General features: G+C 37.4%; 2 protein-coding genes across 5 annotated transcripts; one reads left to right on the forward strand and one right to left on the reverse strand.

Moving 5' to 3' along the window:
* Positions 1-6,155: 6,155 nt before the first annotated feature.
* LOC128311687 (basic proline-rich protein-like) lies at positions 6,156-9,042 on the reverse strand. Its single transcript, XM_053202630.1, has 4 exons — positions 8,087-9,042; positions 7,812-8,032; positions 7,295-7,749; positions 6,156-7,232 (listed from the first exon to the last, which is right to left on the reverse strand). The coding sequence occupies exons 1-4, from the start codon at positions 9,040-9,042 to the stop codon at positions 6,156-6,158; spliced, it is 2,709 nt and encodes a 902-aa protein (XP_053058605.1).
* Positions 7,316-108,365, forward strand: ZMYM2 (zinc finger MYM-type containing 2). Of its 4 annotated transcripts, none has more exons than XM_053204356.1 (26): positions 7,321-7,649; positions 8,778-8,843; positions 38,794-39,295; positions 39,557-39,650; positions 44,065-44,350; positions 45,868-46,033; positions 46,769-46,981; positions 59,501-59,572; positions 63,471-63,621; positions 64,329-64,444; positions 67,304-67,420; positions 69,585-69,735; positions 72,281-72,453; positions 79,132-79,297; positions 79,872-79,906; positions 86,432-86,561; positions 87,251-87,366; positions 88,110-88,281; positions 89,540-89,665; positions 90,946-91,040; positions 92,288-92,456; positions 92,708-92,859; positions 104,539-104,653; positions 105,451-105,702; positions 105,961-106,081; positions 107,497-108,365. In XM_053204356.1, the coding sequence occupies exons 3-26, from the start codon at positions 38,804-38,806 to the stop codon at positions 107,687-107,689; spliced, it is 3,873 nt and encodes a 1,290-aa protein (XP_053060331.1). In that variant the 5' UTR covers positions 7,321-7,649; positions 8,778-8,843; positions 38,794-38,803; the 3' UTR covers positions 107,690-108,365. The 4 variants fall into 4 exon arrangements, with proteins under 4 accessions (XP_026920294.1, XP_026920292.1, XP_053060331.1 ...); XM_027064492.2 differs by lacking the exon at positions 7,321-7,649 and adding an exon at positions 7,810-7,943; XM_027064491.2 differs by having other exon boundaries at positions 7,320-7,649; positions 38,794-39,650.
* The last annotated feature ends 35,814 nt before the right edge of the window (positions 108,366-144,179 follow it).

Here is a 144,179-nt window from a genome sequence, read left to right on the forward strand (position 1 = left end):
ACCGATGTAGTGATGTAGTCTATGGACTTTGAGTGAATACCATATGTCAACGTAGGTTCATTCATTGTAACAAATGTACCACTATGGTGTGGAATGTTGTGAGCAGGGAAGGCTATGCATGTGTGGGGACAGGAGGAATATGGGACTTTGGAGGAATATGGACTCTTTGTACTTTCTACTCAATTTTGCTATGAACCTAAAACTGCTCTAAAAAGAAAGGTGTTGAAAAAGATGTTAACAATAGTTATCTTTGGGTGCAAGGATTATTGGTAATTTTTTTCCTTCACATTTTCAGGTTTTCCAAGTGTTTGGGTTTTTTTTTTCCCCCACTGTGGAGACAGGAAAAATATTTAAAAACGTAAATACATAAATTCAAACTGTTAGACCTGCTTAATTTTAGGTTTTAATGTCTTAGAGAATAACTACGTAGCACAGAAACTCAAAAAATAATAGTTGTTAATATGAGGAACCCATAATGGGCAAAATGAAACTTGAAATCATTATTTTCAGCTTATGATTTTATAAGATCATATAACTGAGTTACAGGAAAGGACCTCCATAGTCATCTAATATATATATTCTCTCTTAAAATTTGCTTCTATTTTCCAGTGAGTACCTCTAAAGCTTAGAAGGCACTTGGGTGGGCAAAACTGTCGGGGACATAAAATGAGGAACATGAGGGCTTCCCAGACTCCAGTGTGAACCAGGGAAGGAGGAGTGAAGAGCCATCTGTGCAAATAATATAGGGTAACCATATTTTATTATTTCATAAAATAGCCCTAGAAGCTGACATGAAAGGATGGAGTGTTCATAATAAGCTGGAAAAGTAAGACAGGGTTGGTTGAAGGTATTGGGATCCCAGGGGATAAGAAAGGAAAGGAAAGGAAAGGAAAGGAAAGGAAAGGAAAGGAAAGGAAAGGAAAGGAAAGGAAAGAAAAGGAAAGGGGATTTTTCTTTACAGGCATATAGTGTACAATTCATTTTATTGAAGAAGAAACTGAAGCTCAGAAAGGTCTAGGGTCACAAAGCTAATGAGTGGTGGGATCAGTGTCCACTCCAACTCTGCATTCTTTCTAAATTGATACATTGCTTTTCCAGAGACCTTGTTAATCAGCTGCATTACAGTTTTATCAAGTGTAAAGCTTGTCGTTAGGAAGGAATAAGGAACTCATATATTTAGGAAGAATGACAGCTTAAATCTCTATTTCTAAAAATGAATTTGGGGCGCCTGGGTGGCTCAGTTGGTTAAGCATCAGACTCTTGATTTCTGCTCAGGTCATGATCTCCAGGTTCGTGGGATCAAGTCCTGCGTCAGGCTCTATGTTGAGGGTGGAGCCTGTTTGGGATTCCCTCTCCCTCTCTCTCTGCCCCTCCCCATACATGTGCACACGTGGGTGTTCTCTCTTGCTCTCTTTTCTGTTTCTCAAAACAAACTGAAAAAAAAAATGAGTTTTTCAACCCATAGTTGATTCTGGATTACTCAGTTTCTGACATCATCTTGTGTTTTTACTTCTGTTTTAGAACTTGATTTTATCCCTGATTTGCTTTCTTCAGAGTAGTGTTTTTCAAACCACAGTTTATAATCCATGAAATCAACTTGGAATGATGAAACCACTATTTATTTTTTTAAAAATGGAAGAAAACAGTATAGACTAGATTTAAATAGACTAGAATAGAAAATATTGAATTCCATCTTAGGTAATAAAGGAAATAATTCTACTATGAAACTTTTGCTATCCAGTAATGAATATAGGTGACTTTGCAATTGGTCTCTACGCATAATATATATCCTAGTGGTTGTCATGGTCAAAAAGTTTATAAGCCACTGCTCCAGAGTGTATTATTGGACTGTGTTTTGAATTATCTAAGATGATGTATTTAAGAGTTTAATTTGAAGAATTAGGAGAAGACTATCCTGGAGGGGCAGAATGCTGAGGTGGTTAAGAGTATGACTGTGGAGTCAAGAATCCTGGGACCATGAGTCCCTCTCCATCACTTTGTAGCTATGTGACCTTGAATAAGTTCCCTAACCTTTTTTTTTTTTATTCTTCATTTTATTTATTTATTTTTAAACAGCAAATGCTACACCCCACATGGGACTTGAACTCATGACCCCAAGATTGAGGATAGCTTGCTCTATCGACTAAGCCAGCCAGGTGCCCTGCCCCTCTAGCCTTTTTTTGCTTCAGTTTTCTCATATGTAAAAGTGGGAGAGTGATATTTACTTCGTAGAGTTCAGAAGATAATGAGTTATTACTCACAATGAACATACACAATTCCTGGAACTATAAATACTATACAAGCAGTTTATTAAGTAAAATTGCACAATTGACTTGTTTTAATTTTTCAGGACTTCATCTTTTCTTCTCAAAGGTAGAACAACATTATTAAGATTTTTGATTGGTATAATATGATACCAAACATCGCCCAGTATAAGCAAATTAATAAAAGTCAAACATGCTAAAACTAACAATTTTTATTTGATATTATTTTTAATTCCACCAAAAGCAGTCTACCCAGGTGTACTATTTTTGTAAAGCAATTAGCCATGTTGAGCTTCTTTCACTTTCTCTTCCTTCTCCCACAGAAAAACTTCCCCCGTGCTTCAACAGTTAAATTATTGCTTTTTATGTCCTTCTCTTTTTTTTTTTAAAGTTTATTTATTTTTGAGAGAGAGAGAGAGAGAGAGAGAGAGAGAGAAGCAGAGTGTGAGTGGGGGAGGGGTAGAGACACAGGGGGAAATAGAGAATCTGAAGGCAGCTCCAGGCTCTGAGCTGTCAGCACAGAGCTTGATGTGGGGCTTGAATTCTGGAACAGTGAGATCCTGACCTGAGCTGAAGTCGGAGGCTTAACTGACTGAGCCACCCAGGCGCCCTGCTTTTTATTTCCTTTTCCACAGTAAAAGTTAAAATGTTAGTCTGCATTAGCTCTCCAATCCCCAGCCTCAAACAAGTCTTCTTTCTGAACTTCTAGTTTCCTACTACCCATACTGGGAAGATGAGACATACTATGTGATTATACTAAGCTCCTTTCCAAGAAAAAAAAAAAGGACTTTGATTTGAAATACATTTTTTCTAAGATTTGTGATGGTGATTATGATTATGATTGTGTGTTTTAGATTATGCACTAGCATAGTATTGATGGTAGATATATCAGTATGTTTCTCTTCCTCACATAATATTATAAAGAATTTAAAAAATATTCCACTAAATCAGTTATCAGTAATAAAAACAGCTAAAGCTTTGAGGTCCTAACAAGTATGAGGTGCAAATTTCAGATGTGTATGCCCATTGAATCCACCCCCCCAAAAAAAACTATGTGAAAGTGAAATTATTATCTACATTTTACACATGTTAAAACTTAGAAAGTTAGCACATCACTAAAATCACCCAGCTGGTTGTGGATAAAACCAGAATTCAAACTTGGACATTCTGGCTCCTAAGCTGTGCTCTGAATAACTATTATATTGCATGTCAATTACTGGTGAGCTCTTCTACACACACACACAAACACACACACACAGTATAACTGTATTGATATATACAGAGAGAGAGAGAGAGAGAGAGAGAGAGAGAGAAAGGGAGAGAGAGAGAGAGAAATGATCACCACAGTAAGTCTAGTTAATATCAATGACCACACAATTGCAAATTTGTTTTTCTTGTGATGAGAACTTTTAAGATATACTCTCTCAGCAACTTCTAAGATTTTTTTCTAACACTTGAACAGAAGTTATTTGGTTGTTACAACAACGTTGCATTACTTTCTTTTATAAGTGACTATGGGGCACCTGGTTGGCTCATTGGGTTAAGTGTGCAACTTCGGCTCAGGTCATGACCTCACAGTTCCTGATTCAGCTCTGCATTGGGCTCTGTGCTGACAGCTCGGATCCTGCTTGGAATTCTCTCTCTCTCTCTCTCTCTCTCTCTCTCTCTCAAAATAAATAAACATTAAAAAGTGACTATACTGAGGCTCAGAGAGAAGGTAATTTGTTCAAGGTTTTGAGTGGCCAACAAGTTATTTATGTTGCCTTCCTTCAATGCTTAGTATGCTTTTGTGATTAGTACTGAATAATTCCACAAACGCACACACACATATGCACACATTAAGCAACAGCTTTATTGAGTTATAATTTGTACCATAGAATTCTCCCACTTAAAATGAACAATTCAATGTTTTTACTGTATTCATAGATGTCCAACGCTCACTACAGCTAATTTTACACATTGTTCCTTCTCCATTGACTCCCTACCTCCCTATGCCTAGGCAACCAATAATCTACTTTCTGTCTTTATAGATACACTTAGCCTAGACAATTCACATAATCATACAATGAGTGGTCTCTGGACTTCCGTTAATTTCCCCTGGCATAACGTCTTCAAGGTTCATCCATCCTGTACCGTGGATCAGAACATCATTCCTTGTTACAGATAAATAACATTTCATTGTATAGATATTCCACTTTTGGCTTATGCATTCAGTCAGTTAATGGACATTTGTGTTGTTTCTACCTTTAAGGAAATTAAATAATGCTGTTATAAATATTCAAATATTTATTTTTAGAAGTACTTTTATATAAAATTAAGTGTAATTTTTATTTAAATTATGACATACAAAGTTGGTTTTTTTTTCCCCTACCAGTTCTAAGCTTTCAACTAGATTTCTCCGTGATATTATGCAGGCAACCCAGTGAACATTTTCTTGGACAGATTTACTTATTTTTGTTAAAAATTTTTAAGTTTATTTACTTATGAAAAAAATTTTAAATGTTTATTTCTGAGACAGAGAGAGACAGAGTGTGGGTGGAGGAGGGTCAGAGAGAGAGGGAGATATGGAATCTGAAGCAGGCTCCAGGCTCTGAGCACAAAGCAGGGCTTGAACTCACCAACTGCGGAGATAATGACCTGAGCTGAAGTAGCGTGCTTAACTGACTGAGCCACCCAGGCGCCCCAAGTTTATTTGTTTCGAGAGAGAGAGCAAGCAAGCAGGGGAGAGGCAGAGAGAGTGAGAGAGAGAATCCCAAGCTGGCTCCGCACGGTCAGTGCAGAGTCCAATGCTGGAACCCATGAACTGTGAGATCATGAGCCGAGCTCAAGCCAAGAGTCAAACTCTTAATGGACTGAGCCACCCAGGTGCCCCTTCCTGGGCACATAGATTTAAATGAAGGGATACAAATGTGAATAATATATCCTACTGTAATTATCATTCGTATTAATTAATTATAAAATGGCAATAATGCCAGGAATTGGTAGCAGTTTAGAACTTCCTCAAATTAGGGGTGCCTGGGTGGCTCGGTCGTTAAGCGTGGGGCAGTGATCTCATGGTTGGTTAGTTCAAACCCTGCATTGGGCTCTGTGCCGACAGCAGGAGCCCACTTGGGATTCTGCTTCCTTCTCTCTGCCCCTCCCATCCTCATGCTCTCTCTCTCTCTCTCAGAATAAATCAATAAACATTAAAAAAAAAAAAAAAGAACTTCCTCAAATTGAACAACATGTGGAAGTCTCTGACAGAGCTTACTGGAAAGTATCGGTATTCAAGCCTTTCAACTATGAACTCAATGAGTACTGGCTATTGCCATGGTATAAGGTTACGGAAGAGGGATGGTGTAAGTTTTCAACAGAATTATTACAAGGATGCCCCGCGTCTGGTAATAGAGGGTGTTTCTGTTGTGAAGATAGTGACATCAAGAATGTCAATGTGAAACAGCACTGTGTAATATAATATAAAGTCTTGCGAGGATATTGTATTGAAAACTGACAAAAATTTCAATTATGAAATAAAATGCTGAAAAATAAAAGCAAGCAATACTGTTCTGAGCTGGTTGACATACATGCTGGATATTCTCCAACTTAAATAAAGAACGGTGTATTTATTGCAATTAGCTCTAGGTGGAAGGATTATTTGATTTTTCAAGTCACAGTGAATGAATAAATTTCAATTTCTGCTAGATGATGCTATGTAGTCAACGTCTAAAACACGTTTAACGGCAGTCTTTACTGAGAACTTGGATGATTAACTCATTAAAAAACTCGTGATCCTCATCATCGTGTTGAACTTTAAATTGTAACAGAACACGTCTACGTATTAATAGGCAGTGTGTTAGATAATCATGAAATTGAGAAGTCTAATTTATCCATCCATTTATTACCCCAACACCGTCAGTTGTAATCCCACGAACAACCGCTAGGGTGAGACGAAAGAGGCCTCGCTTTCATCTTTACATGGAATCTTGGATGTCGCACGGCACCCTGACGTGCGCCGAAGACGTAGGTGTAGACGATGAACAAAAGAGAAGCCCCATCGTCGATGTGGCTTCTCCGGGCACACCCGCCCCGGGGCGCGCCGCAACGCCGCGCACCTTCGCTCGGCTCCCCGCAGCCAGGCCGGCCCCGGTTGGGCGAAGCGATGGAGCAGGCGGTGGAGTGGAGACCCCATCGACCGTTGAGGACCAGGCGATGGTGGAAGGCAGTGGGGAGGCCGGGTAGAGGCTGGGGGAGGGCAACCGAAAGAGGCCGCGGAGGAGGACGACGGCAGCGGCGAGGGACGCACCGAGGGGAGGCTCCGGCCCTTCCAACAGGCGGGAGCCCAGCTCCAGGGGAGCCCGCAGCTTCCTCCATCTTGGTTGATGGAGGCGGGGAGCGGCGTCTGGGTCCCTCCACCGTGGCGCCCGTCCCCCAGGGCCCCTCAGACGCAGACGCCGGCATCAGGGGCCGTCCCCCCGGCCGAATGGCGGAGCCCAGTTGGGGCTTCGCGGGAACAAGTTTCCCAGCCCCACGGGGTCTGGTTTTGAACTGGTCCCAAGTTCCCACAGCAGTCCCGACAAAATGGAGGACGTCGTCTCCTCCTGCAGCCATGACGGGAGGTGGGGGGACTATTCCCCACGGGGGTGAGGCGAGGGTGGAAGCGCTCCCACTCCCCGCGGCACGTTCGGGAACCCACTTCGCCCGCTGCCCCGACCTCCCACTTTCAGTCGCTCCAGCCCGTGCCCGGGCTCGCCCCTCTCGGGGGGCTTCAGGAACTGGACAGGGAGGGCGTTGGGGACATCGAGGCCGCGGCTCTCCTCGGGCAGGGTCGCTGGGAGCGGCTGCAGCAGCCTGGGCGCCCAGGCCCGAGCCAGGGCAGGCGGCCACGGCCTCAGATTCGCGGGCTGTCCCGGGCCCTGGAGGGCACCGCGGGCGCCCAGGGCCGGAGCCCGTGGCCGGTGCAGCGGGCGGCGAAACTCGGGCTGCCTGACCCTGACGGACCCGGGGGTGGGGGCGGGGTGGGAGGCGGGGGTAAGGAGGGGAGGGGACGCGGCCGAGGGCCGAGAGCGGGCGGAGGGGGGGAGTGGAACGGCGACGCCGGGGGGGTGTGGCCTGCGCCTGACGGACAGCCTTTCGGACCACCCCCTCGAGGGGGGTCCTGAAGGAAGGCAGATGTAGCCAATGGACGTGCCCGAGGCGCCGCGGCCCGCCTTTCCGGCCAGCCAATGAGGGCGAGGAGGGCGGGGCCTCTCCGGGCTCGGCCGCACCGCCGCCGCCTCCGTCTCCTCCGCCTCCTCCTCCTCACCAGCGCTAAACCCGGGACTGGACCGAGCGGAGTTGTGCTTGTTGCCGAAGGGGGGTGGGCCGGGGGAGGGGAGGTTCGTTCCGCGGAGCCGCAGCCAGAACCGGGTGAGGCTTATCCCCGCTGTCTTTCCAGCCCAGGTCCGCCGATAGTGGGGGTGGCTGGGAGCAGCGCAGCCTCGGGAGGAGGAGGCGGAGGCGGAGGCGACTGGGGAGGCGGAGATGGGTGAGGGCAGCCTCCGGAGCCTCCCACCGATCCGGGATTAATACCCCGCGGCGCGGCCGCCGTCGCCGCTGCCGCGTCGGGGCCTCGGGGTCTCCTCCGGGCTCCGCTCATGTCACAGGCGTCTTCGCGTGCGGCCCGAAGGGCTGCGAGAGTGAGGGCGAGGCCGGGAGGGCTGGGTGAGGCGGACGCCAGAGGCGGGGGTCGCTCGGGGGGCGGGGGTTGCCCGGGCCGGGGCGGTGGGAGGTCGCGGGGTATTTTTCCCTTTCTTTCTTGCGGGGGGGGGGGGGCGGAGGAGGTAGAAAGGTGGGGGGAGGGGCGCCTCAGTTCGTTCTCCCGCTCTCGGGGCTGCGCTCCCACTGTCTCCGCGGTAGCCCGAGGTCCCCAAGTTTTTCGGGGCGAGGGTGCTGCCTCTTCCCCCACCGGGTCCCCTCCGTCGCTCTCCTCTTCCCTGGGCTGCGCTGCGCGGCTCTTGCTCTTCACGTATTGTTTGGCTGGGTCTCTAATGGCGGACGGGGAGGCAGCGCTGCCGGTCGCCGACTGCAGGGGGGGGGGGGCAAGTCTCGGGCCCAGGGCAACTGCTTGGGGCAAATATGGGAGATAGCAGCCCAGCGGTGACGTGAGCCGCCCCTTACCTCCGAATTGGTGCCCCGAGTGACGGGGATGACGCCGGGTGGGCAAATTTAGGAGGGAGTACAATTCCCCTGCTGGCGTCGAGGCAACGTTTTCCCTTCCCCCCCTCCCTTCCCAGTAGCAGGCTTGGTGCCCTCCAGCCTCCTCCCTCCGGATTTTGCCTTTCACGTGGGCTTTGGTCCCAGATATATGTTTTGCGCCGTTTTGCTCCACTTGACGTAGGAGGGGGTTGTTGGTCGCGGGCTGTGGAGTAATAATAGAGGGGCCAAACCTCCTTGACCTCCTACTCCCTTCTCGGCCTCCTCTTGGTGGAATGGGCTTTGGTTCTCCCACCTGGTTAGATGTTCCTGATCCATTTGCCATTTTTCCTTTTACCCCAGGACCAGGAATCGCCTTCAACCCCAGCTGGTGCATCTTTGGCAGAAAGTGAGGAAAACACCCCCATTGTGAGTCCTTCGCCTCTAATTTGTTGCTCTTAGAGGACGTGGTTGGGTTGTAGGGGTTTAGCCGAGGGACTTGTCTCTCCCCGTTGTTTTGAGGGGGAGGAGCCTTTCCTTGGGTGGCAGCTGCCCCCGGGGTGAAGCCTGGGTAATGGCTGGTGAGGCAGCTGGGAGTGGGCGCTGCTGTTTCCACCGCTGCAGACATCTCTCCTGCTGCTGCAATACCAACCTCAGCAACCAGACGACGGGCTCCTGCAGCTGCTCACGTTACCCGGGAGGAGGGGTGGTGCAAAGGAGGGCATATTTCTGGTGCCCTCTAGAGTTCCAAAGTGGGAATTGAAGGTACTCGTTGGAAATGCTGTGCATGCAACCATCTTTAACACTTTTTCTCCCTTTACAATGGATAATTGATTGTAGGGATTGGAAAAAATAGGCTCCCTGAACTTTTTGTTTGTGTCTAATTTGAAAGACGAATTTCGACTCTTAGGGCTCATGAGTTGATGGACGGCGCGAAGTCCACTTTTCTAGTGTTCTAGCTCATCCAGGTGGTGGACCAACTAGTATGCTGATGACACTGGTCCACTGCTCCAGTTAAATCTCCCCCCGCCCCGTCTTCGGTGTTGATTGGTCTTCACTGGAGCCATTCTTGGATGTGTCACCTGAGTTATTGTTTAATGCTTGTAATCTGTTGGTTTTAAGGAAACGGTCTTGTAATATGCTAGCTAGTAGAATAAACATGACTTGTCAGTTGAAATTAGTTACAAAATATCAATGAAGCCAGCACTCTGGACACATTGTCTTTGCTGAGCTCTGGTCACATTGTATCTCATGGACAGTTGATATTGTAACTTGTAGATTTCTGTCAGAGGTGACATAAATACAGTAGCTTATGCTTAGATATTAAGTCCCTAATGGTTCAAAAGATAGCTAATTGAAGATGAATATTTGCCGAATACTGATTGCGAATGATAACGTGAGGATGTTAATGTATATTTTAATACACAACATTCTAGACACACTGCAGGGCCCTTTCATGTATTACTTCCTTTAATCTTAGCAGTTATCCTGCGGAGTAATGAAAATAGCACATATTGACCCCTTAGTATATGGCAGTATAATTCTGAGTTTTAAAAAAATGTTTGTTATGATAACTTAAATTTGTGAGTGAGGATAGTATGCTGAACCTTTGTGTGCCTGTTATTTATATTCTATAATTATCAACACATATCCAAACTGATTTCTAATAAGCATTTAATAATTTAATCCTCACAAAATGAGGTCCTCTCTGATAGTGTGACACTGTGAGAGAACAGTGATATAAGTAGTTTATATTCCTAATTTGTAGAGGAGGAAACAGAGGATACCCAGGTAGAAGTAGTATTAGTATAAAACAGGCAGTTTGATTACAGTGCCCAAGTTTAGCTCCTATGCTGTCCTGTTTCAAAGTACTTAATATTCTTGTTTTACACATTTAGAAATTGAAACACTGGAAGAGCCAAGGTTAGAATTTTCTCAGCTTCTGTTCTTTTCCTAGAGAAGAGTGTGTAAACAAATAGCAAATGTTTGCATCTTACTGAGTATCTTTTTAAAAAGTTCTAGAACTGCAGTTGTCGATTAGATTATTTTACTGTCTTATTTAAAAACCATATTTGAATCAGAAGTAATGTGTTCCCTTTTTTCAGTATGTCTGTATACATTTTAGGGTCTATAATTGTTTCCTAAATACTGCAACTTAAATGAGTATAACTTGTCTCACGAGTTTAAAGCTCTTTTCAGGTATTAGATCATTCAGATAAAATGGATCAAGGATCAGATCTTTCACATAAAAGGGCAAAGCTTATATTATTAACACATAGTTTCATGAAAGATTTAACTTTGTCATATTTTTTTCCTTTGTTCTCAGCTGTGATGTGGGGAAGGTTGGTAATTGGTTTATATTTAATAGACATTTGGGGAGGAGGACGTAGAAAATGTATAATCTGGATTATCTGTAATGTCAACACATATATACTAATGAAGGCCGTGGTTCGTTCTGATAATACCAAAATGTTGTCCTTGTTCTGCTTAATGATTTAGCTCAGAATTTAAAATTCCTTTGCTTAAAAGACACCAACTAATGGTGCTTTAATGTGCCAGGTAGTAAGATGAAGATAACATGATTTTTAATTGACCTTGGCTAAATAAGTTCTTTATTATACTTACTGTCAGACACTTAATGTGAGTTAGGTGCTTTTATGTGTACTTGTGAAGTGTTTTGGCAGTTAAAAATACGTTGCATGTTTATGGCATCTTTCTTCAGAGCATCCTTAACAGTATGTATTCCCATCTCCTGCCTGCCCTTTTAAACACTTGGAAGAAAGATACAGGGTGGTTTCTACTTTTCCCTGTTATATATATAATCTCATGGGCTGGACCTTTGTATCTCATGTGGTGGGACAACCCCGTTTCACTCAGATATCACACAGGTGCTGACATGAATGTTTCAAACTTGCGTGATACGGAGCTTAATGTACCTACCGTCTTTGTATAACAGTGTTATTAAAGATTCTTCTATTTTGCCCTCGTTTGAGGTACATAAGTGCATACTCTTAATACATTTGAGACAAAGTCTTAAAATCAGATGGTATGGTATATTACTGTGATGGAAAGAATATATATGAAATCCTGGAACACTCTCTTCGTTGTCAAAAGGTGTATAATCGGAAATTTTATATTTTTTGTTTTCTAGGCATTAATATCTCTGTCTATCCCCTTAGCAGTGTTACTAATGTACATATTATTATATTGAATAGTATTTATTTTAAGAAGATTGGCATATTCAGTTTGCCTGTATTTTTTAGGTGAGCACAGTGGATTCTCAAATAGTATTTTGTGAAGGACATTTTAAATTAGGAAACAAGCATAGAGATTACTTTGTCTCTGCATTTCCCATTTTTTAATTTCAGTTTGTTAATTTTCTCCTGTTCCTGTGAGATCATAGAATTGGGATTAAAAAAAAATTTTTTTTTAAATGTTTATTTGTTTTTGAGAGAGAGACAGAGTGCCAGTGGGGCAGGGACACAATTTGAAGGAGACTCCAGGCTCCGAGTTGTCAGTGCAGAACCTGACAACGGGCTGGAACTCAAAAACCGCGAGATCATGACCTGAGCCGAAGTTGGATGCTCAACTGACTGAGCCACCCAGGCGCTCCTGGAATTGGGATTTTAGACTTGAACAGGAGTTTTGAACTATTCAAATCTAAAAGTTCTCATGCGCAGCTAATCTGTAAGACCTATAAAGTCTGTGAGAAAAATTGCTGTTGGATAAATTCATGAGTTTGAACTATGGAATTCTGGGTAATAACTGTAGCTTATTTTTTATTTTGGTTTGGCAAGAAAATTGTTTTACGTAGTTGCAGTTGCACATTTTTTAAATCTGCAACCTGTTTTTTAAACAATTCAGTTTGTAATCTTAGGTTTCTGTTATTAAAATAGAAATGGGAAGGGAATTATGCGGGCCAGCACCATTCACATACTTAGTAATAAGATAAGTTGGTCATCTTAAAATGTCTTAAAATTTGGATCGCAACACATTTTGAGCTTATCTATTTTATTGACTATTTTAAAATCTATTAATTTTTTGCCTCAAGTTTCATTCAACACTAGTAGCATTCTAGAACTGCAGAAAAAAAATTGTAAACCAATGGAGAAATCTATTGTAGAGTGAAAAATTGATGTGTAGAGAGGTTTGCAAAATCACTTGGTCACATGATTAGTTTGGGATTTGTTCTTAGTTCTATTTTATTTTTAACTTCATAGCAGTACATTGAAAGAAGTAATACAATTGAATAAAAATTCATGGTCTTTAATTTGAAAGAAGGATATGACCATTGGGGTTTTATTGTTACTGATTTGATTAGTGTCCTATAAGTATTGATATTTACTGTTACAAGATATGATTTAAGAGTAAACTTCGGATATTAGGATAAGTAGGTAATGAATATTTCATAGCTCTGATTTAAGAAAAAACTTCTGAATATGTGTTTCATTATCCTGTTATCTAGTTTTTGTTTATCCTTCTTGAAGAGTTACATTACTGTTAAAGAATTTTAACCACTCTTATTTTTATTTCTTTAATGTTTTTATTTATTTATTTATTAAAATTTTTTTAACATTTATTTATTTTTGAGACAGAGAGAGACAGAGCATGAACGGGGGAGGGGCAGAGAGAGAGGGAGACACAGAATCTGAAGCAGGCTCCAGGCTCTGAGCCATCAGCCCAGAGCCCGACACGGGGCTCGAACTCCCGGACTGGGAGATCGTGACCTGGCTGAAGAGTCTGATGCGGGGTTTGAACTTGTGAACCAGCAAGATCATGACCTGGGCCAAAGTTGGGCGGTCAACCCAGGGTGCCACTAACCACTCTTTTAGTGTCAATAGACTGCCAAGGGTCAGGTTTCTCTTCTCCAGAGCGTTCTAGATTTTTTTTCCTCTGGTGTTCTTAGTGAATTCAAAGATCAAATTTGTTACGTGAATTTAAAATTTAAAGGTTAAGGGATGCCTAGGTGGCTCAGTTGGTTAAGTGTCTGACTTTACCTCAGATCATGATCTCGCAGTTTGTGAGTTTGAACCCCGCGTCGGGCTGTGTGCTCACAGCTCAGAGTCTGGAGCCTGCCTGGAATTCTGTGTCTCCCTCTCTCTTTGCCCCTTCCCCACTCACGCCCTGTCTGTCTCTCTCTCCTTCAAAAATAAACATTAAAAATTTTTTTTAATTAAAATGTTAAAAAATATACCTAAACTAATAAAATGTTATATGTCAATTTGATCTTAAGTTTTAAAAGGTTTTACAACATTTTATTCTTAAATTATTAAATATTTTAGTATGATTCTGATATTTAAAATTAATATTAAATTGTAATTTAAGATAATTGTAATTTCCTAGGAGTAGAATTGTTGCAACCTCATTAGAATAATTGAGAATGATATCATAATTCTTAGAGTAAACTTCTTTTTAACTGTACATTTAGGTTGGATTAAAAAATACTTAAATGGCTATTTTAAGTAAGATTGTGGTGCTTACTTCAGATGGAAGAAAGTTCCCAAAATGTGACAGAATGAGACAAATTCTTCAGTTTTTTTTACTTTGTGGCCGTGCCGTGTGTATGTTACTTTTGCCGTAGTCACCTAGATAGAGCTGTTGTCTGGATTTAGTGTTACAAGAATTTGGAACTGATATTATGGTTCTGTAACCAAAAGACATTAAAGTTTGAGACTTATTTTTTGTAATACTATAACAATTTTATAATTTATTTCTAAGAAGCATGTCTTTTGACTAAGAAGAGGGATGTTTCTTGGATTATTGAGTTCACTGGACCAGACTGAATATAGTTTAGGGTAATCAGAAATCACTTATTAAAATTATGTATTATAACATTTATTATATATCAAGTAATTGTAAAAAATGTGTTCTGTTAAGAGTTGGCCAGCCCTCTCTTTGGCTCAGTGTTTGGAAGAGCATTTCATTTAGACTTCTAATGCTATATTCTAGGACTTTAATTTGGAATTTGTAAGCTTTTGCTTAGGCCAATGATGATCAGATTAGTTAATTGTGTTTCCAGTTCTATAGCGTTAAAGAAATGTCAGAGTAGAAGTAAAAATTCAGTGTATATAAAATTTTAAGGGGTACCTGGGTGGCTCAGTCAGTTAAGCATCTGATTCTTGGTTTTGGTTCAGGTCATGATCTCATGGTTTGTGGGATCCAACCCTGCGTCAGGCTGTGCACTGGCAGCACAGAGCCTGCTTGGGATTTCTCTCTCTTTCTCTCTATTTCTGCCCCTCCCTGGACTTGTTCTTTCCCTCTCTCTCTCTCTGTCTCTCAAAATAAACACTAAAAAATGAAATTTTTATTTTATCCTTTTGTTTTAGATCTCTTTGTATTATGTATCGTCATATTTTACCTATCTATCTATCTGTCTATCTGTCTATCTATCTATTTATCTATCGAGAAGAGAGGCAGGGAGAGGGAGAATCCCTAGCAGGCTCCGCACTGTCACACCTTGGAGCCTGGCGTGGGGCTTGAACTCGTGAACCGAGCTGAAACCAAGAGTCGGACACTTAACTGACTGAGCCAGCAGGGGCCCCTTTATTGTTATATTTTAATTATTTCAGTTTATTTTAATTAATTCTGGCCCTCACATGGTATCTAAATTCTTACATGTTCATGGTTCTGTTTCTAAAGTAATGAAAATTTTGTTTTTGTTTCAATTTTATAAAATCATTACTATAAAATTAATCTAGTTTTAACTTTACAACTTTAATTATTATGCATATTGTCTCACTTTGTGTTTTTAATTTTGTTTGAGTCTCTTAATAGTGTATAGTTCTGGTTCTTAAGTTTTAACTCTTGCCTAGGAAGTCCCGTCATTCCAGTTTTATGTTGCGTATCAAAGAGAAGCTTCTGTTTAAGTTTGTCTTTCATGACCCTGACTCCTGACTTCTATGATGCCTTATTTTCTTCATTTGTGTATCACATTTTCCATCCTTATGTCCTTGCCCAGCTGTTTTCATCCTATCTTTCTCCTGGATTTAAGTGTTCATTTCTCTTCTTCATTTCTAACTCCTTTTGCATTTAGAAAAAAAAATACCACATAGTCTGTGTACTTTTTTTGCTGTACTTGTATGAGGCATATCCAAATTTTAGTAAACTTTTGAATTTGCTGAGATCGTGGAATGTGGGTGTGGTTCTAGTGGTATGTTGGGGCCTCACATGGAAGGGGGACTAGTGGGACTTAATTTTAGAGTTTTTTCTGCCTAAAATTTTTATTTTTGTTACTTGATGTTGCTAGGGGATTTGCAGTGTGACATGAGTTTGAAGACGAGAGATTTGGGTTCAAATCTACCCTTATGAGGGAATTTTTGGGGTGATGAAAGTTTTCTTAAACTAGATTGTATTGATGACTGCATAAGTATATAAATTTACTAAAAATTTTCACTAAAATGAATAAATTTTTATCACATGCAAATTATGCCCTGATGAAACTGTTAAAACCAATTTTGCTCTACCATTTATTTACTAGTTTGTGATCTCTGGTAAGTTATTTAACCTCTGAGCCTTGGTTTACCCATTTGATAAATGTGTATGATGATGCCTGCTTTTTTGTGATTGTTATGTGATAAGAATTAAAAATAATACAGAGTATATGACTGGCCAATAGATGTGTAGTTAACAGCAGCTAAGATCTATAATCTGTTTGAATGGACCAAATATCATGAGTTTCTTGCCAGCAGACTCACTGAATTGAATGCTCATCTGATAGAAGGAATTCTCTTCATCTTCACTGACTTCTCTGCCTGCTCCTTTGTTGGTCTATAAGAATGCTAAAGTGCTCTATCCTTCAGAATCTCTACAGAATCTTTTGCACGTCTTCTGCTTCATTTTCCCATACTTTTCAAAAGAAATTTCACTGATTTCACTCACAACACTATACAGATACTTTTTTTGAGATCACTGGTGATTTAATAGTCAAATCCTTAAGTGCTTCATTTTTGTCTTAATTCTGTAGCATTTGGAATTAAATACTCCTTGAAACTCTTGATTTCTGGGTCTGTGAAGTAACATGGTTTTATATTTCTGACCGTGTCCTTCACCTACCCTCGTTAGACTCTCAAATGTTGAGACCTTTAAGTGTTCTTTTATTCTAAGGCACTCCACTCTCTCTAGTTTTGTTTTGTGTGTTGACCATAGTCCGTTTTGTTAGATAATAGGGATTTATATATACAAAGCAACTTTCATTCTATTCCTTATTCCAGTCTACAACCAGATTAATTTTTTCTAAAACCCGGTCTGATCACATCTCTTAGTTTGTAAAAACTTCAGTGATTCTTGTTGGCATGTGAAACAAAATAGGAACTAAGCTTTAAAACCCTTAAAAAAAAAGCAATTAGGAAATGTCATATGTGATTTTTAGGTAGGTTCTCTGTGTTCATTTTGAGGAGACAATCACGTAAATGAATGAATATAAATGATGCATAATAGAAAATATACAGACATGAATAGTTACATGCATGTCACAAAGGACAGTTCTTTCCTTATTTATTTTTATTTTATTTTAGAGAGGGAGAGAGCATGAGCAGGAAGAGGGGCAGAGGGAGGGAGAGAGAATACCAAGAAGGCTCCATGCTCAGAGGGGAGCCTGACTCTAGGCTCGATCCTACGAATCTGGGATCATGACCTGAGCCAAAATCAAGAGTTGGTCGCTCAACTGGCTGAGCTACCCAGGCGCCCCAGAAAGGAGTTTTTAATACTTTGGTTATAAAAATAAAACATGCCCTAGTGGTGCCCGGGTGGCTCAGTTGGCTAAGTGTCCAACTTCGGCTCAAGTCATGATCTCATGGCGCATGAGTTCAAGCCCCACGTCAGTCCCTGTGCTGAGAGCTCAGAGCCTGGAGCCTGCTTCGGATTCTGTCTCCGTCTCTTTCTGCTCCTCCCCTCCTCATGCTCTGTCTCTCTGTCTCAAAAATAAATAAACCTTAAAAATAAAAACAAATAAAACGTGCCCTTAAGTACTAAAATCTTCAAGTACTAAAAAAATGTGGTGGAGAAAATGGAAGTTCCTCCTAATCCCATTTTATATGAGATGTTTCTGTTTTTAAATGTATTTCTATAATTGTTTTCCCTGTTCAGCATACTAATATTTCGCACGTATATTATTATCAGTAATTGACATTTTCTACACAGGTCTGACATTCTTGTAATTCCTTCCCTATCCTTAGGTTGCAAAAGTCTTCAGTTGATTAATGTTTGAATTCTAGTGGTCGGTATACTAGAATAGTTCATGAGTCTCAGTTCTTTGTGATTAAGGGATGGTGTATAATGAAAGGTATGTGGACTTAGGCACAAACCCTGGTTTTGTACCTAACAGTTACAGTATACCATAGGAAAGCTACCTGATTACACAAAATAGCTTACTCATCTGCCAAATGGGGTAATAATAATATATTTAAGATATCTATTATGAGGTATATTTTAAGGTAGTTGTAATGAGTATGGTACCAAGTATGTCTTTTAAAATTGGTAGGTGGTGTGATAAAATTCAGAGACAAAAAAGTAGAACTCGAGTCATGAAGGGGCTGAAGAAAAGGGATAAACTGAAATAAGACTGCCTCTGCTTCAGAGATTCACCTATTTATTAGACAGTTTAAAAAACAAAAAACTGTGGCCGTTGGGTCGTCAGTCAGTTGAGCATCTCACTTTGGCTCAGGTCATGGTCTCATGGTTTGTGAGTTCAGTCCCCACATTGGGCTCACTGGTGTCAGCCTGTCAGTGCAGAGCCTGCTTCGGATCCTCTGTTCCTGTCTGCCCCTTCCCTGCTTGCGCTCGCCCAAAAATAAATATTTTTTAAAAAGTAAAAAAAAAAAAAAAAACCCAACTACATTGAATTGTAAACGATAGGTAGGATTGTATATTTACTTTCCATAATTTGTCTACCAAGGAGAAGAAAACACAGATTTTCTTTGGTATACTCCATGTTCTTTTTGTATTCCTTTCATTTTAAGAGCAATCAGTGAATCTCTGAGGAACATATCTCTAGGAAAGAATTCTAGTAATAAATTGAGTCTTAAAAAACACAGGGAATAGGTTTTTATTTAGTAGTAATCTGTATTGGAAAAGTAGACTCAGTACCTGAAGCTTTTTTGAATCTGTGGTTTCATTTGCTTATTGATGCAGTTATTATTGTGTCTTTAGGTTAGATGAGTCAGTCTTTTTTTTTTTTTTTTTTAAAGTAGGCTCCATGCCCAGCATGGAGCCCAATGTGGAGCCCAATGTGGGGCTTGAACTCACTACCCTGAGATCAAGAGCTGAGCTGATACTAAGAGTTGGACGCTCAACCAACTGAACTACCCAGGCGCCCCCCCTCTATTTATTTATTTATTTTTTTAGTAAGATGGGTCTTAATCGTGGGACTTTTGAATTCATGTAAAGAAGATACATTCTTTTTAAAGCCATTTACTCAATCGTGTTAAAAAACATTGGAAAACAAAGTGATTACACTAGATCATAGATTAGGAATACCACAGTGTTTTGAGAATAAATGAATGTTTGTTTCCAAATTAACATATGTAGTTGAAGTTTACTTGTGCTGTTGTAGATTTTAAATTATGTTTGGAGAAGGAAGTGTGGGCTTATTTAGCTTCTTTGGTTAAGGGTTAAAGAAGCTAGGGTAGGATAACCTTTTATTAGGGTCTAAGATTAACCATGTTACCAATTATGTACGTTGAGTATGGAAGTAGTAAAAAGTCATAACCAAAGATATGGGGCAGATTTCAGTTTTTCATCTTTTGAGGACTTTATTTTAATTTCCTATTATATTATTTCCCATTATAGATGGGTAAACTGAAGCTCAAGGGTGAAATGATTGTGCTTTGGACAACAGGAAGGGAGGGGGAGATAGAGTTAGAATTCACTTGTGGGGAGGTAATAGTGGGATAGCAGAAAAACAAAACAAAGAACAACCCAGAAAAGTTATTTGTTACCTCCCTTTATTAGAGAAAAATAGTAAATTTTGGCCAGACATTACGTTAAGTACGGAGGATGCAATAATAGACAATAAGGACATAGGTCTTTGCCCTCATGTAACATACAGTATAATGGGGGATACAGATGACAAAGTAAACTAAATTACAGGGGCCCTTGGGTGGCTCAGTCGGTTGAGCGTCCGATTCTTCATTTTGGCTCAGGTCATGATCTCATGGTTTGTGAGTTCGAGCGTTGGTTCCAGGCTGTGTGCTGACAGTGCAGAGCCTGCTTGGAATTCTCTCTCTCTCTCTCTCTCTCTCTCTCTCTCTCTCTCTCTCTCTCTCCCTCTCCCCCCCCCCCACTCGTGTCTCTCTCTAAATAAACTTTAAAAATCGAAAAAAAGCCCATAAAATTACAAATTGGATAACTATAGCCGAGGAAATGTGTGTGATAATATAGTAAGGGAGAACTTACTTAGACCAGGGATGATGGGTTAATTAAATGTTTGACAGAGAAAGATCTTGGGAGAGTGACATTTACCTTTGTTTTTTTAAGTTTTTATATAAATTCCAGTTAGTTAACATACAGTGTAATATTAGTTTCAGGTGTATAATACAGTGATTCAATACATCATACAACTTCCATACATCACCCAGTGCTCATCACAACAGGTGCCCTCCTTCATACACCATCACCTGTTTCACCCCTCCCCTCCCACATCCACCTCCCTTCTGGTAACCATCAGTTTGTTCTCTGGAGTTAAGAGTCCGTTTCTTGGTTTGTCTCTTTTTTCCTTTTGTTCATTTTTGTTTTTTAAATTCCACATATGAGTGAAATCATACGGTGTTTGTCTTTCTCTGACTGACTTATTTTCCTCAGCTTAATACTCTAGATTTCATTCTTTTTTATGGCTAAGCAGTACCCTCCTGTGTATGTGTGTGTACCACAACTTCTTTACCCATTTGTCGTGGACACTTGGGCTGTTGACATAATTTGGCTGTTGTAGATAATGCTGCTGTAAACATTGGGGTGCACGTATGCTTTTGAATTAGTATTTTTGTAATTTTTGGGTAAATACCTAGTAGTGTGATTGCTGGATGAAAGTTGTAACTTTTTGAGGAACCTCCATACTGATTTTCAGAGCGGCTGCACCAGTTTGCATTCCCCCCAGCAGTGCAAGAGTCTTCCCACGAGTCTTTCTCCACATCCTTGCCAACACCTGCTGTTCCTTGTGTTGTTGATTTGAGCCATTCTGACAGGTGTGAGGTGACATCTCATTGTAGTTTTGTTTTGCATTTCCCTGGTAAGTGACGTTGAGCATCTTTTTACATGTCTGTTGCCATCTGTGTGTCTTCTTTGGAGAAATGTCCTCTCATGTCTTCTGCCCATTTTTTAATTGGGTTATTCATTTTTTTGGGTGTTGAGTTTTATAAGGTATTAAACACTTTTAAATGTTTTTATTTATTTTTAAGAGAGAGACAGAGCGCGAGCAGGGGAGGGGCAGAGAGACAGGGAGACACAGAATCTGAAGGAGGCTCCAGGCTCCGTGCTGTTAGCACAGAGCCCCACGCGGGGCTTGAACCCACGAATTGTGAGATCATGACCTGAGCCGAAGTTGGATCCCCAACTGAGCCACCCAGGTGCCCCTAGTTTTATAAGTTATTTATATATTTTGGATACTGACCCTTTCAGATAGGTCGTTTGCACATACCTTCTCCCATTCCATAGGTTACCTTTTAGGTTTGTTGTTTCCTTTGCTATTGAGAAGCTTTTTATTTTGATGTAGCCCCAGTAGTTTGTTTTATTTATTTATTTTTTAAGTAAGATCAAGGCCCAGTGTGGGGCTTGAGTTCATGACCCCGAGATCAAGAGTTGTATGTTTTACCAGCTGATCCAACTAGCCCCTCAGTAGTTTTTTGATTTTGTTTCCCTTGCCTCAGGAGATGAGGGAGTGACATTTAAACAGTGCCTGGAAAGATGTTCAGGAAAGATTGTTTCAGACAGAGGAAGATTGTGTGCATAGGGTCCCTTGAGCCAAGGAGGATTTTGGGCTCTTCCATGAACTAAAAGAAAGCTTAGTTTAGCAGAACCTTAGTGATCGAAGTGGGGAAGAGCAGTGCTGAAATTGAGCCTAGCAGGTAGGCAGGGATCAATCAGGCAGGAATCGGGGCACCTGGGTGGCTCAGTCGGTTAAGCCTCCGACCTTGGCTCAGGTCATGATCTCAGGGTTCGAGGGTTTGAGCCCTGCGTCTGGCTCTGTGCTGACAGCTCAGAGCCTGGAGACTGCTTCGGATTCTGTCTCCCTCTCTGCTCCTCCTGGCTCACACTCTGTCTCTATCTCTGTCTCTCTCTCTCTCTCTCTGTCTCTCTCTCTCAAAAATAAACATTTTTTAAAAAGTTAAAAAAAAGTTAATGTTACAGGTCAGGGGGAAAATCTTAGGTTGTCTCCTTAGTACACTGGAAAGTCACGTAAGAAGTAATTGGCATTGTCTGATTTAATTTTTAAAAGGATCTTTGGGTACTCTGGGGAATATGGTAGGTAATGTCAGTAATCCAGCATCAAAATGATGGCGAATTTTTAGGGTTAGAGGGATATCAGAAGAGATGGATTAAAGTAGACAGTTTCTTGAAATGAAAAAAACCAAAAACTAGAATTTAAATAAAAATTTGAAAAGAAAAAAAATGGACATTTTCAATATTTATTTTGGAAGTAGGATTGGATTTGGGGATGACATGACTGGAAGTGAAGAAAAAAGAAATTGAGAATGACCTCCAGATTTCTGGTATAAATAGCTAGACATAGCTGGCAACGACTGGAGGAGTTGCGGCTACAAGAGTGAGAAAGCGAGTTAAAAGAACTAGATGTAGGAAGCAGACAGTTTTGGGCTTTGAAACCACTTGATTGAGATAAATTAAGGAGACTAGGGTATTGGTAATATTTAAAATCAAGGGAATGGATGAAATCCCCACAGAAAGTTAAAATTACTTGAAAGTACTTTGCAGTTAAATTGTGGTCCTATGGGAAAGAAATGATTCCATATGCCTAGAAATTCTGTGCCCTAGAGATAACCTGAATGAGTTAATTGATTATTCAGTTATTAGATCAAAGAGATATTTGTTTAGATTCTATCATAACTCTTGAGTGGATTTTAGTATATTAATGATTTTCTATGTTTCTAAAACCACAGTAGCATCATTTTGAGTAACTGATGAAGAACTGTTAAATAGAAACTTTTGTGGCTATATTGTAAGCATCATGAGGGTATTAATCTATCTGTTAAATCATCATCAGTCAGTGGTCTCTTGGCCTCTTTCTTCACTTCTTCAGAGATTAGTAGTAGTATTACCAGTTTAGTGTTTATTACTCCAGATACTTTTCAGTGCACATACTAATATGTACCCATAAGAATTATAATTTCATGTGTGCATTTGTGTGTGTGCGTGCGTGCGCGTGTGTGTGCGTTTTAAAAACGTGTACTGTATATATCTTCCTGCTACTTGCTCTTCACTTACTGGTATGTTTTCTATATCTTTGAGTTAGTGCATAAGGATCTACTCGTAGCTGTTGTGTGATATTTCATTTGGTGGATTTAGTAACATAGTTTAGACATTCTTCTGGTGGACATTTAGTTTATTTGCAATTTTTTATAACAGTGCTGCACAGAATATATGTGTAGTAGTTTCTCTGGGTTCATGTGTGGTTTTGCTGGGGGAAATTCTGATGATAGGTGTGAAAATAGGAATTGCCGAGTCAGAGTATATGTTTATGTATTTTAATAGATAATTGCCAAATTGTCTTCCTCTGGACCACTGTATTGACCGCATTTCCACTGTTTCTCCACATTCTTGTGAACACTGGATATTATTGAATAATTAAATTTTTGTCAGTTTAATTTGTGTTCTTTCTAAAGTATAGATGTCAATTCTTTGTTATGTCTAGTAAAAAATATATGTAAACATAGAATGTATATTTTTTATTTTCTACATTTCTACACCTTTTTTGTTTTTTTGCTATGTAAACATTTTATAAGGTAATGGGAAAAAAATCCATGTTAGTATTGCAAGATAGAATAATTATAATGAATATGCAAGGCTTTTATGAAGGAACTTATAAAATAATACTATAGGACATATAAGATAACCATAATGGAAAGGCATGCATATGTCTGAATGGGAAGGCTTCAATAATGTCAAAACGTTAATTTTTTTGTCTCTAAATTAATCTCTAAATTCATTGAAATCCTAATCAATTCCAAGTGTATATGGAAATGGTACCAAATTTAAAAGGTAGAAAGGATAAACAGTGAGAAGGAAGACTTTCCTCTTCTCCCAACCCATTGGCACAGTTCTCTTCCCTAGAAGCAAACCACTGTTATCATTTTCTTAGATATTTATCTAGAGATAATATATGCATATGTGTGTGCATATGCTTCTCTGTGTGTGTATGATGTTTGTGTTTATCCATTGTTCTGTACCTGGTTTGCACTTAATTTAAATGAGAAGTTGTTCCATATTAGTATGTAAGGAGATTTTTAGAGCTGCCTTGTGTCCAGGACTGCAAAATACTGTATTGTCTTCATCATCATTCAATTTATCAGTCTTTTGAGAGAAATTTAGGGTGTTTCAATCTTTTTACTTTTCAACAAGTATCCTTTGATGTTTTGTTTTTAAAAAATGAGATAATGTGTCTGTAGGAAGGATGCTTAGAAGTGGAATTGCTTGGTTAAAAATATTTTTTTGAGGTGCCCTCCATAAAAGTTATACCAGTTTACACTGACTTATGGTATGAGGCTCTTCCTGTACTGTTAAGCCTTTATTTTTCTTAAGTTTTTATTTAAATGTTTATTTTGAGAAAGAAAGATTGCATCCACATGTGAGTGGGGGAATGGCAGAAAGAAGGGGGGAGAGAATAGACCCCGGGCTTATCCCATGACCATGAGATTACAACCTGAGCTGAAATCAACCGTCGGACACTCAACTGACTGAGCCACCCAGGACCCCTCTTAAGTTTTTATTTAAATTCCAGTTAACATACAGTGTAATACTAGTTTCAGGTGTATAATGTAGTGATTCAACTCTCCTGTACGACACCTGGTGCTCACTATGACAAGTGCTCTCCTTAATCCTCATTACCTACTGAATCTCCCCCATCCACCTCCCTTCTGGTAACCATTAGTTGTCTATAGTTGAGAGTCTGTTTCTTGGTTTGCATCTCTCTCTCTTTTTTACCCTTTGTTTTGTTTCTTAAATTCTGCATATGAGTGAGATCATAGATATTTGTCTTTCTCTGACTGACTTATTTCCCTCAGCATAATACTCCCTAGCTCCATCCATGTCCTCGCAAATGCCAAGGTTTCATTCTTTTTTTTTTTATGGCTGAGTAATACTCCATTGTGTGTGTGTATAAAGATACGTATATGTATGTGTATGTGTGTTCATATACATACATACATATATTTATATACATGTATATATACACATATACACACACACAGACCACAACTTCTTTATCCATTTGTCAATCAGTAGACACTTGGGCTGGTTTCATCATTTGACTGTTGTAAATAATGTTGCTATATAAACATTGGGGTGCATGTATGGCTTTGAATTAGTATTTTTTTATTTTTTAGGTAAATACCTAGTAGTGCAATTGCTGACTCGTAGGGTAGTTTTTAACTTTTTGAGGAATGTTTTGATCTTTGTCAATGTAAGCGAAAAGTGGTTTCCCTTTAGAATTTAAATTTGCATCTTATAAATATTTCATATATTTAAGAGCCACTGTATTTCTTTTTCTACTGAACTGTATTCTTTTTTTTTTTTTTTTGCCCTTTATTCTCTTTTGTTGTTGGTTTTATCTTATTGACCGTAGGACCTTTTTGTCTTGATTTTTTTTTTTTTTTAGGATATGAGTTGCAAATAGTGCATCATTGTGGCATTCCCCCCCCCCCCCCCCCCCGTAAATGTCTGGTAAAATAAAGGAGTGTAAAATTTATCATTTTTTTCTTTTGAGTATACAGTTCAATGGCATTAAGTATACTTACAAATGTTTTGCAAAGATCACCATTATCCTATCTAGAACTTTTTCATCATCCCAAACAAAAATTTTGTACTCTTTAAACAATAATACCCAGTACCCCTTTCCCCCACTTCCTGGTGACCTCTGTTCTATCTTTTTGTCTGTATTAGTAGGCACCTCAGATAAGTAGAACCATAAAATATTTGCCCTTTTTGTGTCTGAATTAGTTCATTTATCGTAATTGTTTTCAAGGTTTTCTGTGTTATAGCATGTATCAGACTTTAGGGCTGAATAATATTCTGTTGTGTGTACATTTTGTTTATCCATTCATTTGTTGACAGACTTTTGGGCAGTTTCCAGCTTTTGGCCGTTGTGAATAACGCTGGTGTGAACATTGGTTCACAAGTAATCTATATGAGTCTCAGGTTTCATTTCTTTTAGGTATATACCAGGAAGTGGAATTGACTGATCATATGTTAACTCTGCATATAACTTTTTGGGGAACCCCGAACTGTTCTCCATGGTGGCTGTACCCCATTTTACATGACTCTGGCCAGCAATGCAGAAGTGTCCAAGTTTTTTTCAGAAGTGTTCTAATTTTTGTGCATTTTTGCCTTGTTATTTATAAAAAGAGAACTCCTTCCTAATTGCTGTGAAGTGGTTATCATTTTGTTTTTTTTCCCTTATTTTGTTTTAAATTGCATAAAACATATAAAATTTACTGTCTTAACCATTTTTAAGTGTATAGTTCAGTAGTGTATAGTTCAGATATCCACATTATCACACAGCGGATCCCCTGAACTTTTTCATCTTGAAAAACTGACACTGTACTCATTAAACAATTCCCTATGTATCCCTCTCCTAAGCCCCTGGTAACCACTCCTACTTGATATTTGAATGAATTTGGTTTGTTTAGGTATTTCATGTAAGTGTGATCATACAGAATTTTGTCTTTTTTCACTTCATGTAATATCCTCACTATTCATCCATGTCATAGCACATAATCGGTTTTCCTTTCTTTTTATGGCTGAATAATATTCCATTGTATGTGTATATACACATTTTACTTAGCTATTCATCTGCCCATGGACATTTGGTTGCCACCTCCTGGCTATTTGTGAATAGTGGTGCCATGACTGTAAATGTGCAAAAATCTCTTGGGAGATCCTGCTTTCATTTCTTTTAGATATATTTCCAGAATTGGGATTGTGGTATCATATGGTTATTCAGTTTTTAATTTTTTGAGTAACCTTTGTACTGTTTTCTATAGCTACTGCTCCTGTTTTAACCATCAATGCACAAGGCATCACATTTCTTCAACCAGCCAACCAACCAACCGACCAGTTGCCCCTCACCAACAATTACTACTTTTTGTTTGTTGTAGCCATCCTTATGGAAGTGAGATGATATCTTCTGGTTTTGATTTGCATTTCTCTAATTAATAATGTTGAGCATCTTTTCACGTGCTTATTGGTCATTTGTATATCTTTTTTTTTTTTTTTTTTGGTATATCTTTAAGATACAGAAAGTACTTAAGTCTTAAGGCCCATTTTTAAATTTTTTGTTGTTGACTTGTATGAATTGTTTATATATTCTAGATACAAATCTCTATCAGATGTATGAGTTGCAAATACTTTCTTTAGCATTTTTTGCACAGAAGTTCTAAATTGTTTTCAGCTTTACCAGTGAATTTTATACTTTTTTTTTTTTAAGTTTATTTATTTGTAGAGAGAGACAGCATGAGCAGAAGGACAGAGAGAGCAAGAGAGAGAGAGAGAGAGAGAGAGAGAGAGAGAATAGATCCCAAGCAGGCTCCATGCCCATTGCAGAGCCTGACCTGGGGCTTGAACCCATAACTGTGAGATCATGACCTGAGCCAAAATCAAGAGTTGGATGCTTATTTGATTGAGCTACCCAGGCGCCCCTGAATTTTATACTTCCATAGGTTTTCGTGTTATTTTTATTTTTTTTTCAATGTTTACTTATTTTTGAGAGACAGAGACAGAGTGTGAGTAGGGAAGGGGCAGAGAGAGAGGGAGACACAGAATTCAAAGCTGAGCTGTCCGCACAGAGCCTGACACAGGGCTAAATCCCATGAACCGTGAGATCACGATCGGGCCGAAGTCAGACGCCCAACCGACTGAGCCACCCAGGCGCCCCTGTTTTCCTGTTATTATTAGTGCCCTTTTGTTTTAGATGAGAATTCTCTTTAACATGTCTTGTAAGGTCAGACTAGTGATGATGAACTCCAGCTTTTGTTAGTTTGGAAAATTCTTTATTGTCTTCAATCCTGATGGAAAACTTTACTAGGTAGAGTATTCTTGATTGTCAGTAGTTTTCTTTCAGCATAACATTTTTAATTTTGATGATGTCAAGTTTATCTAGTTTTTCTTTTATTGCCTGTGTTTTTGATGTTTTGTATCCAGGAAATCATTAACAAGTCCAAAGTCATGAAACCTTTCCTTTATTTTAAGAGTTCTATAGTTTTAGTTCCTTAAATGTAAGTCTTTGATCCATTTTGAGTTAATTTTTTATATATGGTGTAAGGGTTCTGTTGCACCTTTTTTTTTGAAATGACCTTTATCATTGATTGATCTTGGCATTCTTGTGAATTCACCTATCTGGAGATTTCTTTCTCGGCTCTATTGTTTGTCATTGGCCTATATATTTGTGTTTATGTCAGTACCAAGCTGTTTTAATGTACTGTAGTAGCTTTGTAATAAGTTTTGCAATCAAAGTGTCAGACCCCTCTGGCTTTGTTCTTTTTTTTCAAGATTCTTGTCCCTTGATATCCACATGGATTTTAGGATGACACTCTGCAAAAAAAAATTGGGTTTTGTTAGGGATTGCATTAAATCTGTAATTGCTTTAGGTGTAATATCGTCCTCTTCATGTTAATCTTTTCATCCATGAACATGGTATATCTTTCCATTTATTTGTGTCTTTAATTTTCTTTTAGCAGTGTTTTGTAGTTTTCATAATACAAGTCTTTCAACCTCCTTGGTTAAATTTATTTCCATGTATTTTATTATTTTTGATGTTACTGTAAATGGAATTGTTTTCTTAATTTCCTTTATGGATTGTGCATTGTTAGTGTGTAGAAATGCAACTGATTTTTCATGTTGATTTTGTGTTCTGAAACTTTGCTTATCTTTTCAAAATATAAGATTATGTCATCTGCAGAAATGATTTTACTTTTTGCTTTTCCTATTTGGATGCCTTTTATTTCTTGCTGAATTGCTCTGGCCAGAACTTCCTGTACTATGTTGAATTAAAATGGTGAGAGTAGGCATCTGTGCGTTCTAATCTTAGAGGAAAGACATTCCATCTTTTACCATTGAGTGTGATGTCAGCTGTGGTTTTTTCCATATGTGGCCTTTATTATGTTGCAGAAGTTTCCTTCTCTTTGTAGTGTATTATTTCTATCATGAAAGCATGTTGTATTTTGTCACAAAACTTCTTTGCCTCAATTGGGATGATGATGTGTTTTTCCCCCCTTTTTATGTATTAATATGGTATATTATTTTGATTTTCTTACGTTGAATTACCCTTGCATTCTGGGATAAATCCCACACGGTCCTGATACATAATCTTTTTTATGCTTCTGATTTTCTCCTGTTTTGTTGGGGATTTTTGCATCTATATTCATAAGGAATATTGGTTTATGGTTTTCTTGTAATGTCTTTGTCTGGATTTGATATCAGAGTAATGCTGGCCTTGTAGAATAAATTTGGAAGTGTTCTCCCCTTCAGTTTTTTGGGGAAGAATTTGAGGGGGAGCAATGTTAATTCTTTAAATGTTTGGTAGAATTTATCAATGAAGTCATCTGTTCCTGGGCATTTCTTTGTTTGGAGATATTTGATGACTGATTTAATCTTCTTGCTTGTAGATCTGTCTAGGTTTTACATTATCTTATCCAATCTAATCTCTACACCCAGTGTGGAGCTTGAACTCACAACCTGGAGATCAAAAGTCTACCAACTGAGCCAGCCAGCTGCCCCTAGATTTTGTATTTCTTCCTAGGGTAAGTTTTGGCAGTGTGTGTATCTAGGAATTTAGCCATTTTATCTTGGTTATCTGATTTTGTTGGCATATAATTGTTCATTGTGCTCTCTTACAATTGTTTCTATAAAATCAGTAGTGATGTCTTACTTTAATTTCTGATTTTGATAATTTGAGATTTTCTTTTGCTTCATAGTCTAGCTAAATATTTAATTTTTTCAAAGAATCACCTTTTAATTTTGTTGATGTCTCTTTTTTTTTCTCTATCTGTGCACTAATCTTTATTGCATTCTTTCTGCTAGGCTTGGGTTTAGCTTGCAGATTCTGATTTCTTAAAGTATAAAAGTTATTGATTTCGGATATTTTTAAATGTAGGTGTTAATAGCTGTAAGTTTTCTGCTGAGCACTGCTGTCATTGCATTCCATATTTTGATATGTTTGTTATGTTTGTGTTTTGTCTTGTAAATTATAGGAAAAAAGTACTCATAAATTAACAGTACAGTAATACTGGCTTTCTGTTGATTTATGTAGGTAATTTCACTTACATTCTTTATTTCTTATGGCTTCAATTTATTCTGTAGTGTGTTTTTATTATTGCCTGAAGGGTAGCATTTCATGCAGGTAGTAACATTTCATGCAGGTAGTAAACTCCTGCTTTTGTTCTCCTGGAAATGTCTTAATTTCTCCTTAATATTGGAGGAATTTTTTGCTGGATTTAGAATTGTTAGTTGACGTTTTGTGTTGTTGTTGATCACTTTAAATATGTCATCTCACTAGCTTCTGGCGTCCATGGTTTCTGATGAGAAATGAACTGGTAATCTAAATTATATTGAGCATTCATTGCACGTGATGAGTTACTTCTTTCTTAAAATTATCTATCTTGGGTGTCTATAATTTGATTATTATGTGTCTTGTTGTGGATATCTTTCAGTTTATCTGACTTGGAGTTTGTTGAGCTTGTTGGATGTGTGTCATCCAGCATTTGGGGCTTTTTTTGCCATTATTTCCTCAAATATTTTCTCCTGTCCCTTTCGTTCTGTTTATGATACATATGTGGGTATGTTTGGTAATGTTTTGTAGATTCCTCAGGCTCCATTCATTTTTCTTCCCTTTTTCCCTTGCTCCTCAGACTGGATAGTTTCAGTTATTCTCTCTTCCAGTTTACTGATTCTTCTGCCTCTTAAGATCTGCTATTGATCTTCTCTAATGAATTTTTCATTTGTTATTGTATTTTTCATTTACAGAATTTTTACTTGGTTACTTTAAAAAAAATTTTTTTTTTTTAACGTTTATTTATTTTTGAGACAGAGAGAGAGCATGAACGGGGGAGGGTCAGAGAGAGGGAGACACAGAATCTGAAGTAGGCTCCAGGCTCTGAGCTGTCAGCACAGAGCCCGACGCGGGGCTCGAACTCACGGACCATGAGATCATGACCTGAACCGAAGTCGGACGCTCGACTGACTGAGCCCCCCAGGCGCCCCACTTGGTTACTTTTTATAATTTGTATCTGTTTGTATTTTCATTTTGATTATGCATTGTTTTCACATTTCCTTTTGTTCTGTCAATGCTTTCCTTTAGCTCATTGAGGCATATTTAAGATAGTTGATTTAATGTCTTTGACTACTTTTTCCAATGTTTGGGATTTTTCAGGGATGGTTTCTGTCAGATTCTTTTATTACTGTGAATAGGACATACTTTTTCTGTTTCTTTGTATGTTTTACAACATTATGAGTATATTATGTGTAACTCAGGATGTCTGACTCTCCCAGTCTTCACAGATGGCTGAGTTTTTACTTGTTGAGGGATGGAGCCATTTGTTTTTGACTTTTTCTAAGTAACTTTTTAACAAAATGTATATCTGTTGTTGTCATTGAAGTTTCTGTTCTATTATTCCTATGGTGAACTAGTGACTGGACAAAAATTTCCTTAAGTATTGGGGTGAAAAAAAATGAGATAAAGGGTCATGTCTCATTAGATAGATGCTTTTGGGAAAGCTGCTCCTGCCTATACAGATGAAACCAGGAGAAGATCTGCTCCAGACCACCCAAACACAGTCCCAAATTTTTATAAGTTCCTCACTGCCAGTCCTCTGACAAGCCAGACTCTCCAGGAATGCAGGATGCTAACCCCATAGCCAAGTTGGGGTGAGGAATGGGGGATGGTTGCTGGTTCATGCATTTGCTCACTTGTGAATGATCAGCGTTATCTTCCTCAGGCACTACCCTGGTGATAAATGAGTGTGTTCAGTGGGGTTTCAGGGATCTATAATTGGTTCCAGTCACTCTGTCCAGCTCAGTGGTTACTTGGGTGGAGGGACCTTAACTAGAACTTCCCACTTTGCCATCTTGTTGATACCTGTCTTGATTTATTTTTCATATTGTACTTAAGAGAACCTATCGCTTTGTTCCTCTGAAAATTTTGTGATGATCGGGATACTTTTTACCTTATGACACTTGAATCTTAACTACAAGTTTAACTTTACTTGTAACTTAGTCATTTCAAAACTTTATTAGGTGTTAAAAGAATTTTACCTTTTTGAGGCATTCAGTCATGATGAATCCATGCTGTTCTGTTTTTCCTTTTCTAACATTTTTTATTGTAAATTTATGTTGTCTTCATTTTATTTTACTTATTTATTTTTTTTTTACATTTTATTTATTTTTGAGGGAGAGAGAGCACAAGTGGGCCACCTTGAGGTGCAGAGAGAAAGGGAGACACAGAATCTGAGGCAGGCTCCAGGCTCTGAGCTGTCAGCACAGAGCCCGATGCGGGGCTCGAACTCACAAACCGTGAGACCATGACCTGAGCTGAGCCGAAGTTGGACGCCCAACTGACTGAGCCACCCAGGCACCCCTCTTTATTTTATTTTATATATTTTTAAATATAATTTATTGTCAAGGTAGCTAACATACAGAAGTAAAACAATTTGCTCATTGTAAAATAGCTAATTAGAATTGACTCGGTGCAGAAAAGGGCCTAATGATATAGGCTTTATATAGATAATGTAGAAGTGGTCAACTTTTAATCAGATTTAAATCAGATTTAATCAGGTCAACTTTTAATCAGATAAAAGGAGTAAATTAAGTGTTTGGTGGTTGAAACATTCTCAGTGACATATAGAGGTGGCAAAATTTATTTATAGTCTAGGATTTGGGAACAGTTGTTATAGTTGAGTACTCACTCTGTTTTTGAGAAGTTGATTACTGCAGAGAACTAACTGTGGTAAAGAAAGTTCTATTCTCTGCTCCACTGTTTTCTTCCGAGAAGAATGAATTGGTACCTAGCAGCCAGCCACCAGAGGGAAGTCAGTTCTAGCTTTTCTGTCTTGGAAATCGTCTTCTGTTTTAGGTGTGCTAAAGCCATAGAAAGGATCCAGAGAACTCCTGCATTAAAAGCCTATACATTTCATATCCTAACATCAATAGATTTATGCCTTATTCCTCTGAAAATTGTTACCGTGATAAGGGTATTTCCTGCCTTATGGCACATGAATATTAACTGCAAATTAAAGTTCATTTGTTTTTTTAAATCCCTTTTAGCCTGGCACTTGGGCTTGATACCTCTTTTTTTTTTTTTTTTTTTTTTTTTTAATTTTTAATGTTTATTTTTGAGAGAGACAGATACAGAGCATGAGAGGGGGAGGGGCAGAGAGAGAGGGAGACACAGAATCCGAAGCAGGCTCCAGGCTCTGAGCTGTGAGCACAGAGCCCAACGCGGGGCTCGAACCCATGAACTGTGAGATCATGAACTGAGCCGAAATTGGACGCCCAACCATCTGAGCCATCCAGGTGCCCCAAGCTTGATATTTCTTCTTTTGGATACTTGCATATTTTGAATATTGAGTTGGTTTTTGTGTTACTGAATTTTTTATTAATAAGAACTGTGCTATATTATTTTATTGTTTAATATTTAATTACATATTGGATATCATGAATATTCAAATCCTGACATCTAACTTCTTGTCTGTGGTCTTGGGCAACTTAGCTTTGAAGATGATAATGATTATTTTTTTAAGTAAGCTCTAGGCCCAACGTGGGACTTACACTTACATCCCTGGGATCAAGAGTTGCATGATCAACCAGCTGAGCCAGCCAGCACCTCTTGTTTTTAGATCTGTATAAAGAAGACAAAGTGATTTCCTTCATGGATTTGCTTTAACATGAATATTTGGCTCATAACAAGCATCAAATAAATGTTAAATATTACTGGATGGATGCACTAATTTTTAAAAAATTTCATTGAGTTATGAAAATTTTGAATCAGTGTTATTCAGCATATTTCAACTTTTAATACCTTCTGTAGAGTGGTAATGTTAAAAGTTTTTTTGATGTTTACTTAAATTTATGTGAAGGCCTTATGTGAAGGTTTCCCTTAGCATATATTATTGTTTTACCATGAAGAAGTCTTCCTTAGTGAGGAACTGTTTTAGAGTAATGGTGTATATATATTTTAGTTTTTGGAAATATTTAAAACAGAGTGTGGAATGGTAATTTGTAGATCTTTGTGAAAGGCAGGTAGTCACCCCTTACAGTTTTAGATACAATTATCCATTTTCTTTAAAGCAGATATAAATGTATCTTCTGCCATTTTTCAGTATTAGCATGTCATCCACACTGGTGCACATACAGCTCTTGCTCTCAGAGCAATGATTTTGAGAGTGGTTTTGGAATTCACCTTTTGTTTTTTTTTTTAATTTTTTTTTTTTAAATTTACATTCAAATTAGCATATAGCGCAACGATTTCAGGAGTAGATTCCTTAGTGTCCCTTACCGATTTAGCCCATCCCCCCCAATCCCTCCAGTAACCCTCAGTTTGTTCTCCATATTTATGAGTCTCTTCTGTTTTGTCCCCCTCTCTATTTTTATATTATTTTTGTTTCCCTTCCCTTATGTTCATCTGTTTTGTCTCTTAAAGTCCTCATATGAGTGAAGTCATATGATTTTTGTCTTTCTCTGACTAATTTCACTTAGCATAATACCCTCCAGTTCCATCCACGTAGTTGCAGATGGCAAGATTTCTTTTTGATTGTCGAGTAATACTCCCTTGTATATATAGACCACATCTTCTTTATCCATTCATCCATCGATGGACATCTGGGCTCTTTCCATACTTTGGCTATTGTTGATAGTGCTGCTATAAACATGGGGTACATGTGTCCCTTCGAAACAGCACACCTGTATCTCTTGGATAAATACCTAGTAGTGCAATTGCTGGGTCATAGGTTAGTCCTATTTTTAGTTTTTTAAAGAACCTCCATACTGTTTTCCAGAGTAGCTGCACCAGCTTGCATTCCTGTGGAATTCAGCTTTATACATAGTACTTGAATTCTGATGTCTTGGAACCGTGGGTAGTTTTAATGTATTGAAGTATGGCTTTATTATAGAAAAGTTAAAATCTATTTTATTTAACTCAGAAGAGGTTTTTGTCACAGTTAAGTGAAAATACAATAGCCATTCCTATAAAATACTGTTTGTTTTACTACAAACATTTCATTACTATGTTAAATAGGATGTGATGCCCTCTGGAAACTAAACTTGGTTTAAGTAAGATGCTTAATGGTTAGAGAATAGCACAATATATATCAAATAAGGGATCAGAATTTTATAAGTAAAGGTTACTTAAAAATAACTCTGGTAATCAAAGTTAACATAGGAGTTTTTGCCTTCTTGCCTTTCCACAAATATTTGGGAAAACTGAGTGTATACTCTGTGCCCAAGCACTGTTTTAGACATGCAGTGAGAAGAGCAGTTAGTTATGGTCTATCCAGTGTTTTCATAAAATGGTTGAGATACCCCTATTTAATGTCTATGAAAAGTGCTCAACCTGTATTCCTCTTATATCTGGTGATAATTCCTTCATCTTTAACTAACGCTTTATCAACTTTTTATTATTTTCTGTACTGACTCCTGTCTTCCCCATTATTTGTTTTTAAAAAACATTTATTTATTTAAATAATCTCTACACCCAATGTGGGACTCGAACTCATCACCCCAAGATCAAGAGTCACATGTTCCTCTGATTGAACCAGCCAGGTGCCTGTTTTTTCCATTATTCATTCAGGTGCTTAGCTGCCTGAAATTCTTTTTAGATTAATGTTGACTCTTAAGTACAATTTTGTGGGACTCCTGCGTGGCTCAGTCAATTGACTGAGTCTTGATTTTGTCTCAAGTCATAATCCCAGGATCATGGAAATGAGCCCTGTGTTGGGCTCTATGCTGAGCATGGAGCCTGCTTGGGGTTCGTTCTTTCTCTCTCTCTCTCTCTCTCTCCCTCCCTCCCTCCCTCCCTCCCTCCCTCCCTCTACCTCTCTACCCCTCTGCCTCTCTCCTCTGCTTGTGTGCGCGCTCTCTCTCTCTCTCTCTCTCTAAAAAATATAAATAAATCTGAAGTGCAACTTGTTGGTCACCTCTTACTCAGACTCCCTGCTTCTCCCGTAAGCAATGTTTATCAGTATAGTGTGATCCTTACAGAGTTTTTTTTTCATGAATTTACATAAAAGTTATGTAATTTAGGAAAAATAGAATATGTGTGTGTATGGGTTTTTGGGGAATGCATAACGTTGTAGTAATAATACTCTGTTTTCTTGTAACTTTTTTTTGGTCCACAGTAATCTTACTGATCTTTTCATGTTAGTAAGATCTGCTTTTTAAAAAACCCTAATCTGTTCAGTTTTTTTCCATCTCCTGTCGTCACCTTTGTTTTCAGCTACCATCATCTCTCAGCTGGATCAGTGGCCTTCTAGGTGGTTTCTTTGCCTCTAGTCTTGCCTTCTCATCCATTTTCCACATAGCAGCCCGGGAGATGTATTAAAAACATAAGTGACATGTTAACCTTTTGGTGGAAACACTGCAATGTTTCAACCTGTTACAGTAAAATACAAACTTGTGTTTAAAATTCATGATTTCTGATTGCAGGGATGTGTTTTGTTTGTTGATTCCCACTCTCCCCCCACCGCCCTCAGGTGTCCAGATCAGTGTCCTGTGCATACTAGGTTGGATGCTTTGTAAATCTTTGTTGAATGCAGTTAATGAATTAACTTGTTGTCATTGGAAGCTTGTTCTGTGCATGTTTTTATATCTCCTACAATTCTTCCCTACCTTGTTCAGCCACATTGGTCTTTATTTTATTGCTTGGATTCACCAGCTTCATTGCCTTCAGGCTTGAATGTAGGAATGCCCTTCCTACAATTTTGCCACAGTGAATCTTTCTTGTCACTCCAGATTTCAGTGTAAATGTCACCTGGCCAAAGAGGTCTTCTCTGATAACTCTATTACCAATTCGTTGTTAAAAACTTTAAATTTTGCTTTAAAAACAAGTGAGAAATTGTGTTCAAAAATTAAGAAAAACAGTGAAATATACAATGAACAATTTCTCTCTCCCTGTCCTTGTTACTCCATCTGCCAAAGTGATATGTATAGTAGTGTCATCTTCATTGTTTCAGAAGTTCTTTATAGCAAAATAAGCAAATGGCAGCATATATGAAGTAGTAGATGTTTTTAAACCACCCGTTTTGTTTTTTATTTTTTTAAACCGGGCTAAATGACTTTATTAGAGAAAGAGGATTACAAAAGACTCAAGAGTTGGCTTTGGGGCTCTTGAACCAGTCTTTTAAGACTTGTACAACCACTGTTTTCTCACCATCTCAGAAAACCTACTTTATTAGGCTACCATGTATAAACCACTTCAAATACCCATCCACCTTGTCTCCAAACTAACCTACACCCCCCCCCGTCCCTTTTTTTTAACCTACAATCTATATCCACCCTTTATCCTCTGCCTGTTCTATATTTTCTTTCCTGTTTAGTCACTGAAACTAAGGTGATTGATGTTCAAGATTAGTTCTGCTACCACCTGTGTCCATGACCTCATCTCCTCCCATTGCTCAAGAACTTACCTTCTTTCTTTTCTGGCTCTTCACTGTTAACTCTTTGCAGTCTCTTTGGCTTCAGCATAGCCCTGCATATTTATCAGGAGCTCAGAAAATAATTGGTTGAATACAACAGAGTAATGAAGAGTTTGGACTACTGAGTTATAAAGACCTGGGTATGCATTTTAGCTGTGTGACTTTGGCAGGTTAATTAGCATCTCCAAGACATAAATTCTTCTTCATTAAAAAGGGACAGAAATTATAACTATATCAAGTGTTATATTGAAGATATAACTAGGAAGTATAGTGTGTATATTTCCTGTGGCCATTGTAACAAATTACCATAACCTTGGTGGCTTAAAACAATAGAAAATTTTTGCTGTCATAATTCTGGAGGTCAGAAGTTGGAAATCAGTGACACAGGGATCAAATCAAGGTGTCAGCAGGGCCAGGCTTCCTCTGGAAGCTTTGGCAGAGAATCCATTCCTTGCCTCTTCTACATTCTGGTGACTGCCAACATCCCTTGGCTGCATCACTTCAGTCTCTGATCTGCCTCTATGCCTGTAATCTCCTACCTCCCTTTGCAAACTGGTGCATTTAGGGCCCACCTAGCTAATCTGTTTCTAAATTCTTGACCTTAATCATATCTGCAAAGACCCTTTTACCATGTAAGGTAACATTTACAGGTTCCAGGGATTGGGATCTGATATCTTTGGGGGCCATTATTCAGCCTGATACATGGATACAAAGCATACAGCAATAGTGCCTGGCAAATAAGGATTTAAGCTTTCTGGATAAGGTCAACAAGGATTTCAGATTCTCAGAAGGATTCAATTATATAGTTGTAAGGGGGCCAGGGAATATGAAAAAAAAAGGGATTAAAAAAAGATGAGGCAAGGGAAATTAGGGATTAGATCATGTCACCTTATTCAATACAGTAGATACATAGGATAAATGTATAGAGAAGGGATTTTAATTGCCAGGTTTTTGTTATTTTCCTGTTCAAACGTATATTGAAGGATTTATCCATGTTTCCAATGGTAAAGTTTATAGCTTAAATAGTATGGTAGAAAGGAGGTGGTGGAAGTGGGAATATACTACATATCATTACTGAAAATTGGAGGATTACCTTTTTATATTGCAAGAGGTTCCCATGCAGACTATATGAAATTTAGTGAATGACATCATAGAATGGATACCAAATTTTTCCTTTATTAAATAAGAATTGTCATTTAGAATAAAAAAGAAAATTACCTTTAAAAAGTTCTTTCAGGGGTGCTTTGGGTGGTTCATTTGGGCGTCTGACTCTTGATTTTGGCTCAGGTCATGATCTCATGGTTTGTAAGGCTGAGCCCCACGTCAGGCTCTGCATGGACAGTGCTGAATGTGCTTGGGATTGTCTCCCCCCGCCCCCCCCCCCCCCCCCCGCCGTGCTTACATGTGCTCACATCCTATCTCAAAATAAACACATAAACTTTAAAAATAAAAACCAAATAAATAAATAAATCTTTCAGTTAGAATAACAAAAGATTATACTGACATTTGTTTTCTTTTTCTTCTTTCCATCTACTTGACAGGTTTTTTGGCATGGACACAGGTTCAGTGGGAGGATTAGAATTGACTGATCAGACTCCTGTTTTATTAGGGAGTACGGCCATGGCAACTAGTCTCACCAATGTAGGAAATTCATTTAGTGGTCCACCTAATCCTTTAGTTTCTAGATCTAATAAATTTCAAAACTCATCAGTGGAAGATGATGATGATGTTGTTTTTATCGAACCCGTACAACCTCCCCCACCTTCTGCACCAGTGGTAGCTGATCAAAGGACTGTAACATTTACATCATCAAAAAATGAAGAACTACAAGGAAATGATTCCAAAATTCTTCCATCCTCAAAAGAGTTGGCTTCTCAGAAGGGAAGTGTAAGTGAGACAATTGTCATTGATGATGAAGAGGACATGGAAACAAATCAAGGGCAAGAGAAAAATTCCTCCAATTTTATTGAACGGAGACCTCCTGAATCTAAAAACAGAACCAATGATGTGGATTTCTCCACTTCCAGTTTTTCAAGAAGTAAGGTAAATGCAGGAATGGGTAATAGTGGTATCACCACAGAACCAGACTCTGAAATTCAGATTGCTAATGTTACAACCTTAGAAACAGGTGTAAGCTCTGTGAATGATGGCCAATTAGAAAATACTGACGGGCGAGATATGAACTTAATGATTACACATGTAACATCACTGCAGAATACCAACTTGGGAGATGTCTCTAACGGACTGCAGTCAAGTAATTTTGGTGTTAATATACAAACATACACCCCATCTTTAACTTCACAGACCAAGACTGGAGTAGGACCTTTTAATCCTGGTAGAATGAATGTGGCAGGAGACGTATTTCAGAATGGAGAATCTGCAACTCATCATAATCCTGGTAAGCAGTACGTGATCTACCCCATGTAAATGAATTTATTTGCTTGCTCCTTTTTTTATTGTAGTAATTGGTACTACCTCGGTTAGTTTACTCATGTAAAATAAGTTAATTCTATTGACTTGTAAGTTTGAAATTTTAGCTAATAAGAGATGTAAAACCATGTATTTCTCTGCAGATTGTTAGAAAATCACAGAAATTTATGTTTAAAGGATTGGAGAAAAATGCCTTTTACATTAACTACCACTGAAGTCTAACAGTTTGGCATCTTACTTGTCATGTAATTACTTTTTGCTAATACAATTTTAGTTCTGTCTAGTAGTAATATGTAAATAGTGAAAAAAAGATAAACACACTTATGTAACAACCTAGTATTGTATAATAGGCACATTTAGATTTGTTTTTACTTTACTTGTGTTTAATTTTGACTCTTATCTGATTTTAATTTTTTCTCACTAGCATTTTATATTTTAATATTTGAAGGCTGGTAAATTTCGCAACTATCTGAAAATTTTTTCTTTAGACAGTTTTGCTCTGTGAAAACATTAAAAAGAGAAGTTACAAGAACTCTGGCTTTTTGATGACCATGTCTTTGTATGTCCCTTTATCTTTCACCTCTACCCCTAAACCTTTATATGTCTGTCTTTCTCATATATCCTTCTTTCTGTTTCTCTCATTTTTTCATCCTTTTAGGCTTATTAGCAACTTTATCAGCCTAGAAATTGTGGAGAATAATAAAGAATGACTAAAGCTTAGTGTAGAATGCTATAAAATGCTGGTCATTTTTCCTTTTTACTTATTTTTTTTGGTTATGAGTGATGTTTAATTGTTGAAGAATGTTTGGAAAATCTGTAATTAAATCCCTGATAGTATTTTATTAACTGAAGATTACCGCATCAGTCCTTTGAGTGGTTTTCTTTCAGTCTTTTTCCTTTGCATTATCACTTGGTTGACATGCAACTCTGAATAATTTTGCTTCCTGTTTTTTTCCCATTTTAATATTATGTTGTATTTTCTCATACCAATAACATTTATATACAAGTTTTAATGACTGCATAGTGGATATGGATATATCATTCCCATATTTGGTGTTTACAGTTTCCCATATTTTGCTGTTATCGATTTATGATGAACATCTTTGTTCACATTTCTCATTATTTCTTTAGAGTATATTTCTAGAAATGAAGTTACAAGGCCAAACGATATCACTGTCCCCATCCTTCCAAAGACTTTTGGTTGAAAAAAAATCTATCTGGTTTATAATGACTTTGGAAGAAATAATGTTCCTTACTATTCAATTTGTAAAATATCTCATGCCTTCCAAGACTCTTTCCCTCTATGTGTGTATATGTATTTTCGTAGGCAAGTCTGGGTATGGGCATGTATCTGTGAGTTTGTATGAGCATTTTAAAGTTGTAGAAATATATTGTCATATTGCCGTCCAGAAAAGTCTTACAAACTTACACGTCAGCTGTCTATATGTTAGTTTCTTTCTCATTGTAACTTTCAGGCTCAAATAAAAGTTTAAGATGCTAATGCTCAAATTAATTTGAAAATAAGTATTTTGTCTTTATTGTAATTATAAATATTTTAAAAACATAAGAGTATGAGGAAGGAAATAATCTCACCATTGAGAGTAGTACATTTAATTCTAACCTGAGATCATAGTTTAGGTATTGTTTTGTAAACTCTTTCCTCCTACTACCCCTTTAAATACCTAACAAAACATCTTGAACTTTTGACCATATCAAGTCTATATGTTTGCTTTATTCTCTATTTAGCTTGGTTCCAGTTTTCACTATTTAAATAACTCTTAAGGATATTTTTATGCCTGTATCTTGAAATACTTATTTCTTTAGGGATATTGTTGAGTCAAAGGGGCATATCATTGTAAGAATTGTCTTTCTGGGGGTGCCTGGCTGGCTCAGTTGTATAGTGTGTTACTCTTGATCTTGGGGTTATTGGTTCGAGCCCCATTTTGGATGTAGAGATTACTTAAGAAAAATAAAAAATAAAAAAATCTTAAAAAAAAAAACCCAATTGTGTTCCTTTTTACTCAAGCTCTTATACAAGGGAATGTATACTACTTATCAGAAAAAAACTGAACAGATATACCTTTTTGCTCTTTTGTTTCTGAATTCGCTCTTGTTGTTAAATGTGCTGTTTTTATTAGTAATAGGGAGTTATAAAATCTTGGCTATTTATACTAGCTGTCAGACTAATTGTGATTTGGGCAAATTAGACCGCTGCCCCCTGATGTCCTTTGAATAAAATAGAAGGTTTAGACAAAACTTACCTTCCTAAAAATATTTTCATGTTGGAGGATGTGAAAATTTGGTAGCAGAAATATATAAGAACTGAAAAATAGATAAATGGAGACATATTATTTATACAGGGTCTAAAACTAAATTCAAAAAAAAAGTATGCCTTTTTTTTTCAAAATCAAGTTAATCGATGCCCTTAAATTTAACTCATTTCTTTAAGAATATGTTCAAGTGATAAACCTGCAAAATTGAGCATATGTTCAAATACAAGTTTTGATTGGAGGGCCTTCATAAGGTGGAATTTTCAATTAGTGACTACAGTTGGCTCTTAAAAACATAGTAAGGGTTAAGAGTGTCAACTTCCCCTCTCTCCCCACCCCCCCATGCACTTGAAAAATCCATATATAATTTTTTGACTACTCCAAAACATAACTACTAGTAGCCTTCGGGTTTTGTTTTGTTTTGTTTTTAACTAGTAGTCTACTGTTGACTGGAAGCCTTACTGATAACAGCATGTATTTTCTGTATGATATGTATTATATACTGTATTTAGTAAACTAAGCTAGAGAAAAGAATGTTATTAAGAAAATCATAAAAAAATACTTTTACAATACTGTACTATAAAAAAATCTGCATGTAAGTGGACTCACTTAGTTCAAACCCATGTTGTTCAAGAGCCAACTGTATATTCTTTGTAGTCATTAATATTTGTATCTATTTATTAAAACTGGTCTATTACCCTGATCATAGCAGAATAACAGGATTCCAGAATGCACTGTTTATTCAACATATGAAGTATAATTTTGTGGAGAGGGGTATTACGGACTAAGGTAAAATTTCAGTAGCAGTGTTATGTAGCCCCTTGAAACAATTATACTGATGGACTGGTTCGGAACCAGGAAATCTCCCTCTTCAAAGTTTTGAAAATAAAGAAGTTTCCCTGAGCTCTAGATAAATTTGTACTTCCTGTGGAAGGAAAAAGACCATTGTTTTTCATATAGAAGGGTAACTTTTTATGTATGGAAGTTGAAAATTTGGAATAACCTAGAAAATAAAAAAATTACTAGAGACAATAGTAGAATTTAGAAATGGTGGCCTGTAAAGTTTCAAAAGGAAAAAAGCTTATGGTATTGATAGTGTAGTGAGAGATCTGTGGAGCTGTAACTAGTGTAGTAAGCAGGAGACTTTCTGCTAAGTACCAGCTTAAGAGAGAAAAAATAAATTCTGCACTCTACTGTTAATGTTGCACATATCTTTTAATTCTGTGCTATGCCGAAACCGTTTGCAGTGAGACCGTAATAATGATGTTGGATGAGTCACTATACGTTGGCTTATCATTCTGTGTAACACTCTAATTTCTTTGGTATTATGTGGTCTATTTAGAGGCCATGGAACTAAACATGGGAAAAGCTGTTTTTATTTTTAAAAATGTTTATTTGAGAGAGAGAGAGAGTGTGCGTGCATGCGTGCAGGTACATGAGTGGGGAGAAGCAGAGAGAGATGGGGAGAGAGAGAATCCCAAGCAGGCTCCACGCTCAGTGTGGAGCCCTACGTGGGGCTCTGTCTCAGGATTGTGAGATCATGATCTGAGCTGAAATCAAGAGTTGGATGCTTAAGCAACTGAGCCACCCAGGCACCTTGGAAAAAGCTGTTTTTGAAAAGGTGTTTTGAATATAATCATATATACAGTTTATCAGACCTGTATTATATTTGTCAAGTGTTTGGCCAAAATTTTATTATAACTTCCATTATCAACTTTTATGTTTGTGTATGTGTTCCTTACTTAAAGGAATATTCTGTAAATTCTTGTTTAATCAATAATGGCTAATATTTTTTAATGCTTCCTCTATGCTACTTACTATGTTTTATTGCATGTATTATCTTATTTAATGTTACCATTCCTATGAGGTTGGTACCATTTCCAGTTTAGAGAAGAGTTAGGTACAGAGTTTAACGTTCCAGTTTAGTAGGTGGAGTCTAAATGTCAACTAGGCATTCTTAGTCCTTGGGTTTTTACCTCTCTGCTACATTGCTGCCTTATTAATGTCTTAAACTTGTACAGGATGGGAAGTTAAAACTGTTTCTTTGATAGAGATCCCAATGTGTATAAATACCTGTTTCATTTATTCTTCCTTGTGCATTTTGTTTTTAAGATTCTTGGATTTCCCAGTCAGCTTCATTTCCTCGTAATCAGAAACAACCAGGGGTGGATTCTTTATCACCAGTGGCCTCCCTTCCTAAACAGATTTTCCAGCCTTCTGCACAGCAACAACCCACTAAACCAGTTAAAGTCACTTGTGCAAACTGCAAAAAACCTTTACAGAAGGGACAGACGGCTTATCAACGAAAAGGATCAGCTCATCTCTTTTGTTCTACCACCTGCCTTTCTTCCTTCTCTCACAAGCCTGCTCCAAAGAAACTTTGTGTTATGTGTAAAAAGTAAGGTTTACCTTTCTCTCCTTTTTTTTTAAATGAAGTACAGTTGGTACACAGCGTTACATTAGTTTCAGGTGTACAATATAGTGATTGGACAAGTCTCTTAAGTTATGCTGTGCTCACCACAAGTGTAGGTAAGGTTTACCTTTCAGCATAATTCCATGTGGTTGAATATTGGTGGTATATAATTTTAGGAAAATCCTGAGTCTTAGAGGCAAATTATGATGTTTGAAAAATTGGTAAGCTAGTTGTTTGAATCTTAAAGCAAAACTCAGATTTGCAGTGGCTTTGGAGGATTCCCTACTACCACTGGGTGGCTGATGATTAAAAGTCTTCTTATTTGGATAGGGTTTGGGGTTGATTTAGATACCAGGCCCTTGTAATTAATTTTGGCTCTAATCTCCATTGAACTCGTTGAATTTGTCAAAATGCATGTTTATTTGCATTATTAATTATTAGAATTCTAGCCAGATAAAATTGTTTTGCAATTTATGTCACATTAAAATAGGTCAAATTTTGTACTATCTTCATATTAAGATTATTTTAAATTGGCAAGTCTTTGGATTTTATGTTTTTATGTTAGTTTTGAACATTCAGTCATTACAATGCCCAGTGTTTTAAGACTCAAGTACCAGTTTTTGGATAGCTTTGGGGAGAGACAGTTCTTTCTTACATTATTTTTTAGGTCTTGCTTCACTAGTTAAAAATAGTGAAACATGGTATATTATGTGCACGGTCGAACCAGGTGGGCTTTCCTTCTGTGCCATCTCTTGGAGCGACCCAAATTTGGGAAGATAGTTTAGATCTTAGAACTTTGGAAAGGTTCTCTGTACAAGTTTAATAAATGCAAGTATTGGAACGGTTACATAGTTTTTAGATTGCTTTACAGTAGTAGACTTTTACATACTGTAGTATAGGATCTTGAAATTCAGAATTTCATTAAAGGAAAACTTCACAGGTCATCACTTTTGTTTCCTACCATTTTGAATTGCATTACAGAGCTGTACAGAATGGTAGGTGGGGTCCTTTTGGGTTATGGCTATAGGGGTGTACCTAAATAAGTTCATATGTCCTCTCTAGAATATATGTCATATTTCTGTGACCTAGATCGTTCCAAGTTTTCTACTTACCTATGGGAAAGGAATTGACTAGGTGTTATAAGTTTGTATCTCAGGAAATTAGGCCTTGATGTTAAACTCTATATATAAATAATAACAACTGATTTTTTTTACTTTTATTTTTTAAAGTGTTTCCAATGTCTGAAAGCCTTGTTAAGGAGTTTGAAGATAAATTGGGTACTGACAAAGATTTAATAGTATGAAATCATTTTGGTTCCTTATCTTCTGTGTTCACATTTTATTGCCAAGAGTTTTTAAATAGTAAACGTGATTTAATGGATCTAAAAATGGTGTTTGATTCCCAGGGTAAAATATGTGGAAATTAGAAATGTTAATTATTACTCTTACATTTGATTTTTTTTTAAATACAAGTTGACTTTAAGCTGTTCACTTACTTTTCAGAGATATAACTACGATGAAAGGAACTATTGTCGCTCAAGTGGATTCAAGTGAATCCTTCCAGGAATTCTGTAGTACATCTTGTTTGTCTCTCTATGAAGACAAACAGAATCCCACTAAAGGAGCTCTAAATAAATCAAGATGTACAATTTGTGGTAAACTAACAGAGGTTTGTATTTTTGTGCCTTCTCTCTTAGTTCTAACTAATGGGAATATTCTTAGCTTTATTTAATAGTTACGATGTCATCAGTATATAGTTCTTTAAAAGTGGAGATGTATATTCCATTATGTAATCCCTGTGGGAGAATGATTTAAGAAATTTTAAAATATAATACTTTTTCCCTGAGGTTTGGAGCATGTAGAGACAAAACCACAGTGTTTAAATATATAGACTTGACTCGAAACTACCATTCTTAAGAAAGAGAACAAATGGAGGAAATGTTTTTAATAACTTAACGTTATTCATATGGTATTAAAGTTTTTACATTTGATTATATTAAAAGAAACCTGTGTATTATACATACCTCATCTGAATTATTTATAACATTGGTTTTCTCCTACCTTTCTAGAGCAGTGTATTTTATTTATAGTTCCTTTTGGATTTGTCTAAAGATTTCCAGTCTCTTTGTTTTAGAAGTTTTATCCAAACTGGGTTGTTTCCTATCATTTTTAGATCTCTCTAGAGAAGTTCGTAGTGATGTCGCTAATGCTTACCCCTCTGCCATAAGTGTATTTATTGTGTGTATAAAAATAAGTTCAAAGAATCACGAACAGTAGTTTGTCTTTTCTTTTTCCCTAAATAAGCCTTCCACAGAAAAATTATTGAGGCATTTTCAATTGGAGCACCTTGTTATTTAGCTACTTGTGATACTCATTTATTTTTTAAAATTTTGTTTGTTTTTAGATTCGCCATGAAGTTAGCTTTAAAAATATGACTCATAAGCTGTGCAGTGACCACTGCTTTAATAGGTACAGAATGGCCAATGGTTTAATAATGAATTGCTGTGAACAGTGTGGAGAGTACCTGCCCAGCAAAGGTGCTGGAAATAACGTCCTGGTGATTGATGGTCAGCAGAAAAGATTTTGCTGTCAAAGCTGTGTCAGTGAATACAAACAGGTAACTCATGATCTAATCAAAATTGGCCATTCTTTTGAATATGTTTTAAATTGCTATAATAGCTTTATTTTAGCAGCATTTATTTATACTCTAGATTTATCCTGGAATCTCATTTAATTCCATTGTTATCTTCATCTCTTGGAGATAACATATCTCAAATGAATACTGATATATGTAAATTACTAGAAATTGTGATTTTACATATAATGGTAAATGCTAGCAGAATGATTACTCTTTTGAAATATTACATATGTATTTTTTGCTGGGGTGCCGGGGTAACTCAGTTGGTTAAGTGTCTGACTCTTGGTTTCGGCTCAGGTCATGATCTCACAGTTTGTGAATTTGAGCCCCGTATAGGGCTTTGCGCTGGCTGTGCAGAACCTGATTGGGATTTTCTCTCTCTCTCTCTCTCTCTCTCTCTCTCTCTCTCTCTCTCTGTCTCTCTCTCTGTCTCTCTCTCTGTCTCTCTCTCTCTCTGCTCCTCTCCTGTTCACATTGTCTCTGTCTCTTTCGAAATCAATAAACTAAAAAAAAAAAAATATTTTTGGGGCGTTGGAGAGGTGTTGCAAATATGATTTTTCAGAAAGCTTTGTTTAAGAAGATTATATTTCAATTTTAAGGTCTTTTGATGTAGTTTGTTTTTGAATATATTCAAAAGTAAAATGTACGTTAAAATATATGTTCAGAGAAAACCAGCTCCTGTTTCTATCTTCTTTTGGTTCCTACTTATCTTTTATAGGTATCAGTTTTTCAGTTTTTATTATTTTATAGTTTCTCTTCTTTATGAAGAATTAAGAAAGTATGTAATTCATTCTTCGTTTCTCTTTTTCCTATACAAAAGGCAACATATTGTATGTACTACGCTGCCTCTTCAATGTTTCATTTCACAGCGTATCTTGGAAATCATTGTCTATCAATGATATATGGACTTTCTTCTGTTTTTTAATGGCTGTTCAAGTTAAATTTTCAGGAAAACTATGAGCTGGTTATTCAAAACATTAAAAATAAATTGTATAAACATAGATAAATTTATATTAGTCTTCTAGGGCTGCCGTAACAAAATGCCAGACTAGAGGGCTCAAACAAATTTCTTTTGTCATAGTTCTGGAGTCTAGGAGTTCAAGTATCAAACCTTTATGGGTTGGTTTCTGGTGAGTCTGCTCTTTGAGGATTGTAGATAGCCTCCTCTTTGTGGTTTCCTCACATGGTCTTTCCTCTTTACAAAAGGGTGGTGTAGGGAGGGGAGGGGAAGGGATCTCTGGTCTCTCTTCCTCTTCTCATAAGGATCTTTGTGTCCTGTATGATTAGGCTCGTAATCTTAGGACTTATTTAACCTTAACTGCCCCCTTAAAGGCCCTATTTTAAATATGATCGCATTGGGAGTAGGGCTTAAAGATACGAATTTTATGGTGCCTGGGTGGTTCAGTCAGTTAAGAATCGACCTTTGGCTCAAGTCATGATCTCATGGTTCGTGAATTCCAGTCCTGCACTGGGGAGCTAAAGCCCTGCTTCTCTCTGTCTCTCTGTCTCTCTGTCTCTCTCTCTCTCTCTGTCTGTCTGTCTGTCTGTCTGTCTCTCTCTCTCCCTCTCTCCCTCCCCCCCCCCCCCCCCCCGCCTCTTGCTCACTTGTGCCCTCTCGTTCTTTAAAAAAAAAAAACAAATGAATTTTGGGGGAACACAATTCAAACCTCAACAATATTGAAAATAAAAGAAGTACACAAAACCTATTACTTCCTAATTAGTTTAATGTATTTTAATATTATTTGTATTCTTAAGGTTATTTGTGTCTTATGTTTATACAATGGACATTTTACAAATAATGGTGTGCTTCTGTGTGTCTCCAGTTTCATGTTTGGTTTTATTTTGTAGCTGAAATTAGCCATAGTGGGAGTGTTTTCATGACAAATGTTGCCAATTATGGGGTCTCCCTTAATCTAAGAGCTAGTGGTTAACCATGTCCCAGACAGCACTGGGCTATATAATAGTTTATTTGATCACTTTGCTATTGGATGGTCTTCAGGTTATTTCTGGTACTTTGCCATTATAAATAGCAGGTGGTGAATAACCTGATGTATTTTCTCTGTATTCGTGGAGGTATGGTTTTATGGTAGACTCTTAGAAGCTGGCTGCTTGCCAAAGGAGTGCATATGTTAGTTAGTTGGACATGTTAAATTCCCTTCTGTTGTAATTGTGCCAGTTTGTATCTCTCTTAGTAGTGTATGTTGAGTGCCTGTGTCTCCACTCCCTCTCCAATAGAGTATTAACACATAATTTTGATTGGGTAAGATGGTATGTTGATATAGTTTTAATTCATATTCCTTTTATTAGGAATGATGAGCACTTTTTCATATTTCAGAGCTACTTGTCTTTCCTTTTCTGTGAACTGTTTATCTTTTACACATTTTTTCTTTGGGTTTTGATCTTCTCCGTTTTTTCCATTAAATTGAACATTTATTTTAATGAGCAAAATGCATTTGTAGTTTGTTTACAAACAATTGCCCCTACCATGTTGCAAGTATTGTCCTAGTTGCTGGAAATAGTATAGTGGAAAGTAAACATAGATCCTGCTTTCATAGGATTTTCATTGAGGTGGCATACTTCAAATTCATTAGTGTAAGGATCAGACTAATTGTAATCTTCCAAGACCTCCCTGTCATGTTTGATGTTGATGATTATGTTGCATTTATTATCTTCTGATACATGGAAGGTTTGGTTAAGAGTGCTAGCTTTAGTTAGTTGGCCTGTGTTAAAATCCTGGCCCCACCAGTCATCTATGTCCTGGGCAAATTATTTAACCTCCTTTGTGTCTTGCCTTATTTCACCATGTGTAAAGTTGTGGAAGTAGCAATCCCTGTCGCATAGTGTTATTAAAACATGAAATCTGAGCCTCCTTGATTTTTAAGATCCTACTTCAAGAAGCTGAACGTTACCAATTCAGCCCCTTTGTGTCCTCTCCCAGTGACTTTCCCCTTCTACCTCTTTAAAGATAACCACTGTCTTTGACTTCTAACATGGTTTGACTTTTTATAAAGTTTATTAAGTAATGATATCCTGCCATGTTATAAATAACTGTGTTTGGATGCTCATAAAAATTTTTGCCGTGTAAAATTTTTATTTTTTTAATTTGGTTTTAAGAATCTTTTTTTAAAGTTTATTTATTTATTTTGAGAGAGATAGAGAGTGAGCAGGGAGGGGCAGAGTGAGTGGGAGAGAGAAAATCCCAAGCAGGCCCCACTCATCCTGGAGCCCCAACTTGGGGCTCAATCTCAACGATTGTGAGATCATGACCTGAGCCACCCAGACACCCGTAATGTAAAATTTTTAATTATTTTCAAATTTAACAGTTTTTTTTTCTTTTTATTGTTTCTGGATTTTGTTTCACATACTTTCCTTACTCCCAGACTATAAAGGAATGCTTTTCTTATTTTCTTTCTAATGTTTGCAAGCCTTCATTTTAATATTTAAATCTTTAATGCATGTAAGGGAATTTATTCTGGTATATTGTTAAATTATGGGTCAAATATTTTTTCCATCCAAATGACTGTCATTGAGAATCAGCATCTTTATGTCAAAATATCCCATTATAGAACAAGGGATTTCATTCTGTTAGATCAGTTCTTATTAAACTTATTCATAAATACTTTATCTTTTTGTTACTATTTTAAATGAGGTTTTCTCTTCCATTATTGTGTGTGTATATGTATATGTACATATATGTAGGTACATATATGTATGCCTACATATATTTTTAAATTGATTTTAAATAGCTGCTGTCTAACTAAATCATCATTATTGGTTGATTTTCTTGGATTTTTGACTAAGTCATCATATCATCTGCAAGTAGAGAAAGTTTAGATCTTCCTTTACATTTCTTATTCCCATTATTATTTTGTCTTGCATAATGGCTTTCCTAATAACTCCAGTAGAGTTATAAAGAGTGGAAGTATCTTTTTGTTTTTCCAGTGGGAATGCCGTTGGTATTTCCTCATTAAATTATTTGGCTTTAGGGTTGAGGTCAATATATATTAAATATATTAAAGAAGTACCCACTGATTTTTGTTTTATTAAGTATTTCACCGAAAATGAATGTTGAGTTTTGAAGGTTTTCAGTGTCTATGGAAGTGTTATGTGATTTCTTCCCTCCTTTAAATCTATTAATATGTGACTTTTTGTAATGAATTTCCTAAACCATGTAACCATTCTTGCATTGCTAGAATAAGCCATACCAGGTCATTGTTATATTTTAAATGTTTAGTTGGAACTGTTAATATTTTATTTAGTATTTTCCCATTAGTATTCATAAGTGACATCATGTTTAATTTTGGGGGGGATGCATTCTTTAAGATATCAATAGGATATTTATTTTAAAAAATGCTTGAGTAAAATTCAAATCCATACATGCTTAAAACAATAAAAATGAAAATAAATGAATTAAATATTCAACTCAAAAAGTTGTAAAAAGAACAAACTAAAAGGAGAAGAAAGAAATAAAGGTAAAAGTAGAAATTAATGAGTTAAGAAATAAAAACAGTACCAAAATAATTCAGAATACTGCTTCTATGATAAATCAGGTCTGTGAAAAACTAGACCAACTGATCATCAATCTAATCAGGAAAAGAGGCTTAAAAAATGGGTAAATTCACAAAAATAAGTGACAAGGTAGACTGAAGCATCAAAACAGAGGAAGTTGAAGAAAATCAATCATAAGGGACTACTTTGCAGCTTTATATAAAAATACTGACAACCCAGACTGAGTAATTTTCTGTGAAAATAATTTTTGTGTGTGTGTGAAAATCTAATTTACCTAAATTGACCCAGATGATACAGTAAAGCAGAGAATCTCCCTAGAAGAAATAGAGATAGTTATCCGTGAACTAACCCACAAGGAGAAACAGACTCAGATGGTTTCATAGGAAAATTCCATCAGATTTAAACTAGGTAATCTGAGTGCTATTTTAAATCATTCCAGAGCATAAAAAAGGTGTAAAATAACTTGAAATTTTTTTAAAAACTGTGATAAATATATATAACCGAATTTCCAATTGTTCTGAAACATTTTTAAGTATACAGTTTAGTGGCATTAATTGCATTCATAATGTGCAACCATTGCCTCTATTTTCAAAACTTTGCAATGACCCAAACAGAAACTGACAAGCCAGTAACTCCTCATTTTCTCCTACCTCCCTGATCCCTGGTAATCTCTAATCTTCTTTGTGTCTTTATGAATTTGCCTATTCTAGATATTTCATATACTTGAAATCATACATTACTTTGTCCTTTTGTGTCTGGTTTATTTCACTTAAACATTTGTTTTTTATTATAATCATCTCAGTAGGTGTGGGGTGGTATCTCCGGTTCTCATTTGCATTTCTGTGATTACTAAGGCTGTAGAGCATATTTCCATGTGTTTATGGACAATTTGTGTATCTTTGAAAGTATTGAAGTCCTTTGCCCGTTTTGATTGAATTGCATTGTTTTTCCTTTTATTTTTCAATTGTAGTAGTTTTTTATATGTTCTGAATATTAATCCCTTATTTGACATATGGTTGCAGATGTCATCTCCTGTGTGTTGCCTTTCTGCTTTTTTGATAATGTCATCTAAATGTACGAAAATTTTGATGTTAGTAAAGTCCAGTTAACCTCTTTTTTCCTTGTTGATTATGTTTTTGGTCCATACCTAAGAATTTGTTTGCAAAATCAAAAGTTAAGATGGTTTATCCCTATGTTTTCTTCAAGACGTTTATGGTTTTAACTCATGTTTAGGTCTTTGGTCCATTTTGAATTAATTTTTGTTTAGGATATGAGACAGGCATCCAGCTTCTTTCTTTTGTATGTGGAAATACAGTTGTCCCAGCAGCATCATCTGTTGAAAAGAGTATTGTTACTCCCATGGAATGGACTTATTATACTTGTGAAATATTAATTGGCCATAGATGAGTAGGTTTATTTCTGGATTCTCATTGGATATTCCATTCATCTACGTGTCTGTTCTTATGCAAGAACCACACTATTAATGATAACTGTGCAGTAAGTTTTGAAATTAGGAAATGAGTCTTCCAACTTTGTTGTTCTTTAGAGATTGTTTGGATATTCTAGACTCATTGCAATGTTATGTGAATTGGAGGATTAGCTTTTCCATTTCTCCAGAAAAGGCTATTAGAATTTTGATAGTGATTGCATTGAACCTGTAGATTGCTTTGGGTACTATTGACGTTTCAACAGTGTTAAATCTTCCTGGCTGTGGATATGGGTTGTCTTCCTATTTATTTAGACCTTTCTTAATTTCTCTTAGCAGTTTTTTCATAGTTTTCAGTGTACAAGTCTTCCATTTTCTTGGATATATTTATTTCTAGGCATTTTATTTTTAAAACACAGTTGTTAATGTAATTGCTTTATTAATTTCCCTTTCAGATTGTACATTGCTAGTGTTTAGAAATACAAGTGATATTTAAGTGTTGATCTTGTACCCTGCAACTTTGTTGAATTTGTTTTTTAGCTCTAGTAGCTTTATTGTGGATCCCTTGGAATTTTTCCCATCTAGTTATGTCATGTGCAAATAGTAGTAGTTTTACCTCTTTGTTTCTAATTTGGTTGCCTTTTATTTCTTTTTCCTAAATGTTTTGGCTAGAACTTTCACTATTTTATTGACTAGAAGAAGTGACAAAATTGAGCATCCTTGTTTTGCTTCTAATCTTGGAAGAAAAGCCATCTATCTTTGACCATTGAGTCTGATGCTAGTTGTGGGTTGTTCATACATGGCATTTATTATGTCGCAGTACTTTTCTAATATTCTTAGTTTGTTGAGTGTTTTAGTCATAAAAGTATGTTGGATTTTGTCAAACTTCTTTACCATTTGATTATCATGTGGTTTTTGCCTTCATTATATTCATGTGGTTTATTACATTTCATTATTTTACGTTGAACCACTCTTTGCATTACTAAGATAAACCCCACTTGACTGTGTTGTATAATACTTTCAGTATGCTGTTGAATTTGCTTAACATTTAACCTCTTAAATTTATATCTAATTTAAGCTGGTAACACTTAATTGTCATTTAAGAACTCTGCTCCTGTAGGGGCTTCTGGGTGGCACAGTTAAGTGTCTGACTCTTGGTTTCATCTCAGGTCATGATCTTGCAGTTTGAGTTTAAGCCCCACGTTGGGCTCTGAGCTGCCAGTGTGGAGCCTGCTTGGGATTCTCTTCCTCTCTCCTTCCCTCCGCCCACCCCCCTTTCTCATAAACTTAAAAAAAAAAAAAAAAAAAGGAACTCTGCTCCTGCTCCTGTATAGCTCCAGCCCCATTTATGTTACAATAAATTACATCTTAAACATTGTTTGCACAATAACAGGTTTACAGTTATGTTTTGTACATTTGTCCTTAAAATCATGTAGGATGTAAAAAGTGGATTTATAAGCTAAAGTACTCCAATACTACGTTTTATATTTGCCCATGTAGTTATTTTTTTTTTAATTTTTTTTAACGTTTATTTATTTTTGAGACAGAGAGAGACAGAGCATGAACGGGGGAGGGTGAGAGAGAGGGAGACACAGAATCTGAAACAGGCTCCAGGCTCCGAGCTGTCAGCACAGAGCCCGACGCGGGCTCGAACTCACAGACCGCGAGATTATGACCTGAGCCAAAGTCGGCTGCTCAACCAACTGAGCTACCCAGGCGCCCCTGCTAAAGAGTCTTATTTGTTCACTCTGTTACTGTCTAGTTTCCTTTCCATTTCAGCCTAAATCTTTGACTGTCTTTAACAATTCTTTAGAGTAGGCCTGGTGGTAACAAATTCCCACAGTTTTTTATTTGATATGTCTTTATTTGTCCTTCATTTTTGGATAATAGTTTTGCCGGGTATAATATTTTTGTTTGAAAGTTTTTTTTCTTTCAGCATTTTATATATGTCCTCTCACTGCCTTTTGGCTTCCATGGTCTCTGATGAGAAATTGGTGGAAAATCTTACTGAGGTTTCTTTGTACTTGATAAGTAGCTTGTCTCTTGCTACTGAAGATTCTCTGTGTCTTTCAACAGTTTGATTATAATTTGTACTGTTGTGTGTCTTTTTGAGTTTATCCTACTTATAATTTGTTGTGCTTTTCAGGTTTGTGGATTTCTTTACGATCATCAAATTTATGAAGTTTTCAGCCATTGTTAAAATAAAAATTTGCTTGTTCTCTCTGTTCTTTTAGAGCTGTCATAATGTACATGTTAGTCTGCTTAATTTGTCCTATAGGTTCTTTAGACTTTGTTCACTTTTTTTTTTTTTTTTCATTTTCTTTCTGTTCTTTAGACTATATTTAATTTCAATTTTGGCCTTAGTACTGCTGGTGAAAGTTTGACTCTGCTAGTTCTCATCTTGACGGGTAGGTGACAAGGTACCTTGTTACTTTCTGATAGGTTAAGAAGTTCAGGCTCCCTACTTGACCTTTTCTTATGTCACCCTAGCTGGGTTGCTGGCGTGGGGTACCTCATTATAGCCAGGCAAAGGTGGAGTCTAGGCTTTCTACTCCTCCTTTCTAGTGTGGGTGGGGTTGGTGCCATATTGCTTCTGTGGTGTTTGGATTGAGTGGAGGGTCTGTTGACTGAAAGTTTTCTGTCCTTCTAGGTTGTAATTCCAGTTGTATTTCTCCTATAGCTGTGTTGTTTCTGTTGCTGGTTTTAAGATTTTTTTCCTTTGTTTTTATTTTTATCCAAATTTTAATATTATTTAAAATTTTTCAGAAATTTGACTCTGATATATTGTGATTCCTTCAGTTTATCCTTCCTGGGGTTTGCTCAGCTTCTATCTGTAGGCTTATATCTTCTGCCTAGTTTGCAGTGTTTTCAGACATTTTTTTGAGAACTTTTTCAGCCTTATCCTCTTTTTCCTCTCCTTCCAGGACTCTAGTGATATGAAAGTTAAATATTTGTTACAGTCTTACAGATCCCTGAGGCTCTGTTCTTTTTTATTTTTTCCATCCAAGCCTGTTTTCTTTCTATTCAGATTGGATAATTTCTGTATTTTCCTTCACTGATTCTTTCCTCTGTCTTTGTTCTGCTATTTGTTGTTTTTTTCTTGTTGTTTACTACTAATTTTTTTAAGAATGGTTTTAGTGTTATAGAAAAATTAAGAAGATAGTACAGTGTTCTCATGGTAAGGTCTTCTGTTGACACCTTAAATTAGTAAGGTAATATTTGTTACATTTATTGAACTGGCATTATGGAAAGTCCATAGTTTATTTGGATTTCCTTCACTTAAAAAAAAAAAAGTTTATTTATTTTTGAGAGAGACAGAGTATGAGCAGGGGAGGGGCAGAGAGAGAGGGAGACAGAATCTTGAAGCAAGCTCCAGGCTCTGAGCTGTTAGCACAGAGCCCAATGCAGGGCTTGAACTCATGGACCGTGAGGTCATGAACTGAGCTGAAGTCGGATGCTTAACTGGCCCACCCATCCAGGTGCCCATGGATTTCCTTAACTTTCATATAATGTCTTTTTTCTGTTCTAGGATCGTATCTAGAGTACCACGTTATACTCAGTAATCATGAAACCTTAGGGTAGTCTTGGTTGTGACATTTTCTCATAGTTTTGTTTTTAATGGCCTTAACAGTTTTTAGGATTTAGGTATATTGTAAAATGCCTTTCTATTGGAATTTGATGTTTTCTCCTCATTAGATTGTAGCTGTAGGTTTTTAGGAGGAATGTCACAGTTGTGTTTACCTTTTACAGTTTTGACGTTTTCAGCATATCATAAGGGTTCTCCTATCAACATGATTTAAAATGACTGCTGAAGTTGATGTTTATCACCTTGCGGCAGTAGCATTTGTCCAGATTCTCCGTTGTAAAGCCCGCCTCCTCCCATTTCCATGTTGTATTCTTGAAAATGAAGTCACTGTCTCCTTTAGGGTGGAGTATACAGTTACTAGGGCTTTTTCTGCATAAGAGATTTGTCTTTTCTCTTACATTTATTACTTTATTCAGTCATTTATTAATATCAGTAGGGACTCCTGGATCACATGGCAACAAAAGGCAAAAGAAAAACAATTCAGTTTCTTTACAGTTTACAGCCCATTGACAAGTCCTTGAGACAGGCAGAGTGACATTCCTCTAGGAATTCAACTGACTCAATATTAATACTTTAGCTTAACATTAGCCTGCCTCCAGGATCCTAGAAGTCTCCTTTAACATGTAAAAATTCCTTTGGAAGCTTCCTTTTATCTCTACCCCCAAGATGTATGTTAGTAATCATCCTCCAAGCTTATGTCTCCATGATATTTATCTGAAAGGTCTCCTGACTAAGGTTTTACTAGACCATAGTAAATGACCTTTTCCTAACAACACCTGGCTACTAGCCCCTCAAGGTTCCAGAAACCTTGCTTCCAAACTTAGAGTCTTCTGCTATCTCTATCTCCCTCCCAGCTTGAAAGTGTATAATCAGCCACTCCTCACAACCCCAGTGCAGCTCTTTTTGCCCTCGGGTCCTATCCCTGTGCTTTAATAAAACCAACTTTATAGGGGTGCTTGGGCGGCTCAGTTGGTTAAGCATCCGAACTCTTGATTTTGGCTCAGGTCATGATCTCGTGGTTTGTGAAATTGAGCCCTGTTTCAGGCTCTACGCTGACAGAGCGTTGTCTGCTTGGGATTCTTCTCTCCCTCTGTCTTTACTGTTCCCTGTTCCTGCTCTTTCTCTCTCTCTCTCTCTCTCTCTCAAAATAAATAAACATTAAAAAAAACAAACAGAAACACCCCTTTTGCACCAAAGACACCTCAAGAATTCTTTCTTGACTGTTTGCTGCTAAACCCCAACGTTATCACATCAATGAGTATTTTATAATTTGGGGCTATAGTAAAATACAGGTTTCTTTTGTTAATCAAAATTTTCTAGCTTTGGCCATTGGGAGCATTTTCACTTGATTCCTGTTTTCTTTTGACATATCTTATATATCCATTGATTTTTTAAATGTCTGTTAATAGTTTTTTTCAGTCTAGAATTTCCATTTGGTTCTTTATATCTTCTTCTCTTTTGATGAGAATTTCTATTTTTCATTGCTAAATATTTTTATTCTTTATTGAAGCATTTTTATCATGGCTGTTGGGGCACCTTGGTGGCTCAGTGGGTTGAGTGTCTGACTCCTGATTTCAGCTGATTTCCTGATCTTGTGGTTCATATGATCAAGCCCTGCATTGGGCTCTGTGCTGACAGCACTGAATCTGCTTGAGATTCTCCCTCTCTCTCTCAAAATAAATATTTAAAAAATCTTTGTCATATAATTCTAACATTTCTGTACTTTCTATGTTAGCATCTACTAATTATCCTTTTCCATTTAAATTGTTGTTTTTGTGGTTTTTGGTAGGATTCATGATTGATTGATCGATCGATTGATTGATTGATTTTGTTAGAAGCCTGGAAATTTGGGGTATTATGTTGTTATATTCTGGATCTTATTTAAATCTTCTGCTTTAGCTGGCTTTATTTGACACTGCTGTGGCAGGAGTATGAAGGCCTCAGTATTGCCAGGTGCAGGTAGAAATCCAGGCTCTCCACTTGGCCTCTGTTGACACCCATGAGGTGGGAAGAGCTCCTTGTTACCTTGGAGAGGAGGGTAGGAGTTCTGGCTCCCCTCTGGGCTTTGACGGATCCACCCTAACTGGGAGGAGTAGGAATATCTTCTCACTGCTCTTCACCTAGCCTCTGTTGACACCAAATGATCCTATTCTAGTGGGTATAGAAAATACTCTTTATACTGTCGTTAAATAAAATAAAAATTATTTTAAAAATGTTTCATCTTTCATTCTATAAAATATCATTTTCATGTTTAATTCATATATTGCATGTTGATAATTTACAAGTAAGCAAATGGAAATCCATGCATACTGTGTTACTTGATAAAAGGACACAGACATTTTTGGAGAGCCCTACACATGATGCTGTAGTGAATGTCTCTTCCTATAGCCTGGGGAAACTGAAATTGAGTGGTGGTCTTATCCTTGCCTTCCCCTCCCCTTTTGACCTTTGTCTCTAACATTTTAACTTGGCTACCATTGTTGTTTATGCCCCCCTTGGTAAATTAGTTTCTGGAATATACTGATACAGGTAATTAATAATTTAGATCCTGGCAGCGGAGATTGTATGATACTTAACACTTCTCTTCCAGTATTTTATTTTCCATTTTCTTGCATAGTATTTTGATTTTAATGGAAAGCAGGATGCTTTTCTGCAAGGAATAAAGGTGTAAATTCGTATGTGCTGTAAGCTGTCACGTGTTCTGAAAAGAGTTTCCAAAACAACCCATTTGCTGATAATGAAAACTGTAACTACATACTTTCCAAATCGCTTCATTTAGAATGCTTTGAGGTACCAGAGGCTGTAACGAGATCTTACAATACGTTGTCGCCTAAGAGAAATAAGTAATTTTTCTTTTTGGCTATGTCAGAACAGAGGCAAGTCAAGTCTAAGGGTCTGTCGATAATTTGTTACCTGTTGTATTATTTTATTATCAAATGAGGTTTTTTTCCTATAAATTCTTAAAATCTTTTTTCAGGTAGGTAGCCATCCAAGCTTCCTGAAGGAGGTGCGAGATCACATGCAGGACTCTTTCTTAATGCAGCCTGAGGTAAGCAGGAATGTGTCTCTGGTTAAGCCCTTGAGAATTCCCTATACTGCTTTACTGTCTTTATTACGTATCTGAAAAATCACGGGCATTTTAAAGTATTATGTTAAAATTTATGAACTTAAAATATGTCAGATGATGATTGTTTTCTTATGTTATTCTAGGCAAACTTTATTTCACTAAACTTTACATGTATTTTCTTGTGGTATGCTTGTTTGCTTTTAGGTATTTGTTATGAAAAATTATTTCCAGATAAAATTTAGGCACAGTACCTTGTCTACAATAGGCACTTAAATTTAAGGTATAAAAGGCCCTTTTGTGCCTACTTCAAAGATATTACAAACCCTTTATTTCATAAAAATTTCCAAATTCATATTCCTTAATCCAGATGAATAAGTTGGTGTATAAATTAATATGTGAATGATAAATGTATACAACTAATAGTAACTGTAGTACAAGGAATTTCATATTGAGATAATGCTGCTATATGATTAATCTGTAGACCTTATTTGAATTTTAAAATATTGATGTCCCTTATGTAAATGAAAAACAATTATTTCTTGTTTAGGATCAAGTCTAAGATCATAGGCCATTCATTATTTCTCTAAAAATGTGTATCTTTTTCCCTCCCTCTTCTTCTGAGACCGACTTCCAGATATATTAGATTTCCTGCTATTGTTCCATGGTCCGTGTGGCTCTTGTATTTATTGGTTTTCTTTCTTTTTTTTCTTCTTCATTTTGGACAGTGTTTACTGTGTCTTTAATTTTACTAATCTTTTCTAATCAACTGTGAGTCCCATGTGGTGTGTTTTACATCTTAGCTCTTGTATTTCTCATCTCTGGAAGTTCCATATGGGTCTTTTTTATATCTTCTTTTCCTTGCCTCATTATGTTCGTGTTTTCCTCTACCGATTTCTTGAATATATCAGCATATTTGTCATAGCGCTTTTAACATTTTGCCTACTATTTTCATAGCTGTCATTTCTAGATCTGTTTCCACAGCTTGATTTTTTTTAATTTCTACATAATGAGTTATATTCTGTTTTGTGGAATGTTTAAAAGCCATTGTTTCATATATTTGGTATAGTTTTCTAGTTTTTAAAAGTGGGAGGTTAAATCCAGCCTCTGATACTCCCATCATGGCTGGACTGGAAGTCCCGTCTGCTTTAATCTGATATGGTTCCCTAGTCTTTGTCTTTCATGACATTGACATTTTTGAATCCTATAGGACATTTCATAGAGTGCCCTCAGTGTCAAGTAGATTAAACCTTTATCTCTTGAGTACCTTCCCACGTGGTTCACCGACTTGGTCAAAATGTAGTCAAAGAAATGTATTAATTAACATGTAAAAGGAAAAATTAAAGGGAAGTTTTAAAATCATGTGATGATTAATTTTGGTGTGCATATGGAATTGGTTAAACTTGAAATGTAAGGCACCATTTTTCAATGAGTATACTGAAAATGAACCAATCTGCCATAAACTCCCCATTATATTTACCTTTTGCCTTACCAGTATCTCGTTTTAATTAGTTCTGCCTTAATTCTTTTACACTGAATTTATAAGTAGGTTTATTTTCTCCCATGCCCGAATGAGGAATATAATAATGGTGAATTTGTTACAGTTAATTTTGTTTTAAAAATCACTCAATGTATAATTTATAGGATGAATGAAACTTAAATATGATTATTTTGATTGTTTACATATAAAACAGAAAACATGGCATGAACGGATATCCTTTTTTTTGCTAATGTTCTTTCATTAAGTGAGTCCTTTTATTTTTGATGTAGTGGTGGCTGTGAAAGTGGCTGTGTTAAAATATTTTCAATATTAATGATTCTATCTTTCTGATAGTACTTTCTCATTCTCTTCAGATAAAAGTATTTGTCAGTGTGGACCAGTTGCTTAGCTCCTTGTTTACTTGACCCAATTCAACTGGTCTACTTTTTATTGGTACGTCTTAAAACTTACTAATTACTTAACCATTCTGCCAATAAAATTATTGTCAACTTGAAGGATGTTTCTAATAAGTTAAAACAAAAATCTAATCTGAGATTAGATTAGATGGTTGTACTTCATTTATATTGGTAAAAGAAATCTTTATGGGTGCTGCTACATGCAGGTCTTGTACAAACATCTACTGAGAGCTACTTGGCTTTATCTCTCTATAATCCTGTGATCTAATGGCAAGTGTCCTGATAATTTTAGTATTCCTAATTTGTACTGTGGTGCCAGATTTTAAACATTCTTTTTTTCTTTCATTGTTTTATTGATGTTTTCTTTTATCCTTTCCCCATTATAAAAATTTAAATTATCATATAGGCCTCAGGAAAATATTTTGTCATTTCAAACAGAAACCAGCATTCTCCTCTTTGTAACATTGGGAGAGTCATAATTAGATTTAATAGGTTTGCAGCTATTCTTTTTTGTTCCTTGTTACCATTCTTTTGCTGTTGATAAGTATTTCCTTTTGCAGTCTGTCAGATGTTGAAGAAGGAGTTGATTTCTACTTTGACAAGTAAAACTTAGGACTTATGTTGAAGTAATATGAGACTTAAGTAAATGAGGAGTAGACAGCGTTGGTTACTTTCTTACAGTACCAGAATGCATATAACATACATTCCTGGCACATAAACAGCTCTGTTTTTTTTAATACCTCTTCTGTTTGTTGCATGCTAAGAAAGTTTTTTTCTTTCTTTGATGTGGATGTTAGTTATTTGTTTTGGTTATTTTCCCTTCAACTTACTACCTTTATTTCCTAAAATCCTGTGGCGCTCATGAAATTTGTCCATGCAATTTACCCATTTTGTTATTTTTGGCCTGCTTGTTATCTTCCCCGATGTCTATTTATCAGTCATCTATCCGTGGAATATTTTAAGGCCTTTTAATATCATATTGTACTGAATGCTTTGGGGTATGATGAGGAGAAATAATCTCAACACCGGGTAGAAAGGTGGATACAATTATTTTGCAACACGATACGTGATACTTGATCTAAGTAGTTATGATGATTGTATAACCACTCAGAAGACAGCTCAAATACAAGTTGCACCTATCGCTTTTCCGTATGTTTGATTTCTAATGTGACTATTTGTGTTTTTCATATAAACATACCAGTTCATCTGAATTGTATTTTTGTAAGACTCTATATTTCAGTAATATTGCTTTTGTCTAGTAATTTTCAACGTGTACCTCCTTTAGTCTTACCATCATGTATTTTACCTTGTTGCTTTGAATTAGTGTTGGCAAATATTCACTCTTGCCAGAAGGACTGACTATTTTTATCTGTGGACTAATGATTAGCTTTAGTTAATAGCCCAAAATCATGTTGAATGACTTTGTTTTAGTTAAAAAAAATTTTAAATACGGTGTTTTGTGGTTGAATGAGGTTTTAAATGTAGAATACAAAGGTATGGTTAATTGGTTTTAAGAGAAGTTCCATAAGTTTTTGGGACAGCAGCACAGCTCAGTGCAAAAAGTATTTAACATCAGACTTTTCTCTGAAGGACCATAGTCATTTGATTATTAAGGCTTACATTTTATAGACACATTTAATTTCTTCTGTCAGATGACAAAGAAGTGTGTCATGGTCAGTAGAAAACACTGTGTCTTTGTTGTTTTCAGTTTTTACTTAAGTATATATAGGGATTCTGTTAAACTAATTAATAGGGGAAAAAAATCCAGTTTTTGAAAGAGACTTAGCTGAGATCATTACTTTTGTTTGAACCTAATTTAGATGCATTGCAGTTAACAGTTTGCATCCAGATGAAGATTTCTGACCCACTAAACCTGATTAGAGATTAACAGAATTATTTTGCAGAGAGAAAAGGTGTACTGAAAAATAGAATTTTTTTCTAATTAAATTGTGATTTTCTTAATTTTCTTTTTTGTTTCAAATTTTAGAAATATGGAAAACTGACCACTTGTACTGGTTGCCGAACACAGTGCAGGTTTTTTGATATGACTCAGTGTATAGGTCCTAATGGATATATGGAGCCATATTGTTCAACTGCTTGCATGAACAGTCACAAGACAAAATATGCAAAATCACAAAGTAAGTTTCAGGTATTTGGAAAGTTAAAAAGCTTTAATAACATGACTAATTTCTTAACTGCACTTTCCCTTTAACTTTGTTTTTATACTTGTTTTTAACTGCATAAACTATTTTTATTCATCACATTAAACTTTCTTACTGCAGACTTCTTAAAAATTTTTTTTTAATATTTATTTTTGACAGAGAGACAGAGTGTGACCAGGGGAGGGGCAGAGAGAGGGAGACACAGACTCTTAAGCAGGCTCCAAGCTCTGAGCTGTCAGCACAGAGCCCACATCGGGGCTCGAATTCACGAACTGCGAGAACATGACCTGAGCTGAAGTCAGATGCTTAACTGACTGAGCCACCCACATTCTCCCACTGCAGACTTTTTTTAGTGGTTTTTAACCATTCCATATATCTTTCATTTTCTTTAATTTAAAGTGATTGGTGAAGTTCTGTCCATGGCTGCATTCTTAGCAAAATTGTTTTTCCCTCAGAGATTAAAACTGAGATTGTTTCATATATCCATGTTTGTTTTAGAGATACGATATTGGACTCTCTATAACAGTATATTTTAAGGTGGACATGATCTTGGAAATTTATTTTAATAAAAGAATAGTTTACAGAAGGTTCCATTAAAAATTACTCTCAGAGGTCAAGTAGGATTTGTTTTTAGGCTTTTATTACTTTATAAAGAAATCAGATATGTACTTTTTCTCTCCTAGGTTTGGGAATTATTTGCCATTTTTGTAAGCGAAACTCCTTACCTCAATATCAAGCCACAATGCCTGATGGGAAACTGTATAACTTCTGCAATTCCAGTTGTGTAGCTAAATTTCAGGTTTGTTACTTATTTTGGATCTTTCCCACTCCCAACAAAATACACACGGGAAATAAACAGTGTAATATGCTTCATCTTTATTTAATATGTTAACTTGCGTGTTGTTTGTTGAGGGCCAGACTGCAGGCGGAGGTCATAGGGTCACGGTAATGGACATGGCTGCAGATGCTTACTGTGTGGCATGGAGACTCTGATTGACTTTTCAGTTGTTATTTATAGAACAGACTTGAAGGAAAATAAGTTTTAGTATAATTGAGCGCGATGCCTGATGTGTACTATTTTCTTAGTGGTTTCAATAACATGTGACTCTGAAGGAGACTTCTGTTTTATGATAAAACAAAAAACTATGACAAAACTATGACCAACATGAACAAAACATACGACAACTATTTGTCAGAAATCTGCCAGTTAAAAGGGGGATTGGACTTGTTACAGTGGGCCCTAATTTAATACAAAATCAGTTTAGGGAGACCTTTTTCATTTTTGTAAAGGTAAAGAACTTTCTGGCATACTTCTTCAAAGTTGGGGTTATGGATAATTTCAGAAGATGTATTACTGGAAGTGTTCGGACTTAAACTGACCACTGGGAGGGAATAGTTGAAAATGGGATTCAGCACTAGTTAAGTGGCATGAGTAGGTTTACTTATGTGAAAAATTCAAAATGTTTTTGAAATACTTGTGAATACTTGAAATATGTATGAAATACCTATGTGAAAAATTCAAAGATTCAATCCAGTACATAAAGTGATGCTTCATGATAGTGAATCTTCCAGCAGCTCCACAATGTTGTAGGTACTGTATTCTGCATTATATAGCCTGAAAATGTAGTCTCTTAAGTATGTGACAGTAGTTGTAACCATTATTATCATTTAAATTCAGGTGGTTTTTAATTCAACCAGGTAAATGTTGTTTTTGTTAATAGTTATATCCTCCACTGAGTTAAGTTAATAAGCCATATTCATAACTAAACTTTTATTTTGGAAGCTGGGATCGTGGCAATTGAGAAATCCTTTAGAGTGGTAAAATACTGCTTCTGACCTGGCTTTTCCAAAACTAGGAATTAAGGAATAAGGAAGGATTAATTAGATGAGAGAATGACAGAGTCTTTGACATGCTGCTTCTCAGACTTCACCTTTCTGTATTACTTTTTGATGTTTGAAGTGTTAGTGGAAAATGTTTTTTAAAAAATGTTTTCACTACTTTTTTCATTTAACTGAAACTTGTATTGCCCATGATTTGATGAGACCACTCGTATATGTACATTGTATGTACATTGTATCTTGTAAATACTTAATGTGGATTCTTATAGCCAGATAAGCCTGTAAGCAGCCTCCTCACTGTAACGGCGTAAAAGTAATACAAAGTTGACAAATAGACAAGCAGCATTTTTTTCCTTTCTCTGTATCTTAAAGCAAACCATAGATTTTGAGCTTTATGTCTTTATTAGATGTTTTTCCATTTCAAAATAAGGTAATAGGATAGTATTTCATTTGTTTTGAAAGAAACTTTAATGGACTTGCAGTTTTTTTGAAGTGAAGTGTAAGGACACTTGCTGGTTTTTATGTAAAAAATGTATTCACCTGATGGTTACTGTCTTAAATCTGCATGTTTTATTTTTTCACAAATCTTGATTGTGTTGTATGTTGTATGCAGAAGTTTTAAGAAATGTTTAAAAAACATCTTTTTTTAGATGTTTACTTATTTATTTTGAGAGAGTGCACACGCGTGCGTGCGAGCAGGGAAGAGACAGAGAGGGTGAGAGAGAGAATCCCAAGCCTGTCACAGGGCTTGATTTCACAAACTGAGATCATGACATGAGCCGAAACCAAGAGTCAGATGCTAAACCTAGTCACCCACACGCCCCATATTTTTTTTAAATAATTTTTTTTTCCTCTCCTAACTGCCACCCTGAAAAAAATTTAATATATTCTGAAGATTATATATGCCATGTAATATATTAGGGAATGAAGATTACAGCATCTTCACCACTCACGTTAGAAACTCAAGCAAAACTTTTAAAACCCATCTATGCTTATATCTTTTCCTATTCTGTAAGTTGTTTGAACTTTTAAAAATGCCATAAAATTAAGACTATTGTTATCAATACCAGTCTGTTCATCTTTCCCCCCTGCCTAACTTTGTAAAAGAAATGACCAATTTAAAAAGGTGACCAATGTCACCTTTTACAAGGTGACCTTTTACAAAGGTGTAAAAGAAATGACCAATTTAAAAGGGCTGTTTTCCCTGATGGAATTGGAATAAAAATGATAGCAATATTGCATGTGGGACAAATTACTACTTAAACTAGGAGCTAGGCTTTTTTAAAGATTTAATTACTAGTTCAAAACTTGGTGAACTTAACTCTTATTTGCTTACATTTTCTTAAAGAGAAAAAAATCATACTTGAACTGTATGGTATTTTGTCCTTTTTCATATTATTTTAAATAAGTACTAGTAATCCTGTAGTAAAAGAGTTTGTTTCATAAAACTTAACTGTACTAGTGTAGTTTTTATTTATTTGGTTATAATGTTTTATTTTTGAGAGAGAGAACACAAGTGGGGGAGGGACAGAGGATCTGAAGCGGGCTTTGCACTGACAGCAGAGAGCCTGATGGGGAGCTTGAACTCATGAACTGTGAGCTCATGACCTGAGCTGAAGTCGATGCTCAACCTACTAAGCCTCCCAGGTGCCTCACTAGTGTCATTTTTAAAGACAAAATTGAGAAATGTAATTTTATGTGTTAAGGAAATATTTAAGCAAAATACTGTTTTCTGGACATAGTCAATATTTGACAGTAGTTACAAATAAAAATTCTAAAATCTGTGTCAGGCTCAGAATGTTTTTATTCTTTGTTTTAGGCTCTAAGTATGCAGTCATCTTCCAATGGCCAGTTTGTAGCTCCAAGTGATATTCAGTTGAAATGCAACTATTGCAAAAATTCCTTTTGTTCAAAGCCAGAAATCCTGGAATGGGAGGTAAGTTCAATTTTGTTATGTATATTGCTTAAATGAGAGTATAGTAAACTAATAATGGTGTTTCAATTTGAGGATCTATTTCTTAGTGTATAGGGATTCTTCAGAATTTGTGATGATTGAATTCTTTACTTTCTTATGGGAATAGCATCGACAAAGGACATGTTTATTTTTAGGTCAAACAAAAATTATTGAAGTCATATTCATATATTGACATTATGTTTGTGATAGTGTATGGAATGTTACTCTGTTTAGCTACATATCTGGAACATCTGTTTGTGCCGTGTTTTTTCATTTTTACTCTCATCCTTATAAATATTGTCTTTGAACTGTAATATCTTGTATTGCCTGCTACCTGTAGAAATTAAAATTTGTTAGTCACTTAACACATTGTCATTTAACATTATATAATTGTCTTAATAAAAGAATCCTAATATAAATTTATTTTATTTTCCCTTCTCATCACTCTTGCTTTCACCAGTTTGACATATATTTTTGCCATTAGTAAAGTCCTATCGTTATTGTTTATTTAAATAAGGGAACAGTGATGGATGGGTGGATGGGTGGATGGGTGGATGGGTGGGTGGACGGAAGGATTAACAGACAGGTGGACCTGGCTGAACATTGCTTTCTTGATCAGTGTTCACCCTTGGCCATTCTTTCTTTTCTCCTTTTTTGATGGCATGGAATATGTAATAAAATGGTGTATAAGACATTAGTATTAACAATAAATTGCTCTTGAACCAAAATTTGTTAGTGGCTATTGGCAGTCACTCAGTATCTGAGTCTTAGGAGAAAGGTGTAACCAGAACGTGACTACATGAATACTAAAGTATTCTGGGAATCTGAAATTTCATTGTTTTAAATGTAGTCCCTAGAAAATTGTTTAGTTTGTTAATTTGTTTGGTGCTTTCTCAAGAGCACTTAAACCAATTCTTGGAGACTGTTGTTGGTACCCAGTGATGACTTTTAGTGACTGTAACTCTCTCTAAATCATAACAGGAAAAATGTTGAAGGCCTAGTAAGAATAAAGGAATGGTGGGGAATGAGGAAAGAAATCCATAAGCAAGCACATGGAATAATATCATATAGGGAATAAAGATCCTGCCTAAACTGAATTTTGATCATACTAGATGAAATGGAGATCCTTTCTGTCGATCTCCATGTTAGAACTACCTGGCTTTTGTAGTCTTGCTGTTGATTTTATTTACATGAAGGTTAAGTATTAGGAGGAGTTAATAAACATTGTCTATCAAACTGAATTAGAGTTGAGCCATTCCCTCAGGTGATTGAGAATTCAGAGGCTTTGTTCTTCTCATTCCATGGTTGGCAGTTGTGGTTTCTTTGTTGCTGTTTTTCCTCTTATAAGTCAGATGTCCATGATGGGGCAATTTTCCACTGATGATTGCCTTACTACTTGAGTTGCTTCCTAGACTCTTTCACCTTCCTTATCTTGGTCTTCAGCTATCTTTGCCAGGCGTTAGGTAGATAGATTAGACCTAGTCTGTATCCTTCATAATAACAAAGGGGAAAAGGTGCTGCCCTGTAAATTTTAACTTGATTGTGTTTGGCTGAATATTTGGAGAGTGTAGCTCTGGCTTTATAGGTTTGGGGCCAGGAGAGGTAACTAATAATACTAACCTAGCTCCATTCAAGGGAACCAACTGAGTCTCAAGTTTAGCAGCATACTTACGATGGCCCTAAATGAATACTTTATCCATCATAGGTCTGTGATAGGAATGTGATTGAGTCTGCTTGGCTGTACCTATGAAGAATATTTCTTTTTGAGTGAAACTGGTGTTAATGTCATATTTCTCATCTTTTCTTAGTTTACCCATGTTTTATCTTTCATTGTTTTCTACCCATTAATCCAGTTCCCTTAGCAACACCAGACTGCCATCTTGTTTTAGTGGTACCTTTACTATTTTACTGAGTAATTTTGGGGTAGTTAATGGTATTGAAGTTTGTGGAATTATGTCTAAATATAGCAGTGAATTAGTTAAATTAGCTGTCTGTGGCGTATTGAAAATGTATCCCCAGGGATTATCAATCACATTAACTAGGTAAATGATTTAAGTTTATTTCTGTAAAAGTGGCTTGTTTATTTCTTAAACTTGTTCTTGAGGTGGTTGTCATATACTTACCAAGGTTCCCATTGTGCATTTAGAACAAAGTGCATCAATTCTGCAGCAAAACTTGTTCAGATGACTATAAGAAGTTGCATTGCATAGTTACATATTGCGAATACTGTCAAGAGGAGAAGACTCTTCATGAAACAGTAAATTTCTCTGGCGTTAAGAGACCTTTCTGTAGTGAAGGCAAGTGTATATACAGTGTTGTTCATAACTTTTATTAATATTTAATGTTAATTTTGTGCCAAAATATTCTCAAATATATTAACTACATATGTCCAGGGTAGCTGTGTAATTTTAGTGTAGCTGAACAAAAAAATTGAATTTGATTTTCTACTGACTTGTTTTGTTATTTTTATTTGTAGACCTCTGGGCCTCAAGGTGTTTTATCTCTAAAAATTTGATAACCTTTTTTCCATTAAAAGGAAGTCTTGAAAATAAAAACATTATCATATGTCAAATCTAAGCATAGAAAATGTGATCTGAAAGTTGATTTTCCAAGTGGAATAGAATTATTTTCCTTTGGGTTCGTTTCCCTGCCCAGCTTACTGCCTAGCCTACAGAGATTTTCTGTATACCAGAAAGAAAATCATATGTGGCATTACTACAGTGGAAAAATACTTTTAGGTTTTAAACAGGCAAACACTGGCTCTTACTATTGTATATTCAAGAATTCTTTTTCTTCTCATTTGCACCTTTGCTGCTCTGGTGCCAGGCAGCTGATTATAGAAATGAACTCCTGTTCTTGATTCTGATTGTCCAGAGATAGGAACCAGGATTGTAACTGTGGATTTGGGGCTCTTGGTTATTATTACTTTCCCCCCCAAGTGACACATTCTTGCTCTACACTGGCTTTCACTTTCTATTCTTTCTTTGGTCCTAGGCACTGAACTCTCGCAGCTGTTCTATCTGCTGTCCTCATCTGTGTTTCCTAGTTAGATTCCACTCCTCCCCCCGATCCATGTTTTATATGGTTTTCTACTGTTAGGGACAAGAAAAAGGTTGGAGAGTCCTCTAAGTGCCAGCAGTAGTGAATGACCAAAAGCCCAGAAGATTATCTGTCCATTCAGTTAGTGTCTTCATCTAATATGTTATACATTTCACATAATAAGATTATGTATAAAAGAGGGTATTGCTTATAAAACAAGGCATTCCTGTTTTTATAGGTTTAATTGAGTACATTTCACCTGGAATGAGAAAGGTAAACATGTTTACTGTTAAGATCACAGCTGTGATGAAAAGTGACATAATGTTTCACTGAAAAGATTGATTCTTTATTTTGCTCATTATACCTGAATTTGTATGCATTGACAATCTTTAGTGATTCATTAAGTCTGAACATACTGGTGTTGATGGCTAATATACCCATACGTGATCTTGTATCCTTTAGATAATGTAGATTTTACTAAAATGAATAGACAATAGCAGCGGATAGAGAATTGACATTAAAGAGAATTTTCAATTAGAGGGACTTCTATCTTTAGGCAATAAAAGTTTCAAAAGGATGCGTGTCTTTTTCCTGTTCAGTAATCTATTTTGTGCTTTCTCTGACTACACCTAGTTCTCTGCTGGAACTTGGCAGAAATAACAAAACATGTAATACCTGATACTACCATCAAAATCTAATTAGAAAGATAAAGCTTTAATAAGGTAAAATATTAAAAAGACTTAAATTTCAAGATAACAGAAAAGAAGTCATAGGACAGTACATAAATAATTGCCAAATAAAGTAATAGAAAAACAATTAACAGTTTGAGTTCACAGATAAGAAGGATCACTTAAAACTAGGTTAGAGTACAGAGTTTGTGGAGAAGGCGTAATTTGAGCTCCTTATTAGTATGGGTAGGATTTCAGTAGATAGGAGTGCATGGGCATTCTTAGGTGGCACAGCATGAGTAAAAGTATGGAAACTTTTTTAATTCTTTTTTTTTTAAGTGTATTTTTGAGAGAGAGAGAGAGAGAGAGAGAGAGAGTATGAGTGGGGGAAAGGCAGAGAGAGAGAGGGAGGAGAATCCCAAGTAGGCTCTACATTTCCAGAATAGAGCCTGATGCAGGGCTTGACCCATGAACCGTGAGATCATGACCTGAGCTGAAATTAAGAGTCAGACACTTGACTGACTGAGCCATCCAGGCGCCCCAAAACTTTAACAGAGATATTATAGAGATTAAGGCTGATACGTGAAAACACTTAAACTGCTGCATTCATATAATAGACAAAGGAAATACTTATTAATAAGAGTAACAACGTTTTCTCTAAACAAGTCTATATACCACTTTTCCTTTTCTGAAGGTCCTTGTAGGTTGACAGAAAGGTAAGGCTAGAAATTTTGGCTAAAATGCCTACTTAGCTGAGTATATCTTTATGTTTACTCAGTGCTTCTCAACAGTCTACATTGTTTCATTTCTCTAATGCCTATTTGTGGTGTGTTTGCTGTATGATACTTCTATTTAAATAGAGCAAACAAAATAGTTATGAGGCATTGCTAGATTTGAAAGTCTTAGAACATTAATTATTTGAATTCACATGAGATCTAATAAAGTATTCCATATTCTGTTTCAATATTTACAGGTTGCTGATCATACTAGATTTCAGTTTTGGTCAGGAGAAAAGAGGACTTTATATGCAAACTTATAGACTCTTCTATAAAGCTAATGAACTAGTTGACCTCTAAGTACTTTCTTAATGTGTTTTTGTTTGTTTGTTTGAATATGAAAACCTTGTGTTTTTCAGGCTGCAAACTATTGTATAAACAAGATTTTGCACGACGTTTAGGACTGAGATGTGTTACTTGCAACTATTGCTCTCAGCTGTGTAAGAAGGGAGCAACTAAAGAACTTGATGGTGTCGTGAGAGATTTCTGTAGTGAAGACTGCTGTAAGAAATTTCAGGATTGGTACTACAAGGCAAGTAACTAAAATTTTTTATTACAGCAGCTGCTTTAACCAATCTTTGATAAGACATTACAGTTATTATCATTACACTTATGGTAGCTTATGTATTTAAAAAATGTGCACACATTAAGCTTAGCCCAGATTATGGAATTCATTAAAATTTTTATCATTTCAGTTTTTCTTTATAACTTGAATAGCATTTTTACTTGTTTTATAACTTAGCTATTCCCCAAAACTAGGATATAGCTTTGTTTTCAGCAAAACAATCTTTGTTTTTATTTTAAACTATATTGCTTAAACAAAATAGATTATTTCTTTAAAATTTGTTGGGTCTTTATTTCACCAAATAGAAACTTTTTTTTTTTAAATGTTTGTTTATTTTTGAGAAAGAACACAGGGGAGGGGCAGAGAAAGAGGTGGGGGACAGAGGATCTGAAGCAGGCTCTGTGCTGTCAGCAGACAGCCTGATGTGGGGCTTGAACTCACAAACCGTGATACCATGAGCTGAGCCGAAGTCAGACACTTAACCAACTGAGCCGCCCAGGCACCCCACAAATAGAAGTATTTTTGATGAACATGATCAGTGTTGAACAGTAGCAGGTAATTGTTTTAGGTACTTATGATGTGTTTTGAAACACTTTGTTCTTTTTTACCTTTTAAATTGTCAAATTGAAAAGACACTATATGAATAGAGACCAAAAATATTTAATTTGAAACTGTGAATAAGTGTGTGTGTGTGTGTGTGTGTGTGTGTGTGTGTGTGTGTCTGTCTGTCTTATTAAAATCTACTTCTAGAAGAGTGAAGATAAGTCACTTGTTGTCCGCTGTATTTTTTTCTATATAAGAAAAATGAGTGTATATTTGAGCTTTGTTTAGTCAGATATTACCCAAGAAAATGTTATTAGTTCATATGTCCGTAACAAGGAAAACCATGTCAATGTTAAAACTTCATTATAGTTGCACTTCTAAAGCATGTGAAGACAGACATCATCATAACTTCAAAACTGAAATATTGCTAAAAGAAATAAAGAGTAAAATGGCTGAAACATATAGAATATTATTTAGTTCACTTAGTGCAAGTGATTATCGTTAAATGATACTATTTAGGAGAATTCTTGGTGTAGTTCTTGAATGTCTGCAGCTCAACATATTAAGTAACATTTTTTAAATAAAAAGAAGATACTTTCCAAGTTGTAAGAGTTGTGGAGGCTAAGAGTTTTGGTGCACTTCATTATTTTACTGTTGCTTCTGACTAATTTAAGTCTTACAGTTAAGGTTCAAATTTTAGAAACACACAGGACAGGGGCGCAAAGGTGGCTCAGTAAGTTGAGTGTCCGACTTCAGCTTAGGTCATGATCTCTGGGTTCGTGAGCTTGAGCCCTGCATCGGGCTCTGTGCTGACAGCTCAGAGCCTGGATTCTGCTTCGGATTCTGTGTGTCCCTCTCTCTTTGCCCTCCCCTGCTTATGGTCTCTCGCTCTCTCTCTCACTCTCGTTCTCAAAAATAAACAAACATTTTTTAAACATTAAAAAAAAAAAAAAGAAACATACAGGACAAACATACTAACACCCTCTAACATGCATTTCTTTTAGTCTAAACCAGCCTCTTATTTTGTTATAGACAGTGGCAATTTTGAGAACAATCGCTCATAATGTTACTTTAGTACCTTTAAAACCTCAATTTTAGTTTAGTACACATGAACACTGTCCACTGTTTAGGAGGTTTTATTTTTGAAAATTCGTTTTGGGTAACCTCAAAACAGTAAAGTGGCTACAGATGGGAGAATTCCATTTTATTCTTACCGTTACCTTTTTGATAATTTATTTTATAGTTTGAGAGGCAAAGTTGTTACCATGTGATAATGATGATTTCTCTGTTATTTCACTGTATAAATTTCTGCTTAATTGTGAATCCAAACCTGTTATTAAAAAAAAATTTTTTTTTTGGAGGATTTTGTTTTTTGTTCAAAGGACACTGACAGTATTTCTCTGTTTGGCTTCTTTCTTTGAATGAATTCTTGTTTTCCTTTTATATTAAAATAGAGAAATCTTTTGGTGGGTTCTCCCCCCCCCCCCTTTTTTTGGGAAAGCAAAGAAGTGTTCTTTGGCAAATGACCACATTATTCTAGATGTTGCCATTTGTTCCATTTTGCTATTTATTTTAAAGGATAATTGTATCTAATGTTTTTATTTATGCACTGTTTAATGAGGAAATTTTGGTGAGGCAGTGCATTTCAGAACATATAAGAACATGTTAGTTTAATAACCAGTTGTTATTATCTGTTGGTTTAATGTCAGTATTCTATACCTTAAACACATATTTATTATTTGTCTTATTTTAAGCCCAACAAATGTTTGTACAATATGCACTATAACATTATTATATACTGTACTAATCTGAGGAATAAAGGTAAGAACATTTTTGTCATGTGGTAGGGATTTTTAAAGCAAGTAATGACGATTTTTCTGTGTAATCAGTAGGAATACCAGCTTTGAGATGAAGAGTTGCCCCCCTCATTCATCATAGGCTTCTCTGTGAAGGCAGCCAACACTGTAATCAGGGAATACGTTTGTTCTGTGTGCTTTCTACTTGAGTCACGTTGTATTTTCTTACACCTCCCATGAGTCTCTTCTGTTCACTGCTAGCATCCTGTCATCCTCTCAAAGACGTAGTAAGTTGAGTCCCCACCAAATTTTGATTATTTTGACCTTCTTTCCTCTTCCACTTTTGAAATTTAAGAACTCAAAAGTTTTACATTTTTAGTTCTTTAAAACATGAGACCCTTGATACAGTCCATCCAGCTTTTATTAGAAAAATCATTTTTTAAAAAGTGTGGCATCAAGGAAACTTTGAAAGCAACGGCTAGCCAACCCAGTTTAACTTCACCTTTAGTCATGAGCATTGCTACCTAACCAGAGGAGCACATACATTGCAGTTTCCACCTTCTCTTAGCTTTGTGCTTCAGCTGGAGAGACTATCTAGAGTACAAGTAACTTTATGTTTTTATTTATTTAAATTAAATATTTATAATTCTTATGCCTTAACATTTTTGGCTTATGTTTGTTTTACTGGACAAGACGTTTTGAATGATCTGTTTTTGGCATTATAATGGTTTACATTTGGATTTAAATAGAGGCTTATTAAATACTCTTCTCTTCTAAATTGGAACACATGCAACCAAAAGATGTTGAGAATAAAATTAACAAACATTTTTTTCTTCTCCCAGATAATTCTTTAGAAGGAAGTAGATTTTACTTTTCCTCAAAATAAATGTTTCCAGGCATATTGTGAAACCAGGTGGGAAGATAGTTCTTCGATCTCTATAAGTTGAAAATTTGGGGAGAGAAAGGAGTTAGTATTATAATGGAGTGTGATATGTTTAATGTAAAGTTAATTTAAAAGACCTACTGTTTCTTCAGAATACTTCACAGTACTTAGTAGAACTAATAATCTTGATTTAAATGTTATTACTTCAAATTACAGTGTTTTAACACAGGGTTTGACTTGTTGTCCAAACCAGTAGTAAATGGTAGGGGTATTAAAGGCTTTAATGTGAATACCCTCTAATAGTATAAAAGTATGATTTATGGGTTTTGATCAAATTAATACTTATGTTTTAGTAAATCTGAGTCATAAAAGGAACTCAGTAAAAAAGATTGGGCTTTAAAAATTTTGTCTTTTGTAAAAAAAAAATTGCTGTTAAGTACTGATTTTAAAAGATTATTTGTTTTTGAAATAATTTTAGAAAGGGAATATCTAATATTCTTACTTTAGATACGCTTTTTGGATAACTGAAGAATTCCTAGCACTTTATTAGATCTGATTGATAAAATAGGAAACAAGTAGATACGAAAGTTACAAAGATGTATATATCACCCAAAAATGAGAATTTGAAATGGCCAAATAATAGGGACTGCATCAGTACAGGCTGAATGAATAACCCTTTGTCAGTTACTGAAGGAGAAATTCCTGTATTAGCTGAGATGTTGGATTAAGAATTTTGAATTAAGAATTTAGCACCTGCGTATTTAGGTTGTTTGAACTGTTGACTGTTACCCACTCCCCCCCCCCCCCCCACCCCTTATAACAGACAATCCCTGATTTTCCACAGTGACAGGGAAACCACTAAGTAGATGATGAAGTGGTGTTTTTTTAAACCAGCAATTAAGTCATACTTCAGTTCTTTTGCATAGAAATGTTCAGCTTTTCTAAGAGTTCTCTTCTGTCGTTGGGAAGAAGTGGTTTTGGTAAAGGAATGATGGTCATTTTTAACCATGTTTCCCAATTAGTCGTTGTATTTGAAGCTCAATTCCAAACACTTGCATCCAGAATTTGCATGAGTGGTTGTAAAAGAAAAAAACCAAATGGAAAAAAGGTTTACAACTTTTAAAACTTAGATTATGGCATTAAATTTGGGATTAGGATTGAGTACTGGTATTATCCTTCCATCTGAAAATGTGTATACATGTTTTGTTTCCATTTGCACATTGGCATTAATTTTGCTCCTCTTCAGATACAGAGAAATCAAATTAATTCAAACAAATTCAAATTGTTTTGAATCTTTCTGGAAGAAAGGAGCTTCAAGCACAAAATCCAAATGTCTATAGTAATCATGAAGTGATTTCATTGTTCAGATTCTTTGAATATAATGTGCTGGGCTTTATGTCCTTGACCTTCTAAATTACTGTGGAAATGGAAGTATTTTAAGAGTTAGCATAGTATAGGTAGTGATTTGAGTAAGTTTTACACAGATTGATTTGGGTTTTAGATATTACATGGAGAACCTTCTTGCAGCATTTTACTTCTGTTAGGATTTGTATTCTCTGGTTAACTCACATTAATTCATTTTGTCTTTCCATTGTCTTTGTAACTTGTTTGATTTGGATTGTCTGCCTTAAATCCTGACAGGATTTAATGTTTGACCTTACACAAGTCACTTGATCTGTTTGGACTTTAGTTTCCAGCATTGTGTTGAGGATTCCAGGGAGTAGATACGACATGCGGGGCTTTTATTTTTCAGGTTCTCGAATGAGGTAGTCAGGCAACAACTTCACTTATGCTATGTTCTTACACTGTTTAGACTCAATGGTTAGAAGGTTAAGCTTTTGATTTCTTCCTTTGAGCTTTGTCTTTTAGTGTAAAATGTGAAAAGGGAACCAAACACTGAAGCTTTTAATACTTCAGAGGTTATTTTAAAGAACAGCTTTTGGGTGGTGACCAGGGACCTTTTTCTTTATTGAGTGAAATATGACCTGGGTGATAGTAAGTGCTAATTATACTGAAGTTACCACATAGTCTTACCAGCAATATAAAATTTGAGGTCACAGTTTTTTGGACAAGAGATGTGATATTGGCATCACTTAATAGTCATAATTTATACTACAAATCTTCATTCATTTAACATTTATTCAGCAGGAGAAATACCTGACCTGGAGAAAAAAAAGAGCCTGTGTTCTAACCTTGGGGTATGTTTGTTATATAAGACCTGTTTATCAACAAAATCATTTGTAATATTCCTGACTAGGAATTTTGATACAGTATTTATTCATAGAACTCCGATTGAAACATAAAATGAGAGATTTCAAAACCCACAGTATAGAACCATAGATTACGTAGAGTAACGAGGAAAAACCACGTGATTATTATGAACGTAATATGTATTGCTTTATCAAAACTTCTAAGTTGTTAAACCAAAGGGTGATTTAAGAAATATTGTAATTTATTTCTACTTTAACTAGATCAAATACTTAATTATGAAATTAACTGAAATTATTTGAAATTAACCATTCATATCCTTTGGTCCACTCATTGATCAAGTTGTTAAGAATTAGAGAAAATGGGCAAAATTTAGGGGATCACTAAAAAATAAAAATCTGTCTATTATGGATTCACCATCATAAGGTTTAACTTTTTATGTATGGATTTTATTTTTGTTTTGTGGGGTTTTTTTTTCTCTTTCTTTTTTCTTTTTTTTTTTTTTTTTGCCTGTGAAGTTGTTAGACTAGTTGAGGGTGAATTGTGTTCCTAGAGGTAGGTCAAATTTGTTGTCTTAAAGTGTAATTATTTTTCAATCAATTAAATATTTTGAGTATTTGAAACATGAACTTGAAGTTCTTGTTAATAGTTAAATCAGTGTATTTAATAAAGCTCTTTAAATTTATTAAACTGTTGAATACACTTCAACTTAACACGCATGATTTTCTCATAAGAGCTTGTTTCAGAGTTTTTCTGGTCTTACACAACTTCTTTAAATTGATTTTTCATGAGCTATCAGTTGAACGCAGGAAGTCTGTTTATTACTCAGAGATTTTCAGTGTAATGATTGTAGAAAACTTCTGCAGTATGTCATTAGAGTCCTCAAAATTATTTTAAAATATTAAAATATACTGTACCTATTTGGTCTACCAATGTTCACTTTTTTAGGTTATCCTATCTTTGTAATGCTGGTCTTTAACTTCTGGTAAGTATAGAAAGGATTTTGATAATTAGGTAAATTGCTACAGTTTTTTCACTTTTATTGTGGATTTTATTGTATGTTTATGATTCATACCATTTTTTATCAGAAATTGTTTTATCACATTTGGCAGAATTACTGATAAACTTTTAGGAATCTTTTAAAATATATATCTGACTTTAAAAATTTTCTAATTTGAAATGTCTGATACCTTCCTGTTTTTTTTTTTAATTAAGGCTGCAAGGTGTGACTGTTGTAAATCTCAAGGAACTCTTAAAGAGAGAGTGCAGTGGCGTGGGGAGATGAAACATTTCTGTGATCAACACTGCTTACTACGTTTCTACTGTCAGCAAAATGAGCCCAACATGACAACTCAGAAAGGACCTGAAAACTTACATTATGGTATGTAATAATTTAGGTGGTAACTTGAAAAACCTGTACAGCAGTGTTTAGTTTCTAACTGATCTGAATTCAAAGTAATGATAATGAATAGTTGATTTTTGACATAGTTTACTAGGAGATTTCATAGTTTTTCTGGGTGGAAGTGCCCCACGTGATATTTCTGTAGATTTATTGCTTTTTATTTTATCCTCTTTTAAAACTTTAGTGCTAGTTAAAAGCAATGCAATTCTGAATGAAAACCTTTTTTTAGCACATCGTATATGCTGAAACTCGGTTCGGAGGAACAATAAAAACTCTTTACAAGTTGTGACTTATTGAAGAGTTAAACATAAGAACATAGTATTGACCTCAAAGCAGCGAATACTTTTTGAGAGGACAAAATGGGAAAAGGGTTAATTCCACTTATTTAGCTTTGTGTCGCAGCTCTCACATTTGATATTCTTTACTTAAAATAGCTTAAAATATTTTCTTCATTAGCTCTTTTTAAAAATCAGTAACATTTAATGAGAAATACAGATTTAGAACATTGTGCAGAAAGTGTTACTTGTCTTATTTTTAATTTGTTTGTTTTTAGATCAGGGTTGTCAGACGTCCCGAACCAAAATGACAGTAAGTATTATTTAAGTAAAGTACTAAGTGTTGATTTTTTAATGTGGGTATAAATAAAGAGTCCAATTTAATCTGATCATAATAATAAAATAATTTTACTTTCCCCTGTTGGGACAGTTGAAGTATTCAGCTGAAGTACCCAGCATTAACACAGATACTTTGAATTACTTATGGCTTCTACCCACATTGGAGGAGATAGACATATAAATGGTATTGAAGTTGAAGTGCCTATAATCTTTAAGGCAGTAGCAATAGTATGTTTGAAATGATTGACTGAATGATTGTGTCTGTTCCTGGTGGCTGTGAAAAAACTTCTCAACAACTTAGTAGAAGGTTGCCAGGTAGAAAGGGATGAAAAGTAGGAGAAATGTGCTAAGGGCCTGCATAACTATTCATTAGGGCCAAACTTAAGGGGGACCTGTGGTGAACTCAAGGGAAATGAGGGTAAAAAGATGGGCTGGGCCAGATTTTTAATGGCTTTGAGCATATATTTCTCCAATAGGTATCTGAAGATACATGTTGGGGCCCAGAACTTGTGAGTTTTTAAATATGAGAAATAACTTTCAGAACATGTCCTGTGGACTTTTTTTCTTTTTTCTTTAGCCTTTTGGTGTAATACATCAAATTCTGCTTTATGTTAGCATTTTAAGACTTTTGTAGTTTGAAAGTGGCGGCCATTTGAGTAATGAATAAAGAGAGGAAGCAAAGTTTTGCTATACTTTGAAGCACATTGAGATACCCTTTTGTATGCTGAGTAACAATAATCACCAGTGTGGAATGCAGGTATTTCTGGTATGCTTACCCAAGGGAACCTCTATAGGAGTCATTTATTGGCATTATATTAACCCTCTGAGCTAGTTTTTATCTTGGTAAGAAAGAATAAATCAGTGGTTCTTAGCTCTGGCTACACATTAGAATCACCTGAGGAGTTTTCAGAACTTTCCAATGCCTACGCTCCAACTCAGAAATTCTGCATTTTTAGAATGTTCTTGAGGTGATTTTAATATGTAACCACAATTTAGGATCACTGACATTGATGAAAAATTGGTGATTTTACATTATTCCATTCAGTTTTTGCTTGTGATGTTAATAGTTAGAATCCTAGAAAGTACGAGTGCTTTCTCCTTTGCTTTCCTCGCCTATACGTCATCCCCTCTGCCTTGTGGAAGATTATATTTAAAATCAGATAATTCATAAATACTTTGAAGACTTCGGCTGAATCCTCTGATTTCAATACCAGGCACTTTTATCCGAAATGAGGAATATAAGGATGGCCACTCCCTATTTTGTTAACTTTGTACAGCCATAAGGCAGTTTCTAGCCTTGTTTCAAAGGCTTTAAGGCACCCCTTCTACCAGCACAGTATTAACTACTTTTTTCCTCTCAGAGCACTTGAGCCACATTATTATGACAGACAGGATGGTCTAGGGGAGAGTAAGTCAGTGTGCCGCCGCAGCTATTACCTTTTGTCTTACTAAAGCCCTCTCCCATTTTTTCCTTGTAAGCTTTTGGAATCTTAATTCCTCAACCATGAACTTCAAAGGGTGAGAGCCTAGCTGTATAATTTTGGGCAAGTCCCTTCACAGAAGTTCTCTGTGAATTTCCTTATTTGTAAAATGGGGATGAAGATAGTGCCTGCTTCAGGGTTATCACATAGTAAGTATTAAACTCATGGTAGCTGCTATGTTCCAGACCTCATAAAGGCGGTATGTATGGTAGTTAAGAACATGGGCTTTGTTGTTAGATGAATTTACTTGAGTCCTGACTTCAGAATTTTTAGCTCTGTCATTGTTACCAGGTTGTTAATTTCCGAGCCTTAGTTTTCTCATCTGTAAAGTGGGAGTGATTAAGTGACTTACTTCTTGTAATGTTACAAGAATTAAATAACCCATTTCATGAGTTATGTAAATTTGGTGCTTTACATAATGTCTTAGCCCATTTGAGCTGTTGTAACACAATGCCCTAGATGAGATGACTTACAAACAACAGAAGTTCTCACAGCTCTGAAGGCTGGGAAGTCTAAAATCAAGTTGCTAGTGTCTGGTGAAGGCTCGCTTCCAGGTTTATGAACAGCTATCTTTTCACCGTGTCTTCATATGGTGGAAAGGGGTGAGGAATCTCTAGGATTTTTTGGGTTTTTTTAAGTTTATTTATTTTGAAAGGGAGAGAGAGAATCCCAAGCAGGCTCCACATTCTCAGTGCGGAGCCCAAGGCAGGGCTTGATCTCACGAACCATGAGATCATGACCTGTGCCAAAATCAGGAGTCGGATGCTTAACAGACTGAGCCCCCAGGCACCCCAGAATTTCTTTTATGAGGGCATTAATCCATTCATGAGGGCTCTGCTTTCATGACATAATCACCACCTAATGACCACACCTTCACATGCCATCACATTGGGTATTAGATTTCAACATACGAATTTTAGGAGGATACAAACATTGTAGCACATAGTCCTTGGCATGAAGCAAATACTCAACAATTGGTAGCTTTTGTCATTATAATTTTCATTGTTTTGGGTCCTCCTTCAGTATTTATTTTTTTGAGTTTTTATTTATTTATGTTGAGAGAGAGAGCATCAGCTGGGAAGGGGCAGAGAGAGAGAGAGAGAGAGAGAGAGAGAGAGAGAGAATCCCAAGCAGGCTCCGCAGAGTCAGCACAGAGCCCAACGTAAGGCTCGAACTCACGAGACTGTGAGATCATGACCTGGTCAAAATCAGGAGTCAGACCCTTAGCTGACTGAGCCACCCAGGTGCCCCAGGTGACATAGTTTAATTGACATGGTGTAATGTTTCTAGAATGACAGGAAGTAAAACATTGAGTAATCTAGGACATACATGATTTTGGACCCCTTATTCTTATGTGGGGATTCTAGAGTATTTTGCAGTTTGGACCGAACTTATCTAGTCTTAGTATATAATAGATACACAATAACTCTATGTTAAATTATTCTTTCCATTTTACAGTTGAGGAAATTGAGACATGAGATTGAGTCAGTTGCCTGATGTTAACACAGCAGTAGTGTTAGAAATAAATTCCCTAGGTTCTTGTTTGTTCACAGCTCTTTTTCTTAGCTGATTAATTATGTGGTTTGAAATCCTGATGAATCTAGAATAAGCTCATACTAGTACCAGCCCTGTGGCCATATGTATTAGTTTTTAAAAATTTATATCTTTCCACATCTTAAAATATGCACAGATAAATTTATTAAACAGTGATAATGTTTTAAGTACAATTGATCATCATTCATATTTGCAAATTTGCCTCTTCTCTAAAATTTATTTGTAACCCCTAAATCAATGCCCATGACACTTTTCAAAGACATGTGCAGACATGTGCAGAGTGGTAAAAAAATGTGAATTTCCTGAAGTGCATCTTCCTACTGAGGTGTGGAACAAGGCAGAGCTTTCCCTTCTTGTCAGCTCATCCTGTAAACAGGTCTCCTTTTCATAGTCTAATTAGTGTACCACCTTTATCATATTTTGTCCTTTTTATTGGTGATTTTGCTTCATAAAAGATCCCCTAAACATAGTATTAAAGTGCTGGCTAGTGTTCCTAAGCACAAGAAGGCTGCTTTTTGCCTTACAGAGGAAATAAGGTGTGTTAGGTGAGCTTCATTCAGTTTACAGTGAGTTTAATGTTCGTGAATCAACAATATGGTATACCCAGAAAAAAGGAATAAGAAATTCACCAGTCTGTAGATGAGGCAACTCCAAGTGCTAAAATAAAACCTATAGTGCATGGTGAAGCTGTGGAAAAGAAGGAATAGTGACTCTATTTATGGATTCATGGACTTAGGACTAATTAAAAAGAAAACCAAAAAACAATGAAATAGCATTGTGGTGAGACTTTGAGCTTACAGCACGTTTCCCAGGATCAGGGCAATGTTAAACGCTCCTTGCCTCCTGCTGGCTGGCTCACGCATTTTAAGGAAAAATGGTGTGAAAAATGTTAAACTTGCAGGCAAGGTGGGTTCTGCAGATCAGAACCAGGATGCTGTGGAAGAATACCAGCTAAGTGATAACACAGGAAGAAGGGATATCCAGACAAGCAGGTTTTCCACACTGATGAGACTGGCTTGCTTTCACAAGGTCAGTGGCAAATGAACCCATATAATACAAGTGGTGTCCAGAGCCCCTGACCTTTAAGTCATTTAGAGACCATACAACCTTGCTAGAGTGTGCCAGTGCCAAGAGTGGTTTTATGTGTAAATCCTTCGTGGTGCATAGAGCCCCAAATCCATGAGCGCTTACAGGGAAACACTGAACTGTGTGCCAGCCCATTGGAGGTAGGACAGAATGCATGAATGGTTATCTAAAATATTCTGGGATTGGTTCTCCCAACTGCTTCCTCCTAGAGGTTGAACATGGTTTTCAGAATGAAAACCTTGCCTTTGAGGTTTTATTCCTGGATAATATCCATTGCCTTGAAGAACTCAAAAATGCCTATCTCAGTGTAGTTCCTTTTATGCCCCCAAACACTGTGTCTCCCATCCACCCCCTCGATCAGGGCACACTTAAAGCTTTCAAGGCCTACTTCATGAGAAAGCTTTTGAGGCTCTCAACACCAACAAGGAAACCACCCTGATAGATTACTGGAAGTCAGTCACCATACGCAATGTGATTGTTTTGGCACAGCTTAGGACAGCATCGAGCAGGCTACTGTGAATAATTGTTGGGGAAATGTTTGACCAGACTGCGTTGAAAAGTTTCAGAGGCTTTGAAGGTGTTACAGAAAATAAAAAGAACAGTGTTAAAAACATAATGTGTGTTGCACCAAGTAAGTGAAGAAGGCTTTGGGGCCATGCAGGAAGAAGATGTGGAGGAAATTTTGGTAGAGAAGGCAGTAGAGCCACCGAAGAAGACCTGGACAAGATGACCAAAAAAGGCATCAGATTCAGTGATGCAAGGCAGCCTAAGACTCCCAAGAATTGCTCTTCTAACAGTGGCCAAAATACTGGAGTGGAATTCTGCCTTGGGAAAAATTGTCAGTGACACACATGGAAGAATGTGACTCTGTACTTGAACAAAGCCTCAAATTTAACACCACTGTGTTTGCCCCTTACTTCAAGACGCTTAAAAGATTTGAGGTGAGAAGTTAAGCAGACAAGGCTGACTTAATTCTTTGAAGCCAGTTTGGGAGGGAAAGTTGCTGATATTGTCCACAAGTTGCAAGAACCAAACTCTTGAGGTAGAACTGCCAGATGTCACCATGTCACCCTCATCGACTTCTTCCTCTTCTGCAGAATAATTGTCAACAACCTTTCCCTTGGTTTTTATGGGCACGCCAAAGGTTGAGAGGTTTAACCACACAGTGCACTGCCCCATTGTACATCCTGCAGGTCCACTAAGAGTAAGACGTTAATGTTTTTATAAAACTTTAAATGTTTAATCTTTGGCTTTTTTCCTAGGACTTTATTTGCATTAGTGTACAATATATAGTGTGTGTTAACAGGACGGAGTAGGAGTACTGTATGGTATGTGTGTATTGTATCTGTGTACTGTGTGTGTGTGTGCGTGTGTGCGCGCGTGCACGCGCACACACACCTGAGTGCGTCCGTAATCCTAGTACAGTACGCAAAATGCCATAATCATAATGTGTTATAAAGAATCTACATATAATTATTTGTAAGAAATATATATGAAATCAAGGGTGTTTTCAGCAGAAACAAGGTTATGCATTGATGTGACCAGAGGCTTGAGGCTTGCAGGAACCTAACCTTCTATTTCCTTTTGGAGTAATGGTTCAGTAGTGTTCATGGTTACCGTCTAGAACTTAAGTACCTCAGATATTCTGTACCTTTTTTCCTAGATCAATAGGTGGTATGGAGAGTACCTTATGTTTTGTCCCTTATGGACAGATCATTAGCTTATTTTAGATTTTATGTGTGTGTATGTGGGCGGGGAAGGGGGAAGTGTTTTCAATTGTAAATAATGCTACAGTTAACATGGTGAAAACATCTGAGACTATTATCTAGAATAAGTTTCTGAAATTGTAATTGTTGGGATATAAGAATATATAGTTGGAAGCTTGATAATATTTTTGGTAATCCTTTTCATCGTTTTTTTTTTTAACTTTTAAAATTTAGTATATAAATATACAAACTATATATCCAGTACAGGGAACTAGTATGTATCAGATGGCCATAATAACTAAGAACTTTTTTCTTTCTCAAATAAATTTTAAAAAGCCTAATTATTTGCAAAATTCAGGTTAACAACCTTGCTTTTTTTTTTCCTTTTTATTTAAAAGTGGCAATTGTCTTTTTATGGTTTTTTTAAAAATGTGCTGGTGGTATCCATTGAAGGTCACAAAGTTCTGTAGAATGAATGATTACTACTGCTTTGTCTGTAGTTAGGACAGATTCATACTGATCCTGACTATGGTAAACATAGTAATAATAACATAATTTGGTTATACTCTTATACTTTTGTGTGTTCCCTCCACATGACCTAGATATTCATTAACACCAGGAAGTAAGAAAATTAGAGGCAAAAATAAAATGTTTCCCTTTGCTTCTCTGTAGGGTTCAGCTCCACCCCCTTCTCCAACACCTAACAAAGAGATGAAGAACAAAGCCGTTCTCTGCAAACCTTTAACAATGACGAAAGCTACTTACTGTAAACCTCACATGCAGACCAAATCTTGTCAGACAGGTAACTTAGGAAAATTTGACTTAACACCTCACTCACTGAAATTCATGCTTGTCTCAGATAATAGGCTACGGAATGTGTCTGCTTGGTCACTTTGTCATTCCCTGTTGATTTTGCTTATCCAATTTTAGATATTGCCTTGAGAATACAGCATAATATTTAAAATCATTAATGAAAAGCTGTGTTAAAGGTCTAGAATAAAAATTATGTCACAGGTGAAAAGCTATATTAAAAATTTCCTTGGGGCTAAAATTCACTAAAGTTAAAGTGTTGCCTCAGAGATCACCTCTTTAAGAGGGACCTGTAATGTTAACAATTCTATTTCCTTGTCAGAATGGGATGAAATAATTCAAATATGTGTTTTTATGAGATTTAAATGTATCTTAATTGATTAGATACATATTTTTGCAGGGGTTATGAGGGGAATCTAGGCTATCTGGAACTATGTAACATTTTTAAGGGATATTTTCTTTGTATTAAGAAAAAAAAAGACCTAAATTCTATTTTTATTCTCTTTAGGTTAATACAGCTGCTATATTTAGTTTTGTTGTTTTTACATCACCTAATTTTGTGAAAACTGAGAATTTCTTTTAAATGGGAACAGAGGCACTTAAATATTTCTTTGTTACCAAATTATTTTAACACTGAGTAATGATATATAAGTGCTCTTTAAACACATTTTGTATTTTTAGATGATAATTGGAAGACAGAATATGTTCCAGTGCCTATCCCTGTGCCTGTGTATATCCCAGTACCTATGCACATGTACAGTCAGAATATTCCTGTTCCTACTACAGTTCCTGTTCCTGTAAGTCGGGCTTTAAGTTCTTTTTCATTATGAGGTTTATCAGGCATTAAGTGGGAGAACAGTGTTGTTGTAATTACTATCTCAGCTAGTAGAACAGAGGGTTGAGTCTTCAGCTTCACCAGTTAACTTAGGTTTGGTTGACTGTCAGTGTTTGATTGTGTTTAATCGAGTAGATCCTTAAAGGTGAAGTTTAGCAAGTGTCTGCATCTGCTTTATGCACATGATGTTTTATATTCGAGTTCATTGTAGAGAAAAACATTTGTAAAGTTGTCAGGTTTAAAACTGAAACACGGAAGAGAATTTTGTATATATTATAATTACATTATTTTGTCCTAAAACACTTGCGGTACTTAAGACACTATTCCACAGCTTGGCTGTCCCAGTCCTCTGCGGGGCGGGGCAGAAGTACCTCACTTATTTTTCTTTAATGTTTATTTCAGAAAGTAGCTGGCTTATATTCTGGGCTTACTCTGTTATAGTTGATATCTTAGTTTTGATATGTGTTTTCTCCCCCAAAGCTTTTATCCATCCTGTGTTAGAATAATTTTTAATTTGGAAAATTATCTTTTTTTTTTTTAAGAAAAGATTTTATTTTTAAGTGATCTCTGCACCCAGCATGGTACACAAACTCATGACCCTGAGATCAAGAGTTGCATGCTCCACCATCTGTGCCAACCAGGTGCCCCCGGAAAATCATGTTTTAACATGGAGTAAACTTAACAGTAAATACTTTGGTTAACTAGGTGCCGGTTCCTGTTTTTCTGCCTGCCTCCTTGGACAACAGTGAGAAGATCCCTGCGGCAGTTGAGGAGCTAAAAAGCAAAGTTTCCTCAGATCCTCTTGATGCAGAGCTGCTTACAATGACAGATATGATGACTGAGGACGAGGGGAAGACAGAAGCTGCCAACATCAACAGTGAGCTGCTCTGTATTTCACTTTGTGAATAAGTGTATTCTTGGTTTTCAGAGGGTTGTAATTGTTAAAGTATGTTCCAGAGCATATCCTTAAGTTTCAACTTGATACGGGAATGGGGGAGGCATTGCAGCAAAGATGTATTTGAAGAGACCCATACTCTAGCCACAAGCTCTCTTCTGTCAAGCCCAGTTTCAAGCAGGAATTTGAATGGTCCATGTTTTAATTATAATAGGATTTGACTTCTAAAATTAACTAACTCAGAATTTTTCCTGTTTTAGTGGACTACCTCAGACACAAAAACAACTTGTAGTCGGCTTTAATAATGATCCAAACTCTTATATTGTAATGCTTATCCCCAATTTGTTTGTGGGCTGTACTTAGTAACTTGCATTATCTAAACAAGGGTTTATCCCAACTTCTGTTAGGGCAGTGCTTGCCAAATGGTATATATGATGAGTATGCCATGGCTGATTCTCTTAGAATATTTATTCCTACCCTTACTCCTCTGGTAACACGTAGAGTCCTGTTTCAACCATAAGCTGCCTAATTCACTTTACCCTAGTGTACAATAGAAACACTATAAATTCTCTCTATTTCATAATGTGACCTTGTTTGTGAAAGACTTGGTTACAGTGGTTTTGTTTTTTAAGGAAGTGAAATGGGAAAAATGTCACTGTTAATCTCATAGAAAGGGTATTGTTTTGTGAAACCTTTGTTTCTTGTGTGTGTGTGTGTGTGTGTGTGTGTGTGTGTGTGTCTTTCTGTCTGCTATCACCAAAATGGATAAAATGCATATCTTACTGTGGCTTACAATACAAAAATGTTTGAAAGCAACTGATCAGAACATTAGAAAGCTGTTGTAATTGAATGATATGGATAACCTAGGACACAGTTCGTAAAGAGTGCTGAAAATTGCAGTGATCCACCCTCATTAGTTTATTTTTGACAAGAGATTGCTTTTAGAAATATCATACATACTGGAATTGCTTTACTATCATTAACTTTTGAAGAGGGGCAGTCAGAAACTTAAAGGATTAAAAGTTTCCGTGTACTCATGATCATGTAACAGTTGTATAGTATTTTACATTTCAAGATGGCTATATAACTTTTCCTTTTATGACTATTAATACATGTGTTTATTCTTGTTTATATATTGTTCATATATGTTTCCAGACTAAATATAAGTACTGTTTGCCAGATTAAATACAGACTAAATATAGGTGTTTTGATTTGTAATTATGTCATGAATTGATTACAGGTGTAATTATTGAAACAGACATAATTGGTTCAGATCTCTTGAAGAACTCTGACCCGGAGACACAGTCCAGTATGCCTGATGTACCATATGAACCAGATTTGGATATCGAAATAGATTTCCCTAGAGGTACTCAAAATGCTATTATGCTGTTTTATTCTTTCAATGTGAACTTTGGTTATGGAATTTAGTTATGGAGTCATAATTGTGGTTATGATCATTAACCATTTAATGTTCATGTTATTGCCTTTACTGTTTATATTTGGTTTTGTCTGGTTTTTTTTTACCAAACAAAACTCAACAGTTAACTTCTGAGATGAGGCATAGGACTTAAAGAAAATTTCTTAGAGCCCAAAAAAAAAATCTTTCGCAAAGTAAGATTACTTTGAAAATAGAGAAAAGTTAAAGAAGTGACTGTTTCTTTTCTTTTTTTTTTTAAACGTTTATTTATTTTTGAGACAGAGACAGAGCACAAGCATGGGAGGGACCAAAAGAGAGGGAGACACAGAATTCGAAACAGGCTCCAGGCTCTGGGCTGTCAGCACAGAGCCTGACGTGGGGCTTGAACTCACGAACTGTGAGATCATGACCTGAGCTGAAGTTGGATGCTTAACCATCTGAGCCACCCAGGCACCTCTTTTTTAAAAAAATGATTGTTTGTTTTTAAAAAAATTTAAATAATCTATTGATGGCTAATAAGCACACTAAATAGAATGTAAAGCATTTTGGGGCACCTGGGTGGCTCAGTTGGTTAAGTGTCCAACTTGGACTTCTTCCCTGGCAGTGGAGAGTTCTCTTTCTCTCAAAATAAATAAGCATTAAAAAAAAAAAAAGAATGCAAAGCATTTTATTTTGAGAAAGATTTGGTATGTTGAAACAGATTTGTACTGAGATCATTTGTTACTTTTTAATTTTTTTAAATGTTTATTTATTTTGAGAGAGAGAGAACATAGCAGGGGAGGGGCAGAGAGAAAGGGAGAGAATCCCAAGTAGGCTCCACACTGTCAGCTCAGAGTCCCATAGGGGCTCAGTCCCGTGAATCGTGAGATCACGACCTGAGCCAAAACCAAGACTTGGACACTTAACCGACTCACCCACCCAGGTGCCCCTGTACTGAGACCATTTAGATCTTAGAATTGAATTTCAGGTTGTAATATTTTTCTGATATTACACATTTTCATGAAAATGTCATATTGGTATTCAGTATACATGTGTTTTATGAGTCTGAATAGGGTTTATCAGAACTCAAGACAATTCTCTATTCACCCTCTGCTGTAGCACAGGTTACCCCCTGCATATAGGTGTTTGTTTATATTCTGTGATTAGTTCTTTGTTGCTGGCTGTATTTATGTAACATAAGCCTGTGCTGTTATATTTGGAAATAAAAGTTCTTCTGATTTGATTGTTAGCTGCTGAGGAACTTGATATGGAAAATGAATTTTTATTACCACCTGTTTTTGGAGAAGAATATGAGGAACAGCCTAGACCTCGATCTAAAAAAAAGGTATAAATTAATAGTATTCTTGCATTCAGCCACTATCTCTTTGTAGTGATAACCTCTTTAGTTATAGAGCAAGGATACAGTGAGTGACCCACAGTTGTGCTGAGAATATGGGAAGACTTTTTTCCCTTAGATGTAAAAAGACTTCAAGAGTTAATGTGAAAGTAATAATTTTCCAAGTAATAAAAATGTCTCATATTTGTAACTTCATAGAAGAGCAAGTATTTTTGCCATTTAATTTTTCTTTTTAATTGTATCCTGACAAAAGGTTGACATAGTTGCTCAAAAAGTAAACTCCATTCTTTGCCAAGAATTGAGACTATTTTCTAGGGATCTGTTTTTTCCACTGTTATTTCTGATGAGACTAATCTGTGAGGTTAAGTTACAGTGTGTAATATCTGGTCTTTTTTACGCAAGCTAGTACATAGAAGGACATGCTGGACAGTTTAATTGTTTAGGCAGACCAAATCTTAATGTTGTTAACAGATGTGATTTAAAAAAATACTTTATCAACAACTTTACTTATTTCTGATTTTCAACATAAAGCAAGATCAAAAGAAACAAAAAGGATGACTTGCACAATTTTTCCCACAAAGAAAGAAAAAAACTGAAAAAGGAGTGAGTACCTGCAGTAGAATGAAGTTGGACTCCTATTTGACACCACACACAAAAATTAACTCAAAATGGGTTATAGACCTAAATGTAAGAACTAAAATATAAAACTCTTAAAAGAAAACAGGCCTAAATCGTCACTGCCTTGGGTTAGGCATAGTTCTTTGACAGGATACCGAAAGTACAAGGAACAAAAGGAAAAAATAGGTGAATTAGGTATACTACATCAAAATTTAAAACTTTTATATAGTAAATAATGCCATCATGGAAGTCAAAGGAGCTGAGTGAAATTGAAATTGAAAAGTTCAATTTCTCTCTTACCTTAAGATTTAGAACCCTTTTCAGATTATTTATTATTTATGTCTTAATTTTCTTACCAGTGACTCTCACAGCAGGAGTTATTATGATTTTGATATACAAAGTGGATTATGTAGAAATATGGCATTTCTGGAGATATATTTCAAGTAATGTTATAGGTAGCTATTCTCAGATTTCAGAATACCAGTCAATTCTAAGCATATAAATAGATGTTATTTCTCTTTTAATTTTCATTTGTTGAGGGATGGCTTACATAAAGTCGTGAAATAATGTAGGTATTTTTTTAAAAAAAAGATTTTACAATGGTATTTTACTATTAGGGAGCCAAGAGAAAGGCTGTATCAGGATACCAGTCTCATGATGATAGTTCTGACAATTCAGAATGCAGCTTTCCTTTCAAATATACGTATGGTGTAAACGCATGGAAACACTGGGTCAAAACTAGGCAACTTGATGAAGATCTTCTTGTATTAGATGAGCTAAAATCTCGTAAGTGCTCTGATTTTGTTTCCTCTACACCCTATTTCAAATCAAGATTTTTGTTATTAACTACCTTTACTTAAAAAAACATAAATGTAGCTTAAAATATTTTAAGTACATTTAAATGTAGCTTTCATTTTACTTTTAAATTCTAATATAGTCTAAATCAATTTCAGAAAGTTTCTTAATCTTAAAAAAGAGAAAGTTTCTTAATCTTAAGAATAAATAATAATAATTACTAATGTTTTACTTCTTTTTAGCTAAATCAGTAAAGTTGAAAGAGGATCTGCTCTCTCACACCACGGCTGAGCTTAACTATGGGTTAGCTCATTTTGTGAATGAGATCCGACGGCCAAATGGAGAGAGTTATGCACCTGACAGCATCTATTATCTTTGCCTTGGAATACAGGAGGTTAGTAATTTGATGGCTATTTTTGGATATAATGTTAATAAGAAAGGTTGTTGTGGTAGGGGTGCCAGGTGGCTCAGTTGGTTAAGCATCCGAATTCAGCTCAGGTCATGTTCTTGCAGTTTATGGGTTTGAGTCCTGTGTTGGGCTTTGTGCTGACAGCTCAGAACCTGGAGCCTGCTTTGAATTCTGTGTCTCCCTCTCTGTGCCTCTCCCCTGCTTGCACTCTGTCTCTCTCTCTCTCTCTCAAAAATAAATAAACCTTAGAAGAAAAATAAAAAAGGTCGTTGTGGTAGTTTTGGAAGAGAAAAATGTTACGTTTCAAGAATATTAAGGGTGGATTTATGGAACATAATGATTTCTTGGCTTGCCAAGAAAGAAAAAAGAATTAATCTATTTGAATATATAATACTAGGATATTCTAAAGGATTTTCTTAGTTACTTTGTATATAGGTGTTTCATAATGAGATCTGTTGCTCAAAATCCTCAAATTCTTGAAAACTGTCGTACCAAAACCGAAAAGAATTCATGTTTGGGGCACCTGGGTGGCTCAGTTGGTTAAGCGTTGAACTTCAGCTCAGGTCATGATCTCACGGTTTGTGGGTTCGATCCCCGCATCAGGCTCTGTGCTGACGGCTCAGAGCTTGGGGCCTGCTTCAGATTCTGTCTCCCTCTATCTCTGCCCCTCCCCCACTCCTTCTCTCTCGCGCGCGTGTGCTCTCTCTCTCTCTCTCTCGCTCTCAAAAATAAACATTAAAATTAAAAAAAAAAAATAGAAAAATGGTGTTAGGGACAAGTCACTTGAAACTCCTGCATCTATCTTTTGTTACAGTTAGCAAAGCTGTATATTTGTTGCCATATATATGATAATCAGGATGGCTTCATTTCTTCCTTAAAATTGCAAATAAATGAATTAACATCCTGAGGTGTGATCCTATATATGTATATATAGATCCATGCTGGTATACATGTAAACAGAAAAATGTGTTCCTTTGCAGATAGTGGATCTGTTTCAATTGTATACTCTTGATGTTTCTAATTTGTTATATAGGTAAATTACTCTTTATTTTTTTGGAATCATCTTATAAAAGAAGATCATTCTTTAGGGGTTTAAATAAGCCACATATCTGTGAACCTTGATTGAGTCTACTTTCCGTAATAGACATAAATACCAACTTTAGGTGTTGGCTTGTAATTCTGAACAAATTGTTCAGGTTTGAGCCCAGAGGTCAGAAAGTATCTTAGCTTAACATCCTATGTATTTTTTAGCTGTGATAAATGATAGAAGGAGCTCTTTTTACGTAGAGTTTTGTTTATAGCCCGAGAATTTAATGTTATGTTGCCAACTGATGTAGTCACTGAAATTATTCAGAAAACTAGAACTGTCTTAATTTGTATTTTAAGTTGTGTTCTCTTCAGGGTAGAAATTTGCCCAAGATTACATAAGTGGTAGTGGGAAGGTAGCACATGGCTGTAAATTATTGCATGTTCAAGGGCCATCATATATTTTGCAGTAGCGACCTAAAAAATACATAGTAGGTTTTACTTTTCCTTATTCTTCTTTGATAGATTTATACGTACCTTAGCCTCATATTTAGATGGTGACAGTAGGTCATCCACCATTCCAGATCTCAAAATCCCTGAAAACTAGAGATTTTACTCTTTAGTTTTTCAGAAACACTCATTTGGTAGTAAAACCTGAGTTGAAGAGTTGTGAAGTTTTTGTCTATTTAGTGTACTTTCTGTTTGATCATCTACAGAATATTAACTACATAATTCACTATAGAATAGTTAATGTTTCTAAAGGAATAAAGGGTACTTTCCTAGATCACTTTAGGAATATTATGTAAATATGTACATGCCCTGAATTTCCTCTGTAAAATCCAAAAAAGTTATGAATTCCAAAACATATCTGGCCTCAGTGGTTCTGGTTCAAGGTTTATAGACCTGTGTGTGTTCCCCCACCCCCCATTTTCATCATACCTAGGAGTAAAAAAGAGTAGGAATAGCAGGCAAAACCATCTCAACTGTCTGGTTTCAAAATAAGTTACCCGTTACATAATAAAGACTCTTCTTCAGAGCAAATAGGATTTGGGTTTTACTCTTTGTGTCTTTACACCATGCAGGCCCTATTGTAGGCACTCATTAACCTGGATAATTGTCAACAGCTAGTACACAATAGACCTGTATTGTCCAGTTTTTCTGCTGCTTTTTATTGTGTGTATGTATTTAAGATGGTGGAACAATCTTTTTTTAAAAAGAACATTTATATCATCATCTTGGAAGTAGTTCAGTTGTTCAGATCAATCATTTGTAAAAGTGTAGAAGAGGATATTAGGGTTCTCCCAAGTTAACAGCAGGAAGGAAAGAGATTGAGTTCTAGGCTCTTATTTGTGTTGTTTTAATGCAGCTCTACTTTTTGGTATGTTTTGGGGTTCTGTATAAAATTTCATTTAAAAATGGCTTCTAGAAATTCACCTTAAAAAACTAGTACCTGAATAATAAAATTTTAAATCACAGTGTAATAAAAGACAACACAATGAGCAGTTTCTGTCTTACCCATCTCTGTTCCACTTAGTTCACCTCCCTGAAGTCAAATACTCTCTGTTGGCTCTTTCCTTTCCTCGGACATTACTTTGCATATAGAAATATAATGGATTTTTGTATATTCATCTTATATTCTCTATGTACCAATTCATTATTAGTTTTGTTAGGTGGTGTTAAAGACAGTTTTTCCTCTTCCTTTCCAATCTGCATGTCTTCTTTTTCTTGTCTTATAACATTGGTTAGGGATGTCAGGCCTCCTTCCCCCTCCCAACATTGAAAGCAAATGATGAGAGCAGAAACCCTCACCTTGTTTCTAATTCTTGAGGAAAGATGCTTCACCATTAAGTATGATGTTGCCTATAGGTTTTTTGTAGTTTCTTGTTTGTTACCAGGCCAAGGAAGAGAACTTCTATCCCTAATTGGCTGAGAATTTTTCTTAACCTTTTATTTTGTTACTGAGGGTTTTTATCATAATCGGTTACTGAATTTTGTCAACTGCTTTTTCTGCATCTATGGAGACAATCATATGGTTTTTCTCTCTTATTCTCTTAAGAGAATTAATTTTCAGATATTAAATCAACCTTGAATTTCTGAGAGATACTGCATTTGATAATGATATATTAACTTTTTTATATACTGCTGATTAAACTTGCTAATTTACTGTTAATGACTTTGCAGAGGTTCATGGAGGATACTAGTCCATAGTTTTCTAGAGATCTTTCCCTGGCTTTGGTGATACCACTGGCCTCATAAAATAAATTGGGAGGTGTTCCTTTCTCCTACTTTTTTTTTTTTTTTTTAAAGCTTGCTTGCTTTTCCTTCCTTCCTTCCTTCCTTCCTTCCTTCCTTCCTTCCTTCCTTCCTTCCAGAGAGCATGAGCTAGAGTGAGAGAGAGAGAGAGAGAGAGAGAGTCAATCTTAAGCAGGTTCCACACTGGTGTGGGGCTCGATCCCAGGACCCTGGGATCATGACCTGAGCTGAAATCAAGAGTCGTATATTCAACCAACTGAGCCACCCAGGACCCCCCCCCCCCCCGCCTTTCTTCTCTTTTCTGAAAGAATTTGTGAGAATTGGTATTATTCCTTTCTTAAGTGTTTGACAGAATCCAGTGAAGCTATGTGGGCCTGGTTTTTTTGTTTTTTTGTGGGGTTTGAGGTAGTTTAAATTACTAAGTCAATTCATTTAATTTTTATACGGTTATTTAAGTTCACTCTTTATTTTGAGTTCATTTTAGCAGTTTTGTCTTTAAAGAAATTTGTGCACTTGATCAAAGTTGTCACATATTTGTTAGCATGGGTTGATGTTGATAGGTAGATAGCAGCTTAAAAATGTAATGGTTTATAATGATAAAAAACATAGCCCTTAGTTTATACATTGTGAAAAACAAATGGCTAGTGGGATTGGGCCTAATGGGGCTAGGGTTCTGGTTTGCCTGTATTTGCTGATCTAGCTAAAAGTTTATCAGTTTCCTTTTATTGATTTGTTTGGAGAGCCAGCTTTTGGTTTCATTGATTTTTTTCTGTTTTTCTGTTTTCTCTTTTTTGGAGTCTCTGACCTCCATTTGTTTCCTTAATTTGTTTTCTTTTTTCCAACTTAAGATCATTGATCTTAGACCTTTTTTCTTTTCTAGTAAAGCATTTAAAGGTGTACATTTTCTTCTATCAACTAGTTTACTTGCGTTCCATAAATTTTTAAAAATATTTTCATTTTCCTTAAGTAAAGAGAATTGGCTGGCTACCCTATAACTCTATTATAGGAAGTTGAATCTCTGGATTGCTTTTTACTGAGTGGGTTATTTAAATATTAGAACTCCAAATACTATTAGAGGTTTGAGATCTAAATGGATTGCATAAGAAGGAATTATAAATTATGTCTTTAAGTTGGTCTTTTTTTCTAATTTTTTTTTATTGTGGTAAAATACACGTAACATATAACTTACCCATTTTAACTGTTTTTAATGTACAAGTCAAGGATATTAAGTACATTTGTAATCCTGTGCAAACATGACCACCATCCATCCCCATATAGCATAACTGAAACTCTGTACCCATTAAACAGTAACTCATTCTCTCCTCACTCCACCCTTGGCAGCCATCATTCTGTTTTCTGTCTCCATAAGTTTGACTACTTACGGTATCTTGTATAAGTGAAATCATACAATATTACTCTTTTTGTGACTGGCTTTTTGCACTAAGCATAATATCTTCAAACCTTATCCATATCGTAGCATATGTCTGAATTTCCTCCCTTTTTAAACAGGGTCTTTACATTTGACTAAAACTGTTTCCTCAGAAATTTTTTTTTGCTACTGAACTATACACTTTAGAATGGTTAAGATAGTAAATTTTTCTTTTCTTTTTTTGTTTTTATACCATAATTGAAAGAAGTTTTTTTTACTATTCTTATCATTGGACATATTTTCACAGACTTGATTTAATTTTGTAAAAGGCTGTATGGTATTTATAAGCAGCTTTAAAAATAATCTTAAACCTCAGTGTAAAGATAAGCTATCTAAAATATACTTTACAGAAATCATTGCTGTTTAATGTTACTTCAAGGATGTGTACAGAAATAGAAGCTATTTTTGGAAGAGTGCATATTTTTCTGTTGCATTTATTGATTTTGTTTGCATCTGGGAATAAAATAATGTCGAAGAAGTAGGACTTTTTTTATATTTGTTTATTGAAGGAATAACATCTTTAGTTGTGAGGACCAGGTGTTGTGAATGTAGGTAGTAAATAGGTAGCCGTTTCTGTACTGCATATTGAGAAATTAGGTATAATTATGGATATTTAATTAGTACTGTGTGAAGGGGGTGCACAGCATTTTTTTTCTAGCTCACAAACAGAATAGCTGATTTTCCCCCCTGATTTTATAAGGATAACGCTTATTGTTAAAAAAGAAAATTATGTGAACTCCTACAATCATGATCATTCTTTCCTCTCATCCTTACACATGTGAACACACGCCCTGCACACCAAATGCATTGTCAGTGGAACTGTGGATACCGTTTTCCTGAACCTTCCCCACTTCATCATGGTTAGCTAAATGTGTATGCTTCTCTGTATTTTTTTATGAACACGGCAAAAGATATAATAGTTTGTCAGCTAAGAACATGGAGCCATATTAAACTTTTGTACTATAGTTTCCTTCCTTCTGTTTCTCAGCACATTGTGGCAGTCCCTCTAAGTCAGCTGGAACAGACTTAACTGTGTGTATTTCATACTACATTTAATTTAGTCATTTCAACACTGATGAGCATTCCCTTTGTTTCATAAAATTTTGCTATTATAGATAAACAGTGTACACCTTCTTTCCCCTCCTTTCCCAGATACTACATAATGATCCTAAAGATCTTTTTCAAAAAAAAAAAAAATTTTTTTTTTTATGTTTTATTTTTGAGAGCGAGAGACATAGTGTGAGTGGGGGAGGGGCAGAGAGAGAGGGAGACAGAATCTGAAGCAGGCTCCAGGCTCTGAGCCATCAGCACAGAGCCCGATGCGGGGCTTGAACCCACAAACTGTGAGATCATGACCTGAGCCAAAGTCCGATGCTTAACCAACGAGTCACCCAGGTGCCCCGATCCTAAAGATCTTAAAGAACTTATTCCTATGAGATTAGATTTCTGAAAGGGTATTATTAGACCATAAAAAAAGCATATGTTTTATTTTATTTTTTAAGTTTATTTACTTAGAACGTGCACATGCAAGCGGGGGAGGGGCAGAGAGAGAGAAGGGGAGAATCTCAAGCAGGCTCTGTGCTGTTAAGTGCGGAGCGTGACACAGGGCTCGAACTCACGAAATTGTGAGATCATGACCTGAGCCAAAGTCTGACACTTAACCGACTAGCCACCTAGGTGCCCCAAACATACGTTTTATTGTAAAAGCTATCACGATATTGCTTCCCAAAAGTGCTGAGGATCTTTTTAGTTGGCCATTTGAGTTAGCTTTTCTGTGAAGTTTTGCTTTGTTGGGTTATCTCTTTCCATTTGTGAGAATTCTTTGTTTATTCTAGATAGTTATTCTCATTTTCCAAAAATTTTTCCAAAATTTCTTATCTTAAAAAATGCTTTTTTCAAGAAGAGTTAGAACTCCATTTACTATATTAAAAACTAGAGTAAACTCACTTATTAATTTGAGCTTGTTAATTTGAGTTCTATTATATAGAACTTTTTAAAATTCTATTAAAATATGTATAACATTTTAAAATGTATTTAATCTTTGATTCAGAAGGGCCTTAAGAATTTGCCTTATTTTTCACAGCAGTGGTGTAATGCATTCAGAGTTTTGCTAACCTTCTTTCATTGGTTTCTTCAGGAGACATTAGTTAACTGTTTATTGTATGCTGAATACTGAACATTGGAGTAGATATTAGAGATTACTTTTTTTTTTTTTTTTTACTATTTACTGATTTCCATGCACTGTACTAACTGCTTGACATGTCATTTAATCCTCTCAACAACCTTACTATTCTTCTCACCATTTTTTAATGATGAAGGAAAATTAAGTAGCTCACCTGAGTTTATATAGCTCATATATTTTGAATCTGGTAAGCAGTCTGACTTAAAAGCTGTAATATGTTCTGCCCAAGGATTTGGAACACATACAAAAATAATATTTAAACAGTGCTGTTCTCATGGTATGGTGTGTCGGTGGCACAGAGGTGGGAATAATTGGTTCTATACGGATGTAATCTGAGAAAATAGTGGGGAAGATCTTTAAATTGAACTTTGAAGTAAATATAGAAATTCTAGGCAGGAGGGATGAGGGAAGAACAATGGCATTTCAAGAACAGAGAAAAATATATACAGGGCACAGTTTTCCAGGAACTGCTTGGCATGGCTGGAATGTAGAATATGAAGTGTAGAGAGCTTTGGGTGCAGGTGGGGTATGAAGTAGGTAACAGTCATGCAGCAAAGGGCCTGTATTTATTGTTAAAATGTTTAGACATCTTTTATCCAGGTTGAAACAGGAAAAGGTTTTAAGCATTTTTTAAAGATCACACTTGATTTTTTTTTTTTTTTTTGCCTTGGAGGTAGGCAGCTGAGGGTTGGAATAATATTACTGAAACACAAATTATTGTGCAGAGCTGCTGATTTGTAGCTAAATTAATGGTGGGTTGTGTTTACATTGTTTTTAATGAAGCTTTATGCAAGTAGCATTTTATAAGATCATCAATTTTAGACACCTATAAGTACAATCTCTTAAATATATCTAATAACCCTTAAATGATGAGTGTCTTATATTCTCAACATACTATTTATAAATTGTTATGCATATTGTTACATATAATAGGTTTTGCTTAGCTAGTTTTCTAAAAACATTGTCATTACATATGTATTAGTGACAATTCATGTCTAAACAAACATGTTACTGACTGAACATTTTCTAAAACATATGATTTTCAACTATGTTAGTAGACTTATATTCTACTTCTCAAATACCAGCGCCAGAATGTCTGCTTAAGTAGATAGATAGTTACCAATGTGCTGCTTTGCATTTTTAATCCAAAAGAGAACAGAGCCCTTGAAACTTAGCTCATCTGAAATAAGTGCTCTACGTGTAAAATACACATAAGATTTCAAAGAATTTATATTTTAAAAATGTAAAACGTATTCTGTCTCCTCTTTCTGCCCCTCCCCACTCGCATTATCTCTGTCTCTGTCAAAATAAATAAATAAACTTTAAAAATTAAAAAAAAAAAAAAAAGATTTCTAAGAAGGGGCGCCTGGGTGGCTCAGTAAGTTAAGCATCTGACTCCTGGTTTTGGTTCAGGTCATGATCTCACGGTTTCATGGGTTTGAGCCCCACATTGAGCTCCTCTGTGCTGATGGTGCAGAGCCTATTTGGGATTCTCTGTCTCCTTCTCTCTCTGCCCTTCTCCCACTCACACTGTCTCTGTCTCAAAATAAATAAACCTAAAAAAATATATAATAAATAAATAAAAATGTAAAATATCTGATTAGTTTTGTATGTTTAAAGTAATGTTTTAGATATATTGGGTTAAATAAAATATTTAACTATAACTTCTAAAAAAGTTTTAGAAGTTTTAGAAAATTTAAAATTATTTGTGTAGATCACACTATATTTTGTTGTTCAATGATACTCTGTGCAGTGGTTCCAAAATTATCTCTGGATCTCTAGTTCTCTCAAATATTGTTCCAAAGCATTCTAAATGCAATGAGAAACCAGAACCCTTATAAAGGAATTTATATTTTGGAAAGAGAATACTTATTAATTTAAATAATTCTGTAATTATTTAGTAATTATTTTTTAGTAAAAATTTTTATTAAGGTTGCTACTCTTGGGGCACTTGGGTGGCTCAGTTGGTTAAGTGTCTGACTCTTGATTTCGGCTCAGGTCATGATCTCATGGTTCATCAGATCAAGCCATGTGTCAGGCTCAGTGCTGGCAGTGAGGAGCCTGCTTGGGATTCTCTCTCTCCCTCTTCTTCTCTCTCTTTCTCTCTCTCTCTCTCTCTCTCTCTCTCTCTCTCTCTCTCTCAAAATAAATTAACTTAAAAAAAAGAAAGAAAAAAAGATTGATACTCTTTAGACAAGCCTGACCCATCACCGTGTTTTTTCCAGGGTTACTTCCTAGAAGGTGTTGATGGCTTCTCCTTTGCTTCTGAAAAGCAAAAGTTACTGCGCTTTGGTGATGGGGCAGATTAGGTGTTCATAAGTTGTGTAGATTGGGTGTTTATAAATTGGGACTGCCTTAATGGAAAATAACAGCTATACCATAATATAGTATTGCTTTGAATACTACAGCAATGACTAATAAAGCTTAATCGTCATTCCTTCTGTAACAATAAGAGCAGCAGGTCTTTTGATTTATCAGGGATTGCCAAAAAAAGCACATCTTTTAGGAGCTACTTGCAGTAAAGTGGAGTTGGAAGCATGGTAGTTTTTGGCTTGTTGTTAAGGTTCTGAATGTACATAGAAATTATTTCCCCCTTGGGGCGCCTGGGTGGCTCAATTAAGCGTCCGACTTTAGCTCAGGTCATGATCTCTCTGTGAATTGAAAGCCCCGTTTCGGGCTCTGTGCTGACAGCTCAGAGCCTGGAGTCTGCTTTGGATTCTGTCTCCCCCCCTCTCTCTGCCCCTCCCCCATTCGCACTCTCAAAAATGAATAAACATTAAAAAAAAAGTTATTTCCCCCTTATTGCTTGACTTATAGCTGAAAATTACTTCAGGATCATTTCTCTCATTATGATTGCTGCTTTAAATGGTAAGAACAAAAGAGAAAAATTGCTGTTCTGAACACGAGGATTTCACTTCTGCAGTTGTTTTGTATAATGGGCATCAACTTTACATTAAAAAACATTAAACAGATTGAATTGTGATATTGTATTTTAACCAATTAATGCTACAGTCATAACACTGAGAATTTCCAGATATTTTTATAGAATTTCTGCCCTCTGACTAACTCATCAGTAGGGAAGGGATGTGACACTGTCACTTCATTGATTGCCAGGCACTTGGTTTGTCATCCTATTCGCAAGGTATCAGTTACGAATTTTTGTTCTGCCATTTTGAAATTATGCTGTCTCCCTTCTGACTATCAGGACTAACATTATAATGATCAGTTCAGATGATGATACGCTAGTCTGATATTTGATTATTATATGGTGTTTTTTTTTTCCATTCTTTTACTTTTCATTTATCTGTGTCTGCATATTTAAAGTTAGGTGTCTTGGAGCACCTGGCTAAGTTGGAAGAGCATGCAACTCTTGATCTTGGGGTTGTAAGTTCGAACCCCGTGCTGGGTATAGAGATTATTTTAAAGAAAATAAAACTTAAAAAAAGTAGGTTTCTTGTTAAGCAGCATATTGTTGGGTCTGGCTTTTTTTTTTTTTTTTTTTTTTTTAAAGCCCAATTGACCAATCTTTGTCTTGGTATGTTTAGACCAACAAACCTTTTTTTTCCCTCTATATAAAGAACCAGATAGTAAATGTTTTATTTGTCTTTGCAGGCCACACTGATATATCATGCACCCATTCAGCTCTGCCATTGCAGTATGAAAACAGACTTTGGCAATATGCAGATGTCACTTGTGTCTGTGTTTCAAGGAAACTTTATTGACAAAAATAGGCACTGAACCAGTTTTGGCTCTCATTTGCCACCCTGGTTTAGATCTTTTATACTTAGTATAATCACGGCTGCCATTGGATGAGAATCTGCCATTGGTTGTTTTGTATTTGTTTTATCTGTTCATTATTGGTTTTTTTTTTTTCTCTGCTTTCTTTTGAATTAGTTATTTTTCTGTGATTCTATTTTGTCTCTACTGTTGGTTTATTTTTTGCCTCTTAAATAGTTTTGTTGTGGTTGCCCTAGGATTTATAATATGGGTCTTCAGTTCATTATCTACCCTCAAATATTATTGTACCACTTTATGTATCACGTATGAACCTTATAACAGTGTCCGTTTCCCATCGCCTGCCCCTTTGTGCTGTTGTTGCCATACATTTAACTTTTACATTATTTTATTCCAGATTCCACTGGAGATGGACTTTGCAAACTTTAGTTTTTAAATCATTCCTTAACAACTCTCATTGTTAAGATTTGTCATAGTAAGTTGTTAGAGTCAAGTTTGTACTGACTCACAGGAGTTAGAGAGGAGCAGTAAGTAAAAAGCATTCCTTAACAATTGAGTGCTAGAAGAGACCCTCAGACCACTGCAGAATAACATTGCATCCAATTCAGAATTTTTCTTTAATAATTTATAATTTAATTACTCTTACTTGAAAATCTAATTTTGTTTTCTCCATGTTCTATATAATGAACATTGGAACCAGATATTCTGTTTTTATCTGACAGACTGAAGATTTCTGCTAGTTCTTACATTCTGGATTCTTGGGTTTGTATTTCAGCTTTGAGTTTTTTAAGCCAAAGAGTAATTGGCAACTTTGATTCTTTATGATTTCTAGGTATATAGATAAAGCCAGTAATCTCTCCTGTTGTATTATGTTAGTGTGCCTGGTTTTTTGGTTTTTGATTTTTGGTTGTGTTTTTTTTTTTTTTTTTTTTTTTTTTTAGATAAAAGCTTTCTTTCTTAAGACATATTGTATAAGTATATATTCACTCTTTATAATAAGCTGGTTTTCCTTCAAGAAACTTTTTTTTTTTTATTGTAGTACTTGTGTGGTAGTAATCGAAAAGACAACATATTCATTGATCCAGGATACCAGACATTTGAGCAAGAATTGAATAAAATACTTCGAAGTTGGCAACCAAGTATACTTCCAGATGGTAATGCTCGCTTGCTGTCTCTCTTATATATATAAGAGATACATATGTATCTTTACATATATACATATGTATATATGTAAAATTTTTCAGGATTGAGAGTTTTTAATGTAACTTCTGTACTATTGTATCTGTCTCCTATGAGTATTCTGGTTCTTGAGGTAATCCTCTCTTAAAAAAAAGTGTTGCTGACTTGCTACTAGGATTTTTATTTTTACAGAAAGTATGTTAAAAATAATTAGGAAATAATTTAAATTAGTGTATTTTTCAGAGTACTTATTCATGAACTCATCTGTTCATCTTTTGTTGAATTAGAAATGAATGTAGTTGATAACTAGTGTTTATAAAGAACTTTGTAATAAATGTGACCTGCTTTCTCTGGAGTAAGAAACTGGGTGTGTATTCTTAAGCCCTGCTGTGGATATTGTGATACAAATTTCTCTAAGAAATCTGTTTTAGATGTGTGAAGAAAATGTGTTTGTGAATGGAAATCACCTATTTTTTTTCCCCAGCAATCATGCAGATTTAAATTCCTTTCTGACCGTTGTGTGCTTGTCCTATAGAAGACCAGAAGCAAACATCTAGTCTCTTAGTCCAGAGATGCTAGCACCATAGTCTTGTGTATTCCCTAGCTTCTTTTGTCATAGAGCTGCATAGGTAATTCTGAAAGTGTGTTTTGACCTGGTGTGAATGGAGGATTGAAATAGGTTTGTTCTTGAATTAACTTTATTTTTTTTTTTAGATGGTTAAATGATCATTATTTTATTTGTTGTAATTTTTAAAAAATATTTCTGTTTAAGGGTCAATATTTTCTCGAGTCGAAGAAGATTATCTCTGGAGGATAAAACAACTGGGATCACACTCTCCAGTAGCTCTTCTGAATACCCTGTTCTACTTTAACACTAAGTATTTTGGTCTGAAAACAGTGGAACAACACTTAAGACTTTCCTTTGGCACTGTGTTTAGGCACTGGAAAAAAAATCCTTTAACAATGGAAAACAAAGCATGTCTTCGATACCAAGTGTCTTCCTTATGTGGAACAGATAATGAAGGTAGTGTAACATATTTTTATTTTTGTATTGTCTGTGGCAGGGATGGCCAAACTTTGCCTTAGTAAAGACCACCTGGGTCACTTGTTAAGACTCTAGGGACTGCCATTTTCATAAAGACAACCTATATCTTCTTAAGACATCTTAGTTCATTTTGTTTGAAAAAGCCACATATTTGGTATAACAGATACAAGGAGTGAATAGTACTGTTCTTTCTTCAAGATTAGTCTCAGGAAGTTCATGTAATTTTTATTTTTTAAGATAAAATTACTACTGGAAAAAGAAAACATGAAGATGATGAGCCAGTATTTGAACAAATTGAAAATACAGCCAATCCTTCTAGATGTCCTGTGAAAATGTTTGAATGCTACTTGTCTAAAAGGTAAGTGTTAATGATATTTAACTTTTTAAATGGTAGTATAGGTTAGTTTCCTTGAATTTAACACTACCAAGAGGTGACATTTTTCACTGATCTTAGATTTTTCTCTCACTTCTCACTCACATCTAATGTTTGTAAGTCTCATTATTGTAAAATACCTAGCTTATACTTCATACTTTAAGGTTCAAGCATATGTTAAGAAATTGTTGTTTAGTGAAGTTGCTACTATTATTGTCATCTTTTAAATTACAGCAATTCCAATAATAAAGCATAGGACACAAACTTTTTTTTGTAAAGGGTCAGATAGTAAATATTTTAGCCTTTTTAGGCTATAGAGTCTCTATTGAAGTTAATCCATTCTGTTGTTATAGCCAGAAACCAACCATATACTATTATAAATAAATGGCCCTATAGTATTTTTATAGTACTTGTAGTATACAGTTTTATTGTGTTCTAAAACCTGAGACAAACAAGTGATGGGCTATAGTTTGCCCACCCCCTGGTGAAAAGGTATGTTCAAAGGTAGAATAGATAGATGGAGATGAAAATGAAATCTTTACATTAAGAGAAAATGTTCCTTTAAGAAGGTCTTACATAGTGTTCTGAAAGTACTATACTTTTCAACTATACCACCACTTTGTTCCCTCAATCTAATACCAACAGGCATTTTAGAAAATGTTAAACCATTGAGATGTTTAGAGATCATAAACTATTTTATGCTTGTCCATTGCTTTATATATATGTACTCTTTAATTTTCGAAGGCTTAGTATGAACTAAGAGTTCATTTCCTTATGTTAAGTTGTATAAATTATAGATAGGTCCCCAAGTGAGTTCTTAAGAACTAATGATGCCATCTACAGATAATAGTAATATTTTTGAGTGGTTTGGGGCGGCCCTGTTTGGCTGCAACAGTGTTAGATCTTCCAGTGGTGGTAACTCTTATTTGGAAATCCCTATCTCAGTATTGTTGGTATTTTAAAAGTTAAATTTCTGTTGTATAATGCTATTAGGTATTTTTATTTTATGGGCTACTATATTTCATCAATTTTAAGACACACTTTTCAAATTTTACTATCTCTGAAACTGGGATGCATGTTATAATTGATACAACTTAAAATTATAATTGACAGTGTTCTACTTGTTTAGTGGCAACATTAAAATAATGATTAAAAATATTATTTCTTTTGATGGTGTTTTGGATTCAGTGAAATAACGGAATTCACATGGTGGGAAAATAATCTTTTATCACAGAAATTAACTTTGAAAATATCTTAATGATAAAAAAAATTAATATAAGTAATGGCATGATCTGACCACATAATATGGTTAGTAGTAACAGCATTATTCTTGGAAGACGAAAGTTGTGGGGGAATTTTGTATATATACTGTGAAATTGACTTTCTCCTTTCTCCCAAAGTCCACAGAATCTTAATCAGAGAATGGATGTTTTTTATTTGCAACCAGAATGCTCTAGTTCTACAGATAGCCCTGTCTGGTACACATCTACTTCACTGGACCGAAACACCTTGGAAAATATGCTTGTACGGGTTCTTTTAGTAAAAGATATTTATGATAAAGACAATTATGAACTGGACGAAGACACAGACTAAAAAGGAACGTTTCAGAAGCAATCGGGATAAAACAGCATTAGATAGTCATGCTGCTAGATCTTTATTATGGAAAACATTTCAAGTTTACTCCTTCTGTTTTGAGTTTTGTAGCAGTGTACCCACACTGGGTATTACCATGTAAATAATCTGTGAGTGAAAGTTGCCATTATTCTATGTAGTGGTTTTAGGATACTTAACAAATACATTCAAATTCTTTTTTTATTATTTATTTGATTAGGTATGTTTGTAACTTTTTACATTACAAAATACGAATGAGAATGTGCCATGTATAATTTTTTTCTTGTAGTAAGAAACATCCATATTGCACAACTCTACTGTTGCAAAGCTTCCTTGAAAGGAGGCTCTTTTACTGGGTTCTTTACCAGATGGTTGTGTATGGGTAGCACTACTAAAAGTTTAGAACTTGCAGTGTCTTTCCGAATTTTTAAAATAAACTGTAAACTAATAGGCTGGGTTTTTTGTTTTGTTTTTTGGGGGTTTTGTTTGTTTGTTTTACGTTTTAGTTACTGAAGCCTTACAAGGTTATGTAGAGAGATACCATCTTCTGTACCAAAAATAGACAAGAGAATGCTGTCGATATTGGTGTACTGTAATGTGAATCTATACTGGTGAAAACAACTTTTTGTTCCCCTTATTAAAACCTTAGTGTCCTTTTCTCATTTGTGGCTTTCTGCATCACCCCAGTCAATAATATATATATATATATATGTGTGTGTATATATATATATGTATGTATATATGTGTGTGTGTGTATATATATATATATATATATATATGAGAAGAATGATGTTGAAAACATGATCATTGAGACATTTTCTTTGTAAAAATGTCCAATGAAAGTACAAAATTCTGTTTTCTGTGCCAACCATAAGTATCCAAAATCCCATTCATTTATAGAAGTTTGATTTTTCTTTTTTCCCCTTAAAGTTACAGATCATGTTGCAGTATCTGAGTAGTACTCTAAAACTTTACCAACTTTATTAGGATTTTTATATTGCCTTCAAATATGACTGATGGATACATTGGATAAAATTATTTTTAGAGATGCCGCTCCTAAAATAGTTGTTACAGAAGGTCGATCAAGTTTAAATAAGAGAGTATCACATTTTTACTATGAAGATTACCAGTGTAGTGATTCTGATATTTCAGATGATTGAAGAACAAAGAAAGAAACTGATGGATAAAGTCTATCTCAAAGGAAATCACATTTGATGTTAGATTGTTTGGCTTTTAAAATTACTTCTTATAGAAGATAAAAGCATTTTAACTTTGTGCTTCTGCATAGCAATTTATCTGTTTAGACCTTTTCTTTTAGAATAAGGAAGTTTACTTAAAATCCTGCTTGATAGAGACTGAGCAAAATGCTGGCTGCAAATTATTATAAAGAAACCATTTGGCTGACTTCATAGAGCATGTATGTAATCATATCGTTTTGTTTCTAATTCCTGACTCACCATGGTGACATTAGTTTTTTAAAATTGTTGCGGGGGGTGGGGGGGGGCGGAATTTGGGCTATTTTCCACAGTGATTAGGCAACGTCTACACATCCCTTAGGTATTTCTCCTTTGCTTAGGATAAATGTTAGCATTCAGAAGAAATTTTCTCAATCATGATATAGAAAAATTCACAAGTATAATCACTGTATTTTAAAGCAATAATTATCAGAAATGGTTTTGGCATAAAATTACTTTATAATGTCCTAATTTGTTTTATAAGTTTGAATAACATACCTGTCCCTTAATTTTATATTTGTTGATTTCATAATCACACAGCAAATCTGATATTACTTTACTAAAATAGATTGCTCATTGTCTATTTAATTCAGAAAACTGGGTAACATTTAAAATATATACTATAAAAATTTCCTCACACTTAACCTTTTTCCAGAAGTACTTTAAGCACTTTTCCTATAAATGCATATTGTTGATTAAAAGGTGGTTAATCCTAGCCATCTTTTATTCTTCACAGTGGTGCTATATTCCATCAAGAGCAATAACGTTTTCCCCAAATGTCACTTAATGTTTATTCTCCCAAATACCATACATTTCTGCCACGGTGCTGTTAAGCACCTTGCCTGGCTATTTACATCTCCTTTATTGTACATTAGCTTTTCTAAACAGAAATGTCTACATAATTTTGATCTCGACATGATTGAGGATTTAGAGCTCTTGTTTTTGTCTTGAATGCAATCCAAGGATTAACTTGACTCTCAGGGGGAAAAGAAAAACAAAACTTTATAAGAATTGTTTGTTCTGTGAAACTTATTTCACCTAGAATACGTTTCATTGGTTCCTGGATGTCCTTAGTTTGTGTGGTCATAGCTGACTGCTGAGAAAAAGGACAGTGAAATGGTAGCAGTTTATTTTTGCTTCTTAGTGATTTCTGTTTATAGCATCCTGTAAATATAACTTTATTGTCTTTAGATGTCTATTGGAGATGCTATATTTTTTTGTTCTGAAGGTTTTGCCATTTAAAATGAATCAAAGTTTTTATTCCTATTGAGAAAAGTGAATTTCCCATGCAAATTGAATCTTCATTAACACAGTTTTTAGGTTTTAAACTGTATTAGGTAATATAAGACATTAAAAGATTTTTCTAGGCAAGAAGCTCAACTTTTTTTTTTGGCATAAAAATATTACACAAGTTGTCACCAGTGTGTTAAACATCTTGAGACAGGAAAGAAGAAGATGCATATTGTACTGTGCATTCAAACTTTTGTCACTGTTTTTCTGATGGAATTTCCCTTTGTCCTCGCCAATATGGAATGGGTGACTCATTTATGGGATAATCTGGAAATGAGATAAACTCATTTATGCATAGCATGAAGGTTTACAGTAATGGAGAAGTCAAAATTGCAAATTTTTGGTTTGTACTACTCTAATGTGGGTTCATTTTGTCTGAAATCTTAAATACCATGCAGTCTTAAATCACTATAAAAATTTACACTTTTATTTTGCCAGTTATTTCCAAAATGTATTGTTTTACATATGTCACTTATGTTCTAAGTTACCACTGACTGTAGGATAATGTCCTTGTTCCCCTCAAACAAAATAGTCATGAAAGTGTACATTAAAATATTTTTAAAGAATAAACTTCTTTAACTAAATTATAATACTTTTGGATTTCCCCCCTTAATAAGCCCCTTTCTCATTTTTAGAGAAGTTATTTGAATTTCAGTTATTCCATTTTACTATATTTTTAGGAATAGACCATTTTTAATACTGTTTTCCAGTGTTAAGTACTTTTTATTGTTTCTGGGTTTATCATACTTGAAAATGATACTACTAACAATATCTTATAAATATAGCAGTTGGTGTCCAGAACAGGTTAACTGCATCGGTCTGGGTTTGAGAGTAGAGGCATTTAAAGTGATGTTTCAATTTGTACTATTTTTTTTTTTTTCTTAGAAGCTACATATTAGACACCCCAAATACGTTACTGTGATTCCTTGCCTTATAGTGAACTGGACAAGAGAAAGTCGTTCTTAAAATCTGGGCAGATGGTGTCCTAATTAATTACTGAGTTAAACAAGGTCATGAATTTAGACCTTTGGAGGAAAAAGAACCAAAGAGAAGCTAAGATTTATTCTGTAAATAAAGAATTAAGAATAGAACCAAAGAGAGGGCCACAGACCGTTGGGTCTAGAATTGGAGGTCTTTGTATCTTTGAAGGAAGGCAGGTGTAAATCCTAACTGATCCTATTTTATTTTCTATTGTAGTGCAGTGAAAAGAATAATTACAGCTCTTTCTGAGACTTTCAGCTGCATACTTGATTCTGATTGGACCTCAGTTTCTTTATCTGTAAAATGAAGGTATTGCCTTAATTTCTGATTCTGGAGTTTCAAATTAAGCATAGTTGATACATGGCTTAAGAGGCTTAGTAGTAAATCTTACAGATTTATGTTTGAAGCCTTATGATTTATTTAGAAACACATTTTCTTGGAGGGGAAAGATCTTTCCTAAAATAGACTTAACAAAGGCTGTGTCATACCTGATTTTTATAAGTCCTATTCAAGTAACTCCTTAGAAGAAAACTCAGCGTAATGAAACTTAAGTTTTGTTATAAAACTTAAACAGTGGATCTTCATTACATATTTCCTTTGTGCCAAAGAACTATTGTCAACCATGGTAGTTAAGGAGGAAGAGAAAGTAAAAGATTAAAAAGACATTAGTGTTGCAATTATGGGTTGTGAACAAGATGTACTGTTGTATGTATATTTAACTCCTAGGGAATATAGAATATAGTCATGATAGTTTACAACACAGAACACTGTGTACACTCAGAAACCCTAAAAAGCTTTTATGTTCTAGAGTAGGTTTCATAGCATTACCACCACCTGTAATTATATAAAACATCGGATTCCTGTAACGTTCTTGATGGTGCTTTTAGCTCTGTTTAAAATGGCCAGTGGCACAATTTCTGACTATTTTGATGACACCAGTCTTCATCTCTGGCTTTCAGGCCAACTCATTACAAGAGTAGTTAAATATAGCACCCAAAGGAAAAGCTTAGAGTACCTTCATCATGCATTAGAGAGGATTCTAAAAGGTGTTAAACCACATTGAATCAAGGTGAGTAATTCAACTTGTAGGTTATGTTATATGGATGGAAGGAACACACAAGGTGCAATATATTAAGGATATTTTTTTAAAACTTCATCCACTAAGGATTTTTTTTCATAGTAAATGCTTTTGGAAATAAAACCTCTCAAATATTTTCTAAATCTTGGATGTACTATTAAACCTATAAGCAAAATTAAGCCTTTCCATTTCGATTACATATTTGTAGTTCTAAAGTGATGTCAGCAGATGGCAATAGTATACAGCACAGAGTTTCAATTGCCTTTTTTTTTTTTCCCTCCCCCTTTGTTAATGCTACTATGAGTAAAATGACCCTTGATCAGAAACCTTTGGGAGTTTTAGAATTGAGAAATTTCCCCTTTTCAAAAATCTGTAGATTACATAACACCCTCAGTGGAGCCAGGGGCAGCACCCCATAATCAATGTCTACAGCAGTAGGTCAGATATTCACAGTAACTAGAATAAACTATGGCTATAGAAAGCTTTACATGGTTCAGGTCAGTTTTTGTCACAAACAGGAAAAACTAGATTTTTAGATTTTTTTTTCAGATCTCAAAATTGCTAACAAGGAACTGCAGGCCTGTAATAAAACTAATGTTCTATCTAGTGTTTTCCTTTTAATAAAACATCTGTTATGTTTTATTGCTTAGTTTTGATAGAAGTAACTGAAGGCTTTCTGTAAAATTCGCATATTAGATTTAAAGAAAACATGCAAGGAATGCTTAGAATAAGCATAACTATAAATGGCAGTTCTAGAACCATTATTGAATTCTGAAACTTAAAAAATAACTACTTTTACTTTCCATTTTGCATTTGTATTTGTAGCATAATTATTCTTCATAGGTGATACACCTTTATGAATAGCTGCAGTCATGTGATGGAGCCAGTCATTTATTCATTCAACAAAAACTTGAGTGATTATTTTTTTAGTTGCATTAAGCCAGGTGCTGAGAATACAATAAGATGTAAGACCCACCCCCTCCTCTTAATGACAGTATAGCTGGGGAGAAATGAAAGTGTGATGGTATGTCAGAATAAGCAAGGGTCTCAGGCCTTATTAAGAACAATCACTTGTATTAGAAAGCAAACTAATAGTCAAGTCATTTATCAATATCCTACTCTTCACTCAACTCTTTAACTCTTGACCGCAGTTCCAGGTTTCCCTATTACACCAATTGTTTCCCATTCTGGAAAGGGAGAGGTGCCAGCTACTTTTAGGGTGAAGAGGAAGATGCAAACTGAAAAATAGCAGTGAACATCTACCACATTGAAATTTCTCAAAGGTTATCAGTGTTTTTCAATTCGGTTTTTTATGATCATGCTGCAGCAGCAGAATATATCTTATTAGAATGTAAGTTCTTGAAGGTAGGGAGTTTTTTGTTCCCTGCTGTATCCCAAGCACCTATAAAAGTTCTAGCTTAAGCTAGGTGTTAACAAATGTCTGTTGAATGAATTAATGAGTGATTATAAGTACTTTGAAATTCATTAACTTACAAAATAAAGGAACCATTCAAACAGGGCCTGCGATCCATAAAGTCCCACCTGATTTTTGGTGTGCCTTTGAACACTTGCTTGTGTTTCTGTGGGCGTGTGTGTCTTTAATTTATGCTGTGTATACTAGTACTGCTTGAGCTTCTATAAGCTTCCATTTATGAGGGCCAAGGGGATTGGGAAGTAGGGCTCAACTTGTAGTAGTGTTCAAAATATAGACACTTAAAAGTCACCTGTGAAGTTTGTTAAAATGCAGATTTCTGACCTGTCTCTGGAGATTGAAACAGATTTACAGTGGGTCTCATAGCTGCATTTTTTAAAATTTATTTTTCAGAGCGAGAAGGAGGGGATGGGCAGAGAGGGGGACAGGGGATCTGAAGCGGACCACGTACTGACAGCAGAGAGCCTGATGCAGGGCTCAGACTCAAGAACCGCGAGATCATGACCTGAGCCGGAGTCAGAGGCTTGCTTAACTGACCGAGCCCCCCAGGTGCCCCACAGAGCATCTTTAATTCCTGGGTTAAAAACCCGAAGGCCTACAGTCAAAAAAAATGGCCCACAAGCATTTTTTAAAACAGAATTGAGTGGAATAGAACACAATAAAGGTATTTTCCTCATGAAACTTGTTGTATATTTGGGTATTGGGTGACAGATATAAAATCTATTTCTTAATGCTTTTCAGTCAAAGTTTGAAAGCCCTCTAGGAAACTCAGTAAGGGAAACTCCACATTTACGGAAGGATGTATTGATCTCCGAGCCTCCCGTTTTGTTTTCAAATGGCACTTAATTTTATCCACATTGAGCTCCAGAGAATTGTGAGCAATGGAGACACATGCTTTTCATTTTGAAATAAGTAAACTAATGTGGACTGAGGTAGACCTATTTCTCTGCCTGTTTTCTATAAATTTGGGGCTTTTTTTTTTTTTTTTTTTTGGAAGAGTGGGAATAAAATCAATAGTTATTGGTGTGCTTTTTGTGTGATAACCCATGAGGTTTGTTTGTATTCTCTCCAATTCACAGATCAGTTAAGTGCTTAGGGCCACAAAAACAGTGCTGGGGCTGTGATCCAAATTGAGGATTTTATATGGGAAAGCTCATATGTGCTCCTTAACCTTTTGCTGTCTGTTTACTGTTAGAGACATGAAAGTGGGTAATCCTCTCAGTCTACACCAGTCATCCATGAACTGCTTTTCAGTGATAGAACAAGCGTTTAGTAAGCGTATGCCAAGACAAAAGTGATAGGTGAGGATACAGCAACATTTTGGAAGCTAGAAACCAGATGGCTAAATGGGTAGACCACGCAAGGCTAGTAATTGCCGCACCTACGACACTTCACTTCGCCTGCCCTCACCTGCAGGTCTGCAGGTTGGTATACCTGAGAGAGAGACACAACCATGACCGGCACTGTTCTAGTCCATTCATTGTCTCACTCTCCTAGGTTACTATTTCATACCTTTCTCAAATCTCCCATCCCCCATCCTTAAAAGCTGACAAACTCTGTAAAAGGCCAGAGAATCTATATTTTGGGCAACATGGAGGTTATTATGTAGATACTATTATGTAGAGAAAATACGTTTCCACAAATTTATTGACGAAATGCAAAATCTAGTAATTTAGAGTACAACTTTTTCTAATATAGATCTATTGAGAAGGGTGGAATGCTTTTGGGGGCAGTATTTTGCTTAATTGGAATTCAAAGTTTGCTATCAAAGTTGATTGCAAATGTTCATCTGTTAGATTTTGTGCATTTCAGCTTTGAAAATATCTTTTCAAACATAAGTTCTGCCAAATACTGATGAGTCCACAACTGTATGATTTTGACCAAGCATCTTCATCACATGGAGGCATTTATACAATTAAGATTCTTGATGGTGGCCTTTTAGCATGTCATGTTGCAGATGAATCACTTCTAATTGAAACTTAGATGGAATATCGTCAGTTGCACAGTTAAATGAGTTTTTAAATCTGGAATTTTCCTTTACACTTGCATTGATCTTTGAAATACACTGCTGGAGCTGTAGTTTGTGCTTGGAAGATGCACCTGCTATAGATACGTGTGGGAGTGAACGTGCTGCTGTTAACTTCCAACGGCATGAGAAGTGTAAGCAGCTGGATGGTTCAAGCAACGTTAGTTGTTGGAAATTACAGCAATGTGTTTTTTATAAAAGCACTGTTTCGCCTTGTAATACAAGGTTGAATTTATTAAGGACCCATTATCAAGTCTAACAAAAACTAATGTCCAAAGTTATTCAGTGTTCAATATTAGTGGTTGAGTATGGTTCTTCTCAATGGAAAGGCCCTGAACTCAAAACCTCACAATACCACCTTATTGATAAGCCATCAGACTGCTGTCAGGATATTCAGGATATTCAGCTTCTTATCTGACGTATTCACAGAACTGATGGATGATGGTTGAGTCCATGAGAATGAATGAAGTTCACCCTTGATAGGACAGGTTCATTAACACATGACAGATTCAACTGAAGTACCTGCAGGAGAACAATACCGTGAACAACCAACCATGGGCTTTAAACATTTACATCTCAACTAAGAGTGTTTATACTCCATATACGTTTTTGGTGTTTTTTTTTTTCTTTTTTTCTTTTTTTTTTTTTTTTTTTGCCACAATTGCATCCATCTTTTTCGGGTTTTACTAAATTAGGGTTTTCCCAACTTCTTTGAAAATGTTCTTGCCTGTAGTTACCTACATACTGTTCATAGAGGCTAATTTTTCAGTCATTTCAAACTTGGCATTGACTGCTTGAAAAGACAACTAAGCAATACTGGTTTAAAAAAAAATCTTTTGACTCCTCAAGGGCTAAGAAAAGCCACTTGAAATCATTTACCTTGTTTTTAAATTTTTAAATGACTTAAAAGACTAAGCTTATTTTATCTGGATACACTGCTGCAATCAGAATTTAATTTGCCATTGGTAAATGGTTTGCTTGGCTAACAGATGAACCACTTGGAAACTTATTTTGGTTGCACTTTGTGAATGTCTTCTTTTTTGTGAGGAAATTCTGCTGGAATTCCATATTAAGTTTTCTTATTTTTCTGACCATTGCTTTCCTCTGAGTTGAAAATACTGTGACGAATGCCCCATCTGGTCATGTCTGTGGCTGTTGCATTCTTTTAGCACAGCCGTAGTATCATTGCATAAAAAGGCAATGCTTTCTAATTTGATAAATTAATGCACACTCCACTGTGCTTTAGGAGTGTGACATTCAAAAAACGTTGACACGATGGGTTTGTACTGGTAAAAAAAAACCCAAAATTAAATATTGGTGTGTGGCAATACACATGGCACTTGAGACACTGTTTTCTTATAACTAAGTCATTGAGTAGCAGCCTGAACCTAGGAAAGCACCACATAATACTCTTGCAGTTCAACTGCCCTAGTATTGCAGAAGCAGCCATAACACTATGTAGATGAAAAGCGTGACTATATTCCAATAAAGCTTTGTGGACACTGAAACCTTAATTTCATGTGGTTTTCATGTGTCACAAAATATTTTAAAATTAATTTCCCAACTAGTGTTGGGGTAGTGTGCCATGCAAAAACAGGCTGTGGGTAAGACTCAGCCTGCTAGTCTGTAGTTCGCCAACCCCTGCTTAAGTCGTTTACCTTGATTCCTAATTCAACAAAAATAATTAATGCAATGTTAAAGCAGTCAAGAGACTTCCACTGATCCCACCATCACCTTTACCCACCAAGTGCATATGGATTGTTTCTATTAGCATACTATCTCTTGTGGATCTCATCTTTAAAACCTCTTAACTACTTTTCTGCCTCATTTCTCCACCCCTCTTTTTAAAAGAATTCCTCAAAATCATTTTATATTCTCATGGTCTTTAATTTCTCTTCTGTTTCCTCTTAAGAAGGTTTTTGTCCCATCATTCCACTAATTGTGCTCACTAATGTCACCCATGACCTCTGTGGTGAAATCCAACGGGCAATTCTAATTCATCGTATTACTTACATATCAGAAGCATTTGAAACTGTAGACCACTTCCTCCTTTTTGAAATGCTTTTTAAAACTTAGTTCCCAGGGGCACCTGGGTGCCTCAGTCGGTTGAGCGGCTGACTTCGGCTCGGGTCACGATCTCGCACTCTGTGAGTTCGAGCCCCGCATTGGGTTCTGTGCTGACAGCTCAGAGCCTGGAGCCTGTTTCGGATTCTGTGTCTCCCTCTCTCTCTCTGACCCTCCCCCGTTCATACTCTGTCTCTCCCTGTCTCAAAAATAAATAAACGTTAAAAAAAAATTTTTTTTTTAAATAAATAAATAAAACTTAGTTCCCAGTGTTCTACATTATGATTTTTCTCCTATTTCATAGAGCTCCTCTTCTCAGTGTTTTTTTGCTATCCTCCTTATCCTCTGATTTCTTTAAAGTTGGGGTGCCCAGAGGTCAGGTCTTGGGCCTCTTTTGTCTAACTTAATCCTTTGGGATTCTCATGTGGTCTCAATGGCTTTAAATGCCACTGACATGCTGAAAACTACCTTGGGAATAAATGAATGAATGACTTTATTTTATCCTTATGCTTCAGCTGTATTAATTCAGTTAATACAACTACGCTATAAGCCAGGGGACAGAAAACTTTTTCTGTAAAAGGCCAAATAGGTTATTTTAGGCTCTATGGTCCTCTTAAGGTTTTGTCACATGTTCTGTGAGTTCAGGTTTTTTGTTTTTGTTTTTGTTTTTTGCAACCCTTTAAATATGTAAAACCATTCTTAGCTCACATTAAAAAAACAAACAAAAACGGGCTGTGGGCCAGATTTGGTTTGAGGATTGTAGTGTGTTAACCCTTGATATAAGGTATTATACAGTAGTTGTATTATCCCCACTTTACAGATGGAGAAACTGAGGTACAAAGAGCCTAAATAACTTGTCCAAGCTCACCAGCTGGTGATGAAACCAGGGTTCCAGTAAGCAATGATGGCTCCGGAGACTGTGTGCTTATTCACTACACTACAGTTTCTAGAAAGTGAAACATGTATGTCTGCAAAAAGATAAGCTAACAAAATGCTAGTGATTTATGCCCAGAACCTGCAAAAGTCTCAGGAACTGGAGACACCAGTTACTCTGAAGATAGGATACAGGAGATTGTTTAAAAGTCTACAAAAGAGGGACACCTGGTGGCCCAGTCAGAAGAGCATGCAACTCTTGATCTGTGGGGGTCATGAGTTCGAGCCCCATGTTGGGTGTAGAAATGACAATAATTAAAATAATTAAAGTCTACAAAAGAAGTCATTTAGCCCTTTGCAAAATCTCCTCAATCTATGCAGCCTTTCCCTATGCCTGTAGAAGTCTGGGGGTTTAGTGGAGGGTGAGACTGAAAGACCTGGGACTCAGAAACCAGGCATAACTGAGGCAGGAGCGAAAGGCTTTTCTGGAAACAGGATTGAAAGCGAGAGTCCTGGTCTTTGGTGCCCAGGATGCTTGAGACCAGGCTTCTAGCCTATCTGGCAGAAGATCTGAGGATTCCTCTTGGGAAACAACCATCCCAAGACAAAAGACAGATACCTACAGTCGCTGACATCACAATTTATAGTGAACATATACTGAACTCCGAAAGTCGGGAAACTTACCCACACCCACAGAGCTTCCTCTCAGGTGCTTTTACATTTTTGAGAAAGATGGACTAAACATTTGAGGAAAGCTTCAACGAAATATGGAGATCAAAATGAAGAAGGTGGAAGAAAAAGCCACAGTGTAGGAAGCAAAAAACAAAACAAAAACCTTAAAAAAAATTAGAACACTCAAAAAAGACTAAAAAATTTACAATAGCAGAAATAAACTATTCAGTAGGAAAACTGGATAACAAGGTTGAGAAAAATTTCATAAAGCCAAGAAAAAAATGAAAAAAGGGAAAGTGTGAGAAAGGAAAATATATTGCCTCTCATCTCTAAATGCTATTGGAGCTGAACCCCATGAACACTCACTTTGCCCATGTAACAATGTCGAGCCTTGTCAGTAGAGGGCACTGGAGGACATTGCAAGAGGAAGGGGCTTCTGGATTTCAGGCTTTGGTTTTCTTGTTTTCAGTGCTCAGAGTGCACTTGTCAGTGGGCAGCTTCCCAGAGGTTCAAACCAGGGGGTCCAACATCAAACAACTAGATGTTTCAGAAAGAAAACAGAGAAAGTGCAGGTGTGGAAAATGGCAGAGATATAATATGGGAAAAGTTCCCAGAATTAGAGAACAGGATTACCCATATTGAAAAGGCACAGAATGCCCAGAGAGATTAATTTAAAATGACTCAGACCAAGACACATCATTGTGAAATTTCAAAAATCTATATAGGAAAAAAGGATCCTATAACGCTTCTGCAGAGGAAGAAAAACAATCCAAAAAACGGATCACGTACAAAAGATCAGGAATCAGAATGTCATCAGGATTTTTTTTTAATTTTTTTTAATTTTTTTTTAATTTTTTTTTAACATTTATTTATTTTTAAGACAGAGAGAGAGACAGAGCATGAACGGGGGAGGGGCAGAGAGAGAGGGAGACACAGAATCGGAAGCAGGCTCCAGGCTCCAAGCCATCAGCCCAAAGCCTGACACGGGGCTCGAACTCACGGACCACGAGATCGTGACCTGAGCCGAAGTCGGATGCTCAACCGACTGAGCCACCCAGGCGCCCCTCAGCAGGATTTTTAACAGAAGTGCTGGAAGTTAGAAAATAATGGTGCAATGCCTTTAAAATTCTGAGGGAAAGTGAGTTTAGAATTCTGTAACTAGCCAAACTATCAGGTACTGTAAGGACATTTTCAGGATGCATGTTCTCAGAAAGTTTACCTCTTAGGTAGCTGTTAAGAAGTGACACTTCTACTAAAATGAGATTATAAATGGAGAAAGAGGGAAGATATGGATCCAGGAAATAGGAGACCAACCTAGATGGGAGGCAATGAAGCGTGGTGAAGGGGGTTTCCGATTACCTATGTCTCAGAAATATGGTGTGCTGTTTGTCATTATATTACATCTCAGCTCTATACCCACCCCCGTCTTTGCCCTCCTTTGTGATATTGGAGCTGGACTCTATGATTTCTTTTGCTGATGTCACAATGTCAAACCTCATCAGTAAGAGGCACTGGTGGACACTGAAAGAGGAAGGGGCTTCTCTTGGGTTTCAGGATTTGGTTTCCTCGTGTTCATGGTAAGGCTGCCCAACAGATTCTCAGTAGGAAGCTTCCCAGTGAGATTCACCGGCACCTCAGCGGTGGGTTCCTGGGTATTAGCCCAGCCTCAGCACCTCATCACACTTCTCTGCTACAACCACACCCTGTCCACCTGGGGGAGAGGGCTTTTCTGAGTGGGCCCTTCCGTGGGCACTCCCCTTCCATCCTGGAAATATTAGTTTCTCTGTACACCTGATACTTCTGTATTCTTTAGGGTTCTCTGTATCTCAGGTATTTCCCTAGTTGCTAGTTAATCATTCTTCCTGTTCAAGTTTCTCTGTTCGTATTACTGGTATGGTTTCTGTCTCCCAGCTGGACCCCGATTGGCACATACAGTACTATCAATGTATTTTATCAAAATGTGTGATGTATTGGCACAACGGTAGAGGGGAGATAGTTATAGTTATAAGAAGGGTGTGTGCAATAGGAGAGTCAGCTTTTCTATGATGGAGGGGTGGTGGTCAGCAGATTACATTAAAAAGTTAAAAAACGGGGGCGCCTGGGTGGCTCAGTCAGTTAAGCGTCCGACTTCGGCTCAGGTCACGATCTCGCGGTCCGTGAGTTCGAGCCCCGCGTCGGGCTCTGGGCTGACGGCTCAGAGCCTGGAGCCTGTTTCAGATTCTGTGTCTCCCTCTCTCTCTGACGCTCCCCTGTTCATGCTGTGTCTCTCTCTGTCTCAAAAATAAATAAACGTTAAAAAAATTTTGTAAAAAGTTAAAAACAAAAAAATACACTACAAGTGCATTTAGAAATATGGCTGAAACGACCAGAAAATGGAGCTTAACGACATGAAAGTTATTCCCTTTGGAGAGCAACAGGATGGCAGACGGGAGACTGCTAGTTTTCGTTATACGGCTTTTAGTACTGCTCCATTTTTAAATTATTTAAATGTGTTACTTAAACATTTTAAATTTATTCACAATAGCCAAAAGGTGGAAACTCTCCAATTGTCTGTCAACAGATGAATGGATAAAAAAATGTAATCTACAGATACAAAGGAATATTATTCAACCTTAAAAGGAAAAGCAAAATACTGACACATGCTATAACATGGATGAGCCTTAAAAACGTTATGGTGGAACAAACCAGACACAGAAGGGCAAATATCGTGTGATTCCACTTATATGAAGTACCTAGAATAGGCAAATTCATAGAGACAGAAAGTAGAATGGGGGTTGCCAGGGGACGGTGGGGGAGAGGAGGGCAGGGGATTATTGTTTAACGGGTACAGAGTTTCAGCTTGGAAAGGTGAAGAAGTTCTGAAAATGGACAGTGACGATGGTTGCGCATCTATGCGAATGGACTTAATGCCACTGAACTGCACATTTAAAAATGGTTAAAATGGTAAACTTCATGATGTCTATTTTATCACATCAAGAAAGTTTCAATTTCATAAAATTGGTACGTTCAAGATATGGGAACATGTCTTGAAGAGGTAGAACATTAATTCATACCTGATGACTTGGAATATTAACACCTCTGAGGAAATAATTACACGTTGGTTTGAGAATGAGGTATTTTGGGAATTTTATTTAATCATTCACCATGCAAAGTTATCTTGTCTCTATCTTCCATATTAAATGGCCACCACCTTGTTTCTTTTACCTCAGTCATTATTTCACTCCTGAGAAAAACCTGTGTATCAAAGAGCCGTGTTCAACATGGCGTTCCATGACTTGCTGAACGGGCATTTCCACCTCTTTCAAGAAGTATTGAAAGACCTATGACGGTTTCGGGCCTGCCAGGCACTGGGTAAACAGAGATGAATAGTATTCCCTCAAAATATTCCTCATAATCTAACAGGACCGACAAGGAGAAAAAAGGGCCTGTGACACAACGTGAGAGAAGACCAGGGAAAGCGCGGCAGAGGGCTGGAGTCGGGCCTTCCAAGGTCAAAGGCCGCGGGAACAAGGGAGAAGCGGCCTCGTGGGTGCGTCAGGCCTGAGACCGCCTGGAGCACCCGGCCTTCGCTCTGCTTCGAGTCCGTCACGGCCGCAGATCAGCCGATCCCTACACTGCACTTCCGAGCCACCCGGTTCACTTGAACGAGGGCTGTGAAACGCTGACCCTCGGGTCGTGACCGCGGCGGAAGGCTGTGGGGAGCACCGCCGAGTCTGTCTCCGGAAGCGTTCAAAACGGAGTCACAGAGTCACCGGGGAGATTACACCCAGCGGCGGGGCCTGAGCCAAGAGGGGCGAAGCCTCACGCGGGTGCCGGAGGGCGTGTGCGCCCGGGGACTGAGGGAAGGGAGCCCCGGCCCCGGGCCGGCCTCGCGCGCCGACCTCTGGCGGCGGCTGCACTTGAGGAAGAGACGGACGGAGGGCTGCCTCTCCCGCCCGCCGGCAGGAGGCGGGAGGTGGGGGCGGAGGGAGGGCCGTGGCGCTGGCCCCGGAAACGGAGCCGGTGTAGGAGTCAGGCGAGCAGCGCTCGGTGGCTTCACGATCTGGCACCCCTTTAAAATAACGCTCTTCAAACAGGATTGAATAGAGACGCTGCCCTGGGAGTGGTGGTGGGTAAAAAGGAGGCCGGGAGGAAGGACTCAGCCTCTCGCCAAAGGTCCTCCGGGAGTCCGCTCGGGCCTCCGATTCACACACCCCACTCGGCAGGCAAGGGGTCACCTGGAGACGCCCTCCAGAGGAGGCAGTTTGGGGGCCGTCTGTTGTGGTTTGGGTATGTCCTTGGGGGGCTGACCAAAGCCCATCCTCCCACCACCCTTGCTGCTCTTGCTGAGAGGCGGTCTGCAAACACCAATTCTCTGTGTGGTCGTGTAAGCAGAGAGAGAGTTAGGGGTCCCCCCCCCCAAAAAAAAAGACAGACTTAGCTTTTTGGTAATACGAGAAAAGGCATTTTAGGCCCCGGGCATCTCGTGAAAGAACGTAAGAATAAATAGCCCCTATCGGGCCAGGAGAAACCCTAATCACATCGGGGACAAGAAATCGGTGGTTAAAACTCCCAGTGCTGATTCCAAAGTGGAGATTGACCTGACGCACATCCTTGAGTTATCTCCGCAAGATCTAAACCCCTGTGAGCACTCAGATAATGGAGCGACTGGAGCCAGAGACTCGTTGACATTGACCCTTGCTGGCCCTCCTGACTTTGACCTGTATTCTCTCACCTTGGGATGACTTCCATGCTGAATGCCCCCCCCCCCCACACTGCCCCCTCCATGAATATGTATCCCCCTTAGCCTAAAACTTCCCCCTGTTTTTCTGTTGGAGGAGACACTGCTTTGGGAAAGATCCCTGGTGCTTTCCTTTACTTGTTGCAAGTAAAACCCTTCCTTTTCCTATTCTTTGGCCTGGTTGTGTCTCTTGGCCTGACACTCGCCAAGCACCAAATGCAGCTTCCGGTAACAGTTACATTTCTGGTCATGTTTTAGTGCCCTTTACTGGACTGGCATCCCAACAAGAGGCCGCCTGGCCTACCTCGTCTCCAGTTCTAGTGGTGAGGATGGGCCGTGCGGCAGGCCTCGATGTCTGGCACATGGTAAGTAGTTGGTAAGAGCAATTATTATTATTATTATTAATAATAATAATTATTGGAAGTTGACTAGGCTTACAAAATTCTTCAGTTGAAAAGCAAGAGTAAGGGCATCTGGGGGGCTCAGTTGGTTAAGCGTCCGACCTCGGCTCGGGTCATGATATCACGGTTCGTGGGTTCAAGCCCCGCACTGGGCTCTGTACTGACAACTCAGAGCCTGGAGCTGGCTTCGGATTCTGTGTCTCCCTCTCTCTCTGCCCCTCCCCCTCTCATGCTCTGTCTCTCTGCCCCTGTCCCCCCCCCCCCAAATAAACATTAAAAAAGAAAGAAAGAAAAGCAAGAGTAAAACTATGTCCATTTTTTCTGAACCTGAAGGAAAAGGATCTATATTTAAGTGTTATCTGTTGTCACCTGAGCCCAGCCGGGTATACTTGAATTTGTTCCTTTGGGTAAGAAAACAGCATGTGCTGACTTAAGTTGGTGGGTAATTCAAAGAGCTTCAGATCTTCACATCTTGAAGAGCTTGTATGTGTTGGTCAGGCATCACGTACAACTATTTTTTTCCTCAAGGTGTACACGAAGGAGAGTTTTCTCTTTGGCAGTGTGTGTCGGATTGCTCTGTTTGAGGGACGTTTCAGCTAGTGATGAGGACGAGACTCACTAAAGAAAGAATTGCATTTATTTTATAACTGAAGTCTCTGTGGTAGCTTCGTAGAAGCCCTCAAGACCTAGCCGAGTTTTGCTCAAAGCTTTTTCTATGAAAAACCGCGCCATCTGAAAGAAGAGGTAATTGTTTAAATTTCCTTCTTCTTTCTTCTTCCCTCCCCCCAGTCTGATGATGTTGACCAGAAGCTTCTCCATCCTACTGAATTAAATGTCTGAGACCGTCATGTGGTCAAGCTTTCAGCTAATACACAACAAAGAACTGCAGGCCACGCACTGACACTGTGTAACGAAAGGCTGATGGAAACACATTCTGGGAACTGCAGGAAGTCAAGGACATGAAGGAAAAAGACATTAAAGACTTTCTGTGTCAGAGATAGTAGAAAATGATTGATTACCTTTTAGAGGTAGGATTCTTGCGTAACGGCTTTCTGGACAATTCATATTCTTCTGGGTAAAATACTCTGCTTTGGACTTTTTAATTGTGGGGATCAGATTATTTTGTAAGAGCAGTAAAGAATATTAAATTGTAACCAGGAGGGAGAAACATCTTAACACAACAAATAGATCTGAAATTTGATCTTTTAGCGTGTGATTTCCTCTATCCGGTCCTTATCTGTATGTTCATATTCTTTGTATATAAATACAATTATGTTTATATTCCACATTTTCATTGAAATATGTGTTTTTATATAGTTCCTCTGATGGTTTTTCATTATGTACAATATTGCTGTAGTTACACACTTAAAAATGTTTTTAAGCATAAGGTCATTGGGAAGAGGCTGCCATTCTGTTTTACTTGTTGCTGTTGTCAAGGTGAATTTCATATTTATTAAGACCCACCAATGAAATTCATGTCTGTGCTAGTCTTTGAAATAAGTTAAGAGATACAAAAAACTTAACCCCCCAAAGACTTTTGTGGATCTTTTCTCCAGAAATGGCAAAAACAATACTCTTCTCTCATTAATGCTTATGTATTTGATCAATACTCTTGATTGGATACACACAATGGGCAAGTCAGTTTCTGCCCTCGGTGAGTTCATTATCTACAGGAGAGGTAACTGACTGTCTTATAGTGATGTGTCTCAAATACCATGCTTTCACTCATATGTGGAATTGAAGAAACAAAACAAATGAGCAAAGGGAGAGAGAGAGAGAGAGAGAGAGAGAGAGAGAGAGAGAGAGAGTGCAAGTCAGGGAGGGGCTGAGAGAGAGGGAGAGAGAGAATCTGAATCAGGCTCCAGGGCTGTCAACATAGAGCCTAATGTGGGGCTTGATCTCATGAACTGCGAGATCATGTCCTGAGAGTCGGACACTTAACCAACTGAGCCATCCAGGCACCCCTAGACAGAAGACATTTTAGTATCAGAGATAAATAAAAGCAGTCACTAAAGAAAGGACCCCTAGGCATGTCAGAAGAATAACGAGTGGTCCACATTTGTTGAAGTGTAGAGTTCACATGGGGAAATGGTGCTGAAAAAGCCAACAACAGCGTGGCTCTGGGTTATGGAGGGTCTTCAGGATTTGTCTAAATGAAAAGCCACAGATTGGTTTTCAATAGGTAAATGACTTCAACATGCAGCTTTAAAATGTTAATCTGGGTGGTTTTGCTCAAGATGGGCTGAACAAGGGCCAGTCTGCAGGCAGAGAATACAGTTGAATGGCCAGGAAGTGAGTGGCAGAAATAGAAGGTGAGGGTTGCCAGGCAGAGGAGCTGGGAACAGAAGAATGGGTACAATTTGGATTGAAGAAGAGGGAGAAATAAACGATTATTCTGGGGTTTTGAGTTTGGGATGGTGAAAGATGCCACAAACTGAAAGGACCCGTAGGACCCTTAAGACCCTTAGTACTCAGTTTGAGACAGTTCCTAAATCCAGCTTTGGACATGTTGAGTTTGGGGTCTAGATGAAATATTGAAGCTCAAGCGAAGGGCAGGAAGAGACGGGGGTTGATCACAAAGACATACAGACCTAGAAATGAACGAGACCTCAAAAGGGGAACTGTATACACGGAAAGGAGCAAAGGACAGAAATTTGGGGAATGACCATATTTAAGGTTAATAGAAAGAGACTATAGGGCACAACCAGGAGCCTGGTGGTCAGTAAATACATTGCTGTAAGGCAGGGGTGGGGATTAAGAAAGATGGGGATGTCTAGGATGTCAGAAGCACTGGGGCAAACACAGATGTTGAATTAAAAACACAGACTAGGTACTTGAAAAAGTTCCACTGCCCCCTCCAGAGAATTTTGCTGGTGAAAAGGAAGAGGAGGTATTGGAGCTCGGTTTCCCTTCTGAGGCTGCCCTGGAAGTAGGCACTTCAGTTGTCAGAGGGTGATTCATCCTGACTCATATTCCCTGTGGAAGAATCCGAGAGGTGGGGCCGGACTTCAGCCGCGCCCCCGCCCCCCTTGGGTTCCCAGCCCTGTGCGCACTTTTGCCTTCTGCCTGTCGTCTGAAGAGCTGAAAGGTTCCACTGGCCACTTCTCATCACAACGCAGTCTAGGAACACATTCAGCACACCTGTAGAACTGGAAGATGCACCCGTGACTGAAGAAATTTAACAGGAGTTGAATTAAAAACAAATTCAAATGGTAACATCTGAGCCAAAAGAGAAAGGGAGAAAACCCTATGTTTGGCCTCTTCCAACTGGTGGTTTTTACTGGCCGGTATACCGAATCCATGTGCATCTGGAGATTAGCAGAACTTCCCTCTTCTCCACCCTCATCCCAAACAGCAGCCCACATTGGACAACCCAAATCCAAAATGCCACATGCCCCAGAAGTCCGAGCCCAGTGACAGATTCAAGAATTTTAGAGTAGGAAAGACTTCAGAGATAAGTAGTTGGTTGTAAACTACTGCCTGGTGGTCGAATCCTGCCATGGCCCTTTTGGGTAAAGTTTTATTGGTACACAGCCACACCCATTGGGTCCCATAGTATCTATGGGCGCTTTCTCGCCACGGTGGCAGAATTGAGCCGCTGCATAGAGACCGTCTGGCTGGCAAAATCTAAAGTGTTTACTGTTTAGCTCTGTACAGAAAGTTTGACGAACGCTGGATTATAGGGCTGGCTACCTAGCTAGCTGTGCTCTCATTGTGAGCGGACAGACCTCTCTCTTTCAACCTGGGAAAATTGTGATGCTTCTAAAAAGCACCAGGAACACTTTTTGGAAGTCAGAGTTTTCCATCAAGTGGCTTTGGCTAGATTCCAGATAGTTTCTATTCATCCGGCGGTAGAGCTGGACTGGGGCACATGGCATAAAAACAATTCTCAGACCTCACTTTTGTTTCTGCTCAATCCCTTGTCCTTTTAACCAGCACAATAAAAGTGCTTCAATAAGCAGGGTCAAGTAGGATATACCAGAGAGAAATGTGAACACGAGATTACAGGCTGTGATTAGAGGCTCCGACGTGTGCTGAATGCCCTTCAATCACATGGTCCGAACTAAGGCCACCATTTATTATAAAACAAACTGCCCAGCTCTTGGAGGCATGGAATAGATGACAGCTGCATTTTAAAATGTTTTGTGCAAGTAAATGAATAGTCATTTTGGAAAACAGGGAAGCAAAGTTTCAAAACAGCTGAAAATGTTTTCAGATGTCCATATTTTTGTGTTCTTGGGGATTTGGGTTCTTCTAGTTCTCATGCGGCATGTGAAATGATGCTCTCACACCAGTTCACAAGCACCAGGGTCTTTTGGTTTTGGACAGATGGAAAAATGAAAGCCCGTTAACTTTTGGGGATTAAGTTCACCGAACTATTCTGAATTTACTTGAATAAAGTCAGGAGAAGTCCTCCCATGTGGTGAGACATGTGTGCTCCTGGGCTGCCGAGAGGGTAATAATTCGTTATGGTGTTTTGGGGAAGCAGTTTGACAATATGAATCAAAAATCTTTTTTTTTTTTACTTTAAACAGGTAATATTTTATGAGCACATATTAATTTTATAATTTTTATTCGTTTTATTTTATTATCATTATTTTTTTCATCAGGATAAATGTACTCTTTAGTTCCCACCCCTTATTTCACCCATCCCCCCACCCACCTCCCCTCTGGTAACCCTCAGTTTGTTCTCAACAGTTAAGAGTCTGTTTCTTGAGTTGTTTCTCTCTCTCTGTTTTCCTTTGCTCATTTGTTTTGTTTCTTCAATTCCACATATGAGTGAAAGCATGGTATTTGTCTTTCTCTGACTGACTTATTTCTCTTAGCATTATATTCTCTAGCTCTATCCATGTTGTTGCAAATGGCAAGATTACATTCTTTTTAAGGCCGAATAATATTCCATTATATATACATACCACATCTTCTTTATTCATTCTTCTACTGATCAACACTTGGCTGCTTCCATAATTTGGCTATTGTAAACAATGCTGCAATAAACATAAGGGTGCATGTATTCTTTGGAATTAGTGTTTTTGTATTTTGGGGGGTAAACAACCAGTAGTGCAATTACTGGATCATAGGGTAGTTCTATTTTTAGTTTTTTGAGGCACCTCCATACTGTTTTCCAGAGTGGCTGTACCAGTTTGCATTCCTACCAGCAGTGCAAAAGGATTCCTTTTTCTCCACATCCTCACCAACACGTGCTGTTTCTTGTGTTTTTGATTTTAGCCATTCTGACAGGTGTGAGGTGGTATCTCATTGTAGTTTTGATTTGTATTTCCCTGATGGTTAGTGATGTTGAGCATTTTTTCATGTGTCTGTTGGCCATCTGGATGTCTTCTGTGAATCAAAAAATCATAATCAAGTTTGTATCCATCAACCCAGCAATCCCAATTCTAGGAATTTGTCCTAAAGAAATAGTGGTGTAGGGGCACCTGGGTGGCTCAGACGGTTAAGCGTCAGATTCTTGATTTCAGTCCAGATCATGATCTCATGGTTTCGTGAGTTTGAGCCCTGAGTCGGGCTCTGTGCTGATGGCACAGAACCTGCTTAGGATTCTATGTCTTCCTCTCTCTCTCTGCCCCTCCCCTGCTCATGCTCTTGCTCTTTCTCTCAAAAACAAATTTTTAAAAAAGTAAAAAAAATAAAGAAAAAAATAGTGATGTGGAAGATATTTACATATAATATGCATTCTTTAAAATAAACAAAAATTGGAAATAATTTAAATGTCCAACAATTAGATTCTACTTAAACAAATTGTCATACATTTATTTATATGGTGGAATATCATGGAACCTTAAAATTAGGGTTTTGAAGAAAATGCATTAACATGGAGAAATGTTCATAATATATTAAGAAAAAAAGTATTTTTTTTGTTTTAATGTTTATTTATATTTGAGAAAGAGAGAGAGACAGAGACAGAGCACCAGCAGGGGAGGGGCAGAGAGTGAGGGAGACACAGAATCTGAAGCAGGATCCAGTCTCTGAGCTGTCAGCACAGAGCCCGACACGGGGCTCTAACCCACAAACCGAGAGATCATGACCTGAGCTGAAGTTGGATGCTCAACCAACTGAGCCACCTAGGCACCCCCCAAAAAAACCATTAATGAATGTTAGCGAAGTTTATCTCTAGGTAGTGAGATTTAAAAATTTATTTTTATTTTTTACATGTATTTATTTTTGAGAGACAGAGTGTGAATGGGGGAGGGGCAGAGAGAGAAGGAGACACAGAATCTGAAACAGGCTCCAGGCTCTGAGCTGTCAGCACAGAGCCCAGAGCGGGGCTCAAACCCACGAACTGTGAGATCATGACCTGAGCTGAAGTTGGACACTCAACCAACTGAGCCACCCAGGCGCCCCTAGGTAGTGAGATTTTAAATGTCTTTTATATTTTTCTTAATGCTTTGGTGTTTGTACTTTCAGTATAATGTGAAGATTTTTTTTTTTTTTTGGACTTGGGATTTATTGGGATTTTAATCTACGGATCAGATCTTTCATTAATTCTGGCAAATTCTTAGCTGTAATCTTTTCAGTTATTTTCTCTGCTCCTTCTCCATTTCCTTTCCTTCTAGTATATTGGTTACATATAAGACCTTCCCTATTCTTCCTGTCTCTGAACCTCCCTTTCATACTTTCCATTTCTTTGGCTCACCATGCAGCATCCTGGATGATTTCGTCAGCTATATCCATATTGTTCAGATCAGCAATTCTTTCTTCAGTTTTGTGTTAAATCTATCTACTGAGTTTTAAATTTCAATTATTATTATTATATTTTTAATTTCTAGAACTTCTGTTTGGTCATTATAATTTCTTGTTCTCTGCACATATATTTTTTAAAGTTTATTTATTTTTGAGAGAGAGCATGAGTGGGGGGAAGGGCAGAGAAAGAGGAAGAGAGAGAATACCAGGCAGGCTCCACACCGTCAGCATGATGCCAGATGTGGGGCTCAAACTCATGAACTGTGAGGTCATGACCTGAGCCAAAATTAAGAGTCAGATGCTTAACTGACTGAGCCACCCAGGAGCCCCTCTGTACCTATTTTTATCTTGTCTTTTAGTTGTTTAAAATAGTAAATATAGTTATTTTACATCCTGTGTCTGATAATTCTAAAATCTCCAGTCTTTGTAGGTCTGTTTCTGCCATCTGTTGTTTCTGTTTATTGTCACATTTCTTTTGTGCATGTAATGAGTTTTATCTGTGTGCTGTATAAAGGTACATTAAAAAACAGATTTTTGTGCTGATGAAAGGGAAAGGGATGGTTACTTCTCCAATAGCTACTCACGGGAAAATCATTCAAGGGTTTCTTTGAGATGTAGGATGAAGATAGATTCCTCTACAAAGGATTTGAAGATGTTTTTCCCAGTTTGAAGACACCGTAAACCCAATTCTCAGTGTGAAGAGGTTTTTTTCAAACTGCTATTGTGAATTCAGGCTGCAAATTGCATGAGAACTAGCTGTGACTGTAAGTCATCTGGGGCATGATGCCCTGTCCACTGAGCTCCAAGGACCAAAGCAGACAAAGTTTCTTGTGGTCTTCGAAGAGGGGAGGGATTTTTAATTCTTTTTTTTTTTTTTTCTAGTTTTTAATCTGTAGTCGTTTGGGGTGCCAAATTTTGGGTACCCATCAGATCCCTTGGATGGACTTTGTCCTTAGCCCTTGTGTTCCCCATCAGGCCGTAGAAATTGAGGCTCAGATGAATCCTTGACCCCTTTCTCACCATTTTGCACGATGAATCTGGCAGGATATCATAACGGCTTTATCTTTAATTATAAATAAGATCTTACTACTTCACACCTCCTCGACTGTTACCTCTGGTCTGAGCCACCGTCACCCCTAGCCTGGGTTGCCTGAACCTCCTGCTTCTGTCCTCGCACTCTAGCAGTCTAGTCTCAACACGGTGGCAAGAGTGACCTGTTACAGGTCAGATCATATTGCTTCCCTGACCCAAACCCTGAAATGGCTCACTTCCCTTAGAGCAAAGCAAGTTTTTACAAAGCTCCAATTAGACATCTTGCCCCTCCAACGTCATTAACTGCCACTGTCCCCTCCCCCATGTCGTTCAAGGTACACGACCCCTCTGGGGTTTCCTTGGCCGTGCAAACTCGCTCTTCACTCAGCTGTTCCTCACCTCGTTTAAGGCTTTTCTCAAGTGTTAGTTTTCCAGTGAGGCTTACCCTGTTGAATCCATTAATAATTGTGAACTTAGCAACACCACCGGACATCCAGTTGCGTTATTCTGATCTAAGTTTCCTTTTTCTTTGCATGCGCTTGTCAGATTCTAAGTATTGTCATTTTCTCGTGTTCGTTTTTTATTATCCATATTACCTGATTAGATTTCAAGTTGCTTCACGCAGGCAAGAATCACTCTTTGCTGAGAAATATAAACCACAAACCCTCATTCACATGGCGTATGGTCAGAATCTACACTATTTGAGTGGTTTGAGAAAACCTGAGCCACCTGAGACACCACGACCACCACCCGCAACGACAGCAAACAGAACAAAACGTTCCTGAGTTAATAATGACCCCAGAACTCAAAGCTAGACCTCAAACTATTCCAACAGAAAAAATTCTAAACAACAAAAGCTCACAAACTCATGTCGCTAAATGCGCGGAATACGAGTGAGAGTCAGCGGAATGAAATTCCTGAAGCAGACCCATGAAAACTGAAGAGACTGGAATTATCATATGAAATCATAAAATGAATGTTTAAAGAAATAAAAGAGAAAGTTAATATATGGCAATCAAAATGGAGTTATAAGGAGCGCCTGGGTGGTTCAGTCGGTTAAGCGTCCGACTCTTGATTTCAGCTCAGGTCATGATCTTGCAGTTTGTGAGTTCAAGGCCTGGGTCAGGCTCCACACTGACAGTGTAGCGCCTGCTTGGGATTCTCTCTCCCTCTCTGCGTGCCCCCTTCTCCTGCTCATGCACGTGCTTTCTCCCTCTCTCTCTCAAAGTAAATAAAAAGATGGACTTATAAGACCAGAAAATAAATTTTTAAAACCCTTTAGGACTGAAAATCATAATGATTGAAGTTAGAACTCAGTGGATGGGTTAAACAGCAGATTAGACACAGCTAAAAATGTACCAGGGGAAGCTACGCAGAAAGCCATTGACAGAGAAAAAGAGATGAAAATAAGACAAGGAGTTACAAGGAAGATGTCTGATAGAAGTTTAACTGGAGTTCCAGAAGTCAAGAGGCAATGTTTGAAGAGATAATGGCTGAGAATTTTCCAAAGTCAACAAGGGACAGCAATCCTCACAACTCAGGAAGCAGAAATCTTAAAGGGAAATCCATTCATTATAATAAATATGCTGAACACCAAAGAGAAAAAATTCTTTTACAATACATGCGGTAAGAGGTGTTCTTAAAGGCCTCTTTACAAAAATGGGGAATGACCTGTGCTTAACTGCCCCAAATTACAATTTGCTTCAAGTGATATTCATGTGCCCCTTAGAAACATACAATGAGAAAATGTCCATAACTTCTCTGTAGAAACACTAGAGAATGGTCTTGTGCTTATCTGCCAAAGTCTACACTTTCCTCAAAGTGGGTTTCAAGAGAATCCTTGGAGAAGTGAGGTAAGAAGTTTTTAAAACAATTTTGTATAGCACTGGGGCTCCTGGGTGGCTCAGTCGGTTGGGCGTCCGACTTCGGCTCAGGTCGTGATCTCGTGGTTTGTGAGCTCGAGCCCCGCGTCGGGCTCTGGGCTGACAGCTCGGAGCCTGGAGCCTGCTTCGGATTCTCTCTCCCCTTCTCTCTCTGCCCCTCCTCTGCTTGCACTCTGTCTCAAAAATAAATAAATAAACATTAAAAAAATGTATAGCACTAAAAAGTGGCCTTTTCTTTGACTTCCTGACACTGCACTGGGAAGGGAGAACAAGCCTTAACAGCAGTTGTGAAGAAAGAGGAACTTCAGGGAAGAAAGAACAGTTATGCTTAGAGCAAGTCACTTTTCCCACAGTAATGGGGGCAGAAGACAGCGGGACGACATTTTCAAAAGTACGTTAGCCTAAGTTTCTGCATACATTGAAACTGTTTTTAATTAGAAGGGGGAAGTGAAGATATTTTGGGTAAATAAAAACTGAGAGTTTACCAGCATTAAGTCTTCCCTTAAGGAATTTCAGTGCTTCCTTCAGGAAGCGGGAAAATGTCTGAGATTCAAGAAAGAATGGTTAGTAAAGAAATGATAAATACGATTAATCCAAAAAGTTACTGTATGATTAAAAGAATCTCTTCCATAAATGGTAGAATTTTCCTATGGAGCCATCCTATGAACCTAACTAGAAAACCGGTATTTTCTTTGCGGCGAGATTTTTAACTACTGGTTCAATGATTTTAATGGCTATAAAAGCATTCAGGTTTTCTTTTTCTTCTGGAATCTATTTTAGTAATCTGTATTTTTCTAGGAATTTTTAAATTTTATTTTTAATTTCTTAAATGAGTTTTTCTTTTTCTTAAATAGCTTTTAATCTTCATTACCAATACTGCTCATTTGTAGCTTGTCTCATTTTGTAAAACAAGTTGGTATTGCCTAATGAAACTGAACGCGTAAATGCCAAGCAAGTTCACTCTCAGATATATAAAGTAGACATACTCTTGCACTTGAGCTCAAGAGACATGTGCAAATATGTTTGTAGCATCATTGCATTCATAGCCTACAGCAGAAAACAACCTGAATGCCCACCAACAGTAGATTAGATAGTAAATACAGTGGATACAGCAATATAATCGCAGCGATGAAAATGAGCTTAATGGATAAACGATATGGATAAATCTCAGAAACAATTTTAAGGAACAAAAAGCGACGTTCAACGCAATATATGTACACTGATTCTATTTATATGAAGTCCAAAGTAAAGGAAAATTAAGCAATGTTTGTTGTCTAGGGATAGCTACAAACGCTGTAGAACCATAAAGAAAAGCAAGGGAATTATTAACATGAAATTTAGGATAGAAGTTACCTCTTGTAGGGAGGGAGGGCATGGTGATCACAAAGAGGCAAATGAGAGCTCCCTAGGTGTTAGTAATATTGCATTCCTTGCTCTGAGGGTGGATGCTCGAGTGTTCAGCTTTTATGATTCTTTACGCTGGACAGACGGAACTTATACCCCCTCTTCTGTGTGTGTAAAACATTCGGCAATACAAATACCGAGGGGAAGAAAAGCGGCTCCCGCGACTCCAGCGCAGGCTGAATTGCTGAACTGCGGATTCGGTTCTCGTAGCAATCAGCTGCGCCGAGATCAGCGACCCTGGGGGACAAGGGCGTGCTTCTGCATCCCCGTCCCGGGCCTCTTGATGACTTTGTTTTCTTGAAGGGTCTCTGATTCTCCAGTTGTAGTAAATGTGACACACTGCGTGTGAAAGATCGGTCGCCTTAAGGGCCCTGCCTGCAGCTGTGCTCCTTCCCGTGCGAGCCTTTGGTTCTCGCTAAAGAGAGGATGCAGCTCTCCGTCTCCCTGGTTCTGAGTTCGGCTGTGTCACTTGCCTTGGCCGCGGAAAGTGAGCAGATGTGACACAAGCGAGGCTTAAGGAAACGCTGTGTGTCTCTATTTCCACTCATTCCTCACGTGCCCTCAAGGGCAGGCCTCGGTTAGCCTACTGGGACCTGGGGCACGCAGAACACAGCAGAGCCACCCAGGTTGCTGCCAGCAAACGTGTCCTACGTCAGCCAACAGCCAGCGACTGTCAGCCATCCGAGTGGCCCCAGCAGCGATAAGAGAGCTTTCTGGCCCTACTGGCTAGCCTGATTGACACCAACAGTCCAGCCCAGATAAAGCGAAACCTGCGGTCTCATAAATGAGACAAATGTTTCTTGTCCTATGTCACTGTTTGTTAGGCAGCATTATTGTGGCAATAAATAACTGACACACCCAGGTTCCTAAAAGGTAACTCTGGATTTTCCTTTTCCACTGATTCAACTGCCAAGGATATAATCAACTAAGTAATGATATTAAAAAAGCAGATGAGGGGCACCTGGGTGGATCAGTCGGTTAAGCGTCCGACTTCAGTTAAGGTTATGATCTCACAGTTCGTGGGTTCCAGCCCCGGGTCAGGCTCTGTGCTGACAGCTCAGAGCCTGCAGCCTGCTTTGGCTTGGGTGTCTCCCTCTCTCTGCCCCTCCCCTGCTCATGCTCTGTCTGTCTCTCTCTCAAAAATAAATAAACATTTAAAAAAAGCATATGAAAAATCTGAAATGTATTCGTATACATTTCATGATTTCTCTATTTGCAAGGAAAATATTTATCTTCCGTGTTAAGTTACCAAGAATGTGGCAGCTCTACCTGAAACTCTCCTACCCTGTGGGCACAGATATAAAATTGTACAACCACTCTGGCAAACACTTGAAAGCTTATTTTAAAAGTTAAATATACACTCACCATACAGCCCAGCCATGGCACTCTTAGAACTAAAAATATGTCTCCATAAAGGTTTGTACACAAATGTTCATCATAATAGCCCCAAACTTGGTTCAAACTGGGTTGAAAAATGAACTATTCATGATGGTTAATTTTATAAGTCAACTGGACCGGGCCACAGGATGCCCAGATATCTGGTCAAACATTACTCTGGGTGTTTTTCTATGAGGGAGTTTTTGGATGAGATTAACATTTAGATTGGTAGACTGAGTGAAGCAGATTGCTCTTCCCAATGTGGGTGGGCCTCATTCAACCAGTTGAAGCCCTGAAGAGAACAAAAACGCTGACCCTCCTGTAAGAGAGAATTCTCCTGCCTGACAGCTTTCAATTGGAACATTGTTGTTTTTTCTTGCCCTCAGACTTGAACTGGAACATTAGCTGTTCCTGGGTCTCAAAGTCTACTGGCCTTGGAACTAAAATTCACACCTCAGACCTCTCTGGGGCCTCCAACTTGCCAACTGCAGATTGGGACTTGTCAGCCTCTATAATCACGTGAGGCAATTCCTCATGATACACACATACATATGTACATAAATCCCCCCTCTCCCCGGAGAACCCTAACACACTACCCAAAAGTTCATTAACAGGAGAGTGAACAGATAAAGGAATTCTCAGCAAAAAAGGAACAAGCTATTGAAACCTACAACAACAGAGATGAATCTTGAAAACGTTATGTTGTGTAAAATAAGACAGACATAGAGAGTTGATTCCCACTGTATAATTCCATTTATGTGCAACTCCAGAAAAGACTATTCTATGATGTCAAAAAGCAGATCAGTGATTGCCCAAAGTTGGTGGTGAAGAAGAATTGACTAGAGGGAGCTCAAGGGAAACTTTTGGGGTGACAGAAATGTTCTTGAGTGTGGCAGTATACATTTGGCATATACATGTGGTGAACACAAATTATATCTCAATGAAGCTGGATTTAGAAAAAGAATTAGCTCTGGCAAGGGAATAAGCTTCTCTGATATCTATTCTGTGTCAGTTTAAGTTTAGAACCCAAGTTTTCATTCATTCAGTCATTCACTCATTGGGTCACTGTTAAGGGCCTACTATGTGCCAAGCCATGGTGCAGGCAGACACGGTCCCAGCCCAGCACAGGGGGGCGAGGAGGAGCTATCCTCACTGGGTCCACTTCTAGGCTGTAACCCAAAGTTCTTACCCTCCTAAATGACTCATTCTAGAGGCATATGGAAAGTTAGAGGTTGGGCTGGAATCAGAAACTGGCCAGTGCTTACCTTTTGGTCTTCTACCAGTCAGCACCATACTTACATACACAAAATCGCCTGGATGTCTGAGTTCAGTCAGGTGTCTATATAAATACAAACTCTGGAGGACACCGTTTCAGTGTGGACAAGTAGGTTTGTACCTGGAAAAGCAGCTGAAACCTCCAAGCAGGTTTTCATTAGAGAATGTTTCCCAACTTTAGCTCATGTCGTGATGTTGTGGTTCATGAGTTTGCTGCCCACCCGCCCCCTCCCCGCCACCAGTCTTCATGAGTTTGCAGCGCCCCCCATCACCAGTCCTCATGAGTTTGCAGTGCCCCCCCTCACCAGTCTTCATGAGTGTGCTGCCCCCCCACCAGTCTTCATGAGTTTGCTGCCCCCCCACCACCAGTATTCATGAGTCTGCTGCCCCCCGAACCAGTCTTCATGAGTTTGCAGAGCCCCCCATCACTAGTCTTCATGAGTCTGCTGCCCCCCACCACCAATCTTCATGAATCTGCTGCCCCCTCTCACCAGTCTTCATGACTTTGCAGCGCCCCCCACCACCAGTCTTCATGAGTCTGCTGCCCCCCCGCCACCAATCTTCATGAGTTTGCTGCCCTCCCCACCAGTTTTCATGAGTTTGCTGCCCCCCCACCAGTCTTCGTGAGTCTGCTGCCCCCCCACCAGTCTTCATGAGTTTGCAGTGCCCCCTGTCACTAGTCTTCATGAGTCTGCTGCCCCCCCCACCACCAATCTTCATGAGTTTGCTGCCCCCCCCACCAGTATTCATGAGTCTGCTGCCCCTCCACCAGTCTTCATGAGTTTGCTGCCCCCCACCAGTCTTCATGAGTCTGCTGCCCCCCACCAGTCTTCATGAGTTTGCAGTGCCCCCTGTCACTAGTCTTCATGAGTCTGCTGCCCCCCCCACCACCAATCTTCATGAGTTTGCTGCCCCCCCCACCAGTATTCATGAGTCTGCTGCCCCTCCACCAATCTTCATGAGTTTGCTGCCCCCCACCAGTGTTCATGAGTCTGCTGCCCCCCACCAGTCTTCATGAGTTTGCAGTGTCCCCCCTCCAGTGTTCATGAGTCTGCTGCCCCCCCACCACCAGTCTTCATGAGTCTGCTGCCCCCCCCACCAGTCTTCATGAGTCTGCTGCCCCCCCGCCACCAATCTTCATGAGTCTGCTGCCCCCCCTCACCAGTCTTCATGAGTTTGCTGCCCCCCCCCAGTCTTCATGAGTCTGCTGCACCCCCACCACCAGTCTTCATGAGTCTGCTGCCCCCCGAACGAGTCTTCATCAGTTTGCAGAGCCCCCCATCACTAGTCTTCATGAGTCTGCTGCCCCCCCCGCCACCAATCTTCATGAATCTGCTGCCCCCTGTCACCAGTCTTCATGAGTTTGCAGTGCCCCCCACCACCAGTCTTCATCAGTCTGCTGCCCCCCTCACTAGTCTTCATGAGTTTGCTGCCCCCCACCAGTATTCATGAGTCTGCTGCCCCCCCTCACTAGTCTTCATGAGCTTGCTGCCCCCCTCACCAGTCTTCATGAGTTTGCTGCCCCCCCACCAGTGTTCATGAGTCTGCTGCCCCCCTGCACCAGTGGAACTGTTTCCTGTCTGTGCAGACCCTGCTTCAGATCTTCTGTCCCCCACTCTACCCCACCCCTACTCATGCTCATGTAATCTCTCCCTCTCTCTCAAAAATAGACATTAAAAAACCAAATTTTATGAGGTCTTGAATAAAAAAAATAAGAAGCAACTATTTTCCATCTTAGCTGGATTTGCCAAATGGATAAACTCCAAATTTTTAGTATTCTGTCAGCTGCTTTGTGTCTTACCCAAACCAGCCACATCTCTGCCTACTAAAGGCAGTAATAAAAGACATAGTCTTGCAGCCAAAGTTTGATAGTGATCTTGTTTTTGCAGTTAAAGAAATAGTTTTTCAACAATCCTTTGTTGAATATCCTTGTGATATTAAAAATGCTTCCCAGAGTTGAGAACTCATTCAAAGGAACATATCATAACATTAATAATCTGATTTTTGTCAAAAACACTGTATTTAAAATTCGTTTTTATTTTTTTAATTTTTATTAAAACTTTTTTTATGTTTTTACTTTATTTTTGAGAGACAGAGACAGACAGAACCCGAGCAGGGGAGGCGCAGAGTGAGAGCGAGAGGGAGAAAATCCCAAGCAGGCTCCACACTGTCAGTGCACAGTCCAATGTGGGGCTCAAACTCAAGAACCATGAGATCATGACCTGAGCTGAAATCAAAAATCAGATGATTAACCGAGTGAGCCACCCAGGCGCCCCTAAAATTCACTTTGAATAGAAATGTATTTTTTTGTTGAGGGCTTTATGTTGCACCCTATGGTATGAAAGAGGCCAAGCCCCACCGGAGTGCACAACTCACATGCCAAAGATGGGACACATTCCTACGGGTTCTGAAAGGCACCTGTGGGCTCAGACACGGCGGGTGGTCAAGAGAACCAGCTCTGAAGCCAGATCGTCTCACTGGAGTCCTGGCAAGTGTCCTCCTGACTTCAGGTCTTGTGCCTCAGCTCCTATCCATGAAGTGGAAGTACCTGTAGGACCCTCCTTATAGGGCTGTGAAAAGAACTCAGAGCAGTGACACTTAAGTGGTAGTGTTAGTACTAATGTCTTTACACGTGGTCTAATTTGCAGCTTCTCCCGGGTACATCGGCGATGATACTTTCTCGAATGGTTGTTGTGAGGCATAAGTGACATGATTCTTGTAAAGTGCCTGACACATTCAGTGAATAAAAGTTATTTATTTGGGAAGTTTATAGCTAAGTATATACTTGTAAAAATAATTGGGGGTGGTCATTTTAAACCTAAAATTATATATTTGCCTATTTTCAATTTGGAGATAGAGACATTTGTTTTTTAAAAAACTTTTTTTTTTAACGTTTATTCATTCTCGAGAGACAGAGAAAGAGAGCATGAGTGTGGGAGACGCAGAGAGAGGGAGGGAGACGCAGAATCCGAAGCAGCCTCCAGGCTCTGAGCTGTCAGCACAGAGCCCGACGTGGGGCTTGAACCACGAACCGTGAGATCATGACCCCAGCCAAAGTCGGACACTCAACCGTCTGAGCCACCCAGGCGCCTCATGGAGATGGTCACACTTGGGTTTTACATGTTCTGTCAATTTCACCACAATCGCACGAAGTAAGGGTCTCTGCTTCACAGCTGAGGGAGGGAAGCTCAAGAGGTTTAAATACCTTGTCCAAGGACACATGGTGGGTAGTGGTGAGCAGGGCCCGAAGGGTGGCCGGGTCAGTCTTCCCAAACCTGGGTCCTTAGATGGGAGGCCGGTCCGCTTCCACATCACTCCCATGTTTCTACGTGGACAGTGAAAACCCAGAGTTGTCAGATGGCTTGTCCGAGGCCTGCAGCTGGCCGGAGGTGGAATTCAGATGCAAACTCAGGCCTTTCTGGTTCTGATGCCCAAGTTACTCAGCCCTGCCTGGCTGTTTCAGCTAGGATGAGGATAGAAGGGTTGACGAAAAGCTAGAGACAAGACCAAGGAGAGAGGGTGGGGAGGAGCAAGGAGAGAAAGGGAGAGAGGAAAGAAGCGGAAAAGGTGAAGCCAGAGATATACCACTCCCCTCACAGCTGCCTGCATCAACCTGGGGCGCAGAGTAGGCTTGTAAACTGACGCCACGGGTGGAGAGGAGATTAGAATTCACGTTTTTGTCTGAGCACACTTAGGAGTCAGTGTAGCAAGTGGCTCTGATCATCAAAAAGCGTTCAACATTACCCACACTGGGTTACTATAGGTTTGTGGTATATCTTGAAGTCTGGGGTTGTGAAACCTCCAGTTTTGTTCTTCTTTTTCAAGATTACTTCTGTGGTTCCATACAAGTTTTAGGGTTATTTGTTCTAGCTGTGTGAAAAATGCTGTTGGTGTTTTCACAGGGATTGCATTGAATCTATAGATTGCGTTGGGTAGTATGGATAAATATAGACACATAGATCAATGGAACAGGATAGAGAGTCCAGAAATAAACCCACAATTGTATGATCAGTGGATCTTCAACAAAAGAGGCAAGAATACACAATGAGAAAAAGACAGTCTCTTCCAGAAATGGGGTTGGGAAAACCGGACAGCGACACGCAAAAGAATCAGTTTCTTACAGTCTACACAAAAATAAACTCAAAATGGATTAAGGACCTAAATGTGAGACTTGAAACCATAAAAGTCCTAGAAGAGAGCACAGGCAGTAATTTCTACGTCAGCTGTAGCATCATTTTTCTAGATATGTCTTCTAAGTCAAAGGAAACAAAAGCAAAACCAAAATATTGGGACTATATCAAAATAAAAAGTTTCCACACAATGAAGGGAACAATTAACAAAAACTAAAAGACAACCTACTGAATGGGAGAAGATACTTGCAAATAACATATCTGATAAAGGGTTAGTATCCAAAATATAGAAAGCATTTATACAACCCAATACCAAAAAACCCAAATAATTCAATTAAAATAGGCAGAAGAGACGAATAGACATTTCTCCAAAGAAGACATCCAGATAGCCAACAGACACATGAAAAGATGCCCAACATCACTAACCATCAGGGAAATGCAAATTAAAATCACAAGAGATATCACCTCACACCTGTCAGAATGGCTAAAATAAAAAATGCAAGAAACAAGTGCTGGAGAAGATGTGGAGAGAAAGGCACTCTTGTGCACTGTTGGTGGGAGTGCAAACTGGTGCAGCCGCTGTGGAAAACAGTGTGGAGGTTCCTCAAAAAATTAAAAGTAGAACTACCACATGATCCAGTAATTCCACTACTGGGTATTTACACAAATAATACAAAACACTGATTTGAAAAGACGTATGCACCCCTATGTCTGTTGCAGCATTATCTACAATAGCTTAAATTATGGAAGCAGCCTAAATGTCCATAACAGATGAATGGATGAAGAAGAAGACACATACATACATACATACATGTCACGGAATATTGCTCAGTCATAAAAAGCATGAAATCTTGTTATTTGCAACAGCATGGATCTGGCCTCAGAGTTGGTTCCCTTGACCACCACTTGTATTTGCAAAAGTGCAAATAGGAAGTTAGGTATTAAGTATCACTTGGGTGGCTCAGTCAGTTAAGCCTCGACTCTTGATTTTGGCTCAGGTCGTGAGATCAAGCCCCTTGTTGGGCTCTGCACTGGGCGTCTCCCTCCCTCTTGTGCGTATGGGTGTTTCTCTCTCTCTCTCAAAATAATAAAATAAAACAAAAATAGGTAAAACCTGAATTAAAAAAAGAAGTTAGGTATGAGAATAAGTATTTCTTTAGAAATGGATTCAATGAGGAGTGCCTTTGGAATGCCCTCCAGCACTCCATGCGCGAGGGAGGGAAGTGTGCTGGCAGTTGAGTGGAAAGAGAAATGGAGGCTGAGCCAACTGTGGTTAAGCACTTTTGTGAATTTTACAAAACATCTGACTATGTAAACAGATTGCCACTTCCTCTTGGAAGGCCTTGGAGGGAACCCAGGCAAGGGAGGGGCCTGAGGTGCATGCTTGATTAGAGCTGCAGGGCAAATCCTTCTCGTAGAGGGTGGAAGTGTGGTGGGAGGTGGTGGTTAGGAGGTTGTTCTGACCCTGTCAGTCCCTTGGGGTCCCATAGAGACCGACAATTACAATGCATTATTTGGGGGGGGGGCAGAGAAAATTCTCAAGTATATATGAGAATATACTCAAGGACACAGGTTTTCTAGACAAAGCAAATATAAGCAGGAGATTTGCAACGTTAGAAGTTCTGTGACAATATGGATATGCAACACTTCTTTTCTCAACGGGCCCTGAGCCCCGTGGTTGGCTTAAGAACTGTGGGTGAGATTCACTTCTGTTAACCCGCCTACTTCTCAGGAAAAGGGAAAAATAATAATTGGGCACCGTAATTCATTATAATTATATATAAAAATATATAACTAGTTAATTGTAATGGTTATTAATAATAATGACTTGATGGCCCCGGAGGTTTGAAGAGGTTATTGTACCTGGGGTCTCCGTAACAGATGTCACAACATCCGTGCA

This window comes from Acinonyx jubatus, chromosome A1, assembly GCF_027475565.1.
Source record: "Acinonyx jubatus isolate Ajub_Pintada_27869175 chromosome A1, VMU_Ajub_asm_v1.0, whole genome shotgun sequence".
NCBI classification, from domain to species: Eukaryota; Metazoa; Chordata; class Mammalia; order Carnivora; family Felidae; genus Acinonyx; species Acinonyx jubatus.

Excerpts from the sequence above, each read along its gene's own strand:
- LOC128311687 (XM_053202630.1), bottom strand. The coding sequence starts at position 9,042 with ATGTCTGCAGCGGTGGAAACAGCAGCGCCCACTCCCAGCTGCCTCACC. Across the intron at positions 8,033-8,086 it reads GAGCGGGAGAACGAACTGAG|AAAGGGAAAAATACCCCGCG; the intron begins GCGCCCCTCCCC and ends CCCGCAAGAAAG. Across the intron at positions 7,233-7,294 it reads CCGCCCGCTCTCGGCCCTCG|GGTCAGGCAGCCCGAGTTTC; the intron begins GCCGCGTCCCCT and ends CGGGTCCGTCAG.
- ZMYM2 (XM_027064491.2), top strand. The coding sequence starts at position 38,804 with ATGGACACAGGTTCAGTGGGAGGATTAGAATTGACTGATCAGACTCCT. Across the intron at positions 86,562-87,250 it reads GACCAAATCTTGTCAGACAG|ATGATAATTGGAAGACAGAA; the intron begins GTAACTTAGGAA and ends TTGTATTTTTAG. Across the intron at positions 89,666-90,945 it reads CGAAATAGATTTCCCTAGAG|CTGCTGAGGAACTTGATATG; the intron begins GTACTCAAAATG and ends TTTGATTGTTAG.